Source organism: Cinclus cinclus, chromosome 6 (genome assembly GCF_963662255.1).
Source record: "Cinclus cinclus chromosome 6, bCinCin1.1, whole genome shotgun sequence".
Lineage (NCBI taxonomy): Eukaryota > Metazoa > Chordata > Aves > Passeriformes > Cinclidae > Cinclus > Cinclus cinclus.
This window is the reverse complement of record NC_085051.1, coordinates 39833159-39940064: the sequence shown is the minus strand read 5'-3', so window position 1 is coordinate 39940064 and position 106906 is coordinate 39833159. Positions and strand designations below refer to the sequence as shown.

General features: G+C 45.8%; 6 protein-coding genes across 9 annotated transcripts; 4 read left to right on the top strand and 2 right to left on the bottom strand.

Moving 5' to 3' along the window:
• Nucleotides 1-22860: 22860 nt before the first annotated feature.
• On the top strand, nt 22861-38620 carry TMED10 (transmembrane p24 trafficking protein 10). 2 transcript variants are annotated; one of them, XM_062495212.1, is made up of 5 exons: nt 22861-23097; nt 27134-27254; nt 31568-31635; nt 35818-35944; nt 36381-38620. In XM_062495212.1, the coding sequence occupies exons 1-5, from the start codon at nt 22870-22872 to the stop codon at nt 36500-36502; spliced, it is 666 nt and encodes a 221-aa protein (XP_062351196.1). In that variant the 5' UTR covers nt 22861-22869; the 3' UTR covers nt 36503-38620. The 2 variants fall into 2 exon arrangements, with proteins under 2 accessions (XP_062351196.1, XP_062351195.1); XM_062495211.1 differs by having other exon boundaries at nt 31562-31635.
• A 4442-nt stretch (nt 38621-43062) lies between these two features.
• On the top strand, nt 43063-68101 carry NEK9 (NIMA related kinase 9). Of its 2 annotated transcripts, XM_062495143.1 has the most exons (23): nt 43063-43251; nt 43626-43655; nt 44438-44615; nt 46578-46633; nt 47464-47534; nt 51181-51286; nt 54194-54325; nt 55312-55422; nt 55984-56048; nt 57000-57050; nt 57767-57959; nt 59181-59325; nt 60311-60511; nt 60928-60974; nt 61805-61960; nt 62391-62499; nt 63038-63199; nt 63577-63747; nt 63956-64015; nt 64590-64780; nt 65010-65174; nt 65823-66035; nt 66434-68101. In XM_062495143.1, the coding sequence occupies exons 1-23, from the start codon at nt 43063-43065 to the stop codon at nt 66554-66556; spliced, it is 2925 nt and encodes a 974-aa protein (XP_062351127.1). In that variant the 3' UTR covers nt 66557-68101. The 2 variants fall into 2 exon arrangements, with proteins under 2 accessions (XP_062351127.1, XP_062351128.1); XM_062495144.1 differs by lacking the exon at nt 43626-43655.
• Nucleotides 68102-71201: 3100 nt separating this feature from the next.
• ZC2HC1C (zinc finger C2HC-type containing 1C) lies at nt 71202-73345 on the bottom strand. Its single transcript, XM_062495145.1, has 2 exons — nt 72134-73345; nt 71202-71469 (listed from the first exon to the last, which is right to left on the bottom strand). The coding sequence occupies exons 1-2, from the start codon at nt 73343-73345 to the stop codon at nt 71203-71205; spliced, it is 1479 nt and encodes a 492-aa protein (XP_062351129.1). The 3' UTR covers nt 71202.
• Nucleotides 73346-74317: 972 nt separating this feature from the next.
• On the top strand, nt 74318-75489 carry ACYP1 (acylphosphatase 1). Its single transcript, XM_062495147.1, has 2 exons — nt 74318-74456; nt 74843-75489. The coding sequence occupies exons 1-2, from the start codon at nt 74373-74375 to the stop codon at nt 75056-75058; spliced, it is 300 nt and encodes a 99-aa protein (XP_062351131.1). The 5' UTR covers nt 74318-74372; the 3' UTR covers nt 75059-75489.
• Nucleotides 75490-75779: 290 nt separating this feature from the next.
• On the top strand, nt 75780-96035 carry MLH3 (mutL homolog 3). 2 transcript variants are annotated; one of them, XM_062495142.1, is made up of 13 exons: nt 75780-75811; nt 76598-79942; nt 83456-83554; nt 84210-84280; nt 85246-85350; nt 87328-87400; nt 88042-88113; nt 89075-89183; nt 92280-92439; nt 93098-93121; nt 93322-93403; nt 94645-94796; nt 95547-96035. In XM_062495142.1, the coding sequence occupies exons 2-13, from the start codon at nt 76657-76659 to the stop codon at nt 95622-95624; spliced, it is 4311 nt and encodes a 1436-aa protein (XP_062351126.1). In that variant the 5' UTR covers nt 75780-75811; nt 76598-76656; the 3' UTR covers nt 95625-96035. The 2 variants fall into 2 exon arrangements, with proteins under 2 accessions (XP_062351126.1, XP_062351125.1); XM_062495141.1 differs by lacking the exons at nt 75780-75811; nt 83456-83554 and having other exon boundaries at nt 76603-79942.
• Nucleotides 94865-101968, bottom strand: EIF2B2 (eukaryotic translation initiation factor 2B subunit beta). Its single transcript, XM_062495146.1, has 8 exons — nt 101806-101968; nt 101076-101196; nt 100374-100522; nt 99485-99648; nt 99116-99211; nt 98323-98460; nt 97679-97745; nt 94865-96822 (listed from the first exon to the last, which is right to left on the bottom strand). The coding sequence occupies exons 1-8, from the start codon at nt 101966-101968 to the stop codon at nt 96665-96667; spliced, it is 1056 nt and encodes a 351-aa protein (XP_062351130.1). The 3' UTR covers nt 94865-96664.
• Between the last annotated feature and the right edge of the window lie 4938 nt (nt 101969-106906).

Sequence of the window (106906 nt, the reverse complement as noted above, 5' to 3'; positions counted from 1 at the left end):
CCCATAGCTGGGCACAGGTACTCGGCGGGCCCCAACCACGGAAAACTCAACTTACACCCCTCCCTGCAGCGAGGAGCGCGTTACGCTCACGTATCACTATTGACTTGTCTACTATGTATGATTGTAATTGTCGAGAGTGAGGGTAATGGCACAGGGCGGTGGGAAGCCCTGCCAGGGAAGCCTGAGGGGCCAACCCTCCGGGAAGATTGGGAGAGCTTGGGAGCAGTGCTTGGGGGGGGCTGGGATAGCCGCCAAGAGCATGGGCAAGAGGCCACTGGGAAACCACCGACGAGGAGAAAGAGGGGCGAGGCTCGTCCTTTCCTCTAGTTTGGGTTTTGTTTTGATCCTTGTTGCAGCGAACCCCGGAGACACCCACCCACGACGGGGATGTCAGGCAGCCCTGGCTCAGGTCAGGCTAAGGTGGGAGCCAGACCGCAGACTCGCCTTGCACGGGAGCCAAGAGATCGCGGCTATAGATAGTAACAGGGAAGCTGCAGCAGGGAGCGTGTTTACAGCAACAAACAGAGCCTGCAGCGCAGTCTCCAGGCAGGAGCGTCACCCAGCCAGGCTGGGATCCTGCTGGCAGCCTCTCCCTCTGTTTGAGCTCATGGGCTAAATGCAGCGCTTGATGCTGCTGCTGTTGCTGTTGCTGCGCGAGCAACCTCCGTTCTTAGAGATCTGGGCCACGGGGGCGGGAGAACTGGGCCAGCTGCTATTTCTGAACTGCCCGTCAGAGCAGAGGGGACAGCCAAGGACTGCTGCAGCTCAGGGCCCATACCGCTCCCTGGGAAAGGACCTGCGGGGGCCGTGCTGCTCTCATCCATTCAGTACTAGCCTGGGATAGTCCATCTTGGGGCAGGCATCAGTGACCCCAGGTTCCTGTGCTGCTAAGAGTTCTTTGCCCTGGTGAGCATTCCCTCATGCCAGCTACTGAAATAGTGGGGCAAGCATGGTCCCTTTGGCAGCCTCAGGCTGCAGGTGAGGAGCTCCTCAGCACTGCTCAGAGAAGGGACGTGCCAGCAAATCAGCAAAGCCACAACCCTGCCATCCCTGCCAGTGTAGAGCAACAGGCCAAACTTCTGCAGCTACCTCCCCAGCAGGGCCTAGGCACACACTGGTGCCCAGCATGGGCAAGAGACTCTGACACACTTTCAAGTCTCAGACATTTGCCAGGAACATTTCAGAAAAATACTATTTAGCCTTTCTGTCTAGAAACTGCCCCAGGGTTCCTCTAACCAAACTACCTTCCCCAAAAGAAATGTCTTGAAATCAGGGGAGGAATCCATTTCACCAAAGCCCACAGTATTTTTATGGTGCCCACGTGAACCCTCTGTTGCCATCTCCACTGGTGACCAAGCATGATCTGTTTGTACCAAACGGAAAGTGCACAGATGCCACACATTTCTAACACGTGGAGGCAATGAAACAGAGAAAGCGAAAACACATGACGTGGGTTTGTTGTTTGCTCCAAACACAGGGTGCACACGTTTTACCACAGTATATGTGAGAACAAAAAAAGGAAGCAGTGGTACCGCAGGGACAAAACAGAGTCAGAACATGAACCCTCGTGCCTGGGTGAGAGGATTGCCCTCACCAATATGCCAGGCGGATGGAGGTTACTCATCTCCCTTGCCAGCTGGGAATGAGAAGAGGCATTAGACCCTCACAAATTAGCGCGACCTGTAGAGTGGACCATGAATTCAGTGAACACTACAACGTTATTAAACCTATACATAAACCAGGGTCAGAAGGGCTTTGCCAGGCTCTGGTGACACTTGGCTGGGCCTCATCCACAGGGACACACCCCTCTAGGGACTATTCCCTTGCTTCAGACAAGCCCTGGATCCCATGCTGGTGAGGAGGAGATGACTACTGACTACCATCAGGAGGAACATGGCTCTTCCCATACACCTGGCCAGACAGAAGAGGCCATGCCCACTACACTTCTTGGGCATCACAGTGTTGCCAGCAGGGCAGAAGGACAGCATCCATTCAATGAGGATCTTGTCCTGCATACCAACAGAATCCCTCCACCTTCCTGGCCTCCACTTTTCCTCCTATCAAGCAGGGAGATGGGAAAGCTTGCAGCTCTGAGGATTACGACAGAGGAGCAAGCTCCTAAGCCTCAGAGTGCAGCATTGGAACTTGGCCCTACTTTCACACCCCTCCTTATCTCAGCTTGCGACTCAGACTGGCCTTGGAAAACCACAGCAGAAAAGCACATAAGGCATGTGGGTCACTGCAACTGCACAGCCAAAACCCACTGTCAGGGGCAAGAGATGGCTGTGCCTAAATTTTTGCCATGCACCATAGAAAGTTCATTCCAGCAACATGGCCCTTTGGTAGTCTCATGACCTTCTCAGCTCACTCTCTGCCTGCAGCACTGACTGTAGCATGGTTCCATGTTCCCTCTGTAGGCACACAGTATGATGGACATCTGTCTCCAGCTAACCAGGGACTGTTGGGGTTACTGGGATGGAGACCAGACAGTCAGAGGTCACCAGCAGAGCTGGCACGAAGGGAGTCACTGCTGTGGACACCAAGAAATAGCTCCCCTTCACTGAGAAGCCATCACTGCCTGGCCAAGTATCCTGCCCATACTATCAGAGGATCTGCACAACAACCTGCGGTACAGACTTTATGGACAGGATCCAGGGGCATTTGTGAAATTCTCCCTGCACACACCTGCACACCCACTACTCCTAGTGTCCCCCCAATGCATTCACTCCCAGCACAGCACAAAGCATCCTGTCCCTCTCCTTGGCTCCAGAGAGGCATGTAAAGCCAGGCAGAGGCTGAAGGGCTCAGAAGAAAACCGGATGGAAAAGCAGAAAAGGGGGTTGATAAACCAGTGGTGCGAGCCTGCCCCCTCTGTTGATGTGGCTGGGGAGCAAGGGTGGAGGAAGAGCTCATAGTATGTTATCCGAGTGTCCTGAACTCTCCCCAAGACACGCTGCAGCTGTCACCCTCCCACCTAGCCCAGCAGCCTCCAGGAGGGCAGCATTCCCACATCTGCTGGTCTTAAAGGTACAGTCCATACCCAAAGCAAAGTATAAATAGTAATTAATAATCGCAGCAGCTGGGTGTGTGACAGGGACATCCTAAAGAATAAACACCATGAGCAGAGACATCCTGGCATCTCGTGGTCGCACAACTGCGTGCCGTGGGCCGCCAATTACTGCAGATGATGCTGTCAAGCCATCCCACTTATTCTCACCACTCTTTGTCTGCACTGTGCTAGATACTAACTCATCAGGCAGGGCTGGACCTTGCTGGACACACTGAGGAACCCATGCACCACTCACAGCCAGCAGGTGTGGAACAGCTTTGCCCACTGAAGCACTTCTTCTGCACCCTGTTGCCCCAAGGTCAGGCTGGCAGCCATCACCCCACGACCCAGGGTTCATAACCGAGAGTAATTCAAGCACAAAGTTCTCCAGATAAAACTCCTAAACTCCTGATGCCACCAATGTGGCACCAGCCTTTGTCACCATAGCAGTGTGACAAAGCCAGAACATGGCACAAGCTGGCTTTTTATCTCTCCACCAGCTCCAGCATCATAGGCCCATCCCAGGGCGATGTGCATGCTCACAGTTATAGTCCCAGGGCACTGATCAGCTGAGAGGAGAGGAGAGGAGAGGAGAGGAGAGGAGAGGAGAGGAGAGGAGAGGAGAGGAGAGGAGAGGAGAGGAGAGGAGAGGAGAGGAGAGGAGAGGAGAGGAGAGGAGAGGAGAGGAGAGGAGAGGAGAGGAGAGGAGAGGAGAGGAGAGGAGAGGAGAGGAGAGGAGAGGAGAGGAGAGGAGAGGAGAGGAGAGGAGAGGAGAGGAGAGGAGAGGAGAATGTGCTTGGTGAAAGGCAGCATGTTCAAACTCAGTGACAGACAAGATGATGCAGGACTCTTCTGATTATCAGACAAGAGCCAAACAAGGCAAGCACAGCTGTGATTTATTTCCTTGATAGAAACCTGGGAGATGCCTGCAATAAAAACCCACACAATCAAGAGAAAGCTTGGGCTTCCTGTTGTGTCCAAGAGTTTTCTGGAGGTGGGTGCTGGATGGTCACATTACATAAGCTACTTCTGTCCTGTGTGGCTGGGCAGTAATACTGATGTTGTGCTGGGGGCTGGATAAAGGGGTCCTGCTCCTCTATCATTTTACTCAAGAGCCACGGTTCCACTGGTGCAGTGGCTCTTGAGCAAAATGGGTCAAAGGTAGCAAAGAAGGAAGTGCTGAGAAGAAGGAGGAAAATGTCACTGTGCTTAGCTAAGGAGATTTCGTTAGCTGCGGAACAAATCAGCTGAAGTGAAGGGACAGGATGTTGAGGATTGTTTAGCACAGGAGAGAAAGAAACCTTCTAATTGTTGTGACTGGGGAGTGCTGTGGGAAAAGAAAGGCTGAAGGGGACTCAGGACAAACAAGGGATGGCCAAGGATAGTCTGGGAGGAAGAAGGATGGTCTGAGCCTTTGTCACTGCCTAGAGCAACAGCCCTGCTTCACTGGAGATAGTCCCCCAGTCACCTTTCTCCTGTGCCATTCAGTGTCATACACCAGCATGGCTAGACGGGCTGGCTGCCCTGGAGGACTGTCATGAACACAAGTAAGGTCTTCCTTTCTGACTCCTTGACTCTTGTAGTGATGGGGCTGTCACAGCAACTCACAGAGACTCAGCCCACCCTGGCCCACGGACGAGTCACAGTGCTGCTGCTGAAAGGAAATGGAAAGACTTGAAAGCCAAGTGTTTGCACCCTTCTCCAACTGAGCTGTGCCTCTGGCTGGACACCCAGGCTGCACTCAAGGCAGAGCCAAAGGGGGCAGTCAGCTCAGTGCAAAGATACTGCCACTGCAGGAATAGAGACCCTGGTAACGGAGAAAGAAAATAAATAATATGGCATATCTAAGCAGTGAGTTAGTCTTCTCTGCCCTAGGAATAAACATTGGGAATATCCCAGGAAGCTGAGGTTCCTTAGATGGTATTTAAGAAATGTAACAAATACGAAATTCAATACTATTAAATTGTCTGAGGTTAACAGTGCCATGAATATGTAAACATGTAAACAGTGTGGATCGCTGCCAGCCCAGCCCTGAGGCTTTGATCGTCCCCATACATCCAGATCTGCCAAGCAACTTGGTTTGGCAGGGAGTAGCTGCTGGAAGGGGAAACATATTTTCTGTTAACTCATTCCTAAATATCTGCACAACCAGAGTTAAGCATATGCCTGTGCAGAGAGACCCTGGAGCAGGACATTTATAGATCATCTGTGTGCTCTGCTCCACCTCTGTGCAGTGAACAGGGTCTGGAGGAGAGTCTCTCTTGCTCACTGCTGCTCACAAGCTCACAGCTTGTCCCAAGTCTTGCCATCATCCAGGCCCATACCAGCCTCTGAAGAAATTGTCCATTTTCTTCCCTGTCAAGGTCATATGTTAAACATGTGGACAATAAACATGTCATAGAGTCTAGGCCTAGAAACTCAAGACCTTTCCAAGGCACAGCAGTCCAGTTTGGGACTGTTTGACTTGGTGATTGTACATGGAGCACATGTCCTCTGTACTTTCCTCCCAGAAGCCTAGCTGCCAGGGGCACAACTGACAAGCCAGTGGGGTTAGGTTAACTTGTTTTGTCACTGTTTGCTTTAGGATCTCAACAGAGCTCAGTGGGCTGTAGAACTGGCACCACACACCCATGGGAGACACCACTTGACGGTGCTGGCCTCCCTGGGCACTGAGTGCCAGTGCAGATGTGGGCAGGCACCAGCCTGGAGAGAAAGGCAGCCTGTGCTTCAGCACAGAATCCCAGTAAGATAGGCTGGAGGGGTTCCCACCCCCGGTTCCTCTAAACAGGGGCTCCTTCCTGCTTTCTCCAGCATCTCCCAGGGAGCTGGAAATACCCTGGAGAGAGTGGTGCTCACCTGGTGTTGGTGAGATACTAGAGTATGAAGCTGTGAGTTTGGGCTCATGCAGCTGAAATGGGGCACCACTCACTTGGCCCCACCCAGCACACACCACCCTCTCAGGGCCCGCTGTCTCCCTCCTGCCCTGTGGCACAGCTGTGCAGGACCCCTCCAGGTTGCCAGATCTACCTGGACTCAACACTGGAGTTTTGGGGTGCTTGCTGATCCCAGCCAGGCTTCCAGATCCCCCCACCCTGACAGCCTGCAGGTTCCGAGTGGCAGATAGTGTGTGTAGGATTGCATGAGTAAGTACGTAGAGCAGTGGACACATTCAATGTGTTTGCACCTTACCGCTAGACAAGTGCAGAATCCAGAAAAAAAAAAAACAGTAAAATATTGTAAAAAGCTGTGCTGTCAACCTGGCAACCCTAGAGAGACAAATCAGTGCCACGTGCTGGGGTCTGGCACTGGCGAGTGGGTGGTGAGCATTTGTATCGTGCATCACTTGTTTGGTTTTATCTCCTTTCCCTTTTATTATCATTGTTATTACTATTATTTTCCATTATAATTGCATTTTACTTTGTTTTCAATTATTATTCTGTTCTTATCTCCACCTACAAGTTTTACCTTCTCCCCATTTCACCGGCATGGCGTGGAGAGAGGGGAGTTGAGCGAGAGGCTGCGTGGTGCTTGATTTCCAGCTGGGTTTAAGCCCCGACAGACCTTTTTGTCGCTGCTGGGTCCCTCAGGCCCGGGGCCAGCAGGTACACAGCCCTGTCCGGCCCGCCGCGCCCCAGCCCCAGGCGGGGACACCGCGCGGGCGCGCCCGGCGTGGCCCGGGGACGGGGCGGTGGCGGCGCGCGCGAGCCCCGCCCCGCGGCTCCCCCGGCCAATCGCGGCGCTGTTGCCGGGGCCGGGCCTGGCGCCTGACGTTGCCCGGGAGACGGCGGGACGTTGACAACACACAAACCCGTGACGTCGGCGCGCGGTTCCCGTGGAAACGGGATGGCGACGTCATCGCCTCCCCCTCCCAACCTCCCCCCGCTGGAGCGCGCGTCAGCCGCGCGGGAGGGGCGGGGCCCCGTCGCCACGGCGGCGGGCGGGGCGCGGTCGCCACGGCAGCGGGAGCGGCTGTTGTTTGTTTGGGAGGCGGCAGCTGAGGGCGGGCGGGGCCTGGGGCGACCCCCCCCGCCGGCGTCCTGCCCACGCGGCTGCCGGCGGGGCACCTTGGCCTGGCAGGGCTCGGGCAGCCCCGCGGCCCAGGATTCCCCGCGGGCAGACGGCAGCGGTGTGGGTTGTGGGTTAGCGGAGGCCCCTCCGGCCAGCAGCCTCACGGGCGGCTTGTGGCTGCTGGGCGCTCCTCCGCCGTGCGCCGGGAGGGTGTGGGCTGGTAACCTGAGCAGGGAGATGGGCCCAGTGTTAAAAATAGTGCCGCTGAGGAGGGTTTATTTTTAACTGGGGTCAGCGGTACAGCCCTCTGCACTGAGGAGGCTGGCCGGCAGTACGAACAGCCCAGTTGGAGGAAGAGCCCAGAGCTGGGACAGTCAAATGGATGAATGGATGGATGGGCAGGCCACAGAGGCCACTATGCAGGCACTGCTCTGAGAGAAGTGTACGTGAGCCCTTGCCCTACTGCAGGTAGTGGCTGAGCACCCCCAGTGCATGTGCCCCAGGTGTGCTGTGCCCATCATCCAGATTGCTGAGTGGAGTGTGGATGTAAAGTGCATGTCCAGCAAACCTGAGAAGTCTAGCCTTGAAACAAGTGAAAAGAAATTAAGAAGTGAACCACAGATGTAACAGTGTTTTCATGTCCATCTCTTGAGGAGTGGCCTGATCCCTCAAAACCCTTTGCCAGCAGCATCTTCTGAAAAGCCTGCTCTGCCAAAATTGCCCAGCAGATCACCTAGTGCCATCCATGCTCCTGTCACCAGCAGCGGGGGTGCCCAGCAGGGGCCAGACAGACCAAATACTCCTCCCTGCATTCCGGGGTAGTAGGGGCTGCTCCAAAGAGCCATGCTCCTGGTGCACTGTTTCCTCCCCGGCAGTCGGCCTTTGGGTGCTCCTTCGGGCCTCTTTCTCTCTGACATCAGCTTCCTCCCTTACAATGCGTGGCGGCCACAGCCCTTCTAGTTGAAGCACCCGACGAAGAGAGCGGCTGGAGGAGGGACCCACCCACCGGCATCCCCAGTTTCCCTGCGCCAGGGCCGGCTGGGTGGCTCCCCGAAATCCCAAAAGCTGTCTTTGCAGTGCGGGTTGCGCAGGCACTGCTGGCAGACGGGAGAGGAGGGAACCTCGGGTCCGCCCCGGCCTCGGCCGCTGAGCCGGGTGCCTGCGGGGTGGGAACTCCCAGCGACTGTTCCCGCCGCCGCCATCTGCTGAGGCCAGCAAACTGGAAACCAGCTGCTTGCCCAACCCTCGCCAGCAGCCAGGCCGTTGTCATTGCTGTTTGCTCTACATCGGTTCTGTTTAGTTTGGCAGACTGAGGGCAGCAGGTTCAATCCGGGCCATTTTACGAGGGCTGGTTCCTGTCCCACACCCCTCGGTGGGGAACACGGCGTACGTTGAGGATACCCTCGCCCTGCAGCCCCAGGGCAGGAAAGGGTGTGGCTGAAATTAGTGTTTGCTTCTCAAGGGCAAGCCTGAAGTGCCTGTGTTTGGGAAGGTAATCAGCGGGCGTGAGAAAAGGCTTTCCACACGGTCACGGCAGCTCCCTACATTCCACGGCCATCACCTGCTCCCGGAGACCGCTGGCCGTGTGGAAAAGTGTGGGTAGGTGGTCAAAGCAGGGATCACACCTGGGGTTTGGGGCTGCAATGCAGAGCATGTCCAAAGTCACCTGCCAAGGCTGGAGGGATGTCCCACCATGTATGTACCCTCCCACAGCCTTTGCAGCAGGCAGTGCCTGCTACTGACACCCGCAAAGGGGGAATGCTCCTGATGCATCCAAACAGCTGGTGCTTATGGTACGAGGGCTTCTTCTATATGTTTCATGTTGATACAAGAAAGGAAAAATGCCACTAATTACTCCAATTATTCTTGCTGCTCCCCTTGTCCAAACACAGGCTGTCAACCCTCTGGATCTCAGCCCATCCCATCCAGGGCACAGGCAACAGTGCTGCTAGCACAGACGCTCACAGCTCCTAAGCTGCAGGGAGCCACAGAGACCAATTAACCCAGTGTCCTTCTCATTTGCTCATGTTTCATCTCAGTCAACTGGATATTTTCAGTGTCCTATCCTGCCAACCAGGTCTGCCACTGGGTTACCATCCTATCTACAACAGGACCTCACCTGCAGGAAGGGAGGGAGCAGTGGGACAGAGGACAGGGAAGGACCAGCAGAGCAGAGGACAGAGTTCAACACCCAGAAGTGCGTCTGCCCAACCCTGTCCCTGCTGCTCCATCCCAAATCTGTCCTGCCCTGTGTCACACAGGCCTGGCTGAGTGATGCTGTTGGACAAGAGCAAGCAGCTGGACACCTGAGATATGAAGGGGGTGGCAATGTAGCCCTGTGGTGCTCCTAGTCCCCTCCTGCTCGAGCCATGTATTTAATTTCTTTGCACTAGACACAGGAGCATGTAGACATGTGGCAAGCCAGTTCACAGAGCTGACCTGGATGGAAACAGAGCACTTTATTTCAGCAGGCTGAAGGTCAGCTCAGGCCGCTTGCTGCTCAGGCTTGCTGCTCAGGCTTGCCATAGGCTGAACTGCTGGGGCAGCCTCCCCACTGGGCAACCCCATACCCACTCCTTGCCAGGTCCAGTTCTCAGCTGTGGAGTGAGGAGCTGCCCTTTTGTGCTACCCCAAGAGAAAACCTTTTGCTGTCTTTTGTCAATCTGTCCTTTGCCATTTTATCACAGTGAACTGATTGAAATCGGAGTCAAGAGTCAGCCAGTGTATGGAGAAGGTTAGGTCCCACACCAGGAGTACGGAAAGCCAGCCTATGGCAGCTCGGCTTGCATTGCTGCAGAGTTGCAACTTGGGTGGATGGGCACTCACCTGTGCTGGCATGACACAGGGTGTGGTGCTGGCAGCTACCCAACTGTGTCTCTATCAGCTGATTCAAATCTGGGAAGCACAGCCAGCACCTTTTGAGCCAAGCCAGGGTGCACAGTGCTTCTCCAGAGGCTTGCAATGAACTGTGCTGGAAGACTACTAACACCACAAAGAAAAAAGATGATGGCTTCTCTGCCAGAACAGCTCCTGGATCTGGTTTGCTAGGCAGTTGTGTATAGTGTTGCGCTGGCACAACAGGGAGGATCTGAGCGAGCTCTGTGGAGTTGATGTTGCTTACACCACTTCAAACAGCCTCAGCACCAAAAACATGCAAGCATGGCCACAGAGGTGACTTCAAACTAACCAGGCTCCAGTTATCAGCAAAGTCTCTGAGTCCAAGCCTAGGATACATCTTTACAGAAGTGCTACTCTAGGAAAGGATAGCTAGAGTTGAGCTCCTGCAGGAGGGCTTCACACAATATTCGAATATATTTGCACTTCTCTGCAGAACTGAGAGGAGGCTAGTTGGCTGCTCTCCCACTCCAGTATATTCCAAGCTTATAACATTTTTTGCTCCCTGAAGTATTTTCGTTTATTCGTGCATTTCTTGTTTGCTCTGATGCCAGTTCTGGCAGGTTTAGTGACCTCTGCCCCCGGGCAGCATTCCCCATCATTATTGGAGGGGGCTGCGTTATTGCACTACTGTGCATTACTCCTCTCCCATGTCCACACCCCATCTGTAGGGGCTTACAGAGTTGCTGCACTCTCCACACAAATACTCTCCCTCCAGACACACTCGCATCATCTTTGGGATGCTCCCCCGTATCCTACACTCCTCCTCCCTGCTCTGATTATCCTCTCCCTCCCCAGCAAGAAGGAGCACTCTGGAGTGAACTACTCACTGCGATCGTGACTGTTGTGAAACAGTTTATCTTCCTACGGGAGCAGCAGCCCTTGCCTGTCAGCCTGTGCCTGGCGCTCAGAACGCCTCCAGCACTCACAACCCCGCTTCCTTCTCCCTGACGTGCACATATGCACGCTCCTGCACGCACACGCGGCCCTCCTCCGGCATGCCTTTTGCGCCCGCCGCTTTCCCCGGGGAGCGTGCCAGCAAAGGGGATGCGCTGAGGAGGCTGGGGCTCCTGACGCCTATGGGGGATGTATGAGGAAGACAGATATGGGTCCTATTGGGAACACCCCAAGGATGCAGTTCTCCCACTCCAGCCAGTTGCAGATTGGGTGGGTGGGTGGTGGTTGCACACGGAACACAGCCCCCTTGTCCTGCGGGTTATCTCTCACCCAGCAGAGCCTCCTCGGGAGCAGCCAGACAGAAGGTATGGGCATTCAGGCAGGCACATGCCCGGAGGGGGAGGGAGTCGGATGCCGTGGCCACCGCAGAAGCTCGGCGGTGTTCCCAGGAGGTGACTCTTTAGGAAGTGGGTGCGTCCTGCCGGTGCCACGGCGGGAGGCTCAGCGGGAACTGCGTGGGAGCAAGGAGAGCCACGGAGGAGGCTGGTCCTAGCCTGACCCCTGGTCATTAGGGAGAGGGCGGCTTTGACGTGACTCAGCAGGAGAGCTGAGCACAGGGTAAGCAGGGAGAAGCAGGGAGGTGCCAATCAACATCGTGGTACGTTCTAATTACTTAAGCTTGTGCTATTAAATTTGCTTGCTTGTACAAGAAACAAAAGCAAGAGGCATTCCCCAAAACTCCCTCCAGGCAGTGGGCTCTAGCACTATACCCAGATGTTGGCAGACTCTTCCTATGTCAGACACAGAAAGAAGTCCTGGTCACGCCGCCTCTTGCCAAAAATTCCCGAGCCGGCAAGCCCAAATCTTGCTGCCCTGCCCCGCTAGCCTGGAGCTAAGCACCGGAGCATCTCTGACACACCTATGTCATGAGGGCCAGGCGTGGAGGAGCCACAGCCCAACGGATGAGAAGCCCTGAGTAATGCCTCCTCTCCCCGTAGTTGGGAAATGGCCATTGCGCGGAGGCTGGGCGCTGCGGTCAGGAGCACGGGACAGGATCCCCCCGGCTGCTCACCACGCAGTGCCTTACGTGCGGGAGGGCAGCCTAGAGAGCGGCCCCTGGGGTGTCACAGCGGCTCGGCCAGTGTCAGACACGTAGCCCAGAGTAGCAGGAACCACAGGTAGCTAGGGCAAAAGCCCCCCACATCTCCTGCATCCCATGACAGGAAGCTGCCCAGCACCCAGTGCTAGTGCTTGTTTGGCTCTGCCAGGCACCTCGGTGGCCCCATGGGCCTCCAGCACACCCACCCAGGTCCCACCGGGAGAGCAGCTTCCTCCTGCTGTGACTGCTGCCACCTAATGGAGCCGCTCCTCTTGCCCGGGTGAGACGAGAGCGGCAGTGCCTGCGGCGGCCGGGCACAGACTGCTCACGCTGGGCAGCCCGCTGCCCGCTTGTGCCCGTGCGCACTGCGCTGCTGCGGGAGCGCGTACGATGTGCTGGCGCTGGAACGGGTGAAATCCCTGAGTGTATGTCACACCGCACGGCAAGGAGGAGAGCCAGTCTGTCCCTATAGATGGTCGCCCCTGAGCGTCGCTGACACACTGTCCATGTCCCTACGCAGCACACACGGTACCCACGCACGGCACCCACACACACACGGCACACACACACGGCACACACACACACACACACACACACACACACACAGAGCACACACACACACACACACACAGCATACACACACACACACACAGCACACACACACGGCACACACACACACACACACGGCACACACACACACACACACGGCACACACACACACGGCACACACACACACGGCACACCTGGCCCACGCAGCCGCACGGACGTCTCGGCTGCCGGCAGCGAGCGTCCGAGCCTCTGGTTTGTAGCGGCTGAAAGCAAAGCAGCTCCCAAGCGACGCGGGTCATGGCAAGATGCTTTATATAACCCACCGCCACAGAGAAAACCAAAATAGCTGCCTCCCTGCTGCTCAGCTCGTCTCTTCCATCAAACACGGATAAAATTAGAGCAGGCCGTGACGTGCACCTACGTCTGCGCAGGGACTCCAGGGAGACGGAGGGAGCCAGCTCAGGGCGCTGCCATTAGTGGCACAGCCTGCCAGAGCTTTCAAGTAAGATCTGTCAGCAAGTCATGTGTGTGGCCGCAGGGGATAGATGTGTAGAAGAGGAGGCGGCAGGGGGGAGCACGGCTGTCGAAGGCTCACAGGGACGGCTCCATGCCTCATCGCTGCCTTTTGGGAATGCGGGCTGAGTGCTCACACGCAAGCTGGACTTCAGCGCTGCACTGACCTTCGCTTTCCAGCATGGACACCACCGTGGGCAGAGCAGAGCTTCTCTCAAGGCTCTGGATTCAGAGTGTCTGAGGCCAAATTCTCGAGCAGAGGAGTACTGGGATAGGAATACTCCTGCCAGAGCTTTCTAGCAAACTTGTTTCTGTGGGCTGGAACACGGAGCTGCTGCTGTCCCCTGGGAGGTGACCAGCTGCAGAGCTGGCCAGCTCCCTTTGTCTGCTGACTTTCAACCTGGTAGAAGTATAGGCTGTGTAGTACTGAAAGGAGGTGAAAAGCTGACTCAGAAAACGTTGTGTGGAGACTCAGATTGTTTTAAGAAGAAAAATAAAAACAAACAAACAAAAAAAAACAACAACAACAAAAAACCAAACCAAAACAACAACAACAAAAAAAAATCCGGGAAAATAAAGCCAGGAGAAAAGCCTAGAAAGAAGCTGGAAAACAGTCACTAACACACCTGTATAGACACATAGATTAGGTCTGAGACTTTCCCTGGTGACATGAGAAATCTCAATTGTTCAAAGCTCCTGATTGCTTGGCAGAACTTATAGAGTGATTGTCCAAAGCACACACAGATGAAGGTGTCTAACTTCTCTTTTGGATGTGTTGGATTTGTTTTTTTCTTTTTTTTTTTTTTTTTTGCCTGGTTTACTAGTCTGAACAGAGGAGAGGGGCCAGGAATGTGGTTATTCTGTTATTCTGTGACATTGCTTTGCTCTGTAACTTTGGGCACAACTTTCCCTGTCAGTGTGTCTGTATGGGTGCTTTGGTGTCCCATCCTGAATTCTGGGGATAATGTTCTCCATCATCATTCATCTGACAGGTGGAAGACTTTTGAAGGGGAGCAAGTTTATATAATGACAGACACTAAAGATGACAAGAACCCTGAAGAAGATGGGTGTGGTTTTCCTTATTTATGGAAAAACAACCAAAAAAAAAAAAAAGGACAAAAGGTTTAAAACTGTTTTCCTACCCTGAGGGGCATGTGCCCACTTGTGAAGGTAATATATGCTGTGTTCCCTGGACTTCTGCCACCTTCTCCCTCCACCTCTGTCATATGACAGTGCTGAATACGTCTCCTTTTGGAGAGGTGGCTTGGATCCCAGACAGATCCTGGAGACAGGAATCACTGATATATATAGCAGCATGGCAATAGGTGAGTGAGGCAGCCACAGGAGCTGTTCCTCATGCTGGGCTCAAAAAAACCCCAAACCTCAAACCTCTCAGAACAAATAAGTCTGTTCATCTTCCTCATGAGTTCCTGGAGGTGAAAGCTCAACAGGAGTGAAGTGGCTGGATAGGAGGAGAAATATCTGTGTCACATGGTGAGTCCTGCCCTCAGCCTGGCAAGGCCACCTGAAGTTGCTTGCATGTCCTTGGGGACATTGTTTGCTGAGTATCCATTGATGATTGTTGTCTCCCTGGTTTCTGAGGAATTGCCCTGCTGCAATCCAAATGTCAACCATACCATGCAGAACACATGGTGTGTCCCCTGTGTCTTCTGTTATCTTCTTCTGATTTGGCCCATGACAATTCCATATGGAGTGCCTGGAGTGGTGCATACTGGTGTTGTGTATTCAGTGAGGCAATTCAGAAAGTGTGTTTGGGAATCAAAGGACTATACAGCAAAATCCAGCTTCCTGGGGTTGGTACCAACATCTGTGTGACTCCCCAAGTCACAGACTCCTCAATGCACAACTCAGTGCCCTTCAATGACTCCTCATGCCCCTGCGATGCTAATCTCAGTGGGTCCTGCCCAGTGCTGCCCATGACAATGACCATGTGAAGGCAGAGCTCCTGGTGGTTCCTTTTACTAGGCAGAGGGCATTCATCTTCTGGTTCCCAGGTTGCCAGGTTCTTTCATTCCACTGAAATTGCTTTTCATTCCATTGAAATTTGTAGCAGAAAGCCTCCGAGAGCAGAGAAGACAGAAGTGGAAAGGGCCAGCAAGGATGGCACAGCCCAGGAGTGGCCACGAAATATGTCCTTTCCCCATAAGCCACAACTCAGCCCTGCTCAGGCCAGGCTGGCTGTTGCTGAAGAGTTATGAGACACCAAAGGCAGGTAAGGCAGCCAGGGACCAGCTGCAGGGAAAGTGGAGAGAGGGTCACATGTCTCCATGGCTCAGAATAATGGAAGCCTTTTGTGCTTCTGCTGCACTCCCACCTTGCCTGTGCCTTCTCCTACAAACCAGCTGTTGAGGACTGGAAGATGTAAAACATGCACATGAAATATCAGGGTATATTTTTTGCAGGAAAGGGCAGGAGAGCATTGTGATACGGTCTGGGATTTCCCTGAGGCTGTTGGAGGACTGGTTTTACCAGAGGGATCTCTGCTGGGATGAGATGAATGGGAGGCAGGATTAATTTGCAATCCCTCTTACGTCAACACTTGACAGAAGACTTAATGACTGGGATTTCCCTCTGATTATCCTGGGGGAAATGGAGATCATTCTAGGAGTACTCACCCAGTGTCAGGCAAAGAGCCATTCTCAGGCTGTTTTAGTCTCTTTAGATGGCAGGAATAAAAATTGTTTCCTGTGAGCAGCAGCAATGAGTGTCCTCGCACAACTGTGGTCTGAAAAGGATACTTACAACAGGAGCATCTTTTTCCTCAATCTCTCAGCATATTCCTCTTTCATAACTGTTCTGTAGCTCAAAATAACCTGTCCTGCAGTTGGTGTTACTTGCATAAAGAGGAAGCTGAGGTCCTCAGTGAGGTCAAAGGGAAGAGCACCCTGTCTAGACCAGCATCCCTGGGGATTTCAGCCCCTGCCTCCTGGAAAACCCCCTGGTCCAGAATTGCCCTGGTGAGTCAGAGCCACTTGCACAAAGCCAGAACTGAGACAAGCTCCAGAGCTATCCCACCACTCTGGTACCTCTGGGGAAAGCTTCTGCAGGGCAAAGGAAATTTCCACTTTGTTCTTACTACTTGATCCTCATCAGTCTTCACAGCCATGCTGCAGGATGGATGAGAACCTGTGATTGCACATCCTATCCATCTTCATAGCGTGTTTTTCCTTTCCCTCCAGCTGAATGCACTCCCTGTGCAGCTCTCCAAAAGGCCTGTCTACTGATACTCTCTATATCAGACATTGCAATGTCCAACCAGGTCTTTGCTACTCACTGAGACAGGTGCGATGGCAAGGCTCACATGGCCCACTGGCCTTAAGAACAATGCTTAGGAGTGACTTTGGTGCTTGTTGCTTATGGCCAATGGTGAATAAAGTAGTATCTCCAAAGTACCTCTTCCCTGTTTTTTGGGGTGCCTCCTGAATCCCCATCCAGCCCAGCAGCTCAGTTTGCCTTTGCAGAAGGAACTCCTCAATGCAGAAGTTGCCCATCTGCACTGAGTGGCCACGGAGGCTGTGGTTTGGGTGAGCCATCCTGCCCCCAGAAATCTTGCTGTAGAGGAGTTATTAATATTCCTATTGCCCACGTGCCATGCTGACTAGCTTCCAGAGATAAGTGCTCTGCTCATGTGCCTGTGGAGAGAGGGGACTTCCCAGGCCTAATTCAATGCTTCCCATTCCTACTTTCTTACACACCAATCTCTGTCAAGGCTATGAATATGTCCTGCTGAATCAGTGTTCATCATGCCAACTTCCCTTTTCACAAGGGGAAATATTTATAATCTAACAAACAGTCAAGCCACCACTCAGTGCAGCTGGTGGAAGGCATCCAATAAACATCCCATCTAACTGCTGCCTTTGCTGCCAAGCCTCCTCCCAAGAACTGGTGACTTGAGCAGCATTCAGCTGCACTGTTGTTGATTTACAAGAGCTAATATTCATCATGCCATTTGTTAGATCCTGGTCATTCTGATGAGTTGTGGGAAGGAATTTCTTCATGTTGATCTTCAAATAATCAGCAAGGTTGTTTTGAGTTGAAAAAAATGTGTCAGTCTGGAAGAATTCATTAAGCGTTCTCTTCAGTGGGGAACCTGGCTTGGTACTCTCCATTAAATCTAGCATGAAGATATCTTTGAAATAGATAGCATTTGTGTACATAGATGTCCTCTTTTTATTCTTACCAGGTGATATGAGGATAATATGATTCAGAAATCATGGCTCCATAGCTACAGCTGAGATTAGTTTCATGTCTCAAATTAGAAATACAAGCTCTCTATTGTCTTGGTATTTCCTCCCCAGTGTTCTTGCACTTACTCTCTATTTATAAGAAGGAAAGATCTAAGAACAGGCAGACAAAAATGCTAAATATCTGAAAAGTTAAAAATAATTAAAATTAGGCCTTGAAGCCTTACAGCCTCTAGTAACAAAACATTTTGACATTTAATCATCACTGTCATAGAATAATAAAAAGACTTCAGGCTTCCTACACAATAAAAGCTTCTTGCTGTCATGAGCAAAGCCTACACAAAAGTGTTTACTTTTTTAATTCTCGAGTATTTTTCACATTACTTTCGACATGTGAAAGTCTCTCTGGATGGTTACATTAAGAATTCAGTTCAGAATTTTCCTTTCAAAAATGCCACTGAAGTCATAGCTTGTCTTAACTGGGAATCATTTGGAAGAGTTGCTATTAGACACCCTTATACTCAAGCCTTTCCTGGTACCTAGCCTGGTACTTTTCCTCATCTATTTCCCTTAGCTGCTGTCTCCTCGCAGCTTAGGCAGCCACCTTCCTTGAGAGTGAAGTCAACTATGTTCCCATCAGGTGCAACTGGAGGACAGGTTCTGTGACAGGCTTGCAATTACCAAAATCTGAAACTGATTATAAGGAAATACCGTTTCAGGCATTGGACAGCAGCTCTGGAAAACATCTGATTAAAGAGTTCAACAATATTTAAAAGCATTGAAATCTATATGGCTGGCAGAAATACCAAGATTTTTAAAAGCAAGTGTATGTTTTAGAAAGGATAGTGCATCTTCTTCTGAGGGCCTCTGGTTAGGTCTAACTCACAGCTGTTTGATGCTGGAGTAAATATGTCCTGTATTTTTGTTGTGGACTTCTCCATTATCCTATGCCATATCCATCTCTAGCCTTCATCAGAGAGAGGACGGTGGAGGAGTTGGTCTGAGTGGTCTGGAAGCTGGTCTGGGGATCCCCATCAGTTGGTGGGGATGAGGTGAGTGAGGATTTGAGTTGGACCTGGCCAGACACCTCTTATTTAAGATGCTGTACACTGGGTAAGGACACAGCTCAATCAGACTTGTGCAGAGCATCAATATACAATGTAACTGCTGATTAGACCTTGATTTCTGCATAAATTCAATTTGAAGAAACCTGGAGTAAGATTTATCTCACCAGATTTATATGTCTGGTTCAGGATGAGAAGACTGCTCTAGAATAACTTCTTTCTCTCCATTGCTTGTAAAGTGATATGCAGCCCCATGACCCATGAGATGCAGAGATATGCATGCAATCAAATGGATCTCAGCTACAGTCTTTTAAGAAAAAGTAACTATAAAATTATGCCCCAAACATCAAATGTACTCTCTTCTGTGCTGTTTTGAGCCTGCACTGTGATTCACAACTGAAAGAAAAATAATGGTATGACTGAACACTGGAGAGTTTGCCTGTTGAGACAAGACAATACCCCGAGCTTCTATTTTTTTAGAGTTGAGGCTTAGGTAACAAAACATCTTTTGTAGAGATTCTTGAAAGCCTGTGTAAACAGTAATTTGTTACCCTCCCTGAGCAGAGACATGTTTATCACAAAGGTCACAGGAGGACAGGGCTGGGGCTTGAGAGGAGGCAACAAGGCAGCTGCTTCTTGCAAGAGGTTGGGGGTTTCTAGGTGAACTCTGTATTGCTGTTTGCTGGAAAAGTTAATCCCAACACTGTTGCTGGTGAGCAGGAAAGGCCAGCAGGCCTCTGTTGAACAGGGAGCTGGCATGGTTCATGCTACTGGGGCAGTAGGAGGAGCAGGGCTTTGCCTGGAGCCATCCGTTTGGAATGGAAAGGGATATGGGCTTCCCTTGAGCTCCAGGAGGGCAGTAGGTGAAAGTTGCTGGGATGTGAAGTGGGAGGTTTCCTCAAAAAAGACGGGAGGGCTGTCAGACTACTACTTAAAAGCTGAAAACCTGCCTGGCAGCAGGAAAAGCTCTGGGGAGAGATGAGAGAAGAATCATGAATACTCACTTCCTCAGAGTGGTTTGTTTGTGACTGAATCTGGGCTGTCTTTGGTGAAAGATATTTTGTTTCCCTAAATGAACTCATAATTTGGATTAAGCCCTGAACATTTGACTTCAAGCAACTCATATCCATGAAGGATTTTGAAGTACTTTGTAGGAGTAACTGTAGTCATTTGATGGAATGGAAGCAGATACATATAAATATACTGTAACAATAGTTTGTCTCCTCAAAGGATTCAACTTAAATGTTTCTTGATATCTAAAGTTGTTTTGTTCCATGCCTCTTATCCAAATGCTATATATTTTAGCTATATGGCCAACACACAGTACATGTGATCTCTGGGACAGATTACAAGAGAGACAAAGCAGTTCAATGCTGTTTTATGACTGTTTAGTCACTGGTTTATTTTCAGTTGATTGAATGACATGTCTATCTGGATTGTGATCATGATGATGGCTGTGAGAGTTATATCCCAGCAATGAGTTCAAATATAGCCCTTAAAAGAAGTGGCCTTGCATTTTCTAGAAGTAGTGGATGGATAATTTTGCATGGTTAGTAAAAATACTGATTAGCATCGTAAAGCATATGTAATTTGTATAGAATTTTCTCAGTATCTTGTAGAGGATTGCCAGGTGCAAGGCAGAATGCAAAAGGATTAGAGCGTAAAAGTAAGTTTAGAATAGTTTGTAAGAGGAACATTGTTTCAACATTTTATTGTCCAAAAGAAGAAAATGCAAAAACGCCACAGCAGCTGACGCAGAAGCAGTAAAAGAACCCATCTAATTATGTAATTCATACGCATTCATACACATTGTTTCACAGAGAGAGCAAATTGGTATTTTCTGCCATTTACCATGGATAAAAGATACATTTTGGTGTGGCAGGAATTGACTACTGCTAACACTCTGTAAACATCGTCAGTTGGGAAAAAAAATAGAAATTTGGTGGGAAAAGGCATATTTCCTTCAATGGCCTTGCTGCCTCAGACTATAGAGACATCCAAAGGTTTCCATTGCTCTTTTGCTAAAACAGAACTGAAAGCTGAATAATTCATTGCTCTCTTCATCATTTTCAAGACAGCAACAAAACTATATGAGGGATATTTAGAAAGACAAAAGATATATTTTGTCACATGAACAAAATGGTTTGAATTTTGTCATGATTGGCAGGTGATATTAATGTTTACTTTGGGGATACACCCATCTGTCTATGGATTGGTGGCAGTGAGAACAAATACCTGCTTCCAGTTGACTGCCGAGCTCACACAAGGCTTAACAACGGCAGATTAAGCTAAAATGGGTCATTGCTTCATCTGGAAAGTTGTGTAACAAGTTATCAATCTCCTCTTCACCTCTGTTCAGGGTTTTTGAATTACAGGAAGCATTTCATTTTGTTAGCCTCCACTATGTGGAAACATTAAGGCATGTCCCTGCAAGACTGTTATTTCCTAACCTGCAGCTGAAAGGATCTTCAAATGCTTTCCTTCTGCTGTAAGTTACTTTGCACACTCGAGGGAAATTGCCCCATTGCATGTTTAAGTGCTTTAAAGAGCCAAAAGCTGGGGATTGTGAAGAGACTCACAGCAGCTCTGTACCATTTTATTTCATAGCACACTGAAGCACTAAAGGATCTCTGAGGGGGTTCTATAATTAGATCTGAACTTGCCTGTGTGGCAGTTTTAAGAATAATGCATCCACAGGAGGAGACTACAACAGAAAGCAGGGGATAAATTTGTTGGTCATAAATGTTACTCATCTAAAAATGTACCATGACAAAATGGCCACAATAGATAGGGATTGTAGTCAGTCACGTATTTGCTTTTTGATGGTCAAGTTCACACTTTGATTTTAGAAAATGGAGCTACTTTAAGATGAATGAGCCACTTTCTCTGGAAAATAAGGCATTACTGAATGTTTAGAACATGGTAGAAGACACATATCATTGGTTTGAGGAATGTTCTGCATGAAGAAATTTGTCATGCTGTGCCCGTTTCATCAGGAATTTTATGGTACAATATTTCATATCTTCACATTCTAATAATCTTAAAGTTTGTGAAATAGTAGCTATTTCTGCCTTAAGTGCTGCAATGGAAAGAATGTTTTCATTTGCAAATATACTTTGACACATTGCAGAAAGAGCAAAATACCATTTTTACTATGGTTACAGTTCCAAATAATTTAATCGTCCAAGCAAGGGAAGGTTTGTGAACTAGTAAGAGAAATAAAAATGCATTGAAATGTCCATCATGTGACTGTAAATCCCACTTCAAACCATAAACTGGAGCTTAAAGCTTAAAGTAAGGACAATGATCTAGTGCTGGGAGATTTTTTTTTCTGTGAAGGTTCTTTTTATTTCCCTCCAAGCAATGAGGTCACTCTACCACTGTACATTTAGGCTTAGGCTCACAAGATCTGTTCCTGCAGGAGTGCTTCATCATATTTTCTCAATAAGTATGAGCACACTGAACTGTTCTTTAAAATGCTCTGCAGGTGAACATCCAGGCACAAAATTTGCTGCTTAAAGCCTTTTTAGATTGAAGTTTTTACTGACTCCTTGTTATTGCTTACCATTAAAGATGTTTTGACCAGAAAAAGAACACATCTGGGGATGCTTAAGAAATAAAAGTGGATCAGAGGCGTAATTTTTTTTACTCAAGCTAACAGAAATAAAAAAAGATATTATACTTTCTAGCAACGTTACTATCGATTTCTTTCTTCCTGCTTTTCCTTACATCTTAGCACACCCAAGTATTTGCAGCTGATCGCAATTCTGGTGACCTTAACCACACACCTGTGCAATTTTCCTCCTCCCTGTTCACAGGTTATTCTGCAGAACGAGTCACTGCTTCCACTTGTGCGTGTTCTTCCTGGCAGCTCCACCACCAGGCCAGAAGGCCGGGAATGGAGATGATGTGGTGCCAGGGGAAGCAGCAGCCCAAAGGTGGTCAGTGCTATCTTCCTAAAGAGTGAAATAGATCGAGAAAAAAAAAAAAAAAAAAAGAAAAAGAAGATTTGAGTATATGCTAGGAAAGGAGAGAAAAAAGTAATGCTCGGTCTTCAAAAATCCTCATAATTTTATTTTGCCGTTAAAAACACTTGGATGCTGCTACTGAATGGTGTTCACAAGGCATTGACGCAAACAAGCGAGACATCTGACAAATCTGAATTCTGTTGTATGAAGAACTCAAGAGGGAAATTACTCCTCAAAAATGAAAAAAAAGCTATACAATAAACAGCAAGTGTCTCTCCCAGTGAAGGACTTCAGCAGCGAGGTAGTCTCACAGAAATTTAGACTGCTTGTCCATCCCCAGGATGCTCCTCTGCCTCAGAGCACGGTTCGGTGGTTCGGTTTTGTTCTAAATCTCCAATTGTTCGACGAGCGAAACCATTAGTACAGGTTCCCCCCCCCCGTTATTACCGGATTAACTTCATTACTCATTTGTTTCATAAGCGAGCAGCCCCTGGGAGCGGCCCGCACCCCGCTCTCCGTCAGGCGGCCCCGGCCCGGCCCCGCCCCGCGGTGACGTCAGCGGCGGCGGTCACGTGCGGCGGAGGCAGGCCCGGCCCGGCCCGCCGCACTCGGAGCCGCCGCCATGCCGCTGCCGCCGCTGCCCGGCCGCCCCCGCCTCGGGCGGGCCCCGCTCCTGCCGCTGCTCCTGCTGCTCCTGCTGGTGGGCCCGGCGCGGCCCATCTCCTTCCAGCTGCCGGGCAAGGCGCGGAAGTGCCTGCGGGAGGAGATCCACCGCGACACGCTGGTCACTGGCGAGTACGAGATCGGCGCCCCGCCGGGCTCCTCCACCGGACCCTCCGCCAACCTCAAGGTGCGGCCCCGGCCGGCCGGGGGGCGGGGGTGGCCGGGGCGGGCGGCGCGGCCCCGCCTCCCCTCGCCGGCCGTGCGGGGCGGGGAAGGAAGGAAGGAAGAAAGAAGGGAAGGATGGATGGATGGGGTGACGTGTTCCACGCGTGACAGCGGCCCACGCGTGAGCCGATACCGCCCGGCCCCGGCCTGCGCCGCACCGCGGGACTCGCCCTGTGCGGGGGCCACCGGCCCGCCCGGGACCTCCGGGTGCCGGGCAGCCGGGGACCAGGGCGGCGTTTTAACTTCAGCTAAATAGGAGCTTTTTCTCCCCAAAAATCGAGTTGCAGCGGCCCGTCCCGCAGTCTGGCATTTAATCCGCACACGATGCACATTATCCGGTGGCTGGCGTGATGGGCCGCTACGGTAAATCTGTACCAAGGCTGCTGACACCGTGCGAGCAGGAAAGAGTTATGGTGACGTGGCTTTCCGAGGGCTTCCTCCACGTGTAGGGTCTGGCACAGTGGGATCCTGGCACAGTGGAATGGGGGCTGAGAAACCAGGTTCGGGTACACAGAATGGCTATTCTCATCTTGCTGTGTCGTGGCTTGCATGGGTTTTAGGTAGGCCGATGTTTGCTTCAGGGAAGAAAATGATTCTGATGGCTCTTCAGGAAGTACACGGTTGGCAGAATATGCGTGACTAATACACCTGCGTGACGCACAGCTATAAAACTTCAACAGCTTCACTTTAATTCAGCAATTTCACTTGAATTCTGCCCACAATCTGCCTTTCCTAGGCTTTCTTCAAAATTCCAACCTAGCCGAATAAGGCCTGTTGCTACATAGCTCATAACAGGCTTCTGTCCCCTTTTTTATTTCTGTCTACATTCCCAAAGGTTACAGTAGTAAGCACACAAACAGAGACAGAATGGTCTGCTCAGGAGTTTCTGACCTTGGTGTTCTTGAGTATTTTAGCCATCCTGAAATCAGGTTGCCTTTCTAGCATCTGTCTACCAGTGCCTGAAGGCCGTGGCATTATGGCAGTTCTGCTTGGTTATGACTAGAGAAGGCTTCTTCTGAAGTCTTACTTTTAAAAAAATCATGCTCTTCTGTTCTTGCATCATTTGTAAGAGGAAACTTGTCTTTGTGTAGGCAGCATTAAGGCTTTAAAATGTTGATATAGTATTTGCCTGGTAAGGTACATGTGTTTCAGATGGGGTGCCATGGAGTCCCATCTGTTTCTTACCGCTTGGTAACCAAGCCTCCCGGTTCTCAGGTTTCCCACTCTTAGGTCAGTTGACCTCAAGGTCTCTTCCAAAACTCTTATGACACAGGACTGACCTAGGGAGATGATGGTGAACCAGTGAATCCCACGTTTGAGTCTTGATTGGCTTTGCTGTTGAAGCTGATATCCGGGTGGTACTGCGTATGGAAGTTCTTTTTTGTTTAAACCGTAAACTGAAATAATTTTTAAGAGCTCTGTATAGTTTGAAAAGCTACAAAGGAGAAAAAAAATGTATGCAATTCTTGCTTTCCTTCTTATTGTTAGGGTATGCTGTGTCCTGCCAATATGCTGGGCTTGTTATAAGTGCTGAAACCTCTCTAATAGGTGCCTGCTTTCTCTGTAGTCTGTGTGGAAAAGGTCAGTTCAGGACATGATGTCTGCAGGTACTCTCTGTTCTGCACTGGATGGTCTGCTTTGGCCCCTTGGATTGGGCCACTGAACAGAGGAGGGAAGAGGCTGTTAGTTAATTCTCTCCAGGCTCAGTTCGGTTCCTGCCGGTGAGCTGAGATTTGTGTGTGTGATAGCCAGCGCTAACAGTGGCACCCTCTGTTTTGGAGGAATCCGCGGGCTCTGCCAGCTGGCTGCTGCGTGGGGAAGGGGGCGTCGGGCGCCTGAGCTCTCCTTTGGCAGCCACATGCCTCTGTCCCATTGTCCAGCGACGGTATCGGGCTGTTTGTCAAGGACAAACAATGCCCTGTCTGTAGGGGCTTGCCTTACCGTAAATAACGTTAGAATAGCATGAAAAATCCCTTTCAGATCGACTCCCCCACAAGCGTTCTGGCTGGGCTATTAGCAGCTTCTCCCGCCCTCGCACACCCGGCTGAATGGGCAGTGTATTTGGCTGATTTGGGTAATGCTATTCAATTTTGATGAAAGCGGATAGCAGAGCTTTTACAGTCCAGAATGCTGTTCATGAGCTGCAAAGGGCAAAAATAGATCAAGCTGCATAAAGATTAGCTCTGGTGCCTACATAGGCATAGGAAAATAGTGCTCAAAATAATAGGGGCGTCTGAGAGCTATGTTCTGGCTACTTTTTGTGATGGAGAACCCGGTGTGCAGAATGTATAGTGTCATGCTGATGAGGCGTCTTGGTTAAGCATGACCATTCCACTAAACAGCACATGCCATGTGGTGACTAAATCACGGGCTTTTACATTGTGTTGGCATGGTCAAGCATACACAGTCCTCTTCTGCAGATGAGCCTGCTCTCTTGGGCCCAGTGCTTTCCAGTGCCTCCCAGTGCCTGGTGGCTTCCAGACAGGAGGTAGCTGGTGGCTTGTGGCAAGGGGATGGCAGCACAGCTGCCTGCACGTGATTGCACAGGCATGCTTTCATCTGCTTGCCACTTGAAAACAGGTACAGCTCTGAGCTGCTGCACGGAGAGCAGTGGTCCTTTATTGTTTTCAGACACTGACAGGTGCAGGGGCAGCTACAAGAAATCCCCTAAAAGGCTGTGGGATAATCTGTATATAGAGGAAGTTTGTTCCTAAATTCTTGCCTTCTATGGTTTATACCATAAAGTGTGAGAATTTATGTACTTGATTGTTTTTCTTGCCTAATGCAGCAACTCTCATCCATGAGTGGGTCCACATTTTTTTTCAAATCCAGTGCCAGAGAGTTAATTAGGTGCTCTAATAATAATAAAGAGTGTTTCCTTAGAATACTTCTGGGTACATAGCCCTTTTGCATGGCCTTTGTACAGGAAAAAAGGCTGGAATAAAGTAGAATGTCTGACTTACCTTTTCCATGCCACGAATTATTTTGTGTACTTTGGTCTTATATACCTTTAAAATTATTCACAAGCTTTTTACTTTCTTCATCTCTTAAGACTTTCAAAGACCCCTAGTAACTTTAGCGTCTGTGTTGTTTCAGACATACCTGTTAAAAATTAGCATTGAAGGAAAATGGGAAGCATTCCAGTGGAATACACACTGTTAATTTTCATGCAGTGTTTTAACACCTTCCTTTTTTTCTCCCCTCTCCCCACTCAAGAGTGTTTCAACTGGAATGGAGTCTTTAATTGAGCACAGTTATTCTCAAGTTTGCATCATGAAATGCGTGTCCTTTCTTTTTATACTTTTTGTTGGAGCATTTTTGTAGACCTTCCACAGTTTTTGCCTATTCTTAGTAGTTTTATAGAGCTAGCGCAAAGCAGTCATTATTCTGTCTGTGTAGTCTGAATTGTCCTCTGAAGTGGCCACTTTATGGATCTTGGCACCCAGACCTTGTGTAACTCGGGGCCACACTCATGGTTCATTTCTAGAGAAATAGATGTACCCTTCTCCATTTCAGTTTCTGGGGAATGTGACTCTTTTGTCCTGTAAGTCTTCTCCCTATCTCTGATGCTATGGGAATTAGTGAATTTTGCTTGCAAAATAAAAACAATGGATGACAATTTTATTCAGCTACAGTTACATGTAGTCTGTATTTGCAATTCATAGGAGGAAGAGAAATTAGTGTGGGTTTCAGTTTGGGATATTTTTTTATTTGTTTGTCAATTGCTTTTTGGTGGTTTTTTTTGGGGGGGGGTGTTGTTTGTTGGTTGGTTGGTAATTTATTAGATCTAAGAGTCAATAATTTGTAGTCACTCTGTCAGCTCCTGCTGTGTGGATGAGGAGGGGAGGAATTTATGTAGTCACAAAAAAGGAGGGAAACTGTTGAAAGGAGAAAGCAGCAGATCCAACGGGGAGGCTAGGATTACTCTTGCTGCACAAGCAGCATGAGCTCATGGAAGCAAAGTACTGTGTTTCTTACCTTCATTGTCCCTCTCCCAGATAACTGACTCGGCTGGGCACATCCTGTATGCCAAGGAGGATGCCACCAAGGGCAAGTTTGCCTTCACCACTGAAGACTATGATATGTTTGAGGCCTGCTTTGAGAGCAAGCTTCCTGTGGGTAAGTGAAATGAAAGGTGTGCTGACTGTTTCTAGCTTCTGATCAAGTTTGTGGATTAGGAATATGAGTAAAGTGATCCTGAGTGTGGTCCACAGAACACTTTTTGATTTTTAAAGCTGATCTTCAGGAGTCTGTGCCCTGTCTCACTGCAGAACATCTGCTCTGTGTATTGCATTTGAAGTAATCTTTTGTGGCTGTTGTATAGAGCACTTGGGTTTCCTCTGAAAGGGGAATTGGCATTTCTCCTACAGAGGTCATCACAGTTGCAGTGAGTGGCAGTACCGGTGAGCAAACCACACTTCTTTTGCCAGTTTCATCTTCTACCCATCTTGCAGTTGAGCCAGGACAGAGCTGGCTGCCATCATCTCCAGGAACTCTCTTTCACCCCAGCAGGCCATTTCTTCCTCATTTGGTAGAATGTGATCTATGCACAATGTGTTCTTGGCAGCTATCCTGCGACAGGTTGACAACTATTTAATGAGGTTGGATTGTGTTTGTATAGGGAATGTGTCCTTGATTTGCACCCATAACTGTTCTTGAAGTGGTCAATAAAGGGAAGGGGAAATGAGCAGGATGTCAGTTTTGCATTTGTGCTACAGGGGTGGTTGCCTAACGAATGCTGAGGCTTGTTTCCTATGAGTGTGACGCATGTACTGCTTTGAATGCCTGAGCTCAGCTTCAGGACAAACGTGCTGCAAGTGGCTAACATGCGAGTTTGTAGGTACTAGATCTTTTCATGGTTGCTGTCAGAGTTCTGGTCCTTGGGCCTGATTTTTCTTGGGTCTTACCCTAAAAGATCTCAGGGTGGTTTCACAGGGCACTCACCAGCAGCATTACTCAATTCAGTTGAAAGGCAGCTGCCGTTTTGCTGTTTCTGCTCCGTGTATAAGATGCAAATAGTCTGCAAGTTGAAGAGGACTTTACAGAAAGAGAAGGCTGTATTCTTTGCTGGGATTAGGAAGGGTCTGGCTTGTAACACCTCTTCTGTGGTATTTTACAGATAAAGTAGTGCCCCAAATGCTCAGGATTATGTTTTTATTTTACTCCAAAGGTAGGACTTCGAAATGTTCCTTAACACATTGAGACATGCAGGCACTAGTGACTCATCTCGGAGTCACTCATACTATTTACTTTCCAACACCTGGGTATTTGAGAAGTCTCCAGACAGTCCTGCAGATCTTTTCATAGCTTCCATGTGATCACACACTGAAGTGGGAAAGGTTTCTTTCTTTAGTTGTGTCTAGACTTAGTTCGGTGCTTTTGAGCAGAGGTTTCTTGCCTAGACTGAGCCCCTTACAACTGTTTTGGTTGTAACAAATGTTTGTTCCCTGACTTCCTCATTGCAAGTTTGTTTTAAAGCTTTCAGTGTGGTTGAGGATTAAGTATTTCTTAATGAAGTTTCTACCTTGATGACCTGTGGGGCACTGAGCTGCCAAAATATAGAGCTCATCAACTGAGCGATTGGATCCTCTTCTGAAGGCTTTCTTTTTAGGGCTTTCTTTTTAGATCCAGGTCCCCAGAATCCACTTAGAGTATCTCCACGCTTCCCATGTCGGTGCTGGGAATCAAGGGGAAGTATTAAAGTAAGGGACGTGACACTGTGAGCCTTGATCATCTGTGGTACTTGGTTAAGGTACTTGGGAAGAAGTAACCACGTCACAAGGAAGTACCTTGTTTCCTCTGTAAGGTCAGCATGGGAGTGGGGGAACTTACCAAGTCTGTTTAATTCCCACGTTTCTCTTTAAAGGTTAGGGTCTTCTTCCCAGTCTCATCAAGTAAGTTGTAATCAGGACTTATGACAGCAGCCTAGGAGAATGTTTGTGGAGTATCGAAAGAGGCAAACTGTTGGTAGAGGAAACAGAGCTGTTGGGTCTGAGGAGTCCAAGCAACAGGGATTTCTCAATCCCTAACCACAGAAATGAGGAAGAGGAAATAAGAAGCAGATCCTGTATCGAAGGTTCACCTTATCAGGGTGGAGGAGTTCTTAGGGTGCTTCTTGGAGCTGTGGGTATTTGCATGATGGGCTTTTTACCCTCATTCAGGTGGAATGGTCCTGTCTTCCTGACCAGTGCTCTGCTCCCAGGCACATTTACTCTCCCATGATATGCTAATCTCAGGTGAACACTCTGGCCTCACTGCATTCTCCCTTTAGGGCTCTTCTACGTGCTAATCTTTAACTATGCACTCCTTCTGTAATCCTTCTGTTCCCAAACATTCTTAAGAATATTTGGACTAATTTTTTTCTGGAATTCCTGTGGGAAAACTTTTTGATGTTCAGTTCAACCATCCTGTTTTTTCCACTGACTTTGCAAATTAAGAGCTTCCCTAATTTCCCTGGAAACAGTTCAGTGCTCATGTGAGATGACCTCTTGAAGACCTGAGGTATGTTGGTATCAGTTTGATTCATGATCTCTGAATTTCGACTGTTTATCTCTTTGCTGCTGATTCAGCCTGCTCTGTTGAGCCTTGGTGCAGGAGTAGCAAGGGGTTTCTGAGGATCTGATAAGTGTGAAAGAAGCTGCCTTGGGCTTAGCAAATTTATATAAGTGCAGCTTGAGTTTCTCCCTACCAGATCCTGATAATGTTAACCTCTTGCAAAATGTCTGCTCTCCATCCCTTTGCACCTGGCAGCATTAAGGTGTCTGGTTTCTTACTGCCTCTTGGCAGCTCTGCTTTCCGGTCTAGCAAATTAATTCTACTTCTGTTCACTGGCCTTTTCATTCTTTTCATCTCATCCTGCAAACTTCAGCTTTCAAGTTGCTATAATTTGAGCACCATTAAAAAAACCTCTCATTGAGCCGTGTGCTGTAAACTTTTTCCTGCAGCTACTGTTGTCTGTCCTACCTGCCTGTCTCCATGCATGCCAGTAATGTGTATGGCATAAGCTGTCAAAACTTGTGTTTGGGGAAAGAAGTACTGGGGATTGTATACAGCCTGTCTGTTAAAGAACAGTGCTGGGACTTCAGGGGTTTCTTAACATAACCAGTCTTCTATAAGAAAACAACAAAATTCCATCCTAATAATAATTGATCTGTTGGACTCTTATGTAGTGTATTCTCATAAAGAAACTTAGGAAGCAGTTAGTAGTTGATATGCACCATCTTACCAGTAGATTATTCATTGTCCTGCTAGCAGCAGAAGGTGATTCTGCTCTAGTGTTGAAGAGGTGTTCAGTGAGTGGTAGAGAAAAAAATTTGGGGATGTTCTATCGAAGATTTGGAATATCTTCCTAGCTCCAGCTGGAGTGACCCAGTGTGACCTGTACATTGAATTTGTCTGTGGACTGAGGGCATGCCCACCTGGTAGTCTTCTAAGACAAAATGTGAGTATTGGACATGCTCCTGGATAGAGACTCTGAAATTCATAGTTTAAGTAAGTTCAGACCTTGTGTTTTGCTGGCAGGACAAGTGTGTGTCCCAGCATGCTGGGATTTGGAAATGTGTTACATATTTGCTTAGTGGGCTGTATAGTAGAGAATGATACTCAGATAAGCTGATGTGCAGCATTTTTGAGAGTATCTGATATGACTATCGTAAATATGTTTTTTCCTTTTGTGAATGTTCTCAGATGTGACAGTTTGTAGCAGTTGAAAGAAGCTATAAGCCACAGGTTTCCCTAGCCTGGGGGTTACAGCCTTGAGAGATACTCTGCTGGTGACTGCAGCCTTATGTGCTGTTTGTGGGGCTCCAGCTGGCAGCTTTCTGAGGCAGTGTTTTCCCAGCTTCAGAAGCCTCTTGCTCTCCGGGGGTTTGCATCAGCAGTGTGGTTGTTGGCTATCTGAGATGATTGGTAAAGGGATTGCCTTGGTTACTTCAGGCATTCCAGCATGTGAGGGTCAGTAGTCCTCATATGCCTTGTTCCTCAATCGGAGCAGTTTATCATTTGCTCCATTGAATGTAAAGCTATTTACAGCCCCAATAACCTTGAAAAGTTGCTGGATCACTTCCTGCGAACGTGGGCTTCCCAGTTGAATATTTGTCCCTCCGGTGACTTGTCTTTTACTAGGCTGTCTCATAGCAGCTGGTGTTCATGTTCTAATCCTCTGCAGTTTTTACAGTGATTTGCATCCTGTAGACACTCAGTGCTTTTAGTTACAGCTTGTTCTCATTATCTTTGGAAGGCTTTCCTTCAGCCAGGATTTATTGTGAAGTCTCTGTATTTTTAGGCTGGACTGTGCTGCCTCCGCAGTTAGCTGCAGACATGGAGGGAGGGGAGGGATTTGAGTTCTTTCTCACTGGTGGGAAGAACTGGTGATTTCCTGGCAGGCTGAATGTTTCACACAAGGAATCCTTTCATTATGCTTCCAGGAACAGGGAGGATGCCGGACCAGCTCGTGACTCTGGATATGAAGCATGGCGTTGAAGCAAAGAACTATGAGGAGGTATGTCCCCTGGCTGCCTGCACTGCAGGCTCCCCTTTCCCAGCACTCACGTGATGCCTTTTGTAGATCTGGGCTCATGATGGGAAGCTGTTTTCCCAGTGGTGATGAAAGCCTGTCTGCAAACTACAATTGCAGTGAAGCTTTGTATGTTACAGGAGGGGAAAAAGAAACAGAAGAAAAAGATAAACATAAGCTAGAATTGATTCTGTACTCTGGGAACTGGAGCCTAATGTGTGAATTTCTTCACTAGGACAGAATGACCCAGCTTCTGGGCATAGACATTAGAGGCAGCAAGACACTGAGAGGTGAAGTTTCCCCAGCCACAGCGATTATTTTAAGTTAATATCAGACCCTGTCTTAAAGGTCAAGTTTTAATGTTATTTTTCTTACCTTCCAGCCTGTAAGATGTAGTGGCTCAGCAGGCCTGAAATGGCACTTGTGTGTTTCTAAGAACTGGCAGTATATCAGTGTAAAGGTGTTTGGCAGAGTAGTAACTGCTGTGGAATGGGTATTTGGTTTGAAGGCGTGACACTGGAAATAGGCATAAAAGCCTAAACATTTCCATCTTAGGAGGACATAGCTTGCTTAGAGCTTGCAAGAGTCAGCTGTGTAGAGTTGCAATTACTTTGTGGCCGAGACAGTCCTGACTGATTTGGATGCTGAATTTTTATGGCACCTATCATGCTTTTGGTGCACTAGAATCTGGGGTCAGTCATCCCCCCCAGTACAGAGTCTGTGCCTGAGAAAATTAGAATTATTAGAATATGAAGAAAGAGTCCCTCAGATGATTGCTATGTCAACTGTGCATAAGAGCATGGGAGATGCCATAGAGAGAAGAGTGGGTAGCAGAGGAGGCTGTGCATGGTTTCAGATAGAAAATTAACAAATTTCTGAGGTGGTCATGCTGGTGTTTTTATATCCTTTCATACTTAGGGCTGTCTGGTCTTCCATGATTTAAGTTGGTTGGGAGCACTTCCTTTGTGGACTGTAGGGGGGTGCTTGGGGTCAGGGAAGAGCAGAGCAGTCATAGGGGCAGCTGTTTGTCAACCTGCTACTTGAGTTGATTGCATGATGTTGCAATTTTATGGGGTCATTCCCTGAGAGCATAACTGGGAAGGTTATGTTTGCCATATTTACAGAATCCCTTTAAATACCACCCCATAGCATACTCTAGAGTTACATTACTGGTGCTACCTAGAAGCCCTGTTGCTATGCAGGAAGGTTCTCGTATGCCTATGTATCTACATACTCACTGGTTGTACTGATAAAACTGCCTTGAAATAAATGCATCTCTTATGCTCCTGGAGGGAAAAGGACCATAGACAAATACAAGAAAAGAAGAATTTAGACTTGCAGTCCCACTTGATACCAAATGCAGATCTTGGCAGCCACAGCAAGCATCCTTGACTTTTGAGGACCTCTCAGAGTGGTAGACTGTATTGAGCCTTGTTGAGCAGTATGTCTACAAAGGACTCAAACTGATTTATTATTTGTACAGCTGCTATAGAGGTTTAATGACACTGCTCTGCAGTGTGTTTTCTCTTTTTTCACCATCTCTTCTCAGCTTACTTTGGTTATTGTGAGTTTTGACTTGACAGGTTGTTGTAAGGCCTCAGAGGGCAGGAATGTTGCTCATGTTTCTCTTATGGATTTGCAGCCTTTTTGAGCCTTTTGCTTGTGATGTTCATCTGTTACTGGGTACCTGTTGTGACATGTTGTACAGCCCTTGTTCTTGTTGAATTGCTGCAAGGAGACTTGATTCAGGGAGTTTGAGGGTCACTGATACTAAGTCTGGCTCATAAACTTTCATAGATCCAGAAATTCTTGGAGCAAAGCAGATGGAATAGTGAGCTAGATTGGAAGATCTAACTGCAATGTCATACCTTACTTATGTGGGTTTGGGAGGAATAACTTTATCCATTCAAGAAGTAGAAATGAAGATATGGAAAAGTGAAAAGATTTCTGATGGCACTGAGAATGCTTGATGATCTAGGTTTTTTTCCACATCAGTGACTCCTTGTCAATCCTTGGCTATAGTGTTTCTCTTTCTATGCTAAGAAGAGAGGCTTTGACAAATCTTTAAGTGACCCCTGGGAAGCTCATTGGAGTTATCATCATGGTGCTGGTGTTCATTCTAAGATGATGATGTTCCACCATCACAGATGCTTGGTGGGCCTTTTTATAAAATCTCTTGGAGCAGCTGTTCCTATTGGGTTCATTAGGGGTAAAAGGTTCCAGGACTGCCCAGGGAGGTTGTGGTGTTTAAGGAAAAACTGGACATGGTACTTAGTGCCATGGTTTTGGTGGTGTTAGGTCTTAGACTGGACTCAATCTCAGAGGTCTTTTCCACTCTAATTGTTTCTGTGATTCAGGATACACATCTTGGAATACACACAGGATTAAAAGTAGCTATTAGATGGTTGTAGCTACACCTGTGAAGAGCAGCTGAAAGGATGCAGATAGAGCAGATAAACTTTGGTTTTTCCCAGTGGAACCCTTGTAGCCTTCTGTGAATGAGCCCTCAAGGAAGATAATGGAGCTGGTAAGTTCAAGGCTAGCTTGTCAGTACAGCTGCCCAAGACCTTGCGTGTGTTACAGACCTGCTGCTCCAGCAGTATCAGCAGAATTTGGGCTGTAGGCCTGCAGACCTTGGTACCAGTTTTTCAGCAAAGCTCTCTGCTGGCAGATACATGGCCAGGCCACAGGGTTTTGTTATTACAACCTATTGGCTAGAAAGCAGGAGGGGGTTAACCTACTCCTTCCTACCCCTCCTCTCAAACACACTCCAAACTGACACTGCTGTGCTGGCAGAGCTATAATATACAGCTTGCCTCAGCATAAAAATTCTCAGATGATTGTTTGATGGCTTGCTGCTTGCCAGGATATGCATATCATGTGGAGACCCTTCAGTGGAGTGGCTGATTAGCAGCACTGGCTTGGTCACGAGCATCTCTTCAGCTCTGGCTCTGATGCCCAGGCAGCTGCCTCTGGAAGTGGCGTTTTGGGGATACCTTCATGCTGGGTGCCCTGTTGTCTGCCTGTCAGCATGGATCACTGAGAGATGGCCATGATGCAGCTTATATCTGAATAATCCTGTGAGGCTGAGACTGGTGGTGAACTGCAAGTGCTTTGTGTGTTTTCTGTAACTTATCTTTCTTCTGCTGTGTTACCTGGAGGCACAGCATCTGGCCTTCATAGCAGGGGCCTGTCACTTCTTGGTAATAGTGACAAATTCTATGCAAGAACTGCAGTTACAGCGCTGGAGAAGTGTCAGGAATTGCAGTCAGCTTCCTTTGAGTGTCCTTGTGTCACAGGTTTTATGTAACAGTAACGCGTGTGTCAGGTTACAGCCACAACTGGGGCAGAGACACATTCAGCTTAAATAGTTGCTGTTATGTGCTGTGTTTTCTAATTGAATTTTGCAGTGGATTTTTGTTTTTGGATATACCAAGCGTATCCAAAAACACGGGGCCGCGGGCTGGGCGTTGTGCACAGAAGCGATGTGCCCCTGGCCCAGCGTTCCTGAGGGAAGCGGGTGTTCCCCACGGGAGCCGGGCCCGGCAGCGGCCCCGCAGCGACACCCGGTGGATGCGGGGTCCCTGCCGGGAGCCTGTGCTGCCCTGCCCTGGAGGTTCCGTCTGAGAGATAAAAGCCCCGAGCTCTCCTGGGATAATCAAGCCGCTTCTGCTGGGAACCGGGCTGCCTGGGCTTTCTGGGGCATTAGTGAAGGGAGTCTCGGTGCTAATAGTCTGTGTGCCTATGGAACTGTGTCATACACGTACGTAAGTTCGTCACCTGTATCTCAGTCTGTGACTTACACTCACTGGAGGTTTAGTCATGTGCCAAGATCTTCTACCCACTCTTCAGAAGCCAACTGTGATAAGCTAACATTAAGCCGAATAAGGAAGAAGTGTGCTTGTATGCATGCTGTGCTCCTCCATTGTGTAGGAGGAGTAGTAGGAAAGTGTGTTTCAGAAAACAGGTGGGAGAAGTGATAATGTTTTATGCAATGGTAGTGGTAGTGTTTTATGCAATGGTAGTTTCTGGCTTGTAGAGATATTTCCCGAGGGGAAGGATGCCCCAGATCTATAGTGTGTGGGGAGGAGCGGTTCAAATTGGCAGTAAAAACCCATGTGGGTGCTTTTGGTTTTGGTTCAGTGATTTGACTCTTCTGTTTTCTAGATTGCTAAAGTGGAGAAATTGAAACCCCTGGAAGTAGAATTGAGGCGTTTGGAAGATCTTTCAGAGTCCATCGTTAATGACTTTGCCTATATGAAGAAACGAGAAGAGGAGATGAGGGACACAAATGGTGAGAGGCTGTGTGCCCCTTCAGAGGGATGGAACTCTAAAGCCCCACATTTCTGCTAAATGTGTTATTAGGGCAGCCTTTGGAGAGCTAGCAATTTTAGTGGTCACTGCCTGTTCTGTTCCTAGTAAGGGGAGCCTGAAGCAGTCACTGAGTCTTGTTGTTCTCTCTCTAGAAATCATTTCTGTCTCCATTCCTAATGTGAATTACTCTGTTCCATTCAATGTTGCCCATTAACCTCAGCTTCGCTTTGTTCCCTCTTATTATCCTCCTTGTTCCCTCTGCTTTTATTCTCAAGTGTTGTTGGTTCGCAGGTGCCCTTGCCTTTATGCTGTCTTGCTTTTGCAAGGGGGAGGAGAAGAAGTCCTGGGAACTTTGCCATCTTGGGGGGCATCCTGTGATGCCAGGCTCAGGTGCAATGGTTTGTTGTCTGTTTCAGAGTCAACAAACACCCGGGTTCTGTACTTCAGCATTTTCTCCATGTGCTGCCTCATTGGACTGGCCACCTGGCAGGTTTTCTACCTGCGTCGCTTCTTCAAGGCCAAGAAGCTGATTGAGTAAAGGAGCAAATCTTCTTCCCCCTCCTCTCAGACCCAGCTGGACACCTCTGGAACCTAGCCATGGCCTCCTGGAGCCATCTTACAGATGATACCCACTGACTGGAGGAACTTGTACCCTAAAGGGGGAGGGGAGCCTGAACATCGAAGGCAATGGGGGACTTGTGAAATCCTGTTGGATGTTGAGGGTGGGGGAGGTCATGATGGGTTTGGGTATTCCTGGGGCAGCGATTAAATAAAAAAAAAAAGATATTTCCATGACAGCTGCAGCAAGTTTTTTGCGCTGTCTATTCTCCTTTTATAATCATGGCTTGATGATGTCCCCCATCTGTCTGTGACTGCAGTGTTTGTTACTCAGAACCACCTGACCCTGCTGCGCTCTTTAGGTGGCATGCAGGTCACACTGGGGCAGAGCAGGGAGATTCCCTGTCCTCAGCAGCTGGGATCTAAGCCTCAAGCAAATGGAGATGAGTGAAAAGCAATAGGATTCATCATTCCAGCAGGGCCTGAGAATAGAGGGTCTTCCAAGGTTTGGTCCCTGTCGTGGACCTCTGTGTTTCTCCCTGTGGGAGTTGGTGTCTTTGTGCTGACAGCTCAGAGCACTTGAGCATATGGTGATTCAACCTGGAGGAAGGGGAGCCTTCTAATGCAGGCTTGGAAGTGTGTTTGAGCTTGGAAAGAAGCCTGCTTTGCTCAAATAAGCTATCCAGCCTTGGTCCCACCCTTCCCACATGTGTTTTTCTTGGATTTGCCTCTCTTGTTTTGAAATGGTGCAGCAGCTTTCCTGAAAACCTTGGTCAGGAACAGCCTTTTGTGCAGGAGGCCTTGGTCAGATACAGTCACAGAGCAGATGGGAGCAGGTTATGCTAGGAAACTCGGTCTTATATTGAGCAGGAGACTTCTCATCTATCCAAGCAGCTGGCTGAATGTCATTTTATGAAAAGACCTCAAAGCAAGGTGAGCTGATGCTCACATGAGGCATGAGGGCCTGTACCTTGCATTGAGGTCTGAGGGTACAATAGTGCTGTGCAGGGTAGCAGAGGAGTTGGAAGAATGTGGATGGACTGAAAAAAGGCAATACAGGGTGGGAATAGGCTAATTCTACATCTGAGGGGGCAGTCTAAACTGTGCCCTCAACTTACCTGTTATTTTCCTCTGCAGCACTAGACAGCAAGAGCCAGCAGCTTCTTGTCATTTCTCAGCTGTCCAGATGGCACTATGTTAAATAAACCAGGCTGGGAAAAAGCAGGCAGGTTAACTTCCTGGACTTGCTGCAGTTTTTAGACAGTGATTACAATTCTTTCATAGTCTCTGCATTGCTTCAGAGCAAGTGGTTCAGCAGCACAGCATTGTGGTGTCCTGTGTCTAGATACTTCTGGGTAGGGATGGGGTTGTCATGGCCCTGGGCCCAGCCTAGCAGCTTCCAAAAAGCATAGTTTTATAATTTCTGACCTGAGTCTGATCTATTATTAGGAAGGAAACAGTTGTCTTGGGTGAGGCAGTGGAGGAAAGGATGTAAAGATGATCTCCTGTCATCTAAATACATTAGTTCTTTGCCGTTCCCAAGTTCCTGGAGTTGTTAGTTCCACCTGCAAGTACTTTGATTGTTTTTAATTTGTTTGGTTTTGATAAACCCATATTAGGATCCTAAGTCCACTCCTCTGCCCTTGCATCCATTTTATCTTTGTATGTTTTTGAAAGTTACAGTGCAGAACAGCAGCAGTACCACAGGACTGAATTTCAGAATTCATTTGAAGGTGGTTTTAAGTCCTACAGTTTGAAGCCTGTAGATCTGTTAAGGTTTTGCTTTTGTTTTTATAAAACTTGAAAAGATAGTACAAGAAAGGGGCTTTTCTGGCCTTGTCTGTTTTAAGATCCTCTCCCGATCCTTATCTGAGTACAAAGTTATCTTGAAAATGATGGTGAGGCCTTAAGTTCCCCAGGTGACTGTTACACTCTCATCATTCTGGTGTTGTGTTTTGATCTTCACTGTACTGGTATAGTTACTGGGGAGAAGGTGCAGGGGACTGGTGTGGATTTACATGTAATGACTGGTTGGGGGACTTTTGTCAGCTTTCTCAAATAAACATTTTTTTGGGGAAAAACAACCCACCTCACCTTGTTTCTCTGAGTCTTGTCCTCTTTGTGCATGTTCCTACAGACTGATGTTTCCTGAAAGTTGGCCTGTTGCAGGAAGCAGCAAGTAAACAGACTCCCTACAAGCCCTAGGCTTCTCAAGTAACAATTAATTCTAGACTTGGGAAGGGTGCACACGCTTCTCTGTGGAGTGGCACCAGCACAGCAAGTGAGGTGTCCTAATACAGGTTACCATTTTTTGCCTTTCTCCCTCCCCCCTTCATAATTATATTGCTCTATGTGGAGGAATTTTGAGGCTGGTAGTGAAATGAGGGCTGGTACCCTGGGGTTCATGATCCAGTTTTTCATGTAAAATTTCATTCATTAAGACAAACAGAATTACTTTCAGTTTTTTACTTTAGAGGAGATTGAAAACTGTTGTAAAGATGAGTTGGTACTATGTGAGTGGCTGATACTGAAGTGAGTGGTTAGGTATTTACTGAAATGCTGTCAGATCTTCTCTGCTGACCCTGCAAGCCTTTTGTTATAAAGTAGTCAAGTGAGATGTGTCGCATAAGAGGACTGAGGACATATAAATGCTAGATAATTAGTTAGTACTATCAGGGAGAATTTCAGGAAGGGAAATCCCCAGATCTCTAGATAATAATTAGTCTCTGCAAGTTCTTTCCCGGATAAATATTTTGAGTATGTGAAATCATACAGCTGCTTGCATGCGGTAGGTTGGGTAGTTGGTCTTGGTTGTTTTACAGCACTGGGGATGCAGGGCTCCTGTCTTCGTTCCATTTCACTTCTGGGAAATAGGCTAGCGTTGAGCTGTTGCAGATGCTTGGGTCTGAGCCCATCTTTGTGTGTGTCAGATGCATCACTGGTAAATCTATGATTGCCTGTAGCAAACTGCATCAGACATTTCCAACCTCTTCCACCCACCTGTCAATGTGACTAACGATTTAATTATGTCAGTACTTAACTCAGCATGTGAGCATTCCTGGGTAAGGTATATCTTTGTGTATGCCACCTCCTGCTCTGCCAGCGTGGGCTGCACCCTGTACAGGGTGCCCACCGCAGCTGCTATTTACGTACATGTGTGAGGGGATGAGCATTTTACACTCTTGCTCATTTTTTACAAGCTCCTCAGGTATGTGGGAAGTAACCTGAGTGTACAACATCTGTGTTTTCTTCTAACTGGCAGATGAGAGACATTTGACTCAAACTAGTTTGGCAACTTGTCGAGATCATGAGGGGATTCCTGCCCATACATTTTGATGGGTCCTGAGGCAGAGGTTTGGGAAAGTAGCATGGCCTCTCTTTACCTCTGTCAGTTCATATGGTATATTTCTCTCTCCCATATCTTTAGTTGTGTCCCTCTACTGTATTTGACTTTCAGATGCCTGAGATGGCCATGATTTTAATGAACAAACTCTCTGGGAAATGAACTTCTCTTTTGTTGAAGGTGGCTTATTGAGAAAGAGACACCACAAACCTGAAATGGATTAGTCTTTCAGAGAAGGAAAAAAAAAAAAAAGTTCAGTCTGGTGAAGACTACAGGAGTTCAGTGTTGGCAGGTTTTTTCTGCTGCCCCTTTTCCACCTGGAAAATTTGACAGTCTTGTGCTTGTTTTTTCTTCCCCCAAATCACTGCATGTGGTGGTGTGGTAGCTTGGCAGACCAGAGGCAGGTAACCTTCCTCTGAGGAGGCTGGAAAGAGCAGAGGGTTTAGAAAAACTGCCTCTTGACTTTTCTTGGACCTTTTTGTTAACCTGAATCTGGTGAGGCAAGGCCTTTGACACTGCACTCAAAGGCTTGTAATTTGCTCACTAGTGTTTGTAGGAATCCTGTTTTGCTTTTTACTGGAAGGACTGGGCAGAAGCTAGAAATTTCTCTGTTCAGCTGCAGCTAAAGTGATTTAAACTTTCTGCAAAACAGTAGTAATAGATTCCTATTCTACTGTACTGTCAGAGGTCCATCACCTCCAACTCATTGCATTAGCATCTGCATTTCCAGCTCACTGACACAGCCTGCCAGAAGACCTGTGATCTCTTGGTGTCAATCCCAGTGATCTTTGCTATGAGGATCATTGTTTTAGCTAATGTTTGGAGAAAGCTGCCATCTCTTAAAGGACTAATTTGTCTTGTATTTCAGTTTCTGCAATAAAATGTACATGTTGAATAACTTCCTTTGGGGTAACATAACCCCAAAAAAAGCAATGACAGGGCCATGCTTACATTGCTTTCTCCACTTCTGTGGTTTCCTGTCACTTAATTTCCTTTCACAGCTGGTATTATTGAGATAGGTTTCCCCTGGCCTTTTAAATTGATTGCATCATGTGATCTTTGCATAATCTGCACCAAGATGTTCTGTTGGAACTGTGATGGTAGGAACTTGTTTTTCCTTGGTTATCTGCTGTTCCTAAAGCTGCCAATAGATGAGGCAAGCAGAGGAGATATGCTTGTGGTGCTTGTGTTTTCCTGCTATGTCCCATGGCAGCTCTGATCTGACCTGCTGCAGTGTTTTACTCTCTAGCATTTTCTCACCCATACCAGCTGCCTAGGCTTTTATTTCCCCCCAGTGAACTTTGTTTGGACAATCTTCCCTCACACATAAAGTATGTCCTATACATATGCAACTGTATTTTCATGGTGTTGTCTTCTTAATTATAATTAACCATATAGATGCCTTGTTACTTCTTTATAAGCGTGGGCTGATCTTTACTTGTAATATGTTGGCTGATATTTCCTTAGTAATATAACCAGTGTACTGCCTTGACTCTGAAAACCATGAACGAATCTCTGAAATAAGGCAGATGTTTGCTATGATTTGCTTTAAATGACAATTCTCCTACCTTGACCCAAGTTCATCCTTCAGTGCTCATTTTGCGAGAGGGAAAATGACACATTGCCCCTTGATGGGGGCTTGATGGTCTGACTTATTTAAATGCTTGAGTAAAAAATACAGTGTAAAGTCAGGTATGCATTCTTCAGTCATATTTCAATGAACCTGAGTGTGCAGCAACTGCCACTTACCTTAGGAGCATCTCGTGGTGAGAATTACTGCCTGCTTCTTAAAGGGTAGTAAAGGCAATGCTGTGTGGTGGCTAAATCTTATTATAGCTACTACTGTAAGCATTGTGTGGAGGAATTTGTAAAATACTGTATATAATAATGGTCAAGATAGCTCAACTTCTCAAATAGGAAAAATGAAGATTGACTTTTTCAGTTAGTCTTCTGATTTTCTGCAACTGTTCTAAATTCCTTAATCCTATTTTCATGAGATTTTTGTCATGTGGTTTGGGGGGGGGGGGGGGGGTTTAATTATTATTTAACAGGCGACATTTTGCCAAATACTCCACTTCCAAAGGAGGGAGTAAATGATCTTTAGCAAGACATATCTGAGCTTTTTTATCCTTTACTGCAAGCTTTTTTATTGTAAAACTGACATGCTGTCTTTGCTGCTCCTAAGGTCATCATCTTCATATGGAAATAGTTTCAAAGCATGACAAATAGATGTTGATGTATAAGTTACAGATAGGTGCATATAATGCTAAACAACTCATTAACCTTCAGCACCTTGCAAGGAGCATTGCTCATTCTTTCAAGCATCTTCCCAAGGTAGTGAAGTAAGAGCTAACTGGGCTCCATCGTGCTTGGGCTTAGGGCTTTGTGCTTCAGCTCCTGAGGTCTCCTGTAAGCATTGGATGACCTGTCTGGAAGTGAATGCTCTCCATCATTCTACTCTGCTTTCCCACCTGTAGTTGTGACCGCAGAACTTTGAAAATAAAATGTTGAAATGATGTTGGCTTGCATCATTTGTGAAGAAAATGAATCACAAACCTAAGATTAGGATTGCAAATACTTCTTCATGACAGAGAAGTCATTTCAGCTTCAGCTCTAAAATTTATGAAGCTTTTAGTTTATTTTTCATCAGAGAATCCATGAACTGTGAGATGGCTGTGCTTTGTTAACAGTGTGAAATGTGTATCCACTGCAAGTGCCCTCACTACTCCAGCAGATCTTTGTGCTTGGGGTACAGTCGTGGTGTTTATCCGTGTGTGTGTTCTCCCTTGTGTCAATTACTTTTCAATAATATATACTATATATATTATTTCAATAATATATATTACACATGGCTAAGCAAAAGGAAACATTGACGTCCGTACAATAAGAAGCAGTAATTACTTTTCTGATATAAATCAGTTACTTCAGTTTTTCTATTCCTAAAAGCTTTCTAAGAAACCACTGTTGGACGCTAGTGTTTTTGGGAAGTGAATTCCCGCGGAGCCGCGGCTCCTGCGCCCTGCGGCGGGCGGGCCGGGCCGGGGCGGGGCGGGGGCCGGGCCCGGCGGGGCGGGAGCGCGGAGGTCGCGGCGGCGGCGGCAGCGGCGGGAAGCGGTTCCGGGTCGCGGTCGGGAGAAGACATGGATCCCGCGGGGCCGCGCTGAGGGAGCGCCGGGCCGAGCGCGGCCGCCATCGCCATGTCGCTGGGCGAGTACGAGCGGCACTGCGACTCTATCAGCTCCGACTTCGGCAACGAGTCCTCGGGCAGGGGCGGCTCCCGCGGCGGCGGCGGCGTGCCCGGCGAGCAGGAGGAGCTGCACTACATCCCCATCCGCACCCTGGGCCGCGGCGCCTTCGGCGAGGCCACTCTGTACCGCCGCACCGAGGTAGGTAGGCGGCCTCGGCCTCGGCGGCGGGAGAGGGGCCCCGTTCCGCCTCCGCCGAGGGGCCCCGGGGCCGCTCCGAGAGGGGCGGGGGCCGCTGCCAGGGCGAGCGGGGCGGTCGCGCCAGGGACCGGTGCTTGAAGGCGCCGGTGCCCGACGGGCTCTGCCCCTGGGGTGAGCGACAGTCCCCAGGGTGACACTGCCAGCCCCAGGGTGACAGCCCCCGGCATCGCTCTGCGGACAGCCCCCTTACGAAGTGACAACTTCAGCCCTCAGTGGCCGGGGGTGCAGGGTCTGGGTCCCCTGAAGTGTCGCAGGGAGATGCGGAGATTCTTCTGACGCTAGTAGACTACTCATTTTTCTGTGTTTTGTTCCAGTTACAGAGGACATGGGGTCATCTCATACAGGTAACTCTCTCACGTGCTCAGCATTTTAGTGTAATCAGGGGAGACTGGATGAAAAGCCAGTCCTCCTGTTGCTCCCAATTTGTTGAATACTATCCACTTCAACTGTAGTTGTGGTTTATAGCGGCTGTCAAGGAGGAATGCTTGATTTAGTTCCAAAAGGAAGTTCTCCAGTTTTTTTTTTGGCCACCTTGAGGTGTCATGGCTTGGGCAGGTGTAAGTGAATGCTGTTCAAGTGAGAGATCACTCATAGCATGGCTGACAGCGTGTGTGGGCCTAACAAGGGCAAACTAAATTTAAATTCATTCTGGTTTCCTTACTGATTTGGTTGAGGGGGGTTTTTAGTTTGTTTTTTTTTTTCCTTTAGGCTTTTTCCTTTGAATATTTGTAACAGCTTATGGTCCTGTACAATATCCTACAGTTACAGCATTAAAAATACTATGTTCTCCCTTTATTGAATAGGAGTATGCTTAGTCATTATTGAAGTAAAACAAACCCTGTGTCTTTCCCTTGGTGTGGTGTTTTGGTTTTGTTGTTTTGTTTTTTTTTTTTTTTTCCCCCCCAGACTGAGTGTTGGCCAGCTGGAAAGATGGCTTCAGGCCATCACTATTTCTAATGACAAACAACAAACCTCAAAACTTAAACTGCGAAGAATATTTGTCTGAAGTCTGTAAGAGACAGGAAAGTCTTTTGCTTTTCATACTATTTTAATTTCCGGCTATAAAGGCACATACCATTCTCTTCATAACAGTGTGTTTTAATTGAAAGATGTTTTTGTGTTTCAGGATGACTCACTTGTAGTGTGGAAAGAGGTGGACCTGACCCGGCTGTCAGAAAAGGAGCGTCGTGATGCTTTGAACGAAATTGTTATCCTGGCCCTGTTGCAGCATGAGAACATCATTGCATACTACAATCACTTCATGGATAACACCACGCTCCTAATTGAGCTGGAGTACTGTAATGGTGAGATCCCTACTCCCATTTATAAACAGGCAGCTGCCCTGTGTCTGGGTCACACTTCTACAGAACCTGCAAGTGTTTCTGGAGTGTCGGGTGGAGAGCGGAGGAGTAGAGGTGAATTCTGCTGTGTACCTCCTGAAGAAGAGACTGAGAACCCTTCTGATTTGTGTCTCACATGATAAAAAAAGAATCCCAGTAGTTAGTGGAGGCAGTATATGCAGTAGATGATATCTTGAATTTTCTGAATGGGTGGTGCACTGGAAGGAGTGGATTATCGGTGATAAACACTTCCAGTGCACCTTGCTGTGTTCTATTAGGAGGGCAGTGGGAAAAGACCATGAGACTATCTGGGCCTCTCTACTAGTACAGAGCAGGGCTGTTTTTTCAGTACTGTTACTTAAATAGGTTTATAATTTGGCAATTATAAATCAGAGCCTTCTGCTTCCAGCTTTTACATTAATTATTAAAAAAACCCAAACAATTAAAAAAATTCTGGTGGTGGAGAAAAAATTCTGTCCAAGAGTAGTTCAGATGGTGGTGTTTGGAATTGGCAGGGGAAGCAGTCCTAGCTTGGATGGATTGATAGAAGGATTTGCAGTGAGGTTGTGACTAACAGCTGCTCTTAGATGGCAGGAATAGGAGAGCCTATACACAGCTTATACTGCTGGAACAGGATATGTGCCTTGAACTGCAGTGCGGTTCCTGTTTGGGTGAGTGGGACAGCTCCCCAGGCAGTGTCTGTTTTTTGTATAGAGCTTGCATTAAGCCTTGGCTCATCAGTAGAAACATTTTTTGCTGGAAAAGGAAATGATTGTGTTGTGTTCACCTTATACAAGAGATTACTTCCACTGGAACAGGTTGGAGACCACAGCAGAGTTGTGTAAGGTCTTTTAGGAGGGTGTCAGACACCAACACAACCAACACAAGGTTGGCAGCTTGGCCAAAGCTGGTTTTTCTTCTCTGTTTTTTGTTCTTATAGAGGGTAGAGTCCAGTGCAAGCACAGGGGGATGTTAGCTCTTTGAGTAAAGGGAATCTTAATTAGAAAAATCTTCCTGACATGGAAGTCTGAATTAAGTCCCTCAGGTAGACAACGGAGTCCTTGCAACCTGTTGTGGACATTCACCACTTGACAGGCCCATGGAAATCATGCAGACAAAAGCTGTCTTGTACCATGGGAATGGTCCGGGTGATGCATTACAATTAGGACATAATATATGATAATTGGGAATTGGAATAGCAGCAGGAGGTCAGAGTTTTGGGATTTACTGTTTGGGTGCTGATCTGACAGGGAGTTTCTCTACCTGCAGCCCTTAGCATCATTTCTTTTAGCTGTCCTTGATTTTCAGTCTGCTGTCCTGAAGTCATGGGGTGGATTGAAGATTTCTGCTGATTTCAGGTTTCTGTTAGTGGTACTGCTGTTGTCAGTGCTTTTTGAATTCTGCACCAATATACTTGGCAGGGCAGATGGAGGAGAGGCCAGTCAGAGCTGGGGAGTAGGTAGGGAAAGACAGTAAATTATAGTTTCATTAACTACTCTGACTTAAAAATTGTTTTCCTTTTTTTTTAATGTATTATTTGTATTTATAATGCTGAACAGGACAATCTCGTGTGATTTGGTGTACAGCTAATGCATGTTTACATGCCCCAAAAAGCACTTACATAAAATAAGTAGAAAAGTAGGGACTGCTGGCTGAGCTTACTTACTTTTCAGAGAGTATTAAATGGTGGTGGTAAAGAATCATCTCTGGTTAGGCTTAAATACACCATTGAAGTTCTTAGATGGAAGAAGAACTTAATTTTGTGAGTGCCTGGCTAGTTTTAAGTGAAGAATGCTGAGAGAGACCTGTAGTGATTGATCACATCTCTTAGGGGGTTTGAGTACTCCCAGCAGCACTTGAGCAGAGTATCTGCTGCCATTAACTAAGATGAACCTCTCTGTCTTTCTCACTCACCTATAATTACAGGAGGGAACCTCTACGATAAGATTCTGCGACAGAAAGACAAGTTATTTGAAGAAGAGGTAATTTGGAATGATTAGAGGGGGCAATGGAGCTGACCTAATGTTCTGGGGATCTGTAGGGTTATATGAGTATTTCTTCCCTTTCTTTCATTGTGATGGTGGGGATTTTCTGTGTTTATCTGGGGGCTGGCATCCTCCTGGTTTAATATTGCAAGCATTTATGGACTATCTATTTTCCTTTTTAACTGTCTATAAGCAGTATGTAGTTCCAAGGGAAGAATAATGAAAAAGAGCTGGCTTTCTTTACCTTATCATCTTGGCAAGCATTTAACTTCTAAACATCTTTCTGTTTCTTCCTAGTGGGCCCTCCTATTTCTCTCCCTTCTTAACAATTTTGTGGGGTTTTTTTCTAGTAATTTCCTTGAATCTATCTTACTCTTTTTCTGCCTTTATTTTATTTAAACTTACTTTTTTTTGCTGTCTGTTTTCACTGCATGCTGAGCTGATTAAAGATTACACTTAATGGTTTTATATAGTAACTTCTAAGACTTTCTGGCTCATGGAAAGTGTTTAATGGTCCCAGTTCATATTTGGAGAGCACAACTGTAGATGTTTTGCAGGTAGTCATTAGTTGTTATTCTTAAGTCTTTCCACTTATTGAATCTCTGTCAGGACAGACACTATGGAAGTAGAACAATCTACCTGTTGAAATGTTTTTTTAGAGATTTCCAAACCAGGAAATTCTAAAATTTTCATACTCCTGAAAGGGAATCTAAATGGTATGGCCAGGCCCACTTGCTGTGCCTCAGTGTGACAGGGACGTGTAGGGTTTTGTGATTTTTAAAATTTTTTTTGATCCTCACATTATTTTTGTATTCCTACCCATGCAGATGGTGGTTTGGTATCTCTTTCAAATTGCATCAGCTGTGAGCTGCATTCATCGAGCAGGAATTCTTCACAGGTAAGTGTGGCATGCAGAAAGCTGAGGTAATCAGTGCAGCTCATGGGAGTGAGTTTGCTGCTTTGTTTAAAGCAAGCACCAAGCTTCTCTCCAAAGTGTAATAGGACCTCCTAGATGTTAAGAATCCCTTTTTTGTTGGGCTAGAAACTGTCTTGTGATAAATGTGGCAGGAAATCTTGTGTTTGCAAATGAAACTGCAGCTGTATGAACAAAGAGTTTATCCACATAAGAAGGAAGTAAATTTGCCCTTTATTGCGATAGTGCATAAATGATGTTTGTTAAAGTGGGTAGGAAGAGCATTTACCACAGGCCAAAGGTACTTCCAGCCTGTTCCACAATTCATAGCTGCAAGCCAATGTGTACATAATTTTGCAGTTCCTGGAGGTTAATGGTGATGAAGGCTTCGCATTTGTCCATTGCTGTAATATAACCCATGTGAAGATTTGTCCTGCATTTGTCTGAATCTTATTTTTTTGGCCTGTTACTTAAGGAGCTAGTACAGTTTGTTGGCTTGTAGTGGTAATTTTGACAGTTATTCTGAGATTTTAATGTGTAGCTAATTACCTTTTTCTGTTGCCCTTTTTTGTTTGGGAGCACTAAATTTCATGTCTAATGTGTGTTTCAAGGAGGCAGTGATGTTCAGGGGAGTACTGCACATGTAGCCGGCCACTTCCATCACAGTTTGATCATGTGCTGCACTAACTTATGGGCTTAGCTGTGTGAGAGTGTTTTCTGCAGGACAGCATCCTGGCTGCTGCCATTTTGAATCTTTAGTAATTGGCAGGCCTTGCTATGAGGGGTTGGTAGCCTACACTCAGCAAAGTAGTGCCTAAGTTTTTGGCCTGAAGCAGATGTCGCGTCTATCCTGCTTTGCAGTGATTTCCTTCTCCTGCAGACATTGTCAGAGTGACCCAGGACTTTGAAATGCCCCAAGTGGATGAATGCAAAGTGCTGCTTTACTTGTTTCTTTCCTGATCTACCCTGGGACGTTGTTGATGTGCATTAGGAAAAGAGGGGTTATGAAGTGTTGACCATGAAAAACATTAAATGCTGCAGGGGCTTCCTCTCTATTTCCAGCCTCTTGTGTTGATCTGTGAAACTACACACAGATTACTCTGTCTGGGACAGAATCTTTTGTATCAGTTTTGGAATTCAGTGTTTTTGTGGCCATCAGCCTTTTGATCTCTTGGGCGTAGTATGTCATAGAATCGTGGTATCATTAAGGTTGAAAAACACCTCCAAGATCTCAAGAAACCAACTGAACACCACCATGTCAACTAAACCGTAGCATTAAGTGCCATGTATAGTTGTTTCTTGAACACTTCCAGAGATGTTGGCTCTACCACTTCCCTGGATAGCCCATTCCAATGCTTAATAGCCCTTCCAGTGAAGAAATTCTTCTGATATCCACCTGAACCTGCCTTGGTGTATCCGGAAGCAATTTTCCTCTTGTGACAACTGTCAATAGTTACTTCAGAAAAGAGACTGACCTCCATCTTGCTGCAACCTCCTTTCACGTAGTGGTAGACAGTGGTAAGGTGTCACCTGAGCCTCCTTTTCTCTAGGCTAAACAACCCCAGCTCCCTCAGCCATTGCTCATCAGATCTGTGCTGCAGAGCCTTCACCAGCTCTGTTCTCTGGATATGCTCCAGCGCCTCAATGTCTTTCTTGCAGTGGGGGGCCAGGACTGAACTTGAAGTGTGGCCTCACCAGTGCTGAGTATAGGGGAGCAATCTCTGCCCTGGTCCTACTGAACATGCTTCTTCTGACACAAGCCAGGATGCCACTGGCCTTCTTGGTCACCTGGGCACACGCTGGCTCATGTTCAGCTGATATTGACCAGCACACCCAGGTCCTTTTCTGCTGGGCAACTTTCCAGCCATTCTGTCCCCAGCCTGTAGCACTGCCTGGGGTTGTTGCCCAAATGCAGGACCTGACATTTCACCTTACTGAACCTCTACAATTGGCCTCAGCCCATCAATCTAGCCTGTCTAGATCCCACTGTAGAGCCTCTCCTAGCATCCAGCCCATCTGCACTCCTGCCGAGTTTGGTGTTGTCTGCAAACTGGCTGAGGGTACAGTCAATCCCCTTGTCCAAAACATTGATAAAGATACTAAACAGGACTGGCCCTAACACTGAGCCTTGGGGAACCCATTGGTTACTGATTGCCAACTGGATGTGGCACCCATCCCCACCACACTCTGTGCCTGGCCACCCAGTCTATTTTTAACCCAGCAAGGGGTGCATTTACACAAGCCATGGGCTGCCAGCTTCTCCTGCATCAGCAGCCTGCTCCTGCATCTCTTAAAATTTCCTTCTTAAAGTAAGTCCAGCCTCCCTAGACCCGTTTGTTTTTAACAGCATTTCCCAAGGGTCTGTCTGAACCAGTGTTCTGAAAAGATCAAAGTCTGCCCTCCAGAACTCCAAGGTGTAGAGGTTTTGTTGACCCCCTTCCTCACCTCACCGAGAATAGAAAGCTGTCATTTTTTGGTTGCTACCTATGATGGCCTCCAACCACCACATCTTCCACCAGCTCTTCTCTGTTCAGAAACAGCAGGCGCTGCCCTAGTAGGCTTTCTTACCAGATGTGTCAGGAAGTTATCTTTCACACCCTTCAGGAACCTCCTAGACTGCCTCCTCTCTGCCATGTTGAGTGTCCAGTGAACATCCAGCAGGTTAAAATCTCCCACAAAAACAGGAGATCGTGAAACATCAGCCAGCTGCTTATGGAATCTCATCTGTCTCTTCATCCTGGTTGGGTAATCCTCCCCCTGATTCTCACCCACGGGCACTGAGCCATATCATCACTGACCCTGGGCTCTGTGCAGTCGAGAGCCATGGTACAGAGCTGCACTGCAGCACTCCAGTGATGCGAGTGCCCCCACCACATTCCCATGATGGCAGCTATGTCACATCTGTCCTGCTGCACAGTGGCTTCCAAGTCCTCCTGTTTGTTACCTACGCTGTGTGCATCAGTACAAATGCACTTCAGCTGGGCTGTTGATCTCACCCCAACACTGGCATGCAGCCCACAGGCTCACATCTAGCCGGCCTAGTCTTATCTCCTTCCCCCTTCAAACCTAGACTAAAGCCTTCTCAATCAGCCCAGCCAACTCATGGGCTAGAATCCTGTCATGTTACAAAGAGTTCTTCTTGAGGGATAAGACATTATGCTTAAGTTCTAGAGTGGCATCTGTTTCACACCCTCTGTGTATGTGTTTATATGTGCATACATACATATTCATACTTACACTTAGGTTTTTAGTGAGCTCAGTGTCTTCTGGCTTAGGTCTATTTATAAAACTAGCAAAAATAAGACTTGCTCAATGACCTTCATATGAGAAGAAACTGAGGGAAGGGGGGAAAGAACTATCTTTGATCTGTGGCCTTTACGTAGATGTCTGAGCCTGAGCTTTTGAAACTGTATTGTGTTTGCATGGGGAATGTGATAAAACATGGATAACTACAGTTACTGCCCCGGTACTTAGGGCAAAATTACTTTTGGAGAGCTCTATGTATGTGTGTGTGACAGAATGCTGGCAGAGTAGCAAGTAGCTCATTTTGGGGGGAAAGTATAGTAATGTGTGGAGAACTGTGAAATCTGGAAGCATGTTTGAATGTTTGAATTTCTTTTTCTCCTTTCAGAGACATAAAGACGTTAAATATCTTTCTAACCAAGGCAAACCTGATTAAATTGGGAGACTATGGGTTGGCAAAGAAGCTGAACTCTGAGTACTCTATGGCTGAGACTGTGAGTATCTGCCATCTTTGTGTGCAAACTGAGTTGTTTTTTTCTTTCATCTCTGCATGCCTTGCAGAAGACCAGGGATACTGTACGTTCTTGCTGCTTGTTTTCTGTTACTTTCCCTCAGCTCTCAATTTCCTTCAGTGTTATAGAATTAAGGTTGGAAAAGACCTCTAAGGTCATTGAGTCCAACTGTTAACCCAGCACTGCTGTGTCCACTAAACCATGTCCCCAAGTGCTGCATCCACAGGTTTTTTTTCAACACTTCCAGAGATGGTGACTCAACTCCTTTTTTGCACATCTTGTTCCAAAGCCTGACTCTTTTAGCGAAGAAGTTTTTCTTAGTAGTTTATGTAAACCTCCTTTGGCACAACTTGTGGCCATTTCTTATTGTCCTGTCACTTATTACTTGGAGACTGACACCTGCGTCGCTACAGCTTTACTTCCTAACTTTATCTCACTAATTTTGGCATATTTGCTGGCTGATGTGTTGCAGCCTGCAGTTATCCTTGCTTCCAGGTCACCTTTTGGATGTCTGTCTCTCTGGAAAGTAGCAGTAGACTAAAGAAAGGTGCCAGTATGGAAATAGAATTGTACCAGAGCTAGCACAGCCATGCTAGAGAGCACTGCTCTTCTTTCCCCTAGGCATGGTACTTCTAAGGATGACTCTGTGCAACACGAAGACAGTGCTAGCTGAAGGACAGAGACAGCATTACAGTCACATCAGAAAAATGCCCTCCCTCTGGACTAGCTAAGGCCAGCTTAACAAATAAATTAGTTTTGTCCTGCTGCTAACAGATAAATTTTGTCTCAGGTGGATCTGAGATAGCTTGATTGTGCATGCCTGACACTGCACTGTGCCATAGGCATGTCTCAAATCTCTTTAATATTCGGGCTCTGAACTGAATTGCAAAGAAGCAAGAAAGGCACTTGTGCTTCTTATGGTAACCAGTATGTTTGTTGGCAATGTTCCTGAAGGAGGGCAGGGCTTTGTAGGAGAGATTAATTCTACCAAAAGGCTGTCAAGCTTGGCCTTGTTCCAGACCCTGCCAGAAATAATTTTTGCAGCCAGTTGTGACATGGGGTAAGCTGTATTGCACCTAAAAGGTTCAGTTTGGATTTTTCAACTCCGTTAATTTCTGTGGTGATTGTTAGGCTTGGAAAGGGAGACATTATCTGAGGTTCCTATCTGCTAAAGGCCTTTTTTATAGTTTGGGACACAAACCAGCTCACAGTTCCCCTTACCAGATGGTATTATTCAATTTAATTCCAGGTGTTGATGTTCTGTTAATACTTGCCAGTCCCTTTCCAGAACATGAGCACTATTGTGCAGTTCCACTGTAAGTGGGAACTCAAGTCTACAGCACAAAGCCATCTCTAGGCTGGGCTGCAACAGAACCACTTCTGTTTTGTCACACTTTTCAAGACCTTCTGACTTTCAGAGGCAGTTTGTTCTGTGCTGTGAATTTCGAGGTTTGTTTTTGCCTGTGTTGTCTGTATTCATCTATACTTACTATACCTCCAAGTATTGCTTTTTTGTTTTTCACATATGAAAAGCTTTGAACTACACACCTTCATATTTTGATTTTTATATGCTGTCTATGCTCTGGTCTAGTTGCTCAATTTGTAACCTAATGACCAGTGGCAGACTGGAAGTAATTTTTTGGGGAAATGAGTGCAAACATGTTATTGTCAGTATTTGTAATTGTAGCAGATAAATTGTGATTTTGTAGAATGCTCACATCTTGCATACTAAACAATGAGTTCTCAATTTATCATTCTTTCTCCCATTTACCGAAGAAGATACAGAAAATATGTCTGTCTCACAGAAAGCTTACATTATCCTTTGCTCAAAAAATGTTTAGGTGCAGTGTCCTAGTTCTCTGTGTTACACTTCAATTCTTAGGGGTTCTAAACCTTCCTGTGGCTGGAATTCATGTACCTCTGCAGCAGTCACACTCTGTGACAAGAAATAGGAGGAAGATGGCAGATTCTGAATGTACCCATTAGGTATCCAGTGTACTTGCAGAGTCTTATGAAGGGCAGACTTTGTAGTCTTTGGAGCTTTGCTGAGAGAGTTGAAAAGAGGTCATCTATAAATGTTTCTCCTTTTTCTAAATTCTGTCTCATTTTGTTTTGCTGTGTAGTTTCTTTCTAAGGAATGAGCTCCATTCATGTGGAAGATTCATTCTTACATCTTTTTTCATGTTTATTCTGTATATCCTTGTTGTGACTTTGAGCTAAGCCACTACTTCTGCAGCACCTGGGAGACCTTTATGTGCAGGGTTTTGGATTTTTTGTGTGGTGGGGGTGTTTGTTCTACACAAAACAGTTGTTCAGGAAAGTCACTTTTGAAGTGAAAGCCTTTTGGGTAGGACTCAAACTAGCTTTCTATGTACTGTCCCAAAAGGAACCCTTCTTTTCTTTTGAGACAGAGCAGCCTTTGTTCTGGCAGTACCTTGTGATCACAGTGGCTCCATAGCTAAAGTCTGGCATCTGTATTTGGAAGCTTTGCTAGATCCTTTTTTCTTCAACCTCTTGTGGTTGAAGAAAACCTTGGTATCCATATGCCTGATCAGTGCATAAGGCCCTGATTACTTCTAAATTATGTGTATTTAAGAGAGGGGAAAGTCCTTGCTGTGTTTTTGTGGCTATTACTATTTTGTGACTATTAGTCTAGTGAGAAGTATGTACCACATCAGATGCATAAGAAGAGAGGTGTCTAGGATCTTTTAGGAAGCTCAGGGCCAGACAGGTTTGTGGATGACAGGGGTGACATCCCTCCAGTACATTAGGGAGGTACATCACTTCAGTGCTGTGTCAGACCATTGTCTAGCTCTGTCCTGTGTGAGCATAATGGATACAGACCTCCTGAGTTGATAATTTCTGATTTTTGGATGTTTTATTCCCTAGCTGGTGGGAACTCCATATTACATGTCCCCAGAACTCTGCCAGGGTGTGAAATACAACTTCAAATCAGATATTTGGGCAGTGGGCTGTGTCATTTTTGAGCTGCTTACTCTGAAGAGGACCTTTGATGCTACTGTAAGTCTGCAAACCACTATGGACTGAATAATCTTAATTTTTAATTGTCCTAAAATTCACACATAGCTTTCTTCAGTCATGTTTTTCTTTTGTTGTTGTTCAAATCTGCTAATTAAAAAAAACTGTGGCCTGTGACTGAGTGACAGCTATAGCCAGAGAAAATGTCTGCATGATTCCTCTTAACCCTTTGTGCAGATTTCCCTTTTGCCTTCATGCAGCATCCTCTCTGGCTTCTGCCAAACCCACCTTTGTCTGCAGCTCATGTTTACTAGATGCAGAATAATAACTGTGCTAATTTGATCATGGTTATGAACAAACTATCATTTTCACTACAAAGAGGAAGTTTGTGACTGTGTAGTCTTTTTGCTCTTTTAGCATTACTAGCTGTGCATTTTCTGTGTAGCATTCTGTAGCAAAAAGTTCTGGCCTTCAGATTTCATAGGATCTCATCCTGTTACTCTTTCTCAAAGCTTGGTTGGAAGAGAAGTCTGGTCAAGCTGGTGTAGGGAGGGTGAAAGGAGCATTGCTGGCTGACACATGTAATTTGCTAGCTGTGCCATGTGATGGGAAAAGCTGCTAGTTGCTGTAGGCAAGATTTTGTAACCCTGAAAGAGAAGGTGTGAAAGTACCATCCTTTCCTGACTTTCTCCAGTGATGGCTCTCAAGTCCCCAGCAACTTTGCTGCTGTGCTGTGTCTAATGGCAATATGTGGCATGGGAGATTTCATGTAAAGAGAAGCATATTCTCCCTGTGCTGTTAGAGAATTTGGTGAAAAGCTGGGTGTTGCCACTAAGTCCTAGCTATCAGGGTTCCATTTCTGCAGGAATTGTTATTAGATTTCTGGAGAGCCTGCTAGGCAGGGAAGAGGAGGGGTATGTCCTGGTCAGAAATGGAGGAAGAAAATAATGGTGGCCTATAGCATTTCTCCCCATTGGACACATCGTCCAGTTTGGTTCCATTATGGCTGGTTTCTGGTTTCTGCCTAGAATCCCCTGAACCTTTGTGTGAAGATTGTACAGGGAAATCGTGCCATGGAGGTTGATTCCACTGTCTACTCCTGGGAGCTGATCCAGATGGTGAACTCCTGCCTTGATCAGGTTGGTAAAATATGTTCTAACTTTCAGATACCCATTCCCAGCTGTCTCAGTCATGGAATTCAGGGATGAAGGGGAATGATATGCATGTTTCAGTCTGTGAGCTGTTGATGCAGGTAATTTTTGTGAAGCCTGAGGCATCACTAAGCTTGGGCTTTCTCCGGTCCTTTGAAAGCTTTGTCTCAGTCGTGCAGGCTCTGGAGGTGTGCTGGATTTACTCTGATCACAAGTATTTAATGGGCTGGCAGAAGTAATTATTTTTAATGCAGTGCTGTGGAGATAGGAGCATCATGTCAGTACAGTCTTTTAGGGCTCTGGCTTTCTGTAGAGAATTAATTTATTGAAAGCAATCATAGTATAAATACCTTTGGAGCATGCAAATCCCTCCTTCACATCTGTGGTATTTATACCTATTCATTCTACATATTTGAATTAATTCCTTTCCCTTCTGAAGGGAGTCAAGGAAAGAAGTCCGTGTAGGCTTGAATGAGGTCTTCTGGCCCAAGATTTTATTGTAGATGATGAGTATTTCCCAGAGAATTACTTGTTGCTTCTGCCTTTCAGGACCCAGAAAAGAGACCCACTGCAGATGAATTGCTTGAACATCCCCTTCTCAGCAAACGCAGGAGGTAATCAAATGGTCTTGCCTGAAACCTAGATGGCTGACATGCAAAACAGGAGGGTTTGTGCAGACTGGTGGTGTTTATGCTTTCACAGCAACATTCTTAAGTGAATTTAGACTGATGTGAGGCAGATATTTAAGTACTTCATTCTCTTTAGGGGAAAAGTGCATTTTTGCAGTCTTGTCTTCTAATGTGATATTCTGTTGGTGCATGGGAAGGGTCTCTGCATCCTTAGAAGCTGTTATATTGGGAACCTTGATGTATTCCATTCTGAGACTTTTTGAGGAATGCTTCTTTATACTCTTCAAATGTTTGTGAATGAAGAGTCACATAGATCCTCTAGTGATCATTGGAAAAAAACATTTTGAATATATATATATTCAAAATATATGGATCATTCAGTACAGAGACCCTCATTTTTTCCTTTTGTTGCCTCCATCTCTGGGAGAGACTTGCACTGAAAGTGGCCCATTTTAGCATAGTTTGACTATCAGCCTGCACACACTATCTTGTCATGAAAGGGGACAATAATTCTGGGCTGTTTCTATTACACATTGGTTTGTTTGGGAACAGCAGACTTAGTCCTTTATACCAACACTCTCTTGCTTGGTGATCAGCAGAGTTTGAATTTTGTCTTGCTGTATGCATTGGTAAAAGCCCAAACCCTGATAATATTTAGCCATTTAAGGTTATTCTTGTGCGATATGGGTATGGTGGGCTGCATTTTCATACAGACATAGTTTGTTGTCCTCATCTCTTCTAGAAGTTTGTTAGCTGTGTGATACATTACTTCTGCCCTACTTACTGTGTATTGCTGCAAGCTGGTAAACAGCTGCCATGTTTCCTCCGAGAGGCAGCAGCAGTTTATTGGAAAGGAAAACAATCTGTGTGCTGCTTGTCAGTAAATTACATAGAGCAATGTTGCTGTTTCCTAAAATCCTTTTTCTCCCTTGACAGGGAGATGGAGGAGAAAGTCACGCTGCTTAACGGGCCAAATAAGCGACCAAGGTAATTATTTAGACAGTGTTTGAAAGGAAATACGGAGAGAACAACTCCCCAGAGAAAAACTGCGAGTGTTAGCCTGTGACAACCTTAATGGAATACTGTAATTTAGAAGATCCCTGAATGCTGGAAATTTGACACAGCAGTTGCATGCTTATTGTCCTATCTTTAACTCTGCCTTTTGTATGCTACGTATTTGTATGGCTGGAGCTGTACATCAGCAGGTCCCATCCAGCTCTGTCCTACTGAGGATGTAGTCTTCACAGCCTACATATCTGAATTGTAATGTAGATCTCTCCTTTCACAAAGATTCCCTTCAGCAGGAGGAATATGACTGATTATTAATTAATATTGCATTAATATAAATGTCTTCTATAAAACCTGATGTAGCAGAGGTTCAGCACAGTTCCCAGCAAGCCTGTAAGCAGGGTTGCTCTGTAAAGCAGGTAGCTTCTGTGACATGTGTAGCTGATTGTCTGTTATTTATCAGATAGAATTTTACCATTTTTTCCTCATAAACCTGGAAGTATTAACACTTCACTTAGGTGAAGTTGTACATGTCCAGTTCATGGCCTGTTCACAGTTTGCTGGAAGAACAGTTTATGAAAATAAAAACCGTGAAGAGGAAACTGCTAGACAGCAACAGGAAAATGGGTGATGACAGGGAATGCAAACTCATTATTAAAAGCATGTCTGTGTTTTGTTGGGGGGGTCTTGTGCAGGTCAAGTACCATGAATGAGGCTCCCATTGCAGTGGTGACTTCACGCACTAGTGAGGTGTATGTTTGGGGAGGTGGTAAGTCCACCCCCCAGAAGCTGGATGCCATCAAAAGTGGCTGCAGTGCACGCCAGGTGTGTGCTGGTAATACTCACTTTGCTGTGGTGACAGTGGAGAAGGAGCTCTACACATGGGTGGTAAGTGAGACAAACTGCAGGAAGTGGGAAAGAGTGGGAAAGGAGGGTTCACATCTACTGCTGGTCATTCATGAGCCTGTTTGAATCAGATGGGCAAGAAGCTTGGAAAGGGAGAGATCTGACTGCAGTGGACACTGAGGCCATCTGATTTGGGGCTGATCCAAGTCTCCCAAGGCAAGTGTGTTCCTGGGAGACATTTTCCATTGTGACAGGAAGTGTCTTGGAGGCTTGCTGTGCACTTGACCTTTGTAAATGGTGGTCTTGTAGGTCCAAACACTGAGTTGAACATTTCTTCATTCCATTCCTAACTACTAGACATGCAGTGGAGACTTAGTGATTCTCTGTTTTTGTGTTTTCAAGGATGGTTTTTCAAGATCAGAAAGGGTGGGATGAGTGACCTTTTTGTAATACAGTTGTCATCTGCAAGGTAACTTTTATCTGAAAGCAGAAGAATCTTATGCTAAACAACTCTGCTTTTTATGATGAGTGGAAATTTGGAGCAGTTTAAAGTGAATAAAAAATGTCAGCATGTTACAGATTTTATACAACTGAATTCAGTCTTCCCAGGTTTAGATGGTTTATGACATGGAGGTGTTCTCCATCTCCAGGCTTCAACGGGTTTTTGTTTTGATTATACAGAATCTGGTAAAACAGATTAGAAGATAAGTCAGTAAGAAAGGAAAGAGATCCAAATCGGAGGAGAACAACTTGGAGTAATTTGCAGGATGTTCCTGCAAGAACAACTGCTGAAAACTTTCAGCTGGCTCTTAATAGTTCTAGTTTCAACACTACTTGTTTTGTTTTTCCTGTATGATTGCTATATCCAGCCACTTCAATGACATTTGTTTCAGGTTATGCATTTCTTTGCAGCCATTAGGATTTAGAAAAGTAGTTAAAAAAGCTGAAGTCTGAATTTCAGTCCTGCAGCAGGGAACAGGTTCTGTAGCCTGGTAGATGATAAAAGAGCAGGGATTCCTCACCTGCTCCTGACCTGAGACTGGATCAGTCCTTTTTAGAACATCATTGCTAGAAAGCCTGTGCTGCCATTGAGATTGCTGCTTGCTGTATGCACAGATAGCAGTCTCTTCCCGAGAGCAGGCAGAACATTTTCTCTTGCTCCTTGCAGTCTTCTGTTGTTCACTTCTGTTGTTTGCTCCTAACTATTGACACCATCTTTGGGATTGTGGAAATGTAACCTCACTAGGTGTTTCTGTCTTGCAGAATATGCAGGGGGGCACTAAGTTGCACGGGCAGCTGGGACATGGAGACAGAGCTTCCTACCGGCAGCCAAAGCATGTTGAGAAGCTTCAGGGAAAAGCCATTCGCCAGGTGTCCTGTGGAGATGATTTCACAGTGTGCATCACAGGTGAGAGATGAAAGTCCTTTGGCTCAGACTGTTATGGATACATAGGCATTGACAAGTCCCCTAATTTTGCTGAGCTGTTGGAGGTGTTTGCCTTCACCATCAGATTAATACAACGTTGTGCACAAAGGAGAAAGCCCTGTATGTTATTCATCCCTCAGTTTTGAGGATAGTATCAACATTATTACATTTGGGATAGATTATATCTTGACATTTGAGATAAAGCAACACTGTTACTCAGAGGAAGTTCCTGACTCCCAAGAAGGATGGGATTTTGCTAAGGATGTGCTCGTTTTGGTGATGAAGCTGGGTGTTGGCCACAAATCTGTGCAGAGTCGCTGCTTTTACCAGTGCATATGTTACCTCCATACATGCTTGTACTAAAGACGGTGAAGTCTGAAGTCGAGACTGTAGATACGTCTGAAACTCTCTTTGGACTGTGTGGGGAAAGAATCACCCAGTGATGAAAAAGAATATGTATCTAGGATTTGCTGTTTAATTCAGAATGCTTGACATCTGGTAGCTGTCTCTAGTTCTAACCCTGCTCATATTTAAAGGATATATTAGGTGTGGCATTGTCCGTTACAGAAGAATCTGACTCTCGCTTTACTCTTGCAAATGATTTTCAAAATGGTAGTTTCAAGCTTATTTTGCCAGTGCTGAAAAGGCAGAGATTTGACAGAGATAAGCTCAGGTGGTCATCTTGAGGAAGGAGTGACTTAGGTGGCCCCAGAATCAATTTGTGGGTTACTCTTAAAGCAAGTGGCAGGTTCAACCAAAGATTTTTTGGCGCTGAAGCAGCTGCAGCTTGTCATGTAAGATCCATCTTAACATGAACAAGGAAGGACTCCACAGTCTCCTGATGACATTCTTCTGCACTAAAGGGGCTGATTGCAGAAAAGAAGTTGCTGTGGCCTTGTCTTAAGAGGTTAATATGCAGCCTAACACGAGCCAAGTGTGCTGACCAAGCTTCCCTTATGTCCTTCAGATGAGGGCCAGGTGTATGCCTTTGGCTCAGACTATTATGGATGCATTGGTGTTGACAAGGCTTATGGCTCTGAAGTGCTTGAGCCCCTGCAGCTGGATTTCTTTCTTACCAATGCTGTGGAGCAGGTCTCATGTGGAGATAACCATGTGGCAGTGCTGACCAGGAACAGAGAAGTCTACACGTGGGGCTGTGGAGAGTACGGTAGGTAGAATCTCCTTGAACCCTAAAGGCGCTGAGACATGCCTGCCTGAAAGTGGCTTGGTGCAGGTGTGTAATGCAGGGTCTGGATGAGGGCTGTCTGGTATATACCTGGGGGCAAAAAACATTGTTTCTCTGGGACTTTCTTTCCTTGTAAAAATGGGGAACTGGAAACTGAAGCCTTAGGACTTTACTCTGGAAAGCTCTAGTGTGCCATTTGGCTTCCCTGAGGGTAGGGCAATGGTTCTGTGAGTGGGGTTGGATTCCCTTGAGGATTGGTGGGTGATGATGGATGTAGGGGAGCAGGGAGATTCTAGTTCTGTAGGGGGATTCTTTTGGGACTATAGAGAGATGATAGCAGTTCTTAGATATGGGCATCTGTGATACCATTTTTAACTGCAGTATTTTCATTGATGCAGGGCGCTTGGGCTTGGATTCAGAAGAAGATCACTACACCCCTCAGAAGGTAGGGCTGTGACTACTTCTCAAGATCTGTAAGGGCATAAATCTGAGTTAGTTGCTGTTTGGAAATGCTGTCTCTCTGAGGCTCAGGTGTTTTTCCTGAGAGATTATAGAGTTTTTGAGGATTTTAACTTTGCTTCTTCACTTCATTTTGCTTTGTTTCTCTCCTAGAGATCATGGCAGAGTCATACCACTCACAAACCAGACAGCACTGTAGCTTAGAGATTGCTCTGATTTCCATGATGGAACTGGAAATGCCAGCCTAATGTAGAAATCATAGTGAGGAATACCAAATGGTTTACCTTGGGTCTCTAGAGGAAATTCACAGCAGTGCAACTACTGCGAGTCTTTGACCATAATATAATGAGTTAAAGGTTAGTTAAAAAGTAAAACCCTCTTGAAATACAGTATTGAGGTAACTGGAGTATTCCAACCCACTGGGGGTTAGAAACAAATAAGGATGTACCTGGAAGCCAAAGATCTGTGATCACACAGTATCACACCCACACAGCAGAGATACAAACCCAGCTCTACTCACCTAGCTGGGTTTGGTGTTTGTAGAGCCCATCTGGCCAGGTTGCCTATGCATTGTATTTCAGGTTCCTGTGCTGGTCACTGGTGACTGGCTTGAATATCTGCATTGTGACTAGAGTTTCCATATGCTACATACTTTATGGTATTCTTACACCTTCATTCAAAATAACTGTATTTGCTATTGATAGTGTCCAAACTTAGCTGTGCCACTACTCTACCCTCATATGTTTTCCATGTGCCAGCTTCCATATAATAGGTGTTGGGATTTTTATTTTCTTAGGATATATTTCTTCCACCTAGGTGGATGTTCCGAAGACCTTAAACATTGTGTCTGTTCACTGTGGCTGTGATGGAACTTTCCTGCTTACCCAGACAGGCAAAGTCTTGGCATGTGGACTCAACGAGTTCAACAAGCTGGGCCTGAATCAGTGCACATCAGGGATAATCAATCATGATGTAAGTGCATTTGGATCCCTGGCTCCAGCTCCCAGCTGGAGTATAGTAGTATATGGGGAAATGGAAGTCCTGTGACAAAGTGTTCAATAGCTTTGTGCCAATGCTTTAATTCCAGTCAAGACAGTGGATACTGGGATTGTGGGAAGAGGCAATTTGTTTCTCAGTTTTCTGCCTGCCTTGTGGGCTTATGTCACATCTGAAGTAGTGAAACAGAGTGAGCTGCTCTGGTGACTTCTCCAGTGATACAGATTCTGGCAGTTTTATATCATACTTGTTTTAGGACTGTCTTTACATCCTAAAGGTGTAGACTTTAGATCCATTAAGCCTAAACTTTAGGTTTAATATTGTGGTCAGACCTGAATTTGCTTGAGTAGGTCTTAGCTGATGAACGTGTGATGTTTTCACTCTGCTTACCCACATCTTTTGGCAGACATACTATGAGGTGCCATATGCTACTTCCCTTACTTTGGCCAAACAGCTGTCCTTCTACAAGATCCGTACCATTTCTCCAGGGAAGACACACACAGCTTCTATTGATGGTGAGAGCTTTGTGCAGTAAGAACTGAGTGCTGGTTGCTGAGTTGCATTACATCAACTTCATCCTTTCAGCCTGGCCGTTGACACTAGGGGTTTTGCTCTTGGTAGCAAGGTTCATGCCTGTTCCAGGAACTCAGGATTCCTGTTTCTCAGCAGTCTTGTTTCCTGGCCAGCTGAAGCAGAAATGTCAGCCTTCCTGTTTTTTAAAAGGGGAGAAAAATAGTTTTGGGAAGAATCATGCCCTGGGCTAGCAGTAGAATCATTTATGATCAACTTGGGCTTTGCCCAAGCGACATCAGTCAGAGAGCTGTGAGGAGTCCCAGCCCCCAGCATCAGAAAAGGGAAGCAACAGGAAAAGGAACTGGGGAGGTGTTTCCAGGCTAAAGCCCTTCCTTTTGGCTGGCACTGTCCCCTTCCAGCATGGCTGGCTGTTCAGCAGAGCCATTCCTGTTCATGGGCTGTTGCTGCCTGTGCTCTGTATGCATGGCTGCTTGCAGAGTTGGGCCCTTGATGTGACTGTCTTCTCGTTCCTCCTCACAGAGCGAGGCCGCCTGCTCACCTTCGGCTCCAACAAGTGTGGACAGCTCGGTGTTGGGGACTATAAGAAGCACCTGGGAATAAACCTGCTGGGAGGCCCCTTGGGGGGTAAGCAGGTGATCAGGGTTTCATGTGGAGATGAGTTCACCATAGCTGCTACTGACGGTGAGTGGGTTTTTGCCAAGTTGTGATTGGTTACTTTAAACTTAATCTGCAGAGTGGTTAACTGACTCCCATTGATTGTTTCTTTTACCAACCCCACAGCAAAGCACTGAAATAAAGAAATCCTGCTAGACTGGGGCTGTCTTGCCCTGTTAATTGCTCCCATGCAGCCCCAAGTATTTGCTGTCCCTAAGGCTGCTGAGTACTGACATGGTGGCTGCCATGTTAGGTTTGTTATTGGTTTGGTCTCCCACTGTCAAAATGGAGCTGGTGGATTAAATACTTTGGGATAGCAGTTGCAGGAGAAAGACTGATCCTTACAGCAATTACAGGCTGAGAAGGAGGGAGAAAATTGAACCTGTGAATTTCTCTCTCCTCAGACAACCATATCTTTGCTTGGGGTAATGGCGGGAATGGGCGTCTGGCAATGACGTCGACTGAGAGAGCTCATGGCTCAGATATTTGTACCTCGTGGCCTCGGCCAATATTTGGATCATTGCATCATGTTCCAGACCTGTCATGCCGTGGCTGGCACACCATCATCATTGTTGGTAAGTGTAGATTTAGAGTGTAGTTTTGGGATCTTTTTTATGATGACATATTCTCTTGCCAGGAGAGTATAAATCTTGCCTGAGAACAGGCCAAATTTCTGGGGCAAATGTGGCAAGCTGCTCTGAGCCATAGGCCTGTAACACTGGCTTTGTAGAAGTTATCTTGCTTTCTGTGTGGCACTATAACTGAAAGCATGTTTCCTTGCAGAAAAGGTGTTAAACTCCAAAACAATACGATCCAACAGCAGTGGTCTGTCCATTGGTACTGGTAAGTGACATGCCCTCGGGACCTCTGGTTGAAGTCCACTTAGTGGTTAGTGTGAGTGGATGAAGTTTCGTCCTGCAGCACCGTTTCTCTGTGTTTGAAAGGCAGCATAGAAGAGCTGAAAGGGAAAGAATCTAGTTGGTGCCATGCATGGGAAGGGATAGCCCAAGCCTGAGGAAGCAACAACTGAAACAGATGAGAAACAACATGGATGCAGAGAGGGCTTTGTAGTTGAGAAACTTCAATTTGACAAGGAAAAGCTGAGAGGAGCTCACTGAAGGGAACTGCTGTGGGAAGGGACTCTATGGGGGCAGTTGCTAGAGAGATGGAGTCCAGTTTCTTGAACCTGTGGGAGGGCTGCGGCCAAGAAACTGCAAAAGACTGTTGCACACAAGCCCTTGTGGAGAGGCCTGCAGGGGGTGTAATGAGCTAAACTGATGAGGGAGATAATGCTAGCATGTGGCTCTCACTATGACCATACAGCACAAATTTATGCATCTTCTCTTCTCCATCTGAGGTTTGGCAATGGGAATAGCAGAGATGGGAAAAGTATAAAGTTTTCTCTTTTGTTTGATAGTGGCTCAGAGCTGCACAACTGGGGTAGGAGAGGAAGAGGATAATGAACAAGAAGCAGAAACCCCCAATCCCAGTGGAGGCTTTCGGGGAACCATGGAAGCAGATCGTGAGTTGGGGGGCTGGATCAGCACTACGGAAGCAAAGGGAGGCAACAGTGCTGACAGCAGCTCCTGCCCTGGCTGGCTGCAGAAGGTAATGTGGTTTCTCAGAAATGCCTTAAAATGGGGATCTAGGCTGGGAAAACTGGGTGGCCCCTTCCACCTTTGAGGGATACTGATAGGTTCTTAGATCCATGTTTTACAGAGCCCTTAAGGCCTCAACTGCCTGTTTAACCACAAGAGGGTGTTGGTGCATTGATTGAGAAGATGAAATGACCTGCAGGAAGTTGGCAGACCTGACAGAGCTGCTTTTGTGTATCCAGGAGCTGGAGAATGCTGAATTCATCCCCATGCCTGACAGCCCGTTTCCTCTGAGCATGGCATCTTCAGAGCCTGAGAAGGAGACTCTTCCTTACCAGAAACTTCAAGGACTCAAAGTGGCCTCTGAGGAACCTGTTGGATTAAACAAGCCCAAAACGGAGCCCTGGGTAATGTTATCAAAGTGAATGCTTGGCTGGAAGCTCTTGGGGACCATAAATGGCAATATTTGAACTGTGGGGAGAGCTGTGAAGAAACTGTTGGATTTGCCTAATTCATCTGGATGAGGAAAAGAGGGCTAGTGATAATCAGAGATGACGCTGCAAAGAGAAAAATTCCCAGGCATCTAGAACACAAAGCTGATTCTTGGTCAGATTTAAAGTTCTGTGGGAAACTGTGTACAATGCAATTGGAAAAAAGAGAGAAGCTGAGGGCTCAGAAGCCTAGCAGAAGACAGAAATTTAGAAAGCAGAATTTGTTGTGAGATAGGAAGAATTGATATAGAAAATCAATGAGAATTTACAACCTGTGAGATTACTTAGCTCTAGGATTTTCTGTCTGAAGAGGAGGCACAGGTGCTACACTTAGGGAAGTGGGGGCAAACCAGAGGTATTTTGGTGATAGGAGGACAGGAACAACCTTTCCCAGGAAAAGGAGGAAACTAGTGGCTTTGTACAGAAGACAGAAGGAGAAGTAGCTCGCTGACCCTGCCTAATAGAAGTTTGGCAAGTCAGGGAACAAGCTGGGATAACATTGGGCATGTTTTTTTCTTGTGGCATATACAGCTCCTGGCCTGACTTTATTCCATGTCTCTGCAGCCTACTTGCTTGAGTCCAACCTTACCATGTGATGAAGGGAAGGATGCAGCTTCTGGTGCAGGCTGCATGTGCAGTGCTCTGCAAGTGGAGGTGACACACCTCCGAGGCCTGGTTTTACAATGTCTAGATGATCAGAAGAAGCTGCAGCAGGAAACCATTCGTCTGACTGCCCAACTCCAGCGGTTCTGCAGGAGGATAGAGGAAATGCAGCAGGTGAGAAGCCATCATCTGGATGCACATCCATGCTCAGGGCTCACTGTGCTCCTGCAGATTGTGGAGGCTATGCAGAAGGAAGTAGCTCTTAACAGCCATCCCTATCAGCAGAATTGGGTGGGACTAACAATGATAACTGGTTCTTGTGTAAGCTGCTGATGCAGGCTCTGATAGTAGCAAAACAAGAATGAAGTCAAAAAGAGTTTCCTCTGAGGACAGCCCAGTCTTTGAGAGACATGGGATTTACCTTTATTTCTGCTGGAGAGAAGGGATGGGCAGTCAGATGTTGCGAAGAGTCACAAGTGTCTGTGGAGAATGCAAAGTGGGTCTTGTGCAGCTTCTAGCTTTTGTGCAGCTAGTCCTGGTGCTGTTTGAGCAACTGCTGTGTGTTTTGACAGGTGAAGGTTCATTCCAAAGGAACACAGACAACCAAAGAGGAGATGGAAGTGGATCCGAAACCTGATGTGGATTCAGATTCCTGGTGTCTCCTGGGAACGGACTCGTGCCGCTCCAACCTCTAGTCTCCTGAGCCCACTGGGATCCATCTAACTTCACAGCACACTAACCGAATGCAGAGAGCGGCTTTTCTGGCGTCAGGTCACTCGCAGACAAGGAGCGAGGCTGGAGGCTCCAGAGCAGCACCCATGTACGTTTGATATGAATTAGGAGTGAGTTTGAGAGGGGGAGGGCCCTTGAGCTCTAGGCCAGCTCAGTGATTGAAGCAGCAGCAGCTCCTCTTTGTACCTTATCTGTCAATTCTGCACCTGAGGCAGAACGGCCCCATTATGGCGATGGCTCCAGTAGCAGCTTGTGGCCCTTTCATTGTTTCACTGTTTCCTGGGAGCTGCCTTTGGGACCCCAGTATTCATCACTGCAACTCTAGATGAGAGGAGGAAACATGTTTTGTACTGAAGCTGGCTGAACCCTAAGACTCACCACCTTCACTTCAGAGGGGTGAAGGACTAGGATCATCTTACCATGTGGTAAGGCCCCACTGGTGAGGCTGCTTCCCTTTGCTCAGGTGCAGAGGGACCAGCAAATGGATCATTCTGGAGGCAGTGGAGATCTCCCGCTTAGGGAGATAATAGTAGACAGCATGTCCCTGGCCTCGAGGCATAACTTCTGGCCGTATGGCTGTGTCCACTGGTCTGCATAGACAGAGTTTGAAGGCTTTATTCTGGGTGCGAGGGCTTTCCAACTTCCAGGCAATGCACTGAGATGAGTGAATCACGTGTTTCCCGTAGCAGTAGTGGGGACTGTCTGAGACTGAATCTGTAGTTCTTGATTTCTGACCACCTGCCTCTCAACCAGATGCCAAACATCTGGGCCTCAGACCCCTTTTCTTGCTCCAGCTGTTCAGCTTGGTTTGGGTGACAGAGTTTCTGGTTTCTTGGCATAAGCCTATAGCTGCTCCCTGCTTGGCTTCTCTTCTGCTCATTCCCTGTGCCTACACTCTGCGTGGGTGTGGGAAAAATCCGTGTTTTTCCACTCAGTGTTCTGATGAAGCTGGAATGCCATTTCCTACCCAGAATAGGTCACTACTGCTGTGGTCACAGGATGTAGCCTTCCCCAAAGACCATGAATGATGACATCTCAGTCCGGAATTCACCTTTTTTTCAAGAAGTGAGAAGCTTTCCCAAGAAATTTGGGGATAGGAAGAGGCATGGTCTGATGCTCAAGATTTACTCATTTTCTATTAGAGAATGAGGTTAATTTTGTTCCCCTTAAATTTATTAGCAAACTGACTTTGAAGTAAAGCTTATGGGATTGGTAAGATCCCTGTGAGCAGCTTGCCTCCCCTGCCTTATATGGCGCCTCCAAGGAGTCCTGAGTTCCTCTCACCTTTGATGTGAGAGTGGGGTTGTGATTTCATCAGGCTTAAATGATCCCCATCAATGTCATGTTACTAGAATTGCCTTAGGTCTACTAGAGGTGGAATTCGTATCACCTCTGACTGACTTCTTTTGAGAGATTGTTCCAGGGAATCCAGCATTCCCCATTTGTCTCTGGAGGTGGATGCCAAACCATTTGCTTGTAACATAATGCTCCTTAAGTACTTCTTTGGTGCCTACTGGTAGTATCTGGGAGCTGAATCAAGTGCCGTCATCCCAATGCAGTGTCCAGGGCAAGGATCGTTCCAGTGTGCCTGTCCATTGCTACCAAAAGCCAGGCAGGAGGAGAGCCCTCCTGGGAGGTGGTGAGAATCAGGTGCCCTGGTACAGCCAGGCTTGTTTGCCCTTGTGACTCTGCTCTCCTTTCCCCCACGTGCGTTGGAGCCAGTTCTCAGGTCAGGGTCCCGGCTTGAGGGTCGTTGGTCACATGCAACAGTGCCTTTGAGGACTGAAAAGTTGAGCCTGAGCCATGTCCAATAAGCAAGCACCAAGCTGATGAGAGTCGCTCTCCTGCAGTGCACTGCTATCTTCATTTCTCAATGCTCTGCAGTTGGGAAGCTAGGTGCACAGACTGGATTCCCCTTGGATCTAGTGGAGGATTAGGGTTCCTGACAGAGCCCTCTGCTCCACAATCTCATATGTGCCTTAGAGGATTCACGCTATCCAGGTTGTGCCTGTTACAGACCACGGATTTCACACCAGCCAGCTATGCAACAAAAAAAGCAGTTTAAAGGTAGCACCTTTGTCTTGGGCTGAAAATGGAAAGGCAGGCAGGCAGAAGTGCCTTTGAGCAGTTTCAAACCCTTTTTACTTCTCCCCTTCTTGCAGTGCTAGCTCCATACATGTTGGTCTCCTGCTAGTATTGCTATTGAATTGTTGTAGAGGAACACAACTTATGCCTGCTCTGACACTCTGGCTGAAAATTAGCTTGTTGTTGTCTTTCTTTGAAAGGTTAAAGGGTGGAGTGTTTTGGAATTTCTGTTTAAATAAATGTTTAAACTCATACTCCTGTGTTTGAACTCTCTTTCTTGTATTTTTTTTTCCAAGAGAGGAAAGGGAAATATGCATACAGTCATCTGGTTTTGTGGCATTCTGGTTTTGATTATTTTCTTTTGCTTATAGAAAGAGGGTGAAAGGGCTTTTAGGTTCTTTGCTCGGTTAAAGAAAAAAAAAAAAAGACAGTTTCTGTGTCCTTTCATTAAAAGAAACCAGCAACAACCAAACAAAAAACCATTCTTTTCTCATACTGCTACATCTCTTCCTAGTGACGTCAAGAACTTTTTTTTGTGTGTGTGTGTGTGTGTTTGTGTGTTTATTTCCACAGTTTGAGTGCCAAGTGGGGAAATGAGTAATGGGAAGAGAGGCTTAAAGGGAAGAAGTACCTGTTTCTCTCAGATGATCTTCACTGATCATTAAGGCCTACATAGAAGGGAGAACCTGACTGACACCTGCTCAGCCACCTCTTTCTGCACACTACTTAAAGCCTGTCACTTTTATCAGAAGTTTTATCAAATTGTGAAATATCTTGACAGGCAGAGCGGAGTTAAAGACTTAAAATGCACTAGAGATTTGGATGCTGAAAATGCAGCTTGTCTCTTGAGAGGGGGAATGTACTGCAGGAGCAATAGTGGAAGCTGAGCTGGCGTGAATAGCACAGCTTGAGTAATGCCAGTGTAACTAACCATGATAGCAAAGCAGCATCCTAAACCTCTCTGCTGAGCCTGATACTTTATCTAACATGTTACTAAGTTTTAAACCTGTTACCAGAGACTTCCTGGGTATTGAAACAATAGCAAAGAAGGGTGAACTGCCCACCTTAGCTCAAAACAGGTAACTGTTTTGGTAACAAATGAAGCCTGGTGATTAAAGTTTAATAACTTTTGTTTAATTTACAGTTTCAATCTTTTCAATATCAGTGTGAGCCATTTGCCTGTCAGTTATGAGAGGTTCCCCGACACATGGGTTTGTTTTATAGCATCAAATGCTTTTCTGTGTCTATCCACTGCTGACCTTTGGGGTCCACTAAATATAGTCAATAAAACATAGTGCAAGGGAAACAGAGTTAATATTAGAAGATTAGGCAGTGGTATTAAATTTTTTAACTAGTGTGTTCATATCACTTATACCTTTTATGAATTAAAGGAGGCTGGCATAAAGGTTTCAGTTTACCCCTTTCCTGCCTCTTGTCACCTCTTGCTATCCTGTTCTTTGAAACCCTGAAGTTAAAGCATTGTTCTTGCTTCTCTGATCAGTCTGGGTACAGTAAATTTTTTTCCCTTCTTTTGAGTTTGCTTTTTCTCTTGGGTTTGTACACGCATTGTTGGTTGGCACAGTGCAGCAATGATAGTTTCTGTGACCTTCATGCTTTTCCAGGGTGTGCCAAGGGATTGAGATTTCTGCTCACATATCTGTAGGACAGAAGCTCTCCAACCTCTTTCAGGAGTCAGGTTCACTCATTGAAGGCTGGAATATTTCTTCTTAATTCAGCTTCTGACTATTCCAGCTTAATCTAGTTGCTTTAGATCTTTCCCTAGGTTCCCATGAGCTGCTGCTATTATCTACTGGAGGACTTGCAAAAGGAGCTGCTGGAGTTTTTTTAATCCTTGTTTGCTTCTTGTTGCAACTTTCTCATACAAAGTGGTCATTCTTACTGTGAGGACACAGACCACTCTGTGACCATTTAAAATAACTTTTACACAAGAGAACTAGTTTAATATATTTAATAATCAGAATCTAGAAAAATAGCATCTTAAGAAAAAAAAAGAAGGGATATGTTTTTGTCACAGTTCCCTATCATTGAAGCAATCAAGATGAATATAAGCAGATGAGTTAAGGAAGGGTGCAAGCTTTGTTTTTTAGAGGTTCCTAGCAACTTGGCCTTCAGGAAAACTCGATTAAAAAAAAAAAATTAAATCTGACTGTGATTGTTGTTCTGTTGCCTCAAGGGCCTGGCTAATTCAGAGTATCCCTGTTGTTCTATGCACATGAATTGACATAAGGATTCAAACAATAAGTGCCTGCTATTGCTAGCTTTTATAACCCCTGGAATTTCTGATCCTGAGTTTCTTGTGCTGAGGAAAGGGGCATCTTTTGTGGGGCAACCTAGGGAGCAGGTCAAAGCGTACAAGTTCTGTTATTCAGCTTATTCATCCTGAGCTGTTCACTTGCTGTATGTAGAAGCTTGCAGCCAGTGTTGAGACTACAGAAAACAAAAGTCTATAGCTGGGAATCTGGAAAAAAACCAGCAGCAGCAGGTACAGTTGGGCACTGCCTGATCAGCGCCTCCTCTGTGGTGGAGGTGGGGGCTTGTTCTTTATGTTTTTGCATTTGGGAATATGCCTCTCAGCTACTCGGGGGGCAAACTTGCGTCCGCAGTAGGTGCAGGCAACATAGTCTGGATTTTCGATGGGAGGCAATGGGGGCAGGTCAGACACCTTCCTCCCCTTAGCGAGGATCTGCTGCACCTGGCGGGCCTGCGACAAGATCTGGATGAGAGCCTCGTGCTTCTGTTTCCAGTTGTTCTTTCTGGGTGGTGTTTTACTCTGCAGAAGGGAAAGGCAGTCAGGGCAACTGGGACCACCATCAGCTTTCATTCTCAAATTTGCACCCAGAGCCCAGCCCATGTCACCCATCCCCATGCCTTCCCTGTTGATGTAAAACCCAGCCTGGGAAGCTAGGTCCCACAGAGGGACTCAGAAAGACCAGCACAAAGGAGGATGTAAAGGAAATACTGATGGAAACATCAGTATTCAGGAAGAGCCTGAGGATAACCGGAAAAGCAAGCAGTATGGCTAAGGAACTAAAGAGGGTTGCTATATTTGCTTTGCAGGAACAGAGCTGCATATTTCCACTGCCTTCATTTTAACAGACTGTATTTTTATCTGGATTTTCAGTCGGCTCCCTGCAGCTCCTGATGTCATAGAGCTTTACTGCAGCAGAACCAGTATGCATCCTAACTACAGCAAGAGCTTTCCCCAGTAGTACACCCTTGACACATTATAAAGCCAAGTCAGCACTCCTGTCTCCATCTGAGATTTTAAATGGATCTATTTATCCATTTGGCAAGAACCTTTCAGAGGCAATAGCTGTATTATATCCCATAGCCCCATGTATATGGGAAGGTGCTTGCATCTCAGTCAGATGTTGGAGTGGAAGGAGTGTGAACAGTAGATGTTGATCCAGTGAGGCCAAGGGACTGCACATTACCTGAGGACTCCTTGAGCTCTTCCTCTGCTGATACTGTTCCAGTTCTGTTCCCCTAGCTCTGGCCTTGCTGGAGTCAAACACTTTCCTCTTGGACTCTTGGTTCTTGCCACAGATATTCATGTGTTTCTCGAGTCTTGTGCAGAGAAACTTACGTTTGCAGAAGCTGCACTGTCCAAAGCCCTCCTGCTCCACAGCACTGGCTTGCAGCATCTCTGCAGCTGGGTGGCTGTCTGCGAGGGGAGGGAGAGAAAGGCTATGTTTTGGGGCCACTTTTGAACAAGAAGCTAAATGCTCCATGGGTATGTTGTCTTGAATTTTGCTGTTGTTTGTTTTATCATATTTTGTGGCCATCAGCCACTCCTTGAGTTTTCCTACAGCCAGCTCTTGGGGGTGGAGAGTGGTGGCAGGCTTGGGGATAGTGTCCTCTGCAGACTGTGCCCCACTGAAGATCCCAACATCCGGCTTGTCTGCAGCTCTGAAAGTTTTCTGCTCAGGGCGCCTTGTAGCCTTTTGCTCACTGGTCCTCTCCACTTCACTTTCTCTTCTCTCCTCTACCTTGATAAGCTCCTTCTCTCTTTGAATCCTCCTAAGTGTCTCCTCTGTCCTCTTGAGCTTCTCTCCAAGAAGGGCCTTTTTCTCTTGAATTGCCTCTTCTAAGTTCCTTCTATCTGCCTCCAGTTTTAGGATGTTGGCCAGCTCTCTCCTGTATAGATGGGGAACTGATGGTCCAAGCTCTCCTGTCCAAGGGCAGAGCACTGCAGCTAACTGAGACCTTCCTGCTGGAACCATCCCTTTGCTTATTGAGCTTGATCTACAATTCGGAGTTTCCTTCACATATGGGGAACTTCCAGTGTTAAGCAGTGGAGCTCTTGCACTCTTCTGGTGAGAAATTGGTTGCAGGGGATAGGCACGGTCCACTCCTTCTTTATGTCTGCCTAATGATTTAGCTGACAGAGTACAGGCCTGGCTGATGAGATACTTGCTCTCTAGTCCACCTGACCAGAAGCCTCCATGCCTGAGCCTGTCCTGAGTGCTTTCTGCAGACCTAGAATAGGAATATCTTTGGTTCTTTTGTGCGTAGAGATCTTTTAAACTTTCCTCTTTGTCAAGTATGGATCCATGCTGAAAGTTGTTCTTCTGGTGTTTCATCTGGGAACCAGGAGAAAACTTAGTAGCTGCCACCTCAGGAGCCACCGGTGGAAAAAAAGCCATTCACTGCCTGAGAAAGAGCCTGAGATTAGAAGCAAAGCCATTACAAAAAATTTTATCCAAAACTTGACAAATCTTTTCCTAACAGTTTATGCATGGAGGCTGCAGACAGAGGTTATAATAAGTAAAGGTTTTGTAACTTTCCTGCTTTCTAGAAATCTTTACGTTCCTTCCATCTAGGGAGCTCCTATGCTGCTTCTTCAAGTCCCAACAATTTATGCAGCCAGAAATAAGACACACTTGTATTTCTTTTCTGTCTGCGCCCCTGCCTTATCATGGTAGCAGCAGAAATATACTGCAACGACAGAGGAATTGTTATACGCCCCAGGTACTTTCCCATAACGTGTCCCTTCAGTTCTGGCAATGTGATCCACCACTCTGTCACATAGATCTGACATTCAGGAGACCGACCAAGCTCGGCATAGTCTTTCTGTGGCTCATTCCACCATATCCTCCGAGGTGTGCTGGATGCTCAGGCCGCGGGGCGAGAGGGGTTACCTGCGGGGCTGCGCCGGCCTCCCTCCTCGGCAAGCTGCGTCGCCACACGCCGCGCTTATGGCCCGAGAGACTCGACCCCTCCTGCCGCTTCAGCTGTAGCTGCCCGCGGCTCCCGGGGCCCCGGCGCGGAGCCGTGCCCTGCGCGAGCTGCGCCCGCCGCGCCGCCCCGCGCACTGCTGGTGGCGGTTGCCGGGAGACCGGCGCCGCTCCGGCCGGCGCGCGCCCCTGGATCGGGTCCCGGCCGCGTGGCCGTTCCATTACGGCACGAGCCAGGCGCTCGTGGGCGGCCCTGATGCATTATTCATGAGGCGGTCCGACGTGCATCCCCCGTGAGGCGGCCCTGATGCATTATTCATGAGGCGGTCCGACGTGCATCCCCCGTGAGGCGGCGAGTGAGGGTCCGGCCCCACCCCGCTACGGTTCTTCATTGGCCGCAGGAGGGAGGCCACGCCCCCGGAGCCACCGCGCAGGCGCATCGTGGCGCGCGGCGGCTGCAGCCGCAGGAGAAGCGAGAGGCGGAGGCGGTGCCGCCATGGCGGACGGCGATGGCTTGATGTCCGTGGACTACGAGGTGCACGGCAAGGTGCAGGGCGTGTTCTTCCGCAAGTACACCCAGGTGCGTGCTGCAGTCCCCGGGGGCGGTCTGCCCTGCCTGCCGCCGTGCGCCGCGCCCGCTGTCAGCCCGCTGTCTCTGCGGGTGGGGTCGTGGCAGCGGCCGAGGGCCCAGCTCCGGCTGCTGCTGAAGGCGACTGATACCGCGGTGCTGCTGGCAGCCCGGCCGGGTTATGTAAGCATGACTGAAGGCTGAGTTTCAGCCCTAGTTTTTCACGTGAAAGAATATATTTAGTTGAGTGAATCCTCTGCTGTTTTCCTGCTGCCTGAGCCACAGGAACTTCCTTGGAGGTCTGTTGTCCTGCCGACAAAATTGGCTCCTGTATGTGAATGTTGTTCTATTGCTCTCTTATTGGACTAACTTAATTTTGCTCTGCATTGTATTCTCAGGGGGAGGCCAAGAAGCTGGGGCTTGTTGGCTGGGTCCAAAACACGAGCCATGGCACTGTTCAGGGGCAAATCCAGGGTCCAGCTGCCAGGGTGCGGGAGCTGCAAGAATGGCTCAGGAAGATAGGAAGTCCCCAGTCCCGTATCAGCCGAGCAGAGTTCAGCAATGAGAAGAAGATCGAGGCGCTGGATCACAAGGAATTCCAGATTTTGAAGTGACTTTATCTAGGAAGAAGCAAAGTCTGGAGAGTGAGCTGCCCTCACAGAACATTTCCCCTCTTCGTCATTCACTCAGCCAATGTTCAGCTATAGAGAGCTTTATTTTATTAAATTTCTAATTTATTGTTTATTCTGCACTGTTAGTTTGGTGCTCAGCTTTTTGCAGAATTCCAGTGGGTAGAGGAAGAGCTATGTTGTCTCTGTTAAAGGGGTTGTTCAGGGGCAGAATGTGTTTCCAAGTGTACGTAGTTTGGGGAGTTGTACAGATCTGAAGTTTGTAGAGTGTGGTGCTCATGTGAAGGAAATGACAGGATCAATGCCAATAGAAAACATTGCTAAAAACATTATATTTGTGCACTAAATGCCTCAGAAACAAATTATTTTATTGCAGAACTTCATATTTTCTGTAGAATAAAATTGCTTTGATTTCACCTCCTGTGTGGAATGTATGTCGGATGGAGGGGCCGAGTGGATGACGGCCCTCGGAGCGGGATCTTGTTGCCAAAGCCGCCCCTCTCCCTCCCCACTCGGTGCCGCTCTGCGGGAATGGCCGGGGGGAACCGCAGTCGGGCCGGGCTCCAACCCTCGCCGGCCTCTTTAGGCCCAGTCGGGCGGGAACTACAACTCCCGACGTCCTCTTGCCTTGGCCCCGCCCGCTCACGGCTGCGCACGCGCCGTTGCCCCGCGCGAGGAGCCTAGCGGCCCGGCGCCGTTGGTCTCGCGCGGCGGCCTTTGCGTGGCTGCCCCGGTTCGGTGGGTGCTGAGGGGGCGAGGGCGGGAGGGGGGAGCGGGGTACGGGGCGGTGGGGAAGGGACATGGGAGGGCCCTCCGGCTGTGAGGGGAGGGCACGAACAGACTGTGGTGGCGAGCTGAGCCGCGGTCCCGCTCTGCCCTCCTCAGCTCCCGGGGCCGGGGAGCCTTGGGAGACCTGTCGCAGCGGCGGCACCGGCTCCCTAGGCACGGCCAGCAGGCCCCTTGAATGCCGCTAGGAAACCAGTAGGGCGCCACGGATTTGGAAACAGTGGGTTTACTTTCGCATAAACAGCTTGCTCTTTGCCTGACACCCTTTGCCAAGCCCGCTTTACTCCTTTCCTGGATAAGTAGCAGCAGATGCCATTTGACCAGGACGAAGCGCTGTGAATTTTTGTTGGGACGTAGAGGTAAAAACAGGAGAAAAGCAGCTTTCTTATCAGTCCTTGGTGAAATTTACTCTATAATTCTGATGAAAATTGCAGTAAAGACCTTTTGCTTGCAGGTCCTTTGGGTTTTGCCTCGTATGGTGGGAGTGTGATTTGGGCATGCTGTTTGAGAGCACAGCGTGTTGTTAGTGAGGAGCTTAGGCTCTGGCCATCTACCCTGCAGGCACTGACAATGTGTAGTCAGAGCCTGAGCATGAAAGTAATCACAGAAAAAGCCTCTGAATGCCAGGAAAACTAAGAAAAGTGTTATTTATGATGGTGAATGAAATAAATGACAGTCTTCTCAGGTCTTTAATTTGTATCTCTTTAATTTTTTTTCCTTTTCTCTCCATGTTTTAAGGGACATGGAGCAGTGAGCTCCCTGCAGTTTCTTGTGTTTCTCATCTATCAGATTTTGACATGATCAAGCGTTTGGTGGAAGATGTGCGAGCCAGGCTGCGTTCTGGAGTCACTGTCAATTCACTCGGACAGTGTGTTGAGGAGCTTGTCCTCAATAGCATCGATGCCAAAGCAACATGTGTAGCTATCAGGGTGGATTTGGAAGCTTTCAAGATCCAGGTGGTGGACAATGGCTCTGGGATGGGGAAAGAGGACTTAAAGGCTATTGGAAAGCGCTACTTCACCAGCAAGTGCAGCTCAGTGAGAGACTTGGAGAACCTGACTTTCTATGGCTTCAGAGGAGAGGCTTTGGCAAGTATAGCCAACATGGCCAGTGTAGTGGAAATCTCATCTAAGACCAGCAGGACAGCAAAAACATTCATGAAACTGTTTCACAATGGGCAAGCACTGGAAGTATGTGAAGCTGGATTGAACAGACCAAGTGGTGGAACTACAGTCACTGTGTGCAATCTGTTCCATCAGTTCCCTGTGAGGAAAAAGTGTATGGATCCTGTGTTGGAAATGGAGAGAGTGAGACAGAAGGTAGAGGCTGTTTCTCTAATGCATCCTTCTGTTTCCCTTTCTTTAAGAAACGATGTTTCTTGTTCTATGGTGCTTCAGCTCCCGAAGACAAGAGATGTATACTCTCGGTTTTGTCAAATTTATGGACTGGGCAGATCCCAGAAGTTGCGAGAAATAAATCACAAGTCTGGGGGATTTGAGATAAGTGGTTTTATCAGTACTGAGGGACATTACAATAAGAATATGCAGTTCTTGTATGTGAATAGAAGGCTTGTTTTAAAGACAAGACTACATAAATTAATTGATTTTTTATTAAGAAAAGAAAGTGTAATTTGCAAGACAAAAAGTGTCCCTGCAAGTCAACAGGCTAATTCAAGCCCTGGTCGCCATCGCTGTGGGCCAGAGTTGTATGGGATCTTTATTCTCAATGTAACCTGTGCATACAGTGACTATGATGTGTGCCTGGAACCTGCAAAGACTCTGATTGAGTTCCAGAACTGGGATGTTCTTCTAACTTGTATGGAGGAAGGAGTGAAAATCTTTTTGAAACGAGAACATTTATTTATTGAACCATGTAGTGAGGACATCAGAGAATTTAATGAACATAATGACTTATGTTTGCATAACGCTCCAGTTCTGAAGCCCTCAATTCTTGATGAGAAGAGCATCAAAGAAAGTTTTAAGAAAGCATATAATGAAATTGTGGATTCTTATGAAATGTGTGCCTTGCAATCAAAAGATGTCAAGAGGAAATCTGTTACTGGAAAAAAAAATTCAAGTCTTACACAGCCAAGTAAAAATTTACAGGAAGCTGAAAATGTCCTAGTTCAGAACACTGTTGAGTTATCTGATCCATGTAGAAACAAGAAAGCAGAGATTCCACTGCTAAGCAAAGATGAGACAGTTTCTAGTTTAATGAAATCAAATACCTCAGAACAGGAGCCAAAATGCACTAACAGTTCTCAGAAAGTACCTGATACTCATCTGAAACCTTCAGGACGTCTTTGTTCCTCTCTCAGTGGAGGGGCCAGATCAGAAAGAGGAGAAATAGATGGTTGTGGTGACCTAGGGGATTGTGCAGAGATAACTATAAAAGATGTGGGCAGCCAGCAAGGTCAAGTAATACAGGAAAGCAGTAAGGTCCGTGTCTTAAATCAGGATGTTATTCAGTCACTGCCTGAGAAGGAAGACACTACTGAAACAGCAGTGGGATCTGAAACTGTCTCTGGAAGTTCATTAATGAGACTGTGTAATGTGAGAAGGAACAGGGAAACAGCTGAAGTGAAAGATGATGCCAGCAGAGGGGCTGTTAGTTCATTACCGTTGAAGTTGTGCCTTACAGACCTCATAAAAAGTGTTATGCAAAATGAGCCCCCTTGTGACTGTGAACAAACAGAAACAAATCTTGCATTGAATGCACAGCGTAGGCCTGGCCCTGTCAGTGCCAAGGACATTTTTGACCACAAAGTGAATGTCGTGATTCAGTCTTCAAATACTAAAGGTATTTCCAGTAATACTAATGAAGAATATACAGGTTCTTTTACCAGAGAAGTATGCATGACTGATGGTAATGAGAACAAACCTTTGACACATTGGGTGAGGGAGGAGATAGCTATGCCTACTGCTACCAGTAAAAGACCTTATGAAACATCAAATACTGCGGAATTGCCGCTGGCAACTTCTTCAGATATTCCTCGCAAGAAAATTGTTATCAAAACCAGTAGAAGACAGATAGCTCTGCCAAGACCTCAGCCCTCTAAGAAACTGAGCTTGTCCACACATCTGGGATCATTAGAAAAGTTCAGGAGGTATTATGGGAGAGTTAAGTCTACACTACAAACACCCACATCAGAGCGAAGTGAGTGTGGTCTCCCAGTTCTTAATTCAGAAACTAACTGTGACTTTTCAAAGAATGGGAATGACAATCATGGTAACTTCAACACTTGTGAAACTCCACCTGCAGAAGATACACATTCTAATAATATTAGCCAAGGTTTTGGTTCCTTGGAGAAGACTTTATTTTGCAGTGGAGAAATGTCACAGGACAAACAAGCCATTTGCCAGATTCCTTTGACATTGTCTGATCACTCTCTGGTTAGTAATAAAAATACAAGTTGTAAAAGATCTCCAGGATCATTATCATCCAAGCTGTCCAGAATGAAAACTGATCACAAAGTAGAACAACTTGGTGAACAGTTCCAAACAGACTCAAATAGAAAAGATGGCCATTCTTTTGATCTTGAATCCTCAAATAATGATTTTTTATATAATGTTTGTCAAACATATAAATCCTCAGTGGAAAAAGTGAGGTTGTGTAAGTCCAGCATTTCTGAGGAGGCTGCATGCTCCCAATCAAATGGTGTGATAGCAGAGGCTGTGAAGAGTCCTGTCAGCTCATCACCACTCAGCAGTATAGAAGGAGAGTACACAGTCTCTTCAGGCAATGTTTTATCCTTACCTGCTAAAAGTGATTGTACTAACATCAGCTGTAAAGATAAAAGTCCGTTAGGTGAATCCTCAGAACAAAATATGAAAGATACTGAGGTTCCCCATGAGACCTTACATAGGAACTTGGAATTCTCTGCCAACAAAACAAACACAGGCAGTCCCAGGAATGATTCATGTTCTGTCTGGCTGCAAGATTTTGATGCTTTATCGGGTAAGACAGTATACATCAATAAAGCAACTGGACTCAGCACCTACAGCACTCCTCCTAGTGAAGGATTTCAAACTGCCTGTATTCAAGATATAACAACAATGGCTGTGAATGTTGTTTCTGAGAATGGTAAGAGAGGTGGTGGTTGTAAAAATGGAATGAGGAGAACTGTTCTAGGTGCATGAAATAATCTTGCTGGCAGCATCTGAGAGCTTTTACTGAGTTAGTCACTGCCTTATAGGTAATAGCTGCATGGAAAACAAGAAAGTGTTGGGGGCTATGGAGACAATAAAACATTAAGAGTAAATATATTAAAAGATCATTTTTAATAAAATGGTAAAAAATGTCAGCATCATGTCAATTAATGGATAGCTGCCTAGTTTTCCCTGGGCATCATGACATTCTCTGTGATAACAGTTACTTATAATTGTTGTCACATATAAAATGAGAAAGATACTTCAAATTAAGTGTACCAGAAAAGTACTGTGTTTTTTACCATTTTGTCCTAAATGGTTATGTTTCTAAGAATGTGTTTATAAAGAGAGCCTTATATTAAAGTGATCTTTTTTCAAACTGCATACAAAATTTCAAGGAACCCTTGAAAAAGGAATAAAAAATCTAACATAATTGAGTATATGTAATCTCCTGTTCATGGATTTTAGAAGGCAGGCTGTTCTCTCACGCTTTGTGGCAGATGTTGTACAGCATTGTTGCTGTTTTCATGGTGGACCTTTTCCACTAGTGAAAGAACCCTGCATTGTATTGTTTTTTCAGGGGCATGGTGTCCATGAGCCTTCACTGTTGTGTCTGTTGGGTTTTCACTTTGTGTGTCTTCCTAGTCTAGTTTGTCTGTCTACTACTGTCTTTGATAATTTTCCCTTCAAGGGCTATATCTGTGTTCTCAAGTTGTTCTTCATTCAGTCTATAGGCAGATTCTGTGAGTGAAGATGCAGCCATTCTTTGTGTAGACTTTATTTTTTACTGCATAATTTGTTTTGAAAAAGTAGTTTGGACTTCTTTCTAGATAGTTATCATGTAAAAAAACTGTCAAATCCATTGTCATAGCCTTTAGTTTGTTCCATTTTTTTTCTGTTACTTCTTTGTTTATTTTCAGTCACAGAAACACTGGTGCAGTAGATGTTTCAGTTGTTGAGCTATTTCCTTTTATGTATAATAATTGATGCAATTTTTTTTAATATTTACTCTGTTCCATTGAAGAAAATTTGATGAAAGTTTTTATTAAGCAAAACTACTTGTAAGCGCAAATATACATTCTTTGATTAATGTTTTCGTTTCTGTGGTATACCAGTTTTGTTGCCCACAGTACTCTTTAGTAACCAGCCAAAGCTGTGAGATGTAGAACTTGGCCTTCTATCCAAAATGTTTGATAGTGCATTCATGTTTATAGAGATAATACCTCATGTACCCTTATGCTTTCAGATGCTGTTCAGTCTGTAGGCTTTGAAGACATACATTGTGTTGCATCTTTTTACCTCCCATGGCTCTGTTCTTAGCTTTAGCATTGGTGTTACTCTCCCTTGTATTGGTGCCAGTCTTTCTAAGCTCTGTCAGTTCTTTGGGGAGATGTCTGATTTTAATCTTTTCTTAGTTTAGGAAAGGGACCTCCCTAACCTTCACAACATGTTTGAACTGTGGCTAGATCCTATAGGTCTTAGGTTTTCTAAGTTCAACAAACCTGTTCTTTCATATGTTTTTGAAGAAAACGATGTTTGTTCCTTTCAGCCATAGGAATAAACATAACTGTGTCCTAAGACAGCATTCATGTCCCTTTATGTTGAGTACTGTTTTGGACTGCTGTTAAGACCCAGAAGTAGAATGATTCCTTCACTTGTATGCTTTCATTTGGCTTTTTTGAGTTGTGTCAATAACCTCGTGGTGTTGACTTAGAATTTCATAGCCCCTAAGAATAGCATCTCATACACAATTCTAGGGAAGTTACACTGCTTAGCAATAGGTGGAAGTAGGTAAGAATAATCCATATCCTCTTTTTCATGACAGCAGTGGCTGTCTGTCTTTTCCAGCCACAGGCCACGTGCTCAACAGGGATGTCAGATTTTGTAGGCCAGATCCAGGCATCTTCGTACTGATTAAACTGACTGCTACAGGAAAATGTATCAAACTTAATTTCACCATTGGATGCCTTTTTGAACAATGCATTTGTAGTGGGAAACTATCTTAGCTCAACCTGATCTTTGTTGTTATGCCAGCTATATTTGCAATTTTTGTTCCTTACATTATGCTATGTCATTACACTGGTGTATCTTCATGATCTAACTGAGGCAAGTGAAAATGAATGCTCAAATATGGTATTTGTAAGGGGTTTGCCTGCATGAAGTATATACATTATTATCCTCAGCACCTTTTCTGTTGTTACTTATCAGAAGAATCATATTTATAATATCTCTACCAAGTCTGAAGTCTCACCAGCCTTGGAGCAAGTAAATCCTAACTTTGTGAAAAATGTGTATCTTGAACAAGGATTTTTCCTTCCAAGAAAAAACAGGGAGATGACTCTTTGTCTACTACACGTATAAAATCCTGGACTTGTGTTGTTACAGATGATAGATTCTTCCGTGAACTTGAGAGATACTGTCTTTTCATAACAATAGCTATAAAAGTTCTGTCAGAGTCAGAATTAGGCAGCATTCTTCAGTTTGCCACAGTTTACCAGGAGCTGCATCAAGCCATTTTATCCTCTCCTCTGGTTTTGTGGCAATGGGATACTGAGTTACTCTTGAGTGCTGGGCTGCCAGTTTGGATTCTTGAAAGGATTCTCAGTCCCCAGGGTCACTAGTCCTCACTGGAATGGAGCCAGCAGTCAGGAGTCTATGGACTGGCCTAAGATTTTACAGAGCCTTTTCACACTAAGCTTATCAGCACACAGCTGGTTTTCTTTGGCATTATGACTCTGCCTCTTTTCCTTAATGCACACCCTTAATTTCTTGGTAGAAAGGAACTTTATTAATTCATTATTATTTCACAAATAATAGAAGACTGAATTGTACCAAAGGAAGGGTGAAATGTTTATCAACGTGCTGGAAATCTGAGCCACTTTTCTTAATACTTGGTAACAATACAAGTTTGTAATATTAAATAATTTCTGGGTGGGTGGGAAGATATTGTTGGACTAACTCTGTTATCTCATATGGGCTCACTGACTTGTAGTTTTTTTCAGTTTTACAAATTCCTGATAGCTGTATTAAGTATTGATAGGAATGATGATAGAATGACAGCTTTGCTGCTCCTTAACAGATGGAATTCAACAGTGTTTTGATCTCTGATAGACTACTATATGTGTCCTTTTTCTTTGGGGAAAACACTTCTGACTGCACTTATTCTGGAAATAATTATTACAAGTTTAAAGCATCAGCCAATTTTTAAATATAGTCCTGCAGAAACCATTATAATATTTTTACCTTTCCTAAGGCATGTGTGTCTGATAATTCCAGCTTTTTATATACGTGTTATTTCTCAGTATTAGGTTGCAAAATCTGTGGGATACTTAAAATTTTACAGGGCTAAGCACATGCTCCTTTACAAGAATATAATACTTGTATAGCTTTTAGTAATTTTGCATGCTGCATACTGATTATGCAGCAGCAAATTTATGTTTTTGTTTAGGGTTTCAGTTCAGATGCCATCCCTTTAGAAGTGAGATTGTGCTTCCCTTCCTTCCTAGACCTCAAAAAGAGAAGACTCGGGCAAGCCAGAATCTGAGAGGTAGGGCCAGCTTTCCAGGACATAGTGTTCTGTTGTAAAAACAAAAAAATTCTCCCAGATGTCCCAACAGGAACCCAGAATTACTCAAGGTCTGCTAACAATGGGACTGTGTGAGTCATCTCAGATCTAGAACTGGAAAAAAATTATTTCAGGTTGAAGGCAGGTTAAAGGATACTTATTTACAGGATGAAATACCCAATTCTTTGTTGAATTATGTCATGAGTTTAAAGAATAACTACCTACTCCCTTCTTTATACTCATTCCAGCCTTGCAATGTGAAAAATAGTTTCAATCCTCACACTTTTTTTTTTTTTTTCCAGTGGAAAGGGTGAAATAATCTTTTTGGTATGTAACTTTGTCCAGTGGGAGTGGGTGGCTAAATAGGTCTTTCTTTGCCTACCGTCCCTCCACCCCTTGTCCAGGCCTATTGAATTGTGCTGCAGCATTTTTAGGAGTCAGAAAGATGCACATTGCCCTTCCTAGTTAAAGCAGACAATACAGAAGCCTAGTGCCATGTTCCATTATTTATTGACACACTCTCCCCTTTTTATGAAGGAAAAAAGTGAAATAATACTTGTGTGAAATTGAGGTACCCAGTGAACATTCTATTGACAGATGCTGGTAGTTCCTGTATTGTCTGTGTGTTCATTCCTAGATGCTGAAGGGGAGTCTCTTCAGTCACTGCTTTTGGAATGGGATAATCCTGTTTTTGTTCCCTGCCCAGAGGTAAGTATTACCTTGCATCTCATGCTGAAATAGGAATAATTTTAGATTTTTGTTGTTTTCTGACATTGGTCCAAAATTGCAAATATAATGATTATTGTATATAAGTTATCCAGAGATAAGTTACACTGTGGACCTGGCAGTTTTGGTTTTTATAGACTGTTTAGATGCAAGTCATTGTTGTGGATTTATTCAAAGATGTATCAGGCTAATCTTTAATTTTACATAATTTCAAAACCAAAACACTGTAAACTGTCTTTCCCTACATGGAAATAGTAATCCCAAAATTAAAAGTTATTGAGTGGCAAAATTGTAATATTGTGTCTGTCTGCTTTGTGGACAGAGATGAAATAACCCAGGTTTGAGCAGTTCTTAAAAGTGTGTTTTACCATAGCTGTTTTTAAAGCCTGGCAGGATTACAGCATGTAAGAGGGAAACAATGTTGGAGCTTTTAGAAAAACTTCCTTTGCTGTCATGAGGTAGCATTATCTTTAATCCTCATGTTGTGTGTGTGTAAACATATGTATGTAACCATTTCCACCTGCAAACAATAGGCATGGAGCTGCAAACCACCTGCTGGTGAGTTTCTGGAAGGCAACAGTTCTGTTCAGTCCTTGTGGTGACGTGTGCTCTGACTCATTCCGGGGTAATACATCCTTTGTAATGTTATCCCCTGAGAGCTCACGTAGGCTGATAATTAACCTCAGCTTTTCATAGGTCCTTGGAATCAGCTGGATGCATTGAAATCAGCAGGTAATAGCCAGATGGGAAAGATACATGGGGATAGAAGCAGAGGAACTGCTGGATGATTTTTTTTAGTTGGTGTTATTCTTGTGTAGAAAACTTGGTTTGTGAAATGCAGAGTTATTTCCAGTTTTTATTAAAGCTGGTTCATTTAGAGTATTTGCTCTGTTGTTTTGGTTTTTTTTCCTATCACTGGGCCTCTCCTTCATGTCCTGTTTTCACAGATCGCAGTTGATGTGACCAGCGGTCAGGCTGACAGTCTGGCTGTGAAAATTCACAATATCTTGTATCCTTATCGTTTCACCAAAGACATGGTTCAATCAATGCAGGTACAATATAATCTATTACTATTTCACCCAAAATTCCCATTCAGCACGTGGCATTTGCTGATGTTTCTACCTGGCAGGAAAGAAATATCCAGGAAAACAGCTCATATTCCTAATTTTGACAAGCACTAACAGAATTCTTGGTCATGTGTGATACCAGTGTGTCATACCATTATCTTAGTATCATCTCATGGTTAATCAGCTATCTGCAAGTGACTCTAAAATTACTTGATTAGTATGATTAAATCAAAATTAAGAGATAGCCCTGATACTGCTGCTTAGAAACATTATTAACTAAATGATAGTTCAAAGTACAGTTTTTGTATTTGTTGTAGGCATTTTTGTAGTTCATACTTTTCTTAAATCTGTCCTATACCTTCCTTTTTTATTTACCTCAGAAATTTAATCCCTTAGCAGAGTGATTTCAAAATGAAATCCAAGATTTACTGGAAAAACTTGAAATTTCACTCTAAGATTTATGTCTGCCCTTAAAAGTGATTTTTTGAAATTGCATAAAAACATCAAGTTTTTCTATTTCAGTGGGGGTTTTTTAATCAAATGTTTTGAGTGTTAGCTTAAAAGCTAATGTAAATATATGTCTTCAACTTACATATTTGATCATTTGCTTGGGTAGAAATGCCAGAGTGAATTCTCTCCCTGTCTTGCATCCCCGTGACAAAAGGCTTACAGGTCCAGCTGGCACTACTCTTATGCAGTCAGGTTGCTGACTTTGAGATTGCAGGCTCTGACTGTGTGAGGCACGGTAATGTTCATCTCCAGGGTGGACAAGGATCCAAACTGTTCCCTTACTTACATTGTGAGTTCATGAATAATAGTAAATAAACTTGCTGTAGCAAACATGTTATGTTTCACAAAGACAAGAGAGGAAAGATGGAGAATGGAAGGTACCATTTGTCTGTTTTCTAATAATAACTGTTCTTTAAAACTTACTGAATGTTTCTGTGATTACCTGTGTCATGTTTTCCTTTTGATGTTTTTAAGAAGGCAAAACTAGAGGAAACTATTTCTTCCTGTCTCTGAAAAAGTTAAATACTGCCTTCAGTATAACAATTTTGAGAATCTCCCTACAAAAGATTAAAAGTAGAAAATGTTGCATCATGCAACAGGAAAAGAATAAAAAGAATCATTAGTTTTGCATCCCTGCAAAGAAATAGAATCATCCATTAATTTTTACCTACCAGGTGAACAATGCACATGTTGTGAAACAGAGAATTCAGGGTGAGCTATGTGACATTGGGAGAAACTTCTCCATAACACCATATCTGTATATTTGAAATCTAACAATAAGATACTGAAAGCATTGTGTACCTCATCTCAGTATTGCCTGTTGCTCTGGTTGATTTCTGATGCTTGAGGGGAAAGTGGAATCAAGTCACAGAGGCAAATTCTATAATCAAAAAATGAAGGGAAAAATTGCTTCCTGTCTTTTGCAGATGATTAGCAGGTTAATAAGGTTGTTTACATTCTCTTTTGGTGATATCAACAAATCAATTACTCAGCATCACTGTGCACAGCTTTCATTCCCAACTGAAGGAGGTTTCTACATGACCATTTAATTCACCTTAGAACAATTAGTGCTCATGCCCTTATTACTATCTTTGAAAAAGTTTATCCAGAATTTTTTTTTTTGTATTTTGAAACTTCCTCTTAGATCCAGATGAAACTGTTTCATGACCATTTAATGGTCATTTGACCTTCTGCCAGTATTATCTTTCAGCTAAAATAATTTCTGCCTTTTCCATATTTAGTTCCCCGCTGTATTTATAAGGAATAACTATATAGCTTCTCAGTCTAGTTTTGCTAGGCCTTTTGGGTTAGGAAAGATGTGGCTTCCAGTCCTCTAGTTATCATCTGAGTTATTTGTTGGTCTTGATCCATTTTGATTGTTGTTTCTTTTGTTTGCCTTCATTTAAAAAATAATTTTACTGCTGTGTAATGAGTTTTGTGAATATCTTACAGGTTCTTCAGCAAGTGGACAATAAATTTATTGCTTGTTTAATTAACACTAGGAATGGAATGGATAAAAAGGCAGGTAAGACTGTTAATAGCATGAAGTTGAGGTGGCTGTCAAGTGGACTGCAGAGGGAGCACTGTCCTATTTGTAATGTCTTCTTGCCTTGGGATGATACTGTTAGTAGAAGAAAACCTTAATCTTTGCTTGAAACTTCTTGGATCTTCTTTATCTTTATTTTGGACATTGTTGAGTGTTCCTACCGCCTTCAGATTAATGTTATAAAAATAGATTGTACTCAAATTTCTGGTATCTTTCAGGCTCTGTTCACAGTGTCTGGACATATTCATTGTTGAAGCTCTGAAGCTGTACAAAAAAGGCATTAAAAATCAGTAGTTTTTGTAACATTTTGAAAGGCTGTCAAACAGAACAGTTTATAGGTGACCTCAGCTCTCATTCTTAAGTTAGATGAAGATGTCAATAGACAAGAGTTCCTGACTCAATTTAATTAACCTAATTTAGCCACCATTTTGGACCACTGAATTTCTGTTCTGTAGTAACTTTATGTTCTGCCAACACAGCCTCCTCCTCACTTTGTTTCTGTGAAACAAGCTGATACTTATCTTCTAAATGTGGCCTCTGGGAAGTGGTTATTCTTTCTGACCCCTGCAGTTGTCTGGTACAAAGTTGCCTATTTCTCATCTGTTGTGGTACATTTTTAGATGGAAACCTCTTGGTTTTGGTGGACCAACATGCAGCTCATGAACGGATCCGCTTGGAGCAGCTGATTGCAGGTGAAGATTCAGGTTGTCTAATAAACAAAGATAATCAATGCACAGAAAAGTACAAATAAGCTCTCTGGAAGGTACAGAACCGATAGGATATCCATTTGTCATCTTTATCCTGATCCCTAGAAGAGTGCAGATATTCAGTGTCTGTAGCAGTCATAATGTGGGCAGCTGAAAAATCTTACAGCCTTTCCAAAAATAAAAGATATACTCCCTACCCACAGGACTATTGAACTAAAATAGTCCTGACATAATGAAAGAGCAGGAAGACTGACAGGAAAAACAATGAAGAGGAAATAGAACAACATCAATACGTTTGTGTGGTTATACTGTGAAGAATAAGACATGAGATGCCGAGTAAAGAGCCTAGTTAATTTGGCTCCTTTTTAGCTGAATACTGTGCTTAAAGCCTAAAATTTCCACAGTCTGACTGTTTGCAAAGGGATAATAGTCTTCTGTGTAAGCTCATTAGCCATTGGTTTCAGTGGTAAAAGGCACAATAGCCATCCATCAAGTACTTAAAAATCATTGACCTTCTCTTACATCAACAAACACTGTGCAGTTCCTGCAGAGTGTTCCAGGAACTCTGCTCCTTTTGGTCAGGTACTGAAGAAAGGTAAGGGAGAAATGCTTAATGAATAGTATTTTAACTCCATTTATATCTGACTTTTCTGTGGAAAAATTGTCCTCTCTGAGTTGAACCAAATATATCAGTAGGTTTTTTTTGCTATTTAGGGTGACTCTTTTTTGGAACTGGTGGGAAAAACAAAGTGGCATTAACCAACCCTTCCCCAGAGACTGGATGTCTGGTTTGTGACATTCCCAGTCCTCCACAAGTTTCAAGAGAAGGCATTCTGTGGTCACTTTTTAATCCAAGCAGGGGATTACATGCCAAACCAGAGGGTCATTAAGGGTAATGCCTCCGTAAATATTTTAAGAGGGATATTTCTAAATGTTTCATTCACAGATTCCTATGAGAAGGAAGCTGCAGCATCTGGCAAGAAGAAAATACTGTCATCCTCTATCTCTCCCCCTTTAGAGATTGAAGTTACAGAAGAGCAAAGGAGATTTCTACGGTTAGTAGTGATGATTAGCTCTTAATTTTTGGGGATGGCTCTGTTCACCAGGAAGATCTCTATATATTGCCAGGTTACCATGAAACTCAGGAGAAAAGCTGATGATTCTTCCCTGAGCAGAGCCCAGATGGCTCTGTCTGTACTGAAGGAAATAGATATGCTTCTTAGGCACGTTGTTACAACATCTCAAGACAAAACCCTCGGGTGTGCCATTTCTATGCCCTTGCAATGTGCTCTGATTTCCCTGGGAAAGTAAACCTTCATGTGTGGGCCAGAAGACTGCCAAAGCAGCTTCCAAAAGTTCCTCCTCTCTGGGGCTTAGGACCTGGGAGTGCACAAAGGACTGCAGTGCCCACCTAGGTACTGACTTCAGAGGCACTTTTTGAGAAGAGGAGGATGGGGTATGGAAAGTCTGTATTACGAATCCTTCAAAAACACATTCCTTTTTCCTTGGTGACTGCCAAGAGTAACTAATGAACACTGTTTCCCAAATGTTTCAGAATGGTGACCTAGCTACAATTAGGATATTCAACTTTTGTACTTCGAGAGTTTAGATACAGATTTATTCTTGGAGTATTGCAGATGTATTGGATGCTCATCAAACTTTCTTTTCTCCCAAATCCCTGTCACCTGCCACATGCATTTGTGAGGTTTTTTCAGTGCATTGTTACGAATTTTCAGATAAATTTCTGTCAGTCCCTCTCCTCTCCTCTCCTCTCCTCTCCTCTCCTCTCCTCTCCTCTCCTCTCCTCTCCTCTCCTCTCCTCTCCTCTCCTCTCCTCTCCTCTCCTCTCCTCTCCTCTCCTCTCCTCTCCTCTCCTCTCCTCTCCTCTCCTCTCCTCTCCTCTCCTCTCCTCTCCTCTCCTCTCCTCTCCTCTCCTCTCCTCTCCTCTCCTCTCCTCTCCTCTCCTCTCCTCTCCTCTCCTCTCCTCTCCTCTCCTCTCCTCTCCTTCCTGTGGCAAGCTCAACAGCTGCTGATTAATTTCTAATTTCATTTCTAATAGATCTAATTTAGAGAATGGATAGCTAAAATTGAATATAATATACCAAGTGAGAGAATCGCATTGATTCATACTGTGGCCATATTTTCTGTTTATTGTATCCATACTTGATATTTTGTCTGCTTTTTTGGCTACTGCTGCTTGTATGAGCTGCTTGTCTGTGGATGATCATGACAAAGAAACAGAGTAGTGGGGGTTATTTTTAAAATTTTGTTGTTTATGTAGAAGCCAGCCAAAAGTAGAAATAGGTTAAATTACTTCTGATAATTTGTATTTATTTGTCTTTAGGAACAGTAAATTCAATTTTTCTGCCCATTTTTCATTCATCCTACTGATTTCATTCTTCATTTTTCTACTTGTTTTAAATTCTGATTGAGTCCAACTTTATCCCTAGTCTCAGGTGATCTAAATAATTTCCTACAAATTTGCATGCTTGACCATGCCTCTTCTTTTCCCCATCGTGAATAAACAGTCATGAGGATACAGATCAGGACTCATGTTGAACACCAACCATCTGTTGCCAGCATACCTTGCTTCTGTAGTCTCTACATAATAATAGATGTTGCTTCTCTATTCATGACAACCTTTTGCATTTCCTTTTTTATCTGCTTTTAAGTAGTGGCATTAAAGGCTTTTTGAAAGAGCTAATAAATTCTGAGAGCTACTTTTTTTTTTCATTAGGTAAATCACAAACATTCTACAGAAATGAATAAGGAAGTAAATCAAAAAGACGTGTTTCTTCTAAGCACACTGGTTGAATATTCAGCACAGAGGGATGCCAGTTGTGATTTTCAGCAAGCAGCTTAGTGGTGCTGGCTTACTTGTGCTTTTATTGTGTGACTTAATAATTTTTCAGTCTGTTAGCAGCTAATCCCTTTGCAATTGCTCTGTGAGACTCTCATTACTAAAAAGTTATGAATTAAAAGTATTATGTGAAAATCTAAATTTTGCTGTTATTGTTACTGTCAGACTGTCACTGTATTCTGTGGTTAAGTTTGGTGTAATAAAATAAATAGTCTAAAAGACCTTTCACTTCAGCTGTGCTTGCGATTTAATCGTTCTGCTGGATCTCTGGTTCACCCACAGCTTTGGTTCTGTTATTTTTCTACTAAGCATTGTAGTAATGCATTGTTCTCTTGACTCTCTTGAACTTCCTTATTTTTGTCTCTTAATATTAATTTTAAAAAACCCAGGAAAGCCCAATTGACTTCAATAGCTGCTTGAATTTTGTCATTTAGTTCACAATGGGCTTTTTGTCTTTCTGTGTGCTTGCTGAAGTCTATACATATCTTCTTTTTTGAGTAGAATTTTACTAGCCATGTTCATATGGAGGCTAATAATTGTACTATTCTCATGATTGATTTAGCTAAGTTTATATTTGCTTCTTTCTATTTTTTTGTTCAAAGAATTTATTGTCTAGAAATAACCTTTACTACCTTTGTTTTAAGTGGATGTTCCCTGAAGTAATGAAGTATATATTGTAAGAGTTGTTTTAATTTTGAAGATAAGCTCTTGTCTGTCTGTGAAGTCTCATTTTTGTGTGTATTTTTCCATCCACAGGCTGACATGTGTCATAATTAACTAGAGGTTGTTCTTTCCTGTGTTCTCTTTGCTTAGCAGGACATAAAGTTCATTAAACCATCATAAATTTCTTACAATATTTTTTCCATTTTAAGTATTTCCTAATACATGTCAACTGAAATCACAGTTCTTTTAGATTAAAGTAGTCTTAATGGTGTGCAATTTCAATATTTGGAATGCTTGTATGTTGAACCAGACATCTCATGCATCTTCAGAAAAGGCAGATTTATAGATTTAGAAATAAAGGCTCTCTTCACATAATACAGGAACTCTTAGATCTTGTAGTTGTGGAACATGAAAAATGCACAGTGGATTGAAGTGAAAAAGTATGTCTGAATGTAAGCTGAAAGGGCAAAATTACTTGGGATCTCATGAGGCATGGATTTTGAGATGGGAAACTGTTACAGGAAGTGAAATAAGGAAACCATATATGTGGACTATATTTACATGTGCTGTGCAGTCATAAATACAGTCGTTGATGTCTTATTTCTGTTGGGCTTTTTTTTTCCCTCAGATGCTGCTACAAAAATTTGGAGGACTTGGGTCTTGAACTATCATTTCCTGAGACAAGCAATTCCTTGATTCTTGTGAGGAAAGTGCCAATGTGTATTATAGAAAGAGAAGCCAATGAATTACGACGGAAAAGACAACCCATCACTAAAAGTATTGTGGAGGTCAGCTGTGGATATGGGTGAAGTTATGGATATGGGTCAAGTAGGTCTTATTCTGTATTCATGGCCCAGGATATTACAGGATCTCTGTTATGAAGGAGACAATGAAGTCCCCTGTCGAATGTGAGTGCCTTTTAGTAGCTAAATAGTCCCAGAACTGAAATCACTGAACTATAACTGAAATTACAGAAGACTATTTCAGACTTGGACTAGTGGAGAAACTAAGAAAAACTGTATATAGTGAAGATATTTCAACAGTTTACTGCATATGAATGCCTGAATGGACAGTAAATGCTTGAAGGAACAGAAAAATGATTAAACAAAGAAACAGTAAAATAATAAGCCCTAACAAATAATATTTATGTATCAGCAATATTAAAGTTATTTCCATGAAATCTCTACATGGGCAGTGGGACTTTCTAAATACCACTGTTTCACATGTTCTGCAGTTGGAGGGAGAAATTCCTGAAGTGATTACTTGCAGTGGAAGGTCAGGAGTTCCACCTAGATCTTTCACACTGTGGTCAGTGTACTACCAACAGTATCACTTTTTTCTGATTCAGGCCATCACACATTAAATTATACACAGATGTGGACAAAGTAGTGTAGGGGGATAGAAGGGGAAAACAGCAACTGATGACATTACCTTTTTTCTTTCTAGGAGCTTATTCAAGAACAAGTTGAGGTGAGTTGCTGGCTACTTCTAGAGTTGACTGTAACAATCCAAAGCTTACTGTGTGAATCAAAGAGAGTGTGTTGAGCTTCAAATGAGAGAGTGGACTAGATTATCCCCTAGCTTTTCCTCATTTTTAGTTTCCTTTGTGTTACAGTGCTTTTTTCTCAAAATAAATGGAAAATAACATGATGTTCCCTTACTGCTTCTAGCTAATGCAGACGACAAGAGGAGGAGCACGAGGGACATTGCCGCTGACATTTCTGAAGGTGTTAGCTTCCCAGGCCTGTCATGGTGGGGAAACTGTACTTTTCTTTCATTCTATTTTTATTTTTTTACCCAAACCTTCCTCTCTACACAGCATCCTCCCTGGGGCAGTGTTTGGATGTGTTTGCAGTTATTGCAGGGTTAAAGACCATGTTTCTTAGGGATGAGGAGATAATGCTCATGGATAGCACTGAAGGATAAGCAATAGTTCCCCAATTTATTAATGTATGGGCCTAACATACTTTCCAACCTTCACGTGAAACATACAGTTCTGAGATGCATTCATCTGTGTGAGCTCAAACCAAGTAACAGCTCTATGATGGGCCAAGGGGGAGGGTGATAGAATCTGCTTGAAAGCATGCAAGAAATAACTCTTAGCCACTCTTCCAAATTTTTTATTTCCTTTAAGTAGTTCAAGTGGTAGTTTAAGCGTGCCTGCAATATTTCAAGTACTTTTGGAAGGAGTGCAGTAAAAATTTCCATCTTCTCAGGGAACTATTGCTTTCCAGCACCTGGCAATGAGAAGGCCTTACTATTGTAGACTGCAGTAGCTCCAACCTCTTGTTGCAATTCCTGTGCCATATACAGTATCAACAAGATCACAGTGAAAGGGCAAAAGTGAACTAGAAGTATCTGTTTTCTCAACAGTGTCTCAATTTACAATTGGCAGTCAATACGTTTTGGGGTTTTGTGTCTAAAAAAGTCCCACGGCTGAAGGCAGATTGCAGATGGTCTTGTGCATCTGTGAAGTTTGCAAATGCACCTGAAATAACTCCTTAATGTTCTGCTTGAATTTCCTCTGGGCACCTTTAAGTGCTCACTTGTAAGAAAGGACTTAGTGGCAGGACTAGCACTTGGTCTCAGAAGTGATACCTGTCTGTGGCAGCCACAGAGAACCACTAAAGCCTCTGAAATTGTTATTAACTGGTGTCTTGGTTTAATACTTCTTCATTTGTGAACTATTTCCAACTTCAGCTGTAACATACACCAAAAAAGCCCATTTGCCTCTTTTAACATTACCTGAAACACCAAAACGTAATGTTACTGTCAGACTTGAGCTACGTGAAGGTTTAAGTCATGGAAAGCTGATCTCCTTATGCAGCATACTCTTAATTGAGCTAAGCCCCAAGTCTGCCACACTGCAGTCCTTGGGTTGCCTTTGCAGCCTCTCAACTAATCTTTGGGAGATGCCTTCTTTTCACTGAAAACCACAGATGTAGAAGGGAGTCCTCTTTGGCAGCAGGGGTAAGAATGTGTCTCTTTTTCAGGAGCTATTAAGTTTAATGAGCATTTGACTTTGGAGGAGAGCTGCAGGCTTATTGAAGCTTTGTCATCTTGTAAGTTGCCCTTCCAGTGTGCGCATGGAAGACCTTCAATGCTGCCTCTTGCAGACATAGACCATCTACAGCAGGAAAAACTGGTACTGTGTGGGACACACCTCTGGTACTCTGTGCTCTGGATTATCAGAGGTGCATCATGAATGTGTGTTAGAACTAGGATTGTCCAGTTTGAAACTATCACCACTACCCTTACCCTACTTGACTCTGCCTTTCTATTACTTGATTTTTACATATTGTTATCAATAAAATGAAACTTTGGGACATAAGCCATCTGTCCTGGAAACATGTTAGCAAGGATCTTACCATATATTATTTGAATAATCATACTGACTTGAATACTGTTCTTAAGGTTAAGCATACATTAAAAGTGTTTGCAGTTTTTAAGTGTAAGATTTGGAAAACATGGAAATTCTGAAATTCTGCTAGTGGCAGAAATGCTAATTAAATAAATGCTTACTTTCCCAAAGTTTAAGATGCTATAAAATGAGGATAAAGCACAGGAACAGCAACATTTATTATAAAATCCTAGGATGGTTTGAGTTGGAAGGGACCTTAAAGATCACCTACTTGCCATGAGTAGGAATGCCTTCCACTAGATAAGGTTACATTTAAATTATATTTAAATCAGGTTAAATTTAAATTAAAAAAAAATCATTGCTCCTCCCTTTGCTACTACTGTGCATTATTACTATTAAGTTGGATTCTATTGTAAGTCAGGTGAAACTTTGAATTAGATATTAATTTGGGAATGACTGTATTAGGTCAAAGAGTATGGAAACACTGAAACTTATTTACTCAGTTATGACTTGCACTTCTTTTTCTCCCTCCAGCCTAAACCTAATTTGACTAGACTGAGGAAGATGGCACGAGCATGGCAGCTATTTGGAAAAAAAAGAGAACCTATTTAAAAAAAGTTAAGACTGTAAACTGCAACCACTAGAAGCATTGATATGATCCATTGGTATGACCCATGTTGTTATACTACACTACCTTGTGTGGAGCCAAGTTCTGAGCCAGTGCAGTCACCAAAGCTCTCCTCTGTCTACTGACCAAAGAAGCAGAGACCAGCCAGGAGAACATGGCAGTAGGAGTCCGCCCTTGGAACCTGGAGAAGTTTCTTCAACATTAAAGGAATAGTGCAGGACTGTTGGGTGCAAGGAGTCGCTGTCACTTGCAGTTACTAAAGCAAAGCACTTCTTTTCTGCAAGCACAGCATAATTCTGTATATGTAATAGCATAATAGGGGAAACTTAATTAGTGTATTTTACAGTACTTAGAAAATTGGAAGGCATTTCTTAATAAAGTTCACACTAAACTTACTCCTTGGGCTCATGGCAGTGGTTGGAATGAGGAGTGACCAGCTTCATAATATATATAGGCCAACTTAGAATCAAGGAACACTTAACTTGGCAATGAATTCTAAATTAATTTCTAAATACACACATAGTCCCACAGAAATAACTAAACAGTTAAATATCCATTTTGAAGACAGCTGTTGATGGATTCCTACTCCTGTTACATTACAGCGTGCTTTCACACGTGAAAGTCTGCTACTGCGTCATGTAGGGAGTGCAGGCAACTCACTACACTGGTAAAACTTGTGCTAGTTAAAGAAACAAAACTGCCTATGGAAAATGTGCTTAACAGTGAGGTCACTGTAAACAGCCTTTATTGCAGTGTACTTTGAAGTAACAGCTTAGCTGCCCCAGTTACACATAGGCCTTGCTATTTCAAAATCAAAGTGGGTTAGCAGCTCCATATTGTTTCTGACACAGCACAGAAATAAAGACCTCAACAAGAACTCTGCCTTCTCTTGCTTTTGGGTAGGAAAGACATTGCTGAGTAAATTCCCCACTGGCTCCCCACAGCAACACAGACTTTAATTAGCTGTTGTATCTTTCTGAAGAGAAAGACAGAAAGAGTCCAGATAGTGAGGTGCTTCACTGCATTAGAGTTCATAGTCATCTGGATGGTAGAGCTCACTCATGAGGCGGTAGATGTAGGAAGGTGCATTGCCCCCAATGTTAGAAATGAAGAGAGTAATGAGCTCTGGAGGGACGTAGTCAAACACTGGGCAATGAACATTGATTTTTGCCAGGATCTCCCCTGTAAAGTGAATAGTAGTGGCATCAGTCAAAGCACCTCAAAGTACATTTTTGCACATGTCTTTTGCACACCCTGAAACTGGCTATGCACATGCCACCCTGAAGTCAGTACTTGAACATCCTGAGTATTTTCCAACTTCTTCACTGATGTAATTGAATTACAGGTATACAGCAATCTTGAATGAATGGCAAAATTCTGTTTCTGGTTATTTTAGTTGGTAGAAACCCCAGATCCCCTCGGATGTAGATGGCTCTAATTGCCAAAAAACCCCACCACTATGTAATATAAGAATCCTGATACTGCCAAAGTTAGTATTTAAAGAATTGCTCAGAAGGCCGAAATTAAAATCCGGTGCCAAGCCTGCTGTCTTCATTTCAAAAGTCTTTTGTCATATAGAAATGTGGCTTTGAAAGAGACTTTGCTAACTGAAAATGGGCTTGGGCACTAACACCATTCTAAAGATGGTGCTTGTGTGGGAAGCCCATGGCAGAGATACTGTTTCAGTGACTGTATCCTGTAACAAAATTTCAAGAAGAGCAACTAAGGGAAACTGTCCTTGGTGTTGGGCACCTGCCCTGTCCCACAGGAAACTGCTACCTACCTGGCATCATCATCACCATCCCGTAATAAAACATTGTTTCAGAGCAGAGCAAAACTGCAAAGACGGTGTTCAAAAGAAATCCTTTTTCTCTACGTAATATAGAGTTATAAAACTAGATGGTTCACAGCACTCTTTTCTGAAAAGAATTTTCTGTCTTGGGTTATAACATATTCTGATGTTTAATTTTTTATATGAGTTAAAAATATATATATAGTCTGAATCAGCTTGACCAGATGTATAAAGAATAACCAGTACCTTCTGTGAATGGCAGCACTTCCTGTGGTGACACAAACTTGTGGAATGAATCTTCTTCATTAGGGAACTAAATGAGAAAGAGTACAGGAAGATCAGGGAAACAAACCTTACTTGATTATCCTTGTGAAAACAGATCCTGGCACTGGAAGGAACTAATGCAGAAGATGACGAGCCAGGTGATATTAACTCTATTCACAAAAGTTACGTAGTGCTTGTGTCTAGAACTGGAGGAGTGAATTCCTTAGCCTGCAATTTCATCTGACAACACTGAAAAAGTACTGAATGTAAGAAAGAGTTTTGAATGTCTCATTCTATATTCTCTGCCTTTCAGCACTAATGGTATAAACAGAAATCTGTCATGGTTGAGGAAAAATAAGCATGGCAATGCCAGTCTCATCAGTCTAGGCAGCGGTCTACATCCTTATACCCAATGTACTGCTTTGCACATGTGGCAGAGGGCAGTGCTTCAAGGAGATCGAGGTGTGCCAGACTTGGTTGAGGATCTCCTATCTGAAGTAACAGTGCTAGATGGGGGAGATGGCTCATTTACTGACCTTGCTTTGAGACACATGGTGCTCTCCACCCTAAGCTCCCACAAGTAAAAGCCCCTGCAAGGTGCAGTCCTGAAGAGCTACTGTACTTACCTGCGGTGAAAGCTTGAACATAGGGGCACACACGATGAGTGGAGTGGAGTGGTGTTTAGCTGCCAGTGCCAGAGTGTGAGTCCCACTCACAGCAATCAGGGCGCCATTGGCCAGGATTGTCTTTGTACCAATGATGACCTTAAAAGGGCAAATCAGAATTGGATAGCATGTTCCACAGCAAACTGGGGAAGGAACACTTCCTGGCTCAAACCCCAACAGATGAGCTGGAGGAAGACTGTGTCAGTACAGCCAGTCAGCCAGCGGCTGGAGTTACAGGGCAGCTGAATGCCTGATCTGTTTCATCTGGCACTGGCTCTGCAGTCTCGTTGAGACGTTCCTTATTAACAAAATCATGACTCCAGCACAGGGAGGCCAGCACAGAGAACTTCAGAAGACAAATGTATGTTCTACTGCAGGGAACACCAAGCAGAAACTGGGCTGTGGTCCCTGCTGTTCTTCAAACCTACGAAGTAAGCTTTGTACAAGTAACTTGACTACTCCTTGCAAGAATTCCCTTGCATTATGGTCGAGGGAATAATACAAAGCAGCTCATAATATATAGATAAGAATTGATGTAGCTAGATTTTAATATGTTACAAGTACTTCCCCCCCCACCCCCCCACTTTGGGGAATCTCCACTGAATCTCCACCCCAGCATTGAAAAGGGACCATTATAATTTTGAATTAACTTCAGTGAAGAAACACATCCATCCTGCTGGGACTTGCAGCTGATTTGAGAGGCCTAAGCACCCAACCTGCTATGAATTCCCTTCTCCAGTGGAGCCTTCCTTACCTTGTTGACTCGAGACATGACAGCAAAAATAGCTGCATCACTCATGACAGTAGTTTCAATATTCTCTTTAGTCAGTCGGACAGCCATTTCATGACCCTAAAAAGAGGAAGAATCCAATTGGTTCTCTGTGACATAGCTCCTGCAGTGCAATTGTAAAGGTATCAGCACTCAATTCTTGTCTGAACTGCAAAAATACCAAGTGATGAAACCTGAACACGGCCCTTCAACTCAACAATGCTGGAGTAGGATAATGAGTTGTCTCCAATCTCTCAACTGCAAAGGAATTTCCATAACATTCAACTTGATTCCAGGCATAAGATTTCAGTAAGAATGTGCAGAACAATATGGTACAGCCAGCCTGGACCTCACCTGGCAGAACGGTGCACACTCTGCCACGATGACCTGGAACTTCCGCTTGCGAGCGGCTTCCTTCAGGAATGCCTCAACAGTGCGTGAGTAGCCAATGGTCATGATCACCTCGTTGGAGTGGATGTGCTCCAGTGCCTGCATAGCAATGTTATCAGTGGTGCCCTCTGTATCAGAAGGAAGACATGGGTGTAAAAGCAGCCAGCAAAAGAAACACTTGCGCTGCTAGGACTGTCCTCCAACAAGCTAAATTTTCACTAAAGCTATGTTATTAGCACTGGTAGAACAGGAGCAGCTTTTCTCCCCATTCTTTTTGCCAGTAGAGTGGAACCAAGAAGCTGGCCCTTGAATGCCCCATACCCCCTAGCTATATCCTCCCTATATATAAAAATAGCTGTATTGAAAACTCCATTGTGAGGGAAGTGGATTGTGTCAGCATTACTCCAAATATCCACCAGGTCCACAAAACTTCAACCGTTTTTTAGTTCAATAGCAGGGCAACTTGGGCCTCAGAAGGTGGGTTGGATGCCTGATTTGTCACAAGTATTGCAGAAAGAGAAAGTTATATCACAGTTCTTTGTTAAAAGGGTCAGTTTATATGTGCACAGGGATTTTACACTCTTCTTCAGAGGACTCAAGACTTTCCAGAAGACCAAGAGTGCAGGCCTACACCCTCCATACTGCTCCTTCCACAATCTAGCCATCTTCCCATAAGCCAAAGAGGATTTAAAACTAAGTCCTAGGAGTAGCAGGGCTTCAGTCCATTTGGTTCCTTCAGATTAAGCTTCCCAGATCCTTATTGTTTTATTTTCACCTAGAGAAGGTGAAAAGTGAAGGTGAAGTCCCATCCCATAAGAATCTTCACTCAAGAGCAATTCAGACCCATACACACCTAGCTCAATTAGCATCTCATTAATAGCTTCAATAACATTAGCTCTGAGGGAGGGGTAAGGGGTTCTGAAATCTTCGCTCAGTCCTCCAGAAGTCAGGAGTTTGTGCAGGGATTCTTGCTGGTCACTTTCCTCACTGCGCCCGTGAAGCCTGCGGAGAAAAGTGGCCTCTTCAGCCTCAGAAAAGAGCACAGGGCCACAGCCAGGCTGAGCACTGTCCCCACATAGTGGCACACCTGGATGTGAAGAGATAGGAAGGAAGGAAAGCCACCCACAGGAGGCACACCATGCCACACCAAAGAGCTTCCATAGCTGTCTTGGCAGAAAAACACACAAATCTCTGTCAGAAAGTGCCTTTTTAAGTCATATGCAAACACTGCGGTCCTCAGACAAGGAGCAGGCTCGAGGCTACTGCTGCAGTGGGATGGATCCCCCCAGGCTACAGACAAGAGAGCACAACCCAAGGCCAGGGCACAGACTGCTGTCATGCACTCACAATACATACACCAAGTGGTTTCTAAAGAGGAAATGTCATCACCCACGGTGGAATCAACAGCGTTTCCTTTGGTGTTAAACTCCCTGAATCCCTCTCTAGGAGAGGTGGGAAAAGGGGGTGATGGAAACTAAAGGGGTTTTACAGAAGCAACTTAAAAGCGCAGTTCTGGGCTTTCAGAGAGATACAGGGTGCAAGAGGGGCACTTTACCTGCCATATTCCTCACGAACGACTTTCAATACTCGTCGCACCATGTTGCCCACTGTTGTCTCTGATGGCTGGGCTGCTGTCATCCTCTGGCCCTCTGTCCGGATCAGATCCATGAGCTCCCCTAAAAGAGGGGAGGGCCTTGGTTATCACTACCAAGAGCAAACCCATGTGAGCATCAAACCAGTGCACCGCCCTCAACATCCCAGGGCCAGCAGCTGCTCCAGCACAAGGACCACAGCTCCAAGAAACAACAGGAAAGAGCGAGCAGAGAGCCCCTCACAAAGCACTGGTGTGTTTTGCAGTCGGAAACGCTTGGACACAACACCGACTTGGGGAAGACCGTCAGCAGCGTTGGTCTTTCCTTTGAAAGAGGAAACCGCATGCTGCTGGAAAGGTCCGTGCTCGGACTGACGCCGCTGAGAGGAGAGCAAGGCCGGAGCAGGGCAGCTCCTCGGGTAATGCGGCCCGTGAGCACAGCAGGCTAGGAAGGGCTCCGCTGTGTCAGGACAAGCACTGGAAATCCGCTGGTCGCTACTAGCGAGGCCCCAGCTCTCGCGAGCCGCAGCGCCGGCAGCGCCGCATCGGGCCTGCCCCGGCCTTGCAGATCCCTCCGCACGCGACAGCCGCGACCGCGGTGCAACTGCCCCGCCGCCGGCTCGGCCCCAGCGCCGGGGAAGCCGCACCGGCCCAAGGAGAGCGCTGAGTCCGCCCGCCACAGCCCGACCCTCACCGGCCCGGCTCCATCGCCCGTGCCCGACGATCTTCCGCAGCAGCGACAGCGTCTGCCGCGCCGTGTCCTCGGAGCGAGGCCGCTCCCCGCCGCCCCGCAGCCGCGCCACAAAGGCCTCGATCTGCTCGGAGAGCTCCGAGCCGCGTTCGGTAGCGCCCGGCATGGCGGCAGTACTTCCGCTTCCGCCCCCCCGCCGCCCCATTGGCGGAGGCTGCCGAGCTGCGCCCGCCTCCCGGCGGCGGCTCGGCCAATGAGAGGCGCGTCCGGCGGGTGGGCGGGTGTCGCTGCCGCAGGCCGGAGACGGGCGGTGCCCCGGAGCCCCGGGGAGAGCGCGCACGGGCGCGTTTATTTTGGATCGGCCGCTGCGCCGCGTCTGAAGAGCCAAATCAAACGGGCTGGGAAAGGCGCAGTTCCTGGCAGTCCGATTGTTCTTGGTGGCAGAGCCAGAACCGGCCCTGGATAAGGCAGGAATGTAGCTCCTTTGTGTCTAGTTCCTGGAGCATTGCGTGCAGGGAACAGGCAGGAGCCGCGGAATAATTCTCATTGCGGTACCGCTTTACGCTATCGCTCTGCTCTGTGTCTTGTTTTTTGAGATTAGGAAGTAAAAGCAAACAGGTTTATGCTGGAAGCTTTCAGTGATTGCTTCATGCTGAGGCCTGTAATGCCTTGGATGTTCATGATACATTTTTTTGTGGTTGTCCGGTTAGCTTAGGACTCACAGCCAGCTCCTGTCCAGGGACTGTTGGGTTCCCAGCAGAATACCAACAGCTGGTGTGCTGGCGCTGAGGACTTAAGGCAGGTGATTTGTCACGCAAAGCCTGCAGGGGATTGAGAGTCCTTCCATACCTCTCTTTTCTGCCTGCTTCCTCAAGTGCCCCTGTGTGCCTGGAAGCTGGAGAGCCCAGCCGCCTGGGGAAGGAAGCTCACTGTATCTCTAATGCCTGGCAAAAGGCCACGCATCCGGGTTTGGCTGGATGTGCTTGAGGGGTGCTGTAGCCCTGGATGGAAGTCGGAGTTTCACTCCGTGATGAGCTTGTTACATCCTTTGCCCCTGGGAGAAAGTCAGTAGAGGGTGACAGGGTTTGCCCAGCTATTGGCTCCACTGTGCTGGGACCCACTGTGCTAACTGGGCACATCCTGGTTCCCTGCTGCCTTGTCTCTTCCTTCTCCCCAGATTTAGATGTATGTTTTCTTCTATAGTGTGTAAATTGGAGACTCCCTGGAGCAAGGTCTGCCCAGCTCTGCATCTGTGCAGGGGAGCCCCTTTCCCCCTTTGCCTCTCTGCACAACCACTTACAGGCAGAGCTGGGGAGGCTGCCTGCTGCTGGTCCTGCAGTGCTGTGTGCCAGCTGCCTTGGTATGCAAAAACAGCTCCCACACATGCACCCAGGGACTGGGACCTGTGGATTGGCCAGAAAAATAAAAATCACTGCGTTGGAGCTTTCCTTTATTTGTTTACTTATCTTGCTAGTAAACAGAGCAGCTCTTGGAGATTATGCAGGATGGAGAAGAGGAAGGGAAACCAGGCTTTGAGGTTATGACCTCCTTGTGGATGCCGGGCTGTTTACATTCCCTGCTTTGGTCCCAGTAACTATTGCAGGACAGTTTCTTCCCAGCACTTTGCCAGGCTGTAGAGCTTTTCCCGTTTGTGCTGTTTCTGTTCTTTTCCCTACAGCACTTTCTGGCGGGCACTGCTGCCACAGCTAGTTTAGGCGGCTGGCAGTCTGGTGTCCCTTGAGGGACAGAGTCCTGCACTTGGTCTGCTGCCTTGTGTTTCATGAATGAAAGCCTCTAAATGGGGATTTCGGGAGCTGTTAGCTCTGCATAGCTGAGCTGAGCCAAATCCTGTGGCTCTCTGGAGAGCTGTGAGGCCAACCCCAGGCTGCTTAGAGGGGCCATGGCTATGAGACGTAGTGACAACTGTCACTAGCCAGCCACTGCTGTCAGGACCCAATGAGTTAGACAAGGACTGCCCAGCAGGACTGAAAATTGGGATTGAGGAGGAGAGGCAGTAAAGACAGCACAGGGAGTGTAGGGCAAGTGGGAAAGGAAAGATGCATATTGGTGCCCTGGTGTACTCTGCTAAAATCCCACTGCTTTGCAGGCTGTGGCACTGTGGCAGAAGCAATGGGGGGTGGGGAGATGCAGCCCTGTGCAGCTGGAAGGAGTCTCACCTGGCGGTCCACAGCTGCTGGCTGTTATGGAGCAGGACCCCCCTCTGTTGCCACAGCTACAGGGAACTGTCTTCTGCACAGGACACCCTCCTTCGCTTCCCAGATGTACCCTGGGCAGAGTTGGTACCCTGCAGCTTCCCAGCTGGTGCACAAGCAAGCAAGGAAGCTGACACAGCTTCAGACAGTGCTGGTGATGTGGACAAAAGAGCTGAGCAGGGAATGAGCTGGCCAGCTGAGCATGGCAGCATGTTTTATGGGCCTGCAGAGGAGCTGAAAACTCTCTCACCTCCTTGGAGAGCTGCCAGCCTAGCCAGGATGGCATCCTGCTCTGTACCATCTGGGCTGATTGCTGGAGACACTGCTTCCCTCTGCCCAGGGAATTCTGCATCCCTGGGGACTGAATGTTATCCCCCAAGTGCTCATATGAGGGAGGACAGGGCAGGACAGAGGCTGGGTAGAGCCTGGAAGCACAGGAACATCGTGTGCTGGGAGGCTGTTTGGATTAGAAACTCTCAGCGGATAAGTGGGCTGGATAAAATGCCAGGGAGGAGAATCAGTTTGCTGAACTCTAGTAATTGGACTCATCTGCAAGAGCTGGGTAAGCAAAGTGAGCTGCTCATGCTCAGCACAGGCAAAGAAAAGGAGCCAGCAGAGGAGAGCCAGCTGAGCCATGGCCCAGCAGGAGCAACAGGGCGGGCTGTCAACTCGGCATGGACCGTGAAGGCAAGGCTGGGTGGGTGACATGGGAAGAAGCAGCATTGCTGCTTGGTGCCTAAGCCGCTTGCTGAGCACAAGTGACTGAGTGAAGGAGGTCACAGTGCATGGGTGTGGGGGGACCACAAAGCACAGTCTGAGGGGAAGAATGCACTAAAGTACCTTTGGTGTGACTTGGTTGCTCTTCAGAAAACCTGTGCTCAAAGGCCTGAGACAAAAACAAGTCAAGACCAAAGCTCTTGCAGTCACAGACTATAGGCAGGAATGAATCTGCTGAAGGAAGCCCAAACCAGTGTTTTCTGTGTGCTACAGGGGAGAAAGTAGGTCACTTAGCAAGTGAAGGGGATGGAAATGATGAGCTGAACTGAGTGTGGAATGCAGGTTTAAAACTCCAGCTTCCAGGGAAAGAAGACAAAAAGCCCAAACAAACAGCTACTGATCAAATGCAGGTACGTGAATAGCTGGAAAGCTGAGCTCTGTGGCTTCTCAGGCGCACGCACACATTGTCTGAGTCATTGGCAGTTTTGGCATGCTTGAAATTCACGTCTGACGCTGCAGGTACCAGGGCACGTGGTCTGCTGGTCTTCGCTGATGAGTCTGGTAACAACTGTCTCCTAAACTGGTCATCCTCAGGAAAGCCTGGCTGCCATAGCTGCCTGGGTGGCCAAGGGGAAACAGGCAGGGATTGCTAAGGGGAATAGCAGGATGGATTCAGTACCTCAGGTTAGCAAAGGATTTGGTGCAGCTCCTGGCTTGGCCGCCTGCATGTACATGTGCTTGTCTCTGCCTGGAAGATGGCTGCTGTCTCATCCTCACACCAGCACAGTACACACAGGCAGGCCAAGCCCATAGCCAGACCCTTGCGGTACCAATAGAGTCCATAATCCCTATGGAAAATGAGTAGGCGGTTCTGAATCCAACCCAGGGACCGTCTCTCCTGCCAGCAAGTTTGTAATTTGTTCACCCTTCCTTTTAGGAGCCTTAAAAATAGAGACCAAGGCTGGGAAGTGTGAAGGTTTTTCTAGGGCTTGTGGAAGCAGCCCAGGCTGGGCTGCCTCTTGCTCTTCCCAGCCCCTGGGAGAGGCACGGGAAGCTGGCGTCCAAATGCCTACCCTGGATGTGGAGCCTCACTCGTCGGCTCATTCATCTATGGCAGTAGCCCAGGTCTCCCCTCGTGATACAGGCAGCTGGAGGCAGCTGGTTCAAAGGCCAGGCTGGTCAGGAAGAGGTGAGGGAAGTGTGGGAAGTCACTGCATGTCATGTAGGAAAACAGGCTCTAACATGGGATGAGGGAGCATGCTACAGAGGTAGGTGGGAGCTGATGTCCTCAGCATTGTTATTAGTGTCCTGGACCTTCATACCCTGAAAAACATTGGCTTTTTTCGCTGCCACCAAAGGCACAAGTGCTCAGAAAGCCTCGTGGCACCATGCAGGTCCTGGCTGTGCCCCTGCCACCACCTGGAGGGTGCATGGCAGGCTGGCTGAGCCACAGAGGAGGGGCTGCTGGGGGCTCATCCCTCTGGGCTGGCTTCAGAGAAGCCCCGGAGCAAACCTGGTGTGGCTGCAGGAAGCCAGGCCCTTGAAGTGAGACAAAGTGTGGCCCAGACGCTTTGTGGTCACCAAGGGGTCCGTGACACCAGCAGTCTGGGCTGTTTCCTGGTCACCAGCCAGCTCCCCACAGATCCCCCGCTCACGCGCTCCCAGTGCTGCAGCTGGCCCCCGGCTCGCTTTGCTCATTGTCTGCTGCTGGTGATGGCAGCTATTCAGCGGCTGCCAGGTTTCAGGGAAAGGGAGAGATGAGACACTCCTCCACCCACATTCTAGGAAAGCCTCTGGGATGAAGCCCTGCCGATACACACGTTCACTCTCCTCAGCAGGGAGGGTGTGCTGTGGAGCTTATATCCCCCTCTGCCCTCATCCCACATCCCCCCCTTATCAGCAGGAGTGATGCTGAGGAGCAGAGCTTGGAAGCAGCCCTGGCTGCTGCCTTGTCCCACACAATAGTGGAGTCTGCTACTCCCTGTCTCCTTGCCTGTTTGCCTTCCAGAGCCAGGCAGAATCTCGCCATCACTATTATTTTGCTTTGTGTCAATATTATGACAACTAAAAGCAGGAGAACTGCATCCACATGATAAGCGGCCAGAAGCTCTGGGCTGGGTGTGGATCAGGTTCCAGTTTGGCAGGGGAGAAAAGGGCCTGGCAGCCCCTGCCCA

Coding starts and splice junctions, on each gene's coding strand:
- NEK9 (XM_062495143.1), top strand. CDS start 43,063: ATGTCGCTGGGCGAGTACGAGCGGCACTGCGACTCTATCAGCTCCGAC. Junction 43,656..44,437: donor CATGGGGTCATCTCATACAG/GTAACTCTCTCA, acceptor TTTGTGTTTCAG/GATGACTCACTTGTAGTGTG. Junction 44,616..46,577: donor TGAGCTGGAGTACTGTAATG/GTGAGATCCCTA, acceptor CTATAATTACAG/GAGGGAACCTCTACGATAAG.
- ACYP1 (XM_062495147.1), top strand. CDS start 74,373: ATGGCGGACGGCGATGGCTTGATGTCCGTGGACTACGAGGTGCACGGC. Junction 74,457..74,842: donor TCTTCCGCAAGTACACCCAG/GTGCGTGCTGCA, acceptor TTGTATTCTCAG/GGGGAGGCCAAGAAGCTGGG.
- ZC2HC1C (XM_062495145.1), bottom strand. CDS start 73,345: ATGGCTTTTTTTCCACCGGTGGCTCCTGAGGTGGCAGCTACTAAGTTT. Junction 71,470..72,133: donor AGAGCTCAAGGAGTCCTCAG/GTAATGTGCAGT, acceptor TCCCTTCTGCAG/AGTAAAACACCACCCAGAAA.
- MLH3 (XM_062495142.1), top strand. CDS start 76,657: ATGATCAAGCGTTTGGTGGAAGATGTGCGAGCCAGGCTGCGTTCTGGA. Junction 79,943..83,455: donor GAATGTTGTTTCTGAGAATG/GTAAGAGAGGTG, acceptor GTTTTTGTTTAG/GGTTTCAGTTCAGATGCCAT. Junction 94,797..95,546: donor ATCTACAGCAGGAAAAACTG/GTACTGTGTGGG, acceptor TTCTCCCTCCAG/CCTAAACCTAATTTGACTAG.
- EIF2B2 (XM_062495146.1), bottom strand. CDS start 101,968: ATGCCGGGCGCTACCGAACGCGGCTCGGAGCTCTCCGAGCAGATCGAG. Junction 101,197..101,805: donor CGGGCGATGGAGCCGGGCCG/GTGAGGGTCGGG, acceptor CCCCTCTTTTAG/GGGAGCTCATGGATCTGATC. Junction 100,523..101,075: donor GTTCGTGAGGAATATGGCAG/GTAAAGTGCCCC, acceptor TTTTCTCCGCAG/GCTTCACGGGCGCAGTGAGG.
- TMED10 (XM_062495211.1), top strand. CDS start 22,870: ATGCCGCTGCCGCCGCTGCCCGGCCGCCCCCGCCTCGGGCGGGCCCCG. Junction 23,098..27,133: donor GACCCTCCGCCAACCTCAAG/GTGCGGCCCCGG, acceptor TCCCTCTCCCAG/ATAACTGACTCGGCTGGGCA. Junction 27,255..31,561: donor TGAGAGCAAGCTTCCTGTGG/GTAAGTGAAATG, acceptor TTATGCTTCCAG/GAACAGGGAGGATGCCGGAC.